The sequence below is a fragment of the Phyllobates terribilis genome, unplaced genomic scaffold (genome assembly GCF_046119375.1).
Source record: "Phyllobates terribilis strain yellow unplaced genomic scaffold, ASM4611937v1 Scaffold_238__1_contigs__length_3037890, whole genome shotgun sequence".
Taxonomy (NCBI): Eukaryota; Metazoa; Chordata; class Amphibia; order Anura; family Dendrobatidae; genus Phyllobates; species Phyllobates terribilis.
This window is the reverse complement of record NW_027362998.1, coordinates 93,212-214,470: the sequence shown is the minus strand read 5'-3', so window position 1 is coordinate 214,470 and position 121,259 is coordinate 93,212. Positions and strand designations below refer to the sequence as shown.

At 45.0% G+C, this 121,259-nt stretch overlaps 2 protein-coding genes across 2 annotated transcripts; both read left to right on the top strand.

Annotated features, from left to right (window-relative positions):
* Window positions 1-12,721: 12,721 nt before the first annotated feature.
* On the top strand, window positions 12,722-13,167 carry LOC141217347 (oocyte zinc finger protein XlCOF8.4-like). The gene is made up of 2 exons (XM_073665774.1): window positions 12,722-12,943; window positions 13,027-13,167. Exons 1-2 carry the CDS (start codon window positions 12,722-12,724, stop codon window positions 13,165-13,167), a joined length of 363 nt encoding a protein of 120 aa, XP_073521875.1.
* Window positions 13,168-13,458: 291 nt separating this feature from the next.
* LOC141217346 (uncharacterized) lies at window positions 13,459-84,888 on the top strand. Its single transcript, XM_073665773.1, has 15 exons — window positions 13,459-13,485; window positions 13,527-13,617; window positions 17,861-18,870; window positions 21,943-22,263; window positions 35,181-35,239; window positions 55,387-55,465; window positions 55,595-55,774; window positions 55,858-55,981; window positions 56,314-56,459; window positions 74,202-74,351; window positions 74,481-74,660; window positions 74,744-74,867; window positions 74,951-75,048; window positions 75,247-75,337; window positions 78,226-84,888. The coding sequence occupies exons 1-15, from the start codon at window positions 13,459-13,461 to the stop codon at window positions 81,765-81,767; spliced, it is 6,222 nt and encodes a 2,073-aa protein (XP_073521874.1). The 3' UTR covers window positions 81,768-84,888.
* Window positions 84,889-121,259: the final 36,371 nt, after the last annotated feature.

Below are 121,259 nucleotides of genomic sequence, written 5' to 3'. Positions count from 1 at the left end.
TCATGTTTCTCTATTGAAAAAAGCTTATGTATCAGATAGAGACGCCACTGCCACTGTTCCTCCGGTGGTGGAGGACGGGGAATATGAAATTTCCCGCATCCTTAATTCTAGACGGTATAGAGGGAGTTTGCAGTATCTCGTCGCTTGGAAGGGGTTCGGTCCCGAGGATAACTCATGGGTGAGGGCAGATGATGTTTCTGCTTCCAGACTTGTCAGAGCGTTTCACAAGAGGTTTCCTGATAAGCCTGGGCCTAGGGGATCCGGAGGATCCTCATAGAAGAGGGGGTACTGTTAGAACTCTCCTGTTAGGTTTTTTCTATTATGCTGGTCACATGACCGTTTTTGCCTATTTAATCCTGCTCCGCCCTTCTGGCCTTGCTGGACTTCATTGTAATTTCTACTCTTAAGCTAGCCAGGTGCTTTGTTACCTTTCTCAGTCAGTTTAGCTAGGTCTTTTGACCTCTATGTTCTATGTTGTTTGTTTGTCTTTTTTCTGTTACAGTTTCTGCTAGGAGGTGTCCATCTTTCTCCCAGTCCCTAGTTCTTGTAGGGATCCCTCCCTCACATCTATAGGTCTTCGTTCAGACTAGCTGAGGACTTTAGCGGGTCTGATCGCAGGATCAGGTTCCCCGTTACATCGTAGGGATCTAGCTTAGTTCTATTGTAGGGACAGATCTCCTGTCTTTCCTTAGTGCTTGTAGCAGATCATAACACCATGTAGTTCAGGATAGCTCCACACAAACAGATCTGGAGTTCCTCTCTCCAGACCTACTAAACACTGAATGCCTCAGCTGGCCGAGTATTTAAATCCCAGACCACACCCTGAGGCGGAGAGATATGGTGAATGGCCTCCCGCCCTTCACAATGGCCACTCACAAAAAAATACTCCCTTTTACTATGGAGTTAACCCCTCTCAACAAATAACATGCTGGAGGAAACTTAATGGTTTTAGTTCACTGAATCCAACAGCCTCAGGGAAACATATCTCCCCTCCAGCACTTTACCAGTGACTTTGTCACAGTATCTATCTATTATCTATCTATCTATTATCTGTATATCTATCCATGTATCCACTCCAAAAATAAAGGACAGCACTCCTTGTAGAAAAAATAATGTCGTTAATGTCGCTAGTGGCGATGTTTTGGCTCCGATTTGAGACTTTCTCAAGCAGTGAATAAGTGAAGTTACTGTACATCATATAAATAGAGTCATCCGTCAGATAATCAATGATATAAATAAAGTGTATAAGTGCTTTACAGAACCAAAATGCCTAGTACAAAAGACGTGCAAACCTCATTGTATATTTATGATTAAAGTGCTGGTGATACACGGATTGCAGATTTACACAAAACACATATTACATTTAATTGCAATCAAGTACCACATGCGCAGCTTTCAATAATCTAAGATAACATGACTCACCCCATTGGATCATACAATCGAGCGCCAAAACTCGGTGTCTACCAAATGCTACCGCGCATGTCAGTGTCAGCGCCAGGAAGTGTCCTGGCCAGGCATGTGCTCTAAGCGCCTGTGCGCATCCTGCGCCATGTTTAATGAAGTAAGAATCTTAAATCGTACTGCGCATGTCACAGGCTGCTTCAGCATCACAGGAAGTGCTGCGTTTGACACAGACTGTCAAAAAATTCCCACGCAGCAGCAGTGCCGTAAGTGAGGTCGCGCTCCTGTCAGTGTATCGCGGCTGCAGAATAGAGACGTCACATTTTCTGATGTGGCCGTTCTATTCATGAGATCGATGTGGGACACTCACAATATGGACTACGATGGACAGGTGAAGAGTATGATCATTTATTATCTTTATTTCAGGAGACAGTGGCTTCGGGGATTAGGTGTAAGGTGAGTATATGGTGTGTTTTTATTTTTTGCAGGGGATGGAGGCATCGGGGACAAGGTGTAGGTGAGTATAATATTTTTTTTTTATTTCAACATTTTTTTTACTTTCAGCACAGGCGCCGCTGACAAGAGTAGTAGTCCCATCAGCCGGCACCTATGACCCGCGGTAAGCTTTTTACCACGGGTCACTGTCACAGCACTCTGACCATGGTAACTACTGTATGTTACCACCGATTAGAGCCTGTGTTTCCTGAGCTGTCACGCAGATGACAGCCTGGAAAACACCCAAACCTGGACCCGAACAGTAAGGGCTCGCTCTCACCTGCAATTAAATCGGTCGAATGCAATCCGATAAAAAAAATCGTTATGCATTCAGACCAATTTAATAGTATGTGTTAGGTATCGGGCTGTTCTGTTGCTGGATTCAAAATGGGTCCAGAACCTTCTGTGGTCTCCTATTCCGGTCCAGCTGGGGCTGATGCTGCTCAGCATTGTCGTCAGCCCCAACGCCTAGCTGGTCCACGAGATGTACAGATTGTCTCTCGGGTATTTGTGCCTAGCAATGTTAAGCATAGGTTGCAGAGGGAGACACGGCTGTTGGAGCCTAAGTCCAGGATTCTCCGCACTGAGCATGTCCGTGACCTGGCGGACCGTGATTGGTGGTTTGGCAACCACCTGATCCGGTGACCTGGCACCGCCTGATTGGTCACGGGTGACGCCACCAATAGTGCGAAGGTGGGCAGGGCTTAGTCTTTAAAAGACCCGTCCACAACCATGGCGGCGCGCTCTGATCATTGAGCAGTGATGCTGATGTGTGGACGACTGTGTTCCACGTAGTTTCCATAGGCAGGTGTAGTAGAAATAGGCAGGTAGCTCCGTCTTGCAGTCTGGCTCTGCCAAAGGGGTCACCTAACACCCCGAGCAGCCTGCAGACGTCCTGTCCACGGCTATCGCCTGTCAGCCATGTGGAGTAATACCCTTCAGTCCGGTAGCACGCCGGCTGGAGGCACGTGTACCCGTCGGCGTAGTCACACACGCATCCTAGCGCCGCCAGTGTAGTCCCTGTGTAGTCAACAGGGCTACAGCTACTTCCCTGGTCGCGCATCTCCCGTGCAGTTAACGGAGATAGAGCGAACCACTATACCCGTTCCTGTGTGCAGTAACATGGAAGGGTTTATCATTTAAGTTGGTTGCTTTCCTTTTCACCCGGAAAGTGTTTGGCAGCAGTCCATCAGGCTGCATCGCGGACCCCGGGGTCGGTTGCGTTCCATTATAATAAAGTTGTCTGCAACCGCCCTCTTAATAGTATGACTGTGTGCTCAGTGGCGTTTTTTTTTCCAGAGCCGATCAGATTGCGATGGGGCTGAAAAAAAAAAGCAGCATGCTGCGATTGCATGCTGCGATTGCATGCTGGAATCGGATCGCACACACTCATATAAGCCTATGGGTGAGTGTGAAATATCGCTCTGCACTTGGATATTACCATAGTGCAGTGTGATTACTTTCTCCATCTCCTCGGTTGCTGGCCTCGGCGGGAATCGCACTGCTCTAGGGTAATATCCAAGTGCAGAGCGATGTTTCACACGCACCCATAGGACCCGAGGAAGTCCGTGTCCAGGATCCGTGCCCAAACAGTAGTTGTTCGGTACGAACCCCGAACTTTACTATTCGGGATCGCCCATCACTATTAACAATCTCTATCTACATACCACTACCACATTCCAGGAGAATCATACATACAATTCTCACTATTATTGCCGGCTTCTCGTAAATCCCCTATATTATAATAAGGTACTTAAAGCGCACCTGTCAGCAGGATTGTGCTCAGTAAACTACATACACTGTCAAGTGGGCGACATTACACTGATTAAAATGATTCCTTGGTTGATGAAATCCATTCTGTGGTTCAGTTTGGAGATAATGATATGCTTGTGCTTCAGGGCGGCCTGTGGGGGCGCTCTATCTGGTGCTCTGCTTACATATTCCCCAAGCCCCAGCACCTTCAAAACAAATAAGCATCTCTCCTTCCCTCTTACCTCCCCACCTCACCTCATCTGCCGACCTGCTCCTCAACCTCAGATCCTACTCAAACATAAAACAAGCCGGCCACTCTCCTCCCACTTGCTCTCCCTTTCTCTGTTTGTTCTCACTGTTGGCGACATATCTTTCAGTCCTTGACCCCCACAGCTTACACCCTCCACTAACTCCCGCTCCTACCGCTCCCAACCAAATACAAACTACCACAATCTCTCCTACGTTAAACTTGTGCCCTTGATGCCCACCCCCTAGCTCCCTCTCTCTGGAGCACTCTGGAATGCTCGCTCTGTCTGCAATAAGGTACATGTTATTCATGACCTCTTTACCTCTCGTAATCTCTCCCTCCTGGGCATCACCGAAATATGGCTGACACCGTCCGACACTGCTTCCCCTACTGTGCTGTGTTACGGTGGCTTGCACTTCACCCACACTCCTGCCCTGGTAACAGACATGGTGGAGGAGTGGGTCTTCTCCTTTCTGCCAACTGCACTTTAACACAATGCCACCTCTACCTTCCCTCATCCTCCCTTTTTTTGAAGTTCACTCTGTCTGCATCTACTCTCCCTCCAACCTCCAAGTGGCTGTCATATACAGACCTCCGGGCCCGGTCACTCCCTTTATTGACCAATTCTCCACCTGGCTTCTCCACTTTCTGTCTGCTGACATTCCCACCATCATCATGGGCGATTTCAACATCCCCACTGACACTCGCCAGTTAGCAGCATCCAAACTTCTGTCGCTCACTTCATCTTTTAGACTTACACAGTGGTCCTCCTCAGATACCCATACAGATGGACATACACTGGACCTTATCTTCACTCGACTCTGCTTCCTATCTAACCTCTCAATCTCCCTCCTCCCCCTATCTGACCATCATCTATTCACTTTCTCATCCCTGACCTCCTCATCTGTCACCCATGTTCAGCAACTACCACACCCCGCAGAAACCTTGCACATCCAGACACTCACACAATCTCTCACTCGATTCAACCACATCCATATCTTCACTCCACGACACAGACAGCTCCACTGCTTTCTACAATGCCACTTTTGCATCAGCTGTTGACTCGGTCGCCCCTCTTGTGCATGGCAGAGTGTGAAAAATCAATAGACAACCCTGGAACAACAACCTCACTAAACAGCTTCGGCTAGCGTCCAGGGTTGCAAAGCGGTGTTGGAAGATGACTTCACTGCATTCAAACAAGCAACACTCGCATTCAAATTAGCCCTCACATCCGTTAAACAGGCTTACTTCACAACCCTCATATCCACTTTATACTACAACTCTAAACAACTATTCAACACTTTTTAACTCCCTCCTCCGCCCCAACTCCCCCTCCGACCTCCCTCATCACTGCTGAAGACTTTACCATACATTTCAAAAACAAGATTGACCAAACAAGGCAAGCCTTCATTGTCCGACCACCACAACTCCTTTGTTTTCCAGACCACTACCCTTCCCCCATAACCTTCCTCTCCGATATCACTGAAGGAGAGCTTACTTGCCTCCTCTCCAAATCACACCTCATCACTTTTGCAATTGACCCCATCTCATCCCACCTCCTCCCCAACCTCACCCTCACACTTATCCCATCTCTTCAACCTGTCACTAACTTCTGGTACCTTCTCTGCTTTCAAACATGCCACAATCACGCCCATCCTCAAAAAGCCATCCCTCGACCCAACCGCTTTGTCCAGCTATCGCCCCAAATCGCTGCTCCTATTCGTCTTCAAACTCCTTGAGCAACATGTTCACGCTAAACTCTCCTCCCATTTCTCATCTAACTCTCTCTTTTACAACCAACAATTTGGCTTTCGTCCCCACCATTCCACCGAAACTGCCCTTACCAAAATTACTAATGATTTACTTACAGCCAAAGCTAACAATTCTCCATACTCTTCCTTCTAGACGTGTGCTCTGCCTTCGACACAGTTGACCACTGCCTCCTACTACAGATTCTCTCTTCCTTTGGTGTCAAAGACCTCGCCCCATCCTGGATCTCCTCATACCTTTCCAACCGCACATTCAGCGTCTCCCACACTACGTCCTCATCCCGCCCTCTCTCTGTTGGAGTCCCCCAAGGCTCTGTCCTAGGACCCCTACTCTTCTCAATCTATACCCTTGGCCTGGGACAGCTCATAAAGTCCCACAGTTTCCGGTACCACCTGTACGCTAATGACACCCAGATCTACCTCTCTGGCCCAGACGTCACCTCTCTGCTGTCCAGAGTCCCAGCGTGTCTATCAGCCATATCCTCCTCCTTCTCCCATTAAGCCCCCAAAAACTGATTATATAGTTTAGATATGAGTGGAAGTGGGTATGTCCGAGGTGTAAGGAGCCGCGTGTGTACGAGGTGTATGGATCGGAGCCGCGTGTGTACGGAGCGGAGCCGCGTGTGTACGAGGTTTACAGAGCGGAGCCACGTGTGTACGAGGTGTACGGAGCGGAGCCGTGTGTGTACGAGGTGTACGGAGCGGAGTTGCGCGTGTACCAGGTGTATGGAGCGGAGCCGAGCCTGTACGAGGCGTACGGAGCGGAGCCGCGTGTGTACGAGGCGTAAGAAGCGGAGCCGCGTGTGTACGAGGTTTACAAAGTGGAGCCGCGTGTGTACGAGATGTACGGAGCGGAGCCGCGTGTCTACGAGGTGTACGGAGCGGAGTTGCGCGTGTACCAGGTGTACGTAGCGGAGCCGAGCCTGTACGAGGTGTACGGAGCGGAGCCGGGCCTGTACGAGGTGTTCGGAGTGAAGCCGCGTGTGTACGAGGTGTACGGAGCCTCGTACACACACGGCTCCACTCCATACTCCTCGTACACACTCGGCTCCGCTCCGTAAGCCTCGTACACACGCGGCTCCGCTCCGTACACCTCGTACACGCATGGCTCCGCTCCGTACACGCGCGACTCCGCTCTATATACCTCGTACACGAGCGGTTCAGATCCGTAAACCTCGTACATACATAGCTCTGCTCCGTACAACTCGTACACACGCGGCGCCGCTCCATACACCTCGTACACACGCGGCTCTTCTCCGTACACCTTGTACACACGTGGCTCTGCTCCGTACACACAGCTCCGCTCTGTACACCTCGTACACACGGCTCCGCTCCGTACACCTCGTACACGCGCGGCTCCGCTCCGTACGCCTCGTACACGCGCTGCTCCGCTCCGTACGCCTCGTACACGCGCTGCTCCGCTCCGTACGCCTCGTACACGCGCGGCTCCGCTCTGTACGCCTCGTACACGCGCGGCTCCGCTCCGTACACCTCGTACACGCGCAGCTCCGCTCCGTACGCCTCGTACACACGCGACTCCGCTCCGTACGCCTCGTACACACGCGGCTCAGCTCCGTACGCCTCGTACACACGTGGCTGAGCTCCGTACGCCTCGTACACACGCGGCTCAGCTCCGTACGCCTCGTACACACGCGGCTCAGCTCCGTACGCCTCGTACACACGCGGCTCAGCTCCGTACGCCTCGTACACACGCGGCTCAGCTCCGTACGCCTCGTACACACGCGGCTCTGCTCCGTACGCCTCGTACACACGCGGCTCTGCTCCGTACGCCTCGTACACACGCGGCTCTGCTCCGTACGCCTCGTACACACGCGGCTCTGCTCCGTAGACCTCGTACACACGGCTCCGCTCTGTACACCTCGTACACATGCGGCTCTTCTCCGTACACACACGGCTCCGCTCCGTACACCTCGTACACAAGCGGCTCTGCTCCGTACACCTCGTACATACGCGGCTCCGCTCCGTACACCTCGTACACACGTGGCTCCGCTCCGTACACCTCGTACACACGCGGCTCCGCTCCGTACACCTCGTACACACGCGGCTCCGCTCCGTACACCTCGTACACACGCGGCTCCGCTCCGTACACCTCGTACACGCGCGGCTCCGCTCCGTACACCTCGTACACACGTGGCTCTGCTCCGTACACCTCGTACACACACGGCTCTGCTCCGTACACCTCGTACACGCCCGGCTCCGCTCCGCACGCTTCGTACACACGCGGCTCTGCTCCGTACACCTCGTACACACACGGCTCTGCTCCGTACACCTCGTACACACGCGGCTCTGCTACATCCACACTGTAAACCCCTCCTGACCCCACACATAAACTTCAGCTCATCCAGCACCATGACAACCAGCACAGCAGAGTCCTGCATCCACTGAGGCCCCTGATCATGTGACCCCTGACTCCTCCCCTCCTGTGACCTCATCACAGCTCCTGTGCGCACAGAGCAGCCATATATGTGGTGGCGGCTCTGCAGGTGGAGGTATGTGGAGACCCCCATTACTCTATATCAGGATTAGCCGTTATTCACACTCGTGCGTCTATTTTGTGTCTGCTTTTCTTGCATGGTGACATAAATCATCCCTCTGATTGACCGCTGGCTGCTCACAGGGAGGCTGCTGACAATCAGTGTGATGTCGTCAGTAACGTCCCAACATGAAAGCAGAGCCAAAGAGAAGCCGCTGCGCCGTGTACGTGACTCATCAGGAGCCGCAGAGTCACCGGCAAGAGCAGTCCGTCACCACTCTGTTCAGACACCGGCTCAGGTATGGTCCGTGGACAGTCCATTTTTCTCCCTGGACCTGTTCTCTTGAATGAGCGAGTTTAGTCCACAAATCACCGGAGGGAAGAACAAGAGAATATTCCTAAATAATCGACTACAGGTGCATCTCACTAAATTAGAATATCATTAAAAAGTTAATTTATTTCAGTTCTTCAATACAAAAAGTGAAACTCCTATATTATATAGAGTCATTACACAGAGGGATCTATTATATAGAGTCATTACACACAGAGAGATCTATTATATAGAGTCATTACACACAGAGGGATCTATTATATAGAGTCATTACACACAGAGGGATCTATTATATAGAGTCATTACACAGAGGGATCTATTATATAGAGTCATTACACGCAGAGGGATCTATTATATAGAGTCATTACACACAGAGGGATCTATTATATAGAGTCATTACACACAGAGGGATCTATTTCTAGTGTTTATTTCTGTTAATGATGATGATTATGGCTTACAGCCAATGAAAACACAAAAGTCATTATCTCAGTAAATTAGAATAATTAACAAAAAACACCTGCAAAGGCTTCCAATGCGTTTAAAAAGGTCCCTTAGTCTGTTTCGGTAGGCTCCACAATCATGGGGAAGACTGCTGACTTGACAGATGTCCAGAAGGCAGTCACTAACAAGGTCCCAGAGTCTGGAGGAAGAGTGAAGAGGCCACAATCCAAGCTGCTGGAGGTCTAGTGTGAAGGCTCCACAATCAGTGATGGTTTGGGGAGCCATGTCATCTGCTGGTGTAGGTCCACTGTGTTTTATCAAGACCAAAGTCAGCACAGCCGTCTACCAGGACATTTTACAGCACTTCATGCTTCCCTCTGCCGACAAGCTTTTTGGAGATGGAAATGTCATTTTCCAGCAAGACTTGGCCCCTGTCCACACGGCCAAAAGTACCAATACCTGGTTTACAAACAACAGTATCACTGTGCTTGATTGGCAGCAAACTCGCCTGACCTTAACCCCATAGAGAATCTGTTATAGAAAATCTATGGGGTATTGTCAAGAGGAAGATGAGACCCCAGACCCAACAATGCAGACGAGCTGAAGGCTGCTATCAAAGCCACCTGGGCTTCCATAACACCTCAGCAGAGCCACAGGCTGATCACCTCCATGCCACATTGCCACATTGATGCAGTAATTGATGCAAAAGGAGCCCTGACCAAGTATAGAGGGCATTTACTGAACAGACATTTCAGTAGGACATTTCAGATTTTAAAAACATTTTTCAAGCTGTTGTTATGAAGTATTCTAATTTACTGAGATAATGACGTTTGTGTTTTCATTGGCTGTAAGCCATAATCATCAACATTAACAGAAATAAACACGTGAAATAGATCCCTCTGTGTGTAATGACTCTATATAATAGATCGCTCTGTGTGTAATGACTCTATATAATAGATCCCTCTGCGTGTAATGACTCTATATAATAGATCACTGTGTTCGTAATGACTCTATATAATAGATCGCTCTGTGTGTAATGACTCTATATAATATATCCCTCTGTGTGTAATGACTCTATATAATAGATCCCTCTGTGTGTAATGACTCTATATAATAGATCGCTCTGTGTGTAATGACTCTATATAATAGATCCCTCTGTGTGTAATGACTCTATATAATAGATCTCTCTGTGTGTAATGACTCTATATAATAGATCCCTCTGTGTGTAATGACTCTATATAATAGATCCCTCTGTGTGTAATGACTCTATATAATAGATCCCTCTGTGTGTAATGACTCTGTATAATAGATCCCTCTGTGTGTAATGACTCTATATAATAGATCCCTCTGTGTGTAATGACTCTATATAATAGATCCATCTGTGTGTAATGACTCTATATAATAGATCCCTCTGTGTGTAATGATTCTGTATAATAGATCCCTCTGTGTGTAATGACTCTGTATAATAGATCCCTCTGTGTGTAATGGCTCTATAATAGATCCCTCTGTGTGTAATGACTCTATATAATAGATCCCTCTGTGTGTAATGACTCTATATAATAGATCCATCTGTGTGTAATGACTCTATATAATAGATCCCTCTGTGTGTAATGACTCTGTATAATAGATCCCTCTGTGTGTAATGACTATATAATAGATCCCTCTGTGTGTAATGACTCTATATAATAGATCCATCTGTGTGTAATGACTCTATATAATATATCCCTCTGTGTGTAATCATTCTGTATAATAGATCCCTCTGTGTGTAATGACTCTGTATAATAGATCCCTCTGTGTGTAATGGCTCTATATAATAGATCCCTCTGTATGTAATGACTCTATATAATAGATCCCTCTGTGTGTAATGACGCTATATAATAGATCCCTCTGTGTGTAATGACTCTATATAATAGATCCCTCTGTGTGTAATGACTCTATATAATAGATCCCTCTGTGTGTAATGACTCTATATAATAGATCACTCTGTGTGTAATGACTCTATATAATATAGGAGTTTCACTTTTTGTATTGATGAACCAAAATAAATTAACTTTTTGATGATATTCTAATTTAGTGAGATGCACCTGTATGTCCGTGTTCACACCACGAGTACAGCATTCAGCCGAACCTCCTCTGGTCCTCAGCGGAGACGTCAGTCTTGGCCTTGTTTGTCGGAGTTTCGTTTTTCCGCAGCTTCTTTTACGGTTTACAAGACCTAGTGGGGAAAAACCTTCAATGTGTAAACAGCAGGATGGATTCCTATTGAAATCAATAAGGCAGCAAATTGGAAGAATAAATAATATTTTAAGTTTTTATTTCTGTGAATGTTGGAGTGGCTTGTGAAGACTCGGGGTCTTCCGTGGGTGTAATAATACTCAGACAACACAGGGTGAGGGTAAAACAGCGTGGCAATACTTTATTGAACCACAAAACGGACAATAAACAGATAGAACAGTCCTAGCAAATACCCAAGATGGTACAACATTACACAGTCTCTCCCTTCCGCTCCGCCCACCTGGGATAGAACAGTTGTGACTTTGGGACTTTCAGGGCCAGCTACCTCAACCAGTAGCCTCCCACTTCTGGTGGGCCCCCACAGAGAGAAGGTAGCAGCAAGCTTAGGAAGCTAGTAGTCCATTGAGCTACAAGGCCAGGAGACCAAAGGTCCCACCCTGGCCTCTCCGAGAATTGCCATAGGGCCAGATGGTCCCAATCTGGCTTCTCCGAATGTCTCCATGGGTTCCAGGTGACCAGAGGGTCCCACCTAGCAACCCCAAACAATATATCCATGGGGCCAGGTGACTTCATCGTCCCAACCTTGTCTCCCTAAATGAATCCATGGGCTCTCTGATGGTCAGTGGAGCAGATCCGTATCTTTCCGTTCAGGGCCATACACTTAGGCCAGAATCATGTAGAATCCAAATCTGTGTCTCTTTTGGATAAAGCCATACTACCAAGCTGATGTTCTGATGAGTTTGACTGATCTTTTGCTTTTCCTTGATTCTCTTTTCAACAGGATAGAAAAACCCTTTATATGTTTACATTTGTGGCTAAGGTCATCAGTCACAGGTAGGGGGGAAAGGGCAGCACTCAGGTCTCATTGTTTGAGCATTTCATTTATTTGTGTAGTTTGTCCTCCTGTCTTGTGAGTCAACAAGTCACAGGGTCCACACAAACGTTAATCAACATATTTAGCAAACATTCATTGTTCCACGCTGAGTCACTGTCCTTCTTGACCAGACACAGAAATACACATACATTTACAAGTCAAAAGATAATAGTGTATTTCTCTTGGGTTAACAAATCTAATCATCTGGCTGATTAAGATTATAGACTATATCGTCACACGGCTCTTCTTTGAAATCTACATAGAAACATCCCCTGTGGTATAAAGCTTATTAACGGCCGCCATAAATATACACCTCTTCTTCATCCGGCATCGTACAGGATCAGATCCACAGATTACTGCTTTATACTTGAATCACCCCTCCAGTCAATATTTTTTACATAGAATTATTGATGACGTTACATCTTCTCATCTTCTTCTCATTCAGGTCTCTACAATATCGGATCCTCTCAGTGAAGATCTTCTATAGAAGAGAATTTTTCTGAATCACCTATCAAGGATGGATATGGACAGAGACAAGATGGTGGAGAGGATATTCCACCTCACCCTAGAGATCCTCTTCCGGCTTACTGGAGAGGTGAGAGATTCTGATGACGTCTCATTACATCATTATTATCTATGGGAATAACAGATGGACAGAACTGGAGAGGTGAGGACTCTGGAAATGTCTGGAGGGAGATTTATTAATGTGTCTCTCCATAACCAGGATTACACAGTAGTGAAGAAGACCTCTAGTGGGCGCTGTCAGGACCCTGTGTCTGAGGGATGGGAAAGACCTCTGAGCCCAATCACGGGACCTCCACCTCACCCCCTGATACATGAGGACATCAATGACCAGAAGATCCTAGAACTCGCCTACAAGATGATTGAGCTGCTGACTGGAGAGGTGACACTGCTGGGAATGCTGGGACATTATACAGTAACGCTATGGAGGGATCGGGGGGGTGACGGTATCATTGTATGTGTCAGGCTCATATAAGGTGTCAGGATGTCGCCGTCTATTTCTCCATGGAGGAGTGGGAGTATTTAGAAGGACACAAAGATCTGTACAAGGACGTCATGATGGAGGTTCCCCAGCCCCTCACATCACCAGGTAATAGACAGGACTAAATACACACGGCCTATAATTATCTGTATGTACAGAATGAATTCAGCCCCTGTATGTGTTTCCTCCAGATCTATCCATTAAGAGGACAACACCAGAGAGATGTCCCCATCCTCTTCTTCCACAGGACTGTAAACAAGAAGACCCCAATGTTCCTCAGGATCATCAGGTAGATGGAGAGAAGGTGTCATGAGATCTCCCCTATGATGTGTAGACGGCTGTGAAGGTCTTGTGTTCTGTCTTGTTTTATCCACCAGTATTATATGTTTTATACTTGTGTAATGAGAACGGTGGAGATGGCAGGATTAGAGCTGATCATAGATGTGAGTTCTTCTGTCTGTGACTTTTACAATATTTGTTTCAGGGTGAAGATCTGACCCATATTAATACTACAGAGACATATGTGAGGGGTGATGAGCGGTGTAAAGAGGAGATTCCTACATATGACTACCCAGGTGAGTAGTGACCACTAAACGCTGAGAAGTCACAGATTCTTCTAAGTCACCGACTGTGGCTGCCTTATCGGTGATGTAGTCCGGCCGTATCAGAATCGTGTGATCGCCATTTTGCCTCTAGACCAAAACATTCTCCTCCACCCAAAAATTTTCAAATGACTTTTGGTATTGAAAGCCTTTTTCTATAGAACTTACAACCTGAACAATCCACCTACAATGAAGACACTGACCGTTACCTGCCCAGATCTGTAAACTATAAAGCCAAATAACAGCGTATGTAGAATGTGCAGACAAAAGTTAGAAAATCACTTGAAGAAAATATTATGATGGGCCTGTAAGAGAAAGCGGAGGTAATGATGCTGTTGGCTTCCTAGATCCCTGATATCTTATAGGATGTATCTACCTTCTCTCCCTTCTGTGCTGCTGAATGTGCTCATATGGTCCCTACAAGACCAGGACCAGTCTTTCAGGCCAAACTTCACTTTTATGATCTACAACATTAAATGTGCAGTGAGGGCCGAGTGTGAATTTCTGTACAATAACAACAGAGTTTCCCTTTATCCTGAGTTTTCAATTTCTTTTAAATACAACTAACTTCAAACAGGATCGCGATAAACTACATAAAAAATATTACATCTGTAATCTCAGTACTCGAGATGCTTGGAGCTCGCCGAGTACTTGCGAGATGCTCAGGCGGATGCTCGGGTCCCCTCCCTGAATGTTTGGCGCTCTTTAGAGCGCCAGTCAATATGCAGGCATTGCCTGCCACTCACTGTAATGCTGCAGCCATGTTGGTTGTGGCATTACACTGATTAGCTGGCCGCACGGCGTCATCAGGTCTATATCAGACCTGGCGCCGCTGTGCTAGTCAGTCTACTCCGCAATCAGGCAGTGTAGGGAGAGCTGCTGCTGAGCTAGGGAGAGATTTGGTTGTGTATTAGGTAGTGTAGGGAGAAAACAAGTACATTATACATATCCATCTCAAGAAACAGTCCTTCTGAGGACTAATCCATCTGCGGAGATATCAGGCAGGCAGTGTATATAGCAAACTGCAGTGCATATAGCACAAGAGGCTCCATTCCAGTTCTGCTTTCTGCTGCTGTTAGATATTTCTAGAAATAGGCCCAAGTCTCAGGGGCCAGGAATAATTTTTTGGGGGATCTTAATCCTCATTATTTGCTTAAAAAGCAATCCATTTTTCTGCGCCGTTTGCTTGTTGGCACTGCAGAATACAGCCAGGTCCTTTCCATATTACTGCGCTAAAAATCCAGCTATTTAAAACTGTGGTTTGTCTGTCACACGGATCACATATAATTGCGCTGAAAATACTGCCATTTTTGGCCTCCATTCATATTTTTTCTCAGTGTGTCAGCAAAGTTTTTGACACCGGTTTGCTGTTCAAAATAGTTACCTACAGGCCAGGTATTTAAAACTGTGTTTTCTCTGTCACACGAATTACATGTAACTTCGCTCCAAATTCAGCCCTATGTAGTGAGTGTGGAAGATATTGGCCTCCATTTAAAATGGACAAGGCGCGTGGCAAGGGACGGGGAACTGGACGTGACAGTGATGGTGCATGCAGAGGCCAAGGCCGGGGGCAAGCTGAAATTGTGCCAGAACAAACACCCACATCTTGTTACCAGACCTTCCTGTCACAATTCCTAGAGGACCGCAGCACACCACTATTGAACCCAGAGCAGTGTCAAAAGGTTGTTGGTTGGATAGCGGATAATGCTTCCAGTCACTTTGCCACCACCACCACCCTGTCTTGCACATGGTCAAGTCTCAGTAGCCATGAGTCTGGACCGCATATTCCTCACCCTGATCCTCCTTCCTCCCACCATGCCAAGTGCCAGGAGACAACTGATCCCACACTTGGAAACTTCGAAGAGCGGTTCACTTTTCCATTTAAAGATTCGGGCCTCTCGCCCGGTCCACTTGAAGCGGGGCAAGTGGAGATCGCATGTAGCGATGCCCAAATATTTGAGCAGCCACGGTCACACGAAGGCGACAGTGGGAAAGTTTCAGAAGAGGTGGATGATGATGAGACACAATTGCCAGAAAGTCAGAAGGAGGATCAGGGTGCGGAAGTGGAAGTTTAGGTGGTGGATGATATAGTAACTGACCCAACCTGGCAGGAGGACATGCAGAGCGAGGACAGCAATACACAGAGGGAGGGGGGCAGAGCACCCCAACAGGCAGGAAGAAGAAGTGTGGTGGCCGCAGACAGAAGGCAGGCAACCGTTCCCCGTAACACCAACACAAAGGAAGTTGGCAGTACAACTGTTAGGTCTTCCCGAGTCTGGTTGTTTTTTAAAGACTCTGCCACATTTTCCGTGTTTCGTGTTTCAGCAGCGTTTGCAGCTTCCGGCTCACAGACTGGTGTGTGATGTATCCACACGTTGGAACTCTACACTGCAGATGTTGGGAAGGATTTGTGAGCAGAAGAGGGCAGTTTTTGAGTACCAGCATCAACAAGTCCGTCTGTATTCAGTCTGACATATGTACCATCCTCCAAAACTTTGAGGACTCTACCAAGATGGTGAGCGGCAATGATGCCATAATTAGCGTCACCATCCCACTTCTCTGTCTTCTGAAACGCTCTCTGCTCACAAAGAGGATGCATTTCAGGCGGAGCACGATGAGATGGAGCAAGGAACCATACAGGGTGATTCCAGCCTCATCTCATCCCAACGTGGATTGGGTGACAATGAGGAGGAGGAGGAGGAAGAACAGGAGCTAGTTTCACGCACTATAGACGGTACTACCTGCACAACTGTCATACCGTCTGTTCAGCGTGGATGGCCTGAGGACAGAGAGGAGGAGGAGGAGAGCATGGTCTGTCTTCCTCTTGGTAAACACAATGGGAGACCCCCTTCTAATAATGGGAACATTGTTTTCAGGAGGCCCTCTGACCTCCACGTCTCTTCCAAGGGGCATTGGAGTGCCTCCAAATTTTTGGCAACCCTTGCATTCACTGCATAGGCAAACACAATGGGAGACCCACTTCCTAATAATGGGAACAATTTTTTTCAGAGGCCCTCCTCTACGTCTCTTCAAAGGGGTATTGGGGTATGTCCAAATTTTGGGCAGCCCTGCCACTCACTGCATATGCAATAACAGTATAGGAGACCCACTCTTTAGTAATGGGAACAATAAAACATAGCCGGCTGATGGCTCTCTAAGAATAGTGAGGGCCAACTGCTGGACCTTTAAGAATAGTAAAGGTCGCCTGATGGCCCTATAAAAATAGGCTTTGTGACTTTCAGAGTCCCTCCTTCATAAATGAAACACGATGTGTCTGATGATATCTCACACACCACATTTCCAGTTAAGGTTGTAAAATGTTAAAATGACTTTTCCCAGTGAATGCATTTGTCATGGTTGAAAGCAATGCAAAAGTGCAAAAACGCATCAAAAACGCTAAGTGTGAACATAGCCCAAGGTGTGGAGGAGTATTTTTGTATTTGGTTATTTATCTTGCTTTATATACAAGTCATTACCCTGGAAAGGATGTTCCTTAACATATTTCCCAGGAAAATACATTTTGGTTTCTTTTTTTTGTATTTTTATTGTGAGTCCGTAAAAGTGGCTTAATACCTCTGACAACGTTGTTGAAAGAAGTAACCTGGGAGTCAGAAATGCTTCCAGGGGTCTTCCCTATGCTGTTCCCATGTCATTTGAGCACTTTTCCCATCGATTGGGGCAATTTTTAGGCCCTCTGCAGACAGCCGGGGGAGCCGCCTGAAAAATGCTCGAGTTTCCCATAGACTTACATTGGACTCGTCGAGCACCCGAGTATTCCAATGTGCTCAACCCGAGCATCGAGCACCCGAGCATTTTAGTGCTAGCCCATCACTAATCAAGACTGTTGAGTTTGATCATTTCAGTAAATGTATTATTGTCTATAGTCACAGTTTTTGACTGCCAGACTGGATAGTAGTAGTAGTAGTTGTTCTAGTAGTAGTAGTTGTTCTAGTAGTCCTATGTGTTTATTGTCCGTTTGGTGGTTCAATAAAGTATTGCCACACTGTTTACTCTCACCCTGTGTTGTCTGAGTAGTATTATGCCCGGGTCTTCGCAGTTTCTTATTAGACAGTGAACTGTCATTGTCTTGGTGAATAATTCCATATTTTTACATAAACTCTCTGTAAAAATAGCAAGTTAAGTAGAAATGTTCAAAAAATATAAAATTCAAGGATATATTTTGTTCAAAAATAATAATTCGTTTTATTCTTGGCAGATGACTGTACCAGGAGATCAGAGGGACAGCTGGTATCTTCAATTTTTCAATCAGATGTTTTTGAGATCCCACAGGATACAATTGAAGTGAATGCCATTACTCCAGATATACCATCAATCCTTCACAGCAAAGATCTGTCATCTGATACTTTGAAACAGGTCCTGTCTTCTGATTCATTACCGACTACTAAGGAAAATCAAAGTCACAAAAAGGGCATTAAAAAACAAATTGCTCGTAAAGCAAAGAAGCCATTTTCACATTCAGAACATGGGAATAATTTTCCCCTGGAAAAGTGTTTTCTTAAACATCAAAAAATTCATAAAGCAAAAAAAGGATTTTATTGCTGCAAATGTGGGAAATGTTTTAACCAGATATCAGATCTAATTAGGCATGAGAGTATTCACACAGGTGAGAAGCCTTATTCATGTTCAGAATGTGGGAAGTGTTTTAGCCACAAATCAAATCTTGTTAAGCACCAAAGAACTCACACAGGGCAGCAGCCTTTTTCCTGTTCAGAATGTGGGAAATGTTTTAGCCAGAAATCAAATCTTGTTAGGCATGAGAGTATTCACACAGGTGAGAAGCCTTATTCATGTTCAGAATGTGGTAAATGTTTTACAGAGAAATCAAATTTTGTTAAGCATCAAAAAACTCACACAGGGGAGAAGCCTTTTTCATGTTCAGAATGTGGGAAACGTTTTAACCGGAAAGCGCATCTTGATAGCCACCATAAAACCCACACAGGGGAGAAGCCTTTTTCATGTTCAGAATGTGGGAAATGTTTTAACCGGAAAGCGCATCTTGATAGCCACCATAAAACCCACACAGGGGAGAAGCCTTTTTCATGTTCAGAATGTGGGAAATGTTTTACAGAGAAATCATATTTTGTTAAGCACCAAAGAACTCACACAGGGGAGAAGCCTTTTTCGTGTTTAGAATGTGGGAAATGTTTTAACCAGAAATCATATTTTGTTAAGCACCAGAGAACTCACAGAGGGGAGAAGCCTTTTTCGTGTTAGATGTTCTGAATGTGGGAAATGTTTAACCAAACATTATATTTTGTTACGCAACAGGGAACTCACACAGGTGCGAAGCCTTTTTCATGTTCAGAATGTGGGAAACGTTTTAACCAGAAATCAGTTGTTGTTATACACCAAAGATCCTTGGGGTTATGTATCGCGAGAATTTGGCCAACAACCTCCTTCGATCAGTAAGATCATTGAAGATGGGTCGTGGCTGGGTCTTCCAGCATGACAATGACCCAAAACACACAGCCAGGGGAACTGAGGAGTGGCACCATAAGAAAAATTTCAAGGTCCTGGGGTGGCCTAGCCAGTCTCCAGACCTGAACCCAGTGTATGTGTTGGATTTCTATCTAGATGGTTGATGTTTGTTGCAATTGGCACCCTGCATCTTTATTACTATAACGGAGAGGCTTACTTTGGGCTTCGTGAATTGAACCAAAAACACATATTCATGTGATTTATTTACTGTTTTGCATGGTTTGTATTCTATCATATAATGTATCTCGTGTATATCATTTAAACATTTCTCTCGAATCATCATACATTTGGGGCCTATCATGGGCTTTGGTGCATCGTGCTGTTTACATATATATTCATTGAATGGGTTACCTTGACATTGTATTTGCGGATATTCTCATATGGGCTCCTTTGTATAATTTAGCGAAATCCGGCAATTCATTCATGTTATTTAATTGTTTTTTCAGTGCAACTTATTATTCAAACTAAGGTCTGCATTGCATTGCGCAGGTTTTTAGAGGTTAGACATTGACTCTACCATGAGCATGTCAAGTATCTATTGCCATTTTATGGATTTTAAATGGTTTTCAGCTTGTGTTCATTGTGTCTTTTCTGATAAACATTGCTAATAAAATCATGTTATTTAAACTGCGATCCCTTATTTTGGCATGCCTCTTTTTCTCCTTCCTTAATCTCACTATGTTTTAGCATTAATGAGGTTGATCCTTTCCATTAAGTTGGTGCCTTTTGTCTTTTACATTTTTTCTTCTTTAAAGTTGCCAAGCTCCTAGTAACTTTTCAAGTGGGACCAAAAGAACAGTTTTGATAAAACGGTCCACCACCACCACCACCTACACGCTAGTATTACCACCAATGTTAAGCAAATCGGTGACAAAGTCCTTGGATGGGTCCAGGGCTGTGACGGAACATCGTAAGGCAAGATATAACCCACTGAGCTTGACGAGAGGCTTTAACCCTGACACAGAGTTTGCATTTACAGTCATACTCTTCAATATCCTTATGAGCTTTCTGCCACCAAAAGGACCTAGAAAGTAATCTCCAAGTGGCAGACGAACCCGCATGCCCAGCTAAAATGGAATCATGTACTTCATTAAGAAGATCTATGCGTAACGAGGGCTGTACATAAAGTATGTTTATAGGTAAACTATCCGTCGTACTGTTCTGAGAATCCTGAATACGCTGCATGAGATCTACTACCCAGAGCACCAACCACCATTCCCTCACTAAGAATCTTGACTGGATTTTCGTCCCTCAATTCTGGGACAAAGCATCAACCTTGACATTCTTAGATCTGGCGAGATAAGTAACAGCAAAATCAAACCGGCCAAAGAAAAAGGGCCAACCAAGCCTGTCTGGTTTTTAAGCACTTAGTATCGATATACAACAGATTCTTATGATCGGTAGACAGTCACCTTATATCTTGCCCCCTTCGACAAATGTCTCCATTCTTCAAAGGCTCTTTTAACTGTCAAAAGCTGTCATCTATATCATAATTAAACTTTGCTTGAGAGAACTTCTGGGGAAAAAAAGCACAAGGATGTAGGTACTCTCTTTTTTCTGTTAAAAAACAGCTCCCATCCCAATAGCGGAAGCGTCTACCTCAACAAAGATTGACCTCAAGATGGCTTAGAACAAGAGAGATATAGTTAGTATCAAAAACAGGATATATAGACCTACTTTAATTGTAATTCAAGATAGGTCTTGGAAGTGCCTCTGCCTTCTGCCTCTCTCCCCCGGCAGAGACACCGACCCCCTTACCACCGCTCCTCCTTCTGGATTCCCACGCTTACTCTGCCGGGGTGTGTGTGCCGCGCGCAGATCCCCGGGTACTGTGCTTAGGGCATGTACACTCTGTCCCAAGATGCCCCCGGCCAATGGCCGGAGGGCATCTACTATATAAGGCATCTCCTCCAACATGGAGGTGCCTGAGCAACGTTGTATATTAGTGTCTAACACTCCTGTAAGCACTCAGATTCCTGTGCTGCCGCCAGCCTGTCTACCAGCCGTGCCCGCCTGCCTACCTATCAACCATGCCTGCCTGCCTGCTTACCAACCGTGCCTATCTACTGTGGCAGTCAGCGCCTGTCACCAGTCCCATGGGAGTTGCCTGCTCTCACACGAGGTCGGTCCCGGAGTAACACCTGGTCGACCTTCCCAGTCCTTCCTTGGTTCACGGAGTCGACTAAGCCGCCATATAGCCAAGGTCGGTCCGGGTGAGGTCTCTAGTTACGCCCCTCCAGTCCCTCCTTGTACCACGGCACAGTGGTTCCACCACCCGGCACCGTAACAGTTTGCTCAGGCCATGGAATCTGGTGGTTCCCAGGCTCCTTCGGTCTCGGACATTTACTAAGAGGTCTCACGCCAGAGATCGCAACAGGATACAATCTTGTCCTTCCTGTGGACGGTACACTCCCACCTAGATGCACTGTCTACCCCGGCTGTGCCCACCCCTACCCAAGCGGTAATCACTCCTGCGGCATCTCAATCAAGTGGCGGTGTAGTACCCGGCTTCGGACCCCGACTGCTCCTCCATGCTTTGGCGGTGATCCCGCTCTATGTCGGGGCTTTGTAAATCGGGGCACGATGTACTTCGAGCTCCTAGCTCATCAGTTTGCTTCTGATCGAGCTAAAGTGGCCTTCATTATGTCTCATCTCACAGGAGAGGCATTGGCATGGCTCAATGCCCTGTGGGAAAGGGGGGGACCCTCTGGTGTTTGATCTCCAGGCTTTCCTTGCGACCTTCTGGAGGGTTTTCGATGAACGTCCTCACCTGCCTCCTCTCTCCTCCATCTGCGCCAGGGTAACCTCACAGTGGGCCAGTACGCTGTATGTTTCCGCACCCTGTCGTCTGAACTTGCCTGGAATAACAAGGCTCTGGTGGCTACCTTTTTTGAAGGCCTTTCTGGGCTGATCAAAGATGAACTTGCCGGTCGTGACATACTCACCTCTTTGGATGACCTAGTGTCTCTCGCCACACGGATTGACCTCAGATTCCAGGAGCGTTCCAGGGAGGTGGCCTGTGAGAAAAGATCTCTACACCTTACACCCACCTTCCAAAGGCTGGTCTCGCAGCAAGCCTCTGCCTCGGCATCCACCTCTGAATCTATGCTGGTAGACCAGGTGACGATGGTCAAGACTCGCCAGGAGGTCTGCCGCACTGAGGGAAGATGCTTTTATTGTGGCAGTTTGGAGCATGTAATCCTCTCCTGTCCAGAGAGACCAGGAAACTCCAGTGCCTAGGATCGCTTGGAGAGGTCATCCTGGGCAAGAATTCTTCCCCTTCATCCCTGACTCTGTCTGTATCGGTTTCCTGTGGCAACATCCATTTTTTCAAAACTGCTTATCTGGATTCCGGTGCTGCTGGGAATCTCATCCAACAAGCCATTGTGGAGCAGTATCAGATCCCTATCCAACGTCTCCCGAATCCGTTGGCAGTTTCCTCGCTGGATGGGAAGCCCCTCTCCGAATCCATGTTGTTCGTCACCGAGCCCATAGTTCTCCAGATTGGAATGCTATACTCGGAGAAAATCTCCTTCTATGTGCTGTCCGGCCTCTCTCATCCCTTGCTTCTAGGACTGCCTTGGCTACAGAGACATGACCCAATCTTGAATTAGAGTTTGGGAGAGGTGCTCCGCTGGGGTCAGGAGTGTCACAAAACCTGTTTCTGTTTGTCCTGCTTGATCTCCGTCTACTCCAGCCAATTTACCCGGTTTGCCGGCACCCTACTGGTCATTCGCTGACATCTTTGAACAAAAAAGAGGCTGAGACACTAACTCCTCATAGGCCGTATGAGTGTCCCATCGACCTCATTCCAGGTGCATCATTCCCCAATGGTCGAATCTACGACTAGTCATTGGCTGATACTCGTGCCATGTCCGAATACATTGAGGAGAATCTTGCCAGGGGATTTATCCAGAAATCCACCTCTCTGGCTGGAACAGGATGCTTCTTTGTCAAGAAGGACGGTTCTCTTCGCCCTTATATCGACTATAGGGGACTAAATCAAATCACACAATAAAAAATAAGTATCCTCTGCCTCTCATCTCTGAGTTGTTTGATCGCCTAAAAGGCGCAAAAATCTTTACTAAGCTCAATTTCCGTGGCGCATACAATCTGATCCGGATTCGCCAGGGTGACGAGTGGAAGACGGCATTCAACACTCGGAATGGCCACTACGAGTACCGCATGATGCCCTTTGGACTCTGCAACGCACTAGCTTTCTAATGGGAACATGTCATTACTGTGGCCGAGCTCTATGTGTCTTTAAATTGTTACTAGAGTTTTTCTTAAATTTTGGCAGCCGTTGCACTCACTGCATACCCTATAACTGAATAGAAGACATTACCACTATAGAAGACCCGCTCCTTTTATAATGGGAACATTTTTTTACTGAGACCCTCCTCAGGTCTCTTCAAAGGGGATTTTGAGTTGCATCCAAATTTTCGGCAGCCCTTGCAGTCACTTCATATGCAATAACAGTATAGGAGACCCACTCGTTAATAATGGGAACAACAAAGCATAGCCGGCTGATGGCTCTCTAACAATAGCGAGGGCCAATTGCTCACCCTTTAAAAAATAGTAAAGGCCGCCTGATGGCCCTATAAAAATAGGCTTTGTGACTTTCAGAGTCCCTCCATCAAAAATGAAACAGGATGTGTCTGATGATGTGTCACACACCACATGGCCAGATAAGGTTGTAATATGTTAAAATGACATTTCCGGGTGAATGCATTTGTCTTAAAAAAAAGACACAGTAGGATCTTTCTTTAGTATAAAATCCAGACTCGCCAATGTAACTGCAATGTAATCACATTGATCAGCTCCTACACCTCCTCCTCCAGTTCGGCCTTGATATCCGAAATGACCACATCAGTCACAAGCTGAAAGCACTGCAGCACTGCCTTGGCCAAGCGGCAACAGGCTGTGCTGAAGATAACATGCTTAATGCTTAGGTGACAAACCGCCCAGCACTGCAGAGTTGTTGAAAGCTGTAACACAGCAGCCTGATCTGTGGCTCTCACCGCTGAACTTACAGCCAGGCATGGTCGTGTGTGACAATGAGCGGAGCCTGGTGATGGAGAAATGACAGCCAAGTAGATACGGTTTCCTTCTATGCCAGTTCTTTCACCAAGCTAAAGAATATGGCTGTGGTGAAATACAACTCCCACTGAGAAGCAGTTTCAGACTGAAAAACATTGGGCCCACCCACCAGAGGATTTGATCCTGAGGGCTCACCTTTCTCCCCCGCTCAAGAGCCCCATAGCAGCTGCAAAGTTTGCTCTATCATGAACTCTCCTGATGGAGAAGCCAGGGCACACCAGAGGATTCTCTGGTGGGACTGTCCAACCCTGCCAAGAAGCAGTCCTGGCTAAGAAAAGTGTGTAGGAAGGTTCCCGGATACACTATGGCTGCTTTTTTACTGAGGCGGAAACCCACGCAAACACGGGGAGAACATACAAAATCCTTGCAGATGTTGTCTTTGCTGGGACTTGAACCCAGGATCCCAGCGCTGCAAGGGTTCAGTGCTAACCACTGAGCAAATGTGCTGCTGTTCACCCTCTGATATCTAACAGGCTGGAGAAACTTGCAACTACTGCCACTCTATCTTCAGCTCCTTTGTGAGAAATTAATGTATGTGGGCAGCCGCTCAGTCTACCAAATAAAATTCCTGAGAAGGAAATTGGGGATGGCTTCGCTACTGGTATTGGAGGCAGAGCTAATACCATGGCATCATACCAAAGTTTATTGGAAATATTCCAGGGTGGTAGGAGGCAAGCAGATTCCCACAGAAAAGTACCAGCAGTAATGTTCATGGACCCACGCTTGTAGAAGGCGGAGACAATACCGGGAGAAATAGTGGCGGCTGGGGACCGAGTATGGACACCCGGCCGCCGCCTTGAGGTTGAGGACAGCTTCCGCCTCTATGAGCCTAAAAGGCCACATTTCAAGTGCATGCAGCTGTGCAGAAATCTGGCAGTTTACTATTGCAGCCTGTGGGTGGGTGGCTGGCTGCATACTTGAGCTTGCATTCCAAGGAATGGGGTAGGGTCAACTTAACACTGCGCTGGGACAAGGACGTGGACAGTGATTTTTGCAAGTCTGCAATGACAAGTGCATGGCGGGAGGCATCTTCGCATGCACCAAGGGTCACTTATGGGCACACTTTTAGGCAGTGACCTGGGAGTCAGAGATGCTTCCAGGGGTCTTCCCCATGCTGTTCCCATGTCTTTTCAGCACTGTATGCATGTGTCTGATGATGTCTCACACACCACATGGCCAGATAAGGTTGTAAAATTTCCCAGTGAATGCATTTGTCTTGGTTGAAAGCAATGCAAGTGCAAAAACGCATCAAAAACGCCACATGTGAGCATAGCCCAAGGTGTGGAGAAGCATTTTTGTTTATTTATTTAGCCTTAGATACAAGTCATTACCCTTGAAAAATGGTGTAATACCTCTGACAACATTGATGACAGCAGTGACCTGGGCGTCAGAAATGCTTCCAGGGGTCTTCCCCATGTTGATCCTATGTCATTTGAGCACTGTTCCCATCGATTTGGGCAATTTTTAGGCCCTCTGCAGACCGCCGGGGGGAGCCGCCAGAAAAATGCTCGACTTTCCCATAGACTTACATTGGGCTCGTTACTCCGTCCGAGCAATCGAGCATTCCTATTTGCTCGACTCGAACAACGAGTACCTGAGCATTTTAGTGCTCGCTCATCACTAGTGGCTGACCCTGCACAAGGACGTTGTGGATTTTGTCTCTGCCTGCTCTTCCTGTGCCCGAAACAGAACGCTTAGACAACTTCCGACTGGTCGACTACTTCCTCTACCTGGTCCGCTCTGTGGCAACATATTTCGATGGATTTCATCACGGATCTTCCTGTATCAGCCAGTTGTACTGTCATTTGAGTGGTCGCTGACCGCTTCTCCAAGAGGGCTCACTTTGTTCCCTTGCCTGGTCTTCCCTCCGCACCAGTGCTGGCTGAGAAGTTAATTTTCCACATCTTCCATCTCCACGGCCTACCTCTTCATATTGTCTCTCATAGAGGGGTCCAGTTTACTTCACGTTTCTGGAGGTCTACGTGCAAGCTTCTGTTTTGTTTATTAGGAGTAAAAAAAAAATAAAGACAGTTAAGTAACAACCATTGACATGCATAAATTGAGGGCATATAACCAGTCATGCCCTAATTTGCAATGCAAAAGGCAAAGGCATATTACAATTAAATCACAGAGATGAATGTGGTGGGATAACATGTAAAAACAGTGAAGATTGAGTAGGTGATTCCAAATTTTTTTCATATTTTTTATAAGTTATAACAATGTAAGAGAAATTCAACTAAATTGACTCAAGGATAGATGGAGTCATTGAATCTTAACAAAAGGGGAATGGGAAAGAAGAGGTAGAAGGGTGGGGAGGAGGAAAGAGGGGGTGAAAAAGGCGGGAGGGGAGACTGTCCACGAGTAATTTAAATAGTTGTCTAATGGCTTGTTCCGTCTTCAACCGGACAAACCGCTTCGTGCGAACACATCGCCAGAGCATGTCACTTAGGATAGCCACCCGCTTCACTGTGACTTCGGTTGTGGACAGGACCACCAGCTGTTTAGCTTCTGAGGTCGAGTACACCTTACAGGCTCTGCCGGCCTTCTTAAACTCTTCATGCACTGACTCTCTGGTGCATTCTTCTCTCAAATCTTCAGGTACATCTATGAGGCACTTGTACCGAGATGTTTCTGTCTCACCAGTGGTCTCCAAATGATCATCTGGCTCAGGTTTCAGGGACAACTGACTTTCAATTTCTTCACCCTGTATGCTTCCCCTGAGCTGTCTCGCAGCTATGAACTCAAGAATTCTCGTCTTGACCACTTCCATTTCATACTTATCTTCTTTTAACACTCTCTCAGCTCTCTTCAGGTTCACCTTCTACGGTTTAAAGGATTGTTTGCCTTTCTCCTTCTCCAAGGAGGCCTCGTTCACTGATTGGTACTTTGCCAGGCGACCTTTGAGCTCGACAACTTCTTCTTCTAGCTCAGCTACTCACCTCTCAGCAACCCATCTCTGAAGCTCTTCCTGCTTCAACTGCTCCTTTATCAGCAGAATTCTCTCAGACCTCTCTGTCTCCAATGCGCCCACTCGGCTCTCGACAGCCAGTCTCTCAAGCTTCTCTTGCTTCAAATGGGCTTGTAACATCTCCTTGAGCTCCTTGATCTCGGCTCTTACATCCACCGAATCATCCAAGCTCGCATTATTCGAGGAGGCCTTTGCTTCATACCTCCCTTCTCCGATAGACTCCTCCATCCTGCAGATTCTATCCTTAAGGCACGTCTCTGCCCTCTGGAGATCATCACAGAACGTCTGCTGCTCCTTCCCCTGAGCTTCCAGTCCTGGGATCTTTCTGCGGAGATCATCATTCTCATCCCGGGAGTCCTGTAGAGTGGTCTCAATCATTTGGCGCATGTGTTCTGCATCCGCCTTATCATTCTCTAGTTTTTCCTTAATCTTGAGGAGATCCTCATAGTCTCTCTTAATTTGTTGCAGATCCCTACTGAGTTCACCATACTCCTTCTTGGATTCACACAGCTCCCGGTTGGACTGTTCGCGCAGTCTTTCTAGGTTTTGATCACGTCCAGAAACTTCATCCTGCAGCGCCTCTTTTAAGGCAGACAGCTCCCTATCCCTCTGGTGTAGACCCTCATCCAGCTTTTGCTTCACCTGCATCAGCTCTAACTGTACCAGGGAGAAACGATCTTTCATCTCGCACAGCTCATCTTCAAACTCCGCTTTGTCAAGCTCCAACTGAAAAACCTCCTCTTTATTTTTCTAGAACTTTTCCTTCCAATTGTTGACTTCCTTGCTGCTTTCCTCCAGTTCTCGCTGTAAGTTCCTCACAACCTGGTTTATTTTCTGCCATTCAGACTCCAGGCTGAGCTGGTCTGAGGACACGTTTTCCAGGTTTTTCCTTAGTTGCTGCACGTCACTCTGATACTGCTGCTGACAGGCTCCAGCTCTTGGTCAGCATTGGCCACCTCCTCTTTCAGGGCTGTCTGTTCCTGATCCTTCTGTCTCAGTAGACCATTCTGCTTGTAATTAATCTGCAGACCTGCATCCAACTCTTCCTCCTGATCTTCATTGTTGTCTGATACTGTACCGGAGGTTGCTACTGGCAACGTCACCTTCTCTTCCCTCCTGGCCTCTTCTGTTTCTAAAGGAGGATCCACACTCGGAATAAAGGCACCCAACATTGCATTTTCTTTATTTGCCCTTTCAGCAAAGGCTACAGGAGCAACTTTTTTTGTGGCCCTTGCGCCGTTGACGACGAGAGGGGGAATTTCTCACCTCGTCTAGCTCCTCCTGAATGAACTCTCTTTCTACTTTCATAGTGTCACCGTCAGCTATGGGGTCTGTGTCACTCCCCATGGTGTTGTGGACCAACAAGTCACCTCCCACTTTGACATCAACCCCTTCTACTGGAGCTACCCCGTTATCAACGGTCACATTGTCATTTTTAGGCGGTACCAACCCACAACCAGTAACCAATTTTGGTTTTCTATACTCCACACTCTTTTGAAACTCCGCCCCCTTTTAGACTCCACCCACTTTTGGACGACCACATCGGTAGGGGGTACTTTACAAAAAAAACCCGCAATAGTCCAAGGACCCAGTTCACAACATCTCTTACCACCTCCCCGGGCACTCTGGGACAGTACCGGCGCCCAAGGAGAACTCAAGGAGTGGTCCGCTGCCGCCCTTCTGTCCAACAGCTCCTGCCGTTCCTGCAGCAATTCCTGTTGCGGTTTCTCAAATGCCTGCTGCTGCGCTTTTGACAGGCACTTTAATCGCTCAATAGCTTCAGTCTCATTTGCTGCTCCTTTCACAGCCATCTTTAACTGCTCCTGCATTTTTTTTAGGACACTCCATTATGCTGAAGAGCGATTGCACCCGGTCATCCAACCACTTCTCCATTCTGTCTGGGGATACTGCTCCATTCATAGCCAATCACGGTATGCTGTTCACACTAGACACTTCACACCGTTCTCCCCGGAAAATTTTAGTGGCCCCACCAAGCCACAGCAAACCAGATTTGAGTACGACGACAATTTTCGTAACCCCGCCGAGTTACAGCCAGATGCTTTAATCTTCATGACCCCGCTGAGCCACAGCAAACCAGATTTGAGTGCGACGACAATTTTCGTAATCCCGCCGAGTTAGAGCCAGATGCTTTAATCTTCGTGACCCCACCGAGCCACAGAAAACCTGGTTTGAGTGTGACGACAATTTTCGTAACCCCGCCGAGTTAAAGCCAGATGCTTTAATCTTCATGAACCCGCCGAGCCACAGCAAGATGCTTGCATCCACATTCGTCGTCCTGTGCCGTTACCCCTAGCAACCAGGCTGCAGTTGCCCACATTCTCCAACCACATGTAAGGTAGCGCTATTCATCACGCTGAGGGGCACTCGCTTCACTGGGTGAATTAAAGCACACATGCAACGTTTTCCGGTAATATGTAGTCCAGCAGTTTATTACACATCATAAACCGCTTATAACATAGTCCATCTCAGTGGCTCGCAGGAATGTTACACATGTATCCTAGAGCCTTTTCAGTGGCAGCTATGCCCGCTTGGCTTCAAATACAGACTTCAGCAAGGTACAGCATCAATATTCACTTAAAGCGCCGATTTACCTTTGCCGAGTCTCAGCTCAGTTCTGCCACAGCTGTGGCTTTAAGGCTTCCCAGACGTAGTCCCCAAGCCACGTGCCTTGCAAGGCTACTGGTATCTCAGACACAGGGATCCAGGCTAGTGGAGTCCCAGACACAGGGACTAGGCTTCTTGACTTCCAAGGCTACTGGTATCCCAGACACAGGAATCCAGCCTCTGCCTTCCATGCCTCTCTCACTGTTTCAAAACCACCAGGATTTATATATCCTTCTGTGCACACAGGACCTGTGATAATGTCACAGTCATGTGATCAGTCATCTGAGGGGGGGGGTACATGGTCATCCAGAACACATTTTAGCAATGCAGCAAGCTGCTGCATTACAGCTATTAGAGTCCTATTTAATATTTTGTGTGACTTCCATGAGCTTGAAGGACTGCATCCATGCGGTTCAACAATGATTCATACAATTTATTAATGAAGTCATCAGAAATAGCAGAGAATGAAGTCTTACATGCCTCCCAGAGTTCATCTAGATTCTTTGGTTTTGTCTTTCAAGCTTCCTCTTTCATCCTACCCCAAACATGCTCAACGATGTTCATGTCTGGTGACTGGGCTGGCCAGTCCTTGAGCACCTTGATCTTTTTTGCCTGGAGGAACTTTGTTGTAGAGATGAATGTATGAGATGGAGCACCATCCTGCTGCAGAATTTGACCCCTTTTATGATTTGGAATTTAAGAGGTAGCTAATACTTCTTGATATTTTAGGCTATTGATATTGCCTTCCACCTTGCAAATGTTTCGCACACCCCCATACTAAATGTAACCCCAGACCATGATCTTTCCACCACCAAATGTAACTGTTTTCTGGGTGTATTTTGGATCCATATGGGCTCCAGTAGGTCTCCTGCAGTATTTGCGGCGGCTGTGGTGTAATTCTACTGAAGATTCATCAGAGAAATCCACCTTCTGCCACTTTTCCAGCGTCCATCTGTTTAGCAGGCTATGGGACTTTGCAAATGCCACATGGTTTTTATTTGCCTTTTGTTTAGTGCTGGCTTCTGGGCACTAATTCGACCATGGAGACCATTTCGAGACAAAATCCTACAAACTGTTCTAGTTGACACAGGGACTTGAGGTGACCAGGCCTGTTGGAGCTCTGCTGCAGTGGAAGAGGGGCTTGCTTTGGATTTTCTAACCAACAAACGTTCCTCCTGAGCAGTTGTCTTGCGGGGTCTGCCGGACCTGGGCTTGTCAAACACATCTCCAGTCTCTTCAAATCTTTTTTAATTCTTTGTACTTGACGCTGAGACTCATTAAAGGTGCCAGCCACCTCTGCAGTGGATCTGGTCTTCAGCCTCTTGATAATCAAGGCTTTGGTCGCAGGGTGGATTTTTGGCATATTGTCAGAGCTCAAGTTGCAGTTCAAGTGAAGGTCTGGGGTGCTGGGTTTCTCTTTATACACACCCACTAATTAACCGATCATTTACTGAGCACTGGTGAGGATGTAAACTAGGATTTGCCCAGAGAACTATAACTCCCAGCATGTCCTTCAGCTCTTTTGCCCTGCTGGGACTTATAGTTCACCACACATTTATCATGTGGTTGCTCTGAGGTGAACTATATATCATGCTGGGAGTTAAGAGCTGAAGGATGTGCTGGGAGTTATAGTTCACCACAGTATTTAATGACATGTGCTTTTTCACTTTATACTTTACTTCTACCTTATAATGCTTGCCTGGATAGGCAGGGAGCGGGGTCACACTGGCTGGCTGGGGGCTGCAGAGGGGGCTGCGGAGGTGGCTGGGGCTGTGGAGGGGGCTGTGGGGGGGCTGTGGCTGCGGAGTAGGCTGCTGAGGGGGCTGTGGCTGCAGTAACATCACTGCAGTGCGACATCTGGACGGGACACCGCCCACCTCCTGATGTCTAACGCGGCCCCAGCTGCCACAGCCCCCTCCACTGCCACAACTCCAGCCGCCACCCACAGAACAAAAAACGGTACATTCGGACCATAAGACGCACCCCTCTTTTCCCCCAAAATGTTTGGGGAAAAAAGTGTGTCTTATGGTCCGAAACATACGGTACATTCTCCCCCATGCAAACACATGATAAATTAACATTTATTAAGGATACTTATTTGTTTTCCAGAAATGTAACATTTAAATATATGTATCAACAACCTTCGGTTTTGCATGATCTGCCGCCTGACGAACGACAAGTCTTCCGTGATCTTTTGGATCTATTGAGAGAAAGTGAAGAACCACTGGGTAGGAGAAAATTTAATTCACGTCTCCCTTCCAGAGTGACACCCTCATTAGGCACATTACCAGCTATCCAAACATTCTTCAGATCTGTGACCCTTGATGTTGATAGGCTTGACTCGGTTAAGAATATGGACAATAATTTATCGTTAACAAAAACAAGCTATTGCCACCCTTAAGTAGAATCCCTTGTTCGTCATCAATGAGGCGGACAAGTTTGGCAATATAGTTCTGTGGCCTGTTGAACAATACCTTATTGAGGCCAAGAGACAGCTGAGTAATAGGGATTTTAACACAGTCCTTCCTCCGGATCCCACAAAAATATTTAAAAAGAAATTGGATTCCCTTTTGGAAGGGGCCTTCAGGCGGAGAGTTATAGATAAGGGTGAACGTGATTTTTTAATCACCCCAAAACCAGTTACTCCAACTTTTTACCTTCTGCCAAAGGTCCATAAATCTTTGTCAGTGCCCCCTGGGAGACCTATTGTGTTGGGCATTGGAGGTTTGAGTGAGAGACCTTGTGAATATGTTGACTTTTATTTACAGCCACATGTACTGGAACTCCAGTCCTATATTCGAGACATCATGCACCTGTTGAGTGGTTTGGAGGGGCTCCCTGTCCCAATTGGCACCCTCTTGGTGTCCTTGGAGTCCCTCTACACCAATATACCACACAGGTTTACAGCGGCTGATTCATTCTTGCATGAGTTGGAGTCGGCTGACTTGGTCCATTGGTCCTTTCTCTTGGAGCTTCTGTCCTACATTTTGAGACAGAATTATTTCATATTTGATTTTACTTACTACAGGCAGGTCTCTGGCACTGCGATGGGTGCACATTGCGCCCCCTCCAATGCCAACCTTTTCCTTGGTTGGTGGGAGGGGGCTCACGTGTACCCGTTGGAGTTATACCAGAAGTATGTTGTCAAATGGCATAGGTACACTGACGACATTTTGTTTTTCTGAACGGGTCCAAAAGAATTGTGTCTTGAGTTTATTTCCGCCTTGCACGTATTGTGATTCAATGTACATCTTACCCATCAAATTTCATCCAGTTTGGTTACTTTTTTGGACGTACAACTTACATTGGAGAATCAGAGTATTCGTACGAATATATACCATAAGACTACTTCGACTAACAATTTACTACACTACAGTAGTTTTCATCCATTACATCAAAAAAAGGGTATTCCCTTCAGTCAATGCATTAGGACAAAACGGAACTGTAGTAACACTGTTGATTTTGCTTCACAAGCTGACGACTTGACCTTGCGCCTGAGAGCTAGAGGATACCTGAAAAAGGTCCTCACCGGCACATTGAAGAGGGTCAGAGAACTTGATAGGATTGATCTTTTACAACCTAAACCCAAGAGGGAGGACACTTCTGTAGCATCGGCGTCTCTGCCTACTGCCGGGCAGAGATGCCGTTCCCCTCACCACCGCGGTCCAGGTCCGGCGTCCTCCCGCTCCCCTTCTGCTGTGGCGCGCACTGTGTGCAGCTTCCCGGGTTCTCTGCTTAGGGCGTGCGTGCTCCCTCCCTCTATAGAGTCTTATAGAGTCGCCGGCCAATGGCCGGAGGACTGCCCCTATATAAGGCACCGCCTCCAAAATGAAGGTGCCTGTGCAAGGTTGTTGTTCTGTGTGCTAACACTTGCTTCAGCCCTCAGGTCCCGCTGCCTGTCAGTCCTGCTCCTCAGTCTGTCTACAGTCCAGGCGGCCAGTCTGTCTATAGTTCTGCCCACCAGCCTGGTTACCTGGAAGCACCTGTCTGTTACTTGTAGTGCCTGCCAGCCTGCTTACCTGGAAGCACCTGTCTGTTAACTGTAGTGCCCGCCAGCCTACCTACCTGGAGCACCTGCCAGTTACCTGTCTTGCTCGCCAGTCAGCCTACCTGGAGCACCTACCGGTTACCTGTCGTGCCCGCCAGCTTGCCTACCCGAAGCACCCGGCTGGCTATCTGACGAACTAGCCTGCTTATCTACCCAGACCACCCGTCAGCCTGCCTGCCGTGCCCATCCGCTGTACTGGTCAGTTCCTGACATCAGACCCGTGGGAGTCACCTGCTCTCACACTAGGTCGGTCCCAGAGTGGCACCTGGTCCCCCTGCTCGGTCCCTACCTGGTTCACGGAGTCGATTGAGCCGCCGTGCAAAATTGGTCAGGCTGAGTAGGCACTTAGTCACGCCCCTCTGGTCCCTCCTTGCACCGAAGCACAAAGGTTCCACCACCGGACAATTGAAGCAGAAACCATCCAAAACCTGACAAATTCAATGGACGAGAGAGTTCAGAAGCTCCTTTCGAACAAGGGGTCCTATGTGCAAATGTAACATCACCTAGAATAAAGTTTTGAGTTGAAAACTGTTTGATTTCAGTTTGTAATAACCTGCTAATGATTATAATTTCAAAAATTACAATTTTTTTGTTCTTTATTAAAAAGAAAAGGTTGAAAACTCTGCTGTGCATAATAATTTGGAACATGCATTTTGAGTGCAGTTTGAGTTTTTTATTTTTTTAAAATATTCTGTTATCATAGGCAGTTTGTACAGAAACCTTTCAATTGTACTCTAATAGTTATTTGACTGGAAAATTACAATGACTGCAATTCATATAGGTAATTTGGGAAAATCTGAGAAAATATTATTTGCATAATAATTTGGAACACAGTGTAGAATGGTAGTGACCATGTGTATCTATATATTTTTGGGGGTTACATATAATTTTCTTTATTTTTGAATTAACATCAGTACTGATGTTTTGGTTAGGATGTCCAATTGACATCCGACTCCAAAATTATTGGAATGTTATGTATACATGTTTGTTTGTTTATTTTATTTATTGCTATTCTTTATACTGTATATATATTCCTGGTTTGGCCACGTGTGACCCTCAGGGTGGGCTTATTATACTCTGTACCTAGATCTCTCCACAGCTCCTTTCTGCCCCCACTGTACAAAGCAACAACAAAGATTACTAGGAGGCAGAAATCCTCCATCTATTACCCCAAACTGCAGCCTCATCCCCCCCGTCCTGTCTGACTGTGATGTATAAGTGTAACGCTGCTGTCACTCCTGCATCCACTGAGGCCCCTGATCATGTGACCCCTGACTCCTCCCCTCCTGTGACCTCATCACAGCTCCTGTGTGCACAGAGCAGCCATATATGTGGTGGCGGCTCTGCAGGTGGAGGTATGTGGAGACCCCATTACTGGGCGCAGGGGGCATTAACCCCTTCAGCACGGAGACTCTTTTGGGGTCTTGTGTTGCCCCTTTATAAGAATCATAAGGTTTTTGTTCTGTTTCCTGTAATAGATACATACGACCCAACTATGGAGACAGGAAGGGAGGAAACGTATTGTTCTCATAGTACAGGACCCCTTTACTGCCCCACAGTGTAATGCCCCCATTATGCCCCTTATACAGGATGTATGATGCCCCCCACACAGTGTAATGCCCTCATTATGCCCCTTATGCAGGATGTATGATGCCCCCCACAGTGTAATGCCCCCATTATGCCCCTTATGTCGTATGTATGATGCCCCCCACACAGTGTAATGCCCCCATTATGCCCCTTATGCAGGATGTATGATGCCCCCACACAGTGTAATGCCCCCATTATGCCCCTTATGTCGTATGTATGATGCCCCCACACAGTGTAATGCCCCCATTATGCCCCTTATGCAGGATGTATGATGCCCCCATACAGTGTAATGCCCCCATTATGCCCCTTATACAGTATGTATGATGCCCCCCACACAGTGTAATGCCCTCATTATGCCCCTTATGCAGGATGTATGATGCCCCCATTATGCCCCTTATACAGTATGTATGATGCCCCCACACAGTGTAATGCCCCCATTATGCCCCTTATGCAGGATGTATGATGCCCCCACACAGTGTAATGCCCCCATTATGCCCCTTATGCAGGATGTATGATGCCCCCATTATGCCCCTTATACAGTATGTATGATGCCCCCACACAGTGTAATGCCCCCATTATGCCCCTTATGCAGGATGTATGATGCCCCCACACAGTGTAATGCCCCCATTATGCCCCTTATGCAGGATGTATGATGCCCCACACAGTGTAGTGCCCCCATTATGCCCCTTATGCAGGATGTATGATGCACCCACAGTGTAATGCCCCCATTATGCCCCGTATGCAGGATGTATGATGCCCCCACACAGTGTAATGCCCCCATTATGCCCCTTATGCAGTATGTATGATGGCCCCACACAGTGTAATGCCCCCATTATGCCCCTTATGCAGGATGTATGATGCCCCACACAGTGTAATGCCCCCATTATGCCCCTTATGCAGGATGTATGATGCCGCCACACAGTGTAATGCTCCCATTATGCCCCTTATGCAGGATGTATGATGCCCCACACAGTGTAATGCCCCCATTATGCCCCTTATGCAGTATGTATGATGCCCCCACACAGTGTAATGCCCCCATTATGCCCCTTATGCAGTATGTATGATGCCCCCCCACAGTGTAATGCCCCCATTATGCCCCTTATGCAGGATGTATGATGCCCCATACAGTGTAATGCCCCCATTATGCCCCTTATGCAGGATGTATGATGCCCCCCACACAGTGTAATGCCCCCATTATGCCCCTTATGCAGGATGTATGATGCCCCACACAGTGTAATGCCCCCATTATTCCCCTTATGTAGGATGAATGATGCCCCCCCACAGTGTAATGCCCCCATTATGCCCCTTATGCAGGATGTATGATGCACCCACACAGTGTAATGCCTCCATTATGCCCCTTATGCAGGATGAATGATGCCCTCACACAGTGTAATGCCCCCATTATGCCCCTTATGCAGGATGTATGATGCCCCCCACACAGTGTAATGCCCCCATTATTCCCCTTATGCAGAATGAATGATGCCCCCCCACAGTGTAATGCCCCCATTATGCCCCTTATGCAGGATGTATGATGCACCCACACAGTGTAATGCCTCCATTATGCCCCTTATGCAGGATGAATGATGCCCCCACACAGTGTAATGCCCCCATTATGCCCCTTATGCAGGATGTATGATGCACCCACACAGTGTAATGCCTCCATTATGCCCCTTATGCAGGATGAATGATGCCCCCCCACAGTGTAATGCCCCCATTATGCCCCTTATGCAGGATGTATGATGCCCCCACACAGTGTAATGCCCCCATTATGCCCCTTATGCAGTATGTATGATGCCCCCACACAGTGTAATGCCCCCATTATGCCCCTTATGCAGGATGTATGATGCACCCACACAGTGTAATGCCTCCATTATGCCCCTTATGCAGGATGAATGATGCCCTCACACAGTGTAATGCCCCCATTATGCCCCTTATGCAGGATGTATGATGCCCCCCACACAGTGTAATGCCCCCATTATTCCCCTTATGCAGAATGAATGATGCCCCCCCACAGTGTAATGCCCCCATTATGCCCCTTATGCAGGATGTATGATGCACCCACACAGTGTAATGCCTCCATTATGCCCCTTATGCAGGATGAATGATGCCCCCACACAGTGTAATGCCCCCATTATGCCCCTTATGCAGGATGTATGATGCACCCACACAGTGTAATGCCTCCATTATGCCCCTTATGCAGGATGAATGATGCCCCCCCACAGTGTAATGCCCCCATTATGCCCCTTATGCAGGATGTATGATGCCCCCACACAGTGTAATGTCCCCATTATGCCCCTTATGCAGTATGTATGATGCCCCCACACAGTGTAATGCCCCCATTATGCCCCTTATGCAGTATGTATGATGCCCCCACACAGTGTAATGCCCCATTATGCCCCTTATGCAGTATGTATGATGCCCCCACACAGTGTAATGCCCCCATTATGCCCCTTATGCAGTATGTATGATGCCCCCACACAGTGTAATGCCCCCATTATGCCCCTTATGCAGGATGTATGATGCCCCCACACAGTGTAATGCCTCCATTATGCCCCTTATGCAGGATGTATGATGCCCCCACACAGTGTAATGCCCCCATTATGCCCCTTATGCAGTATGTATGATGCCCCCACACAGTGTAATGCCCCCATTATGCCCCTTATGCAGTATGTATGATGCCCCCCACAGTGTAATGCCCCCATTATGCCCCTTATGCAGGATGTATGATGCCCCCACACAGTGTAATGCCCCCATTATGCCCCTTATGCAGTATGTATGATGCCCCCACACAGTGTAATGCCCCCATTATGCCCCTTATGCAGGATGTATGATGCCCCCACACAGTGTAATGCCTCCATTATGCCCCTTATGCAGGATGTATGATGCCCCCACACAGTGTAATGCCCCCATTATGCCCTTATGCAGGATGTATGATGCCCCCACACAGTGTAATGCCCCCATTATGCCCCTTATGCAGTATGTATGATGCCCCCCACAGTGTAATGCCCCCATTATGCCCCTTATGCAGGATGTATGATGCCCCCACACAGTGTAATGCCCCCATTATGCCCCTTATGCAGTATGTATGATGCCCACACACAGTGTAATGCCCCCATTATGCCCCTTATGCAGGATGTATGATGCCCCCACACAGTGTAATGCCTCCATTATGCCCCTTATGCAGGATGTATGATGCCCCCACACAGTGTAATGCCTCCATTATGCCCCTTATGCAGTATGTATGATGCACCCACACAGTGTAATGCCCCCATTATGCCCCTTATACAGGATGTATGATGCCGCCACACAGTGTAATGCCCCCATTATGCCCCTTATGCAGGATGTATGATGCCCCCACACAGTGTAATGCCCCCATTATGCCCTTTACGTAACACTTGCAGAGGCATATCTAGGTGTTTAGCTCCGGGGGGCACAGTATCTTAGTGGGCCCTTACTGGTAACCCTGATTCCAGCTATGCTGGCGCAGCCTTAGGCCACAGCCCCACTATCAGTATTCGGTCAGTATTTTTTCTCAGGAGTGGGAGCTCCCACTCCTGAGAAAAAATACTGACCGAATACTGATAGTGGGGCCGTGGCCTATTAGTGGGTATAGGAGAACCTCAGCTGATGACCGCGCTGTAACTAAAAGAAAAATCTCCACAAAACCCAACACTATTCCCGCCATATCTAGTGGTAGATCCCAGTACTGCAGGACACACAGAAGGCACAGTACAGTTACAGATAATCACAGCTGACTTTCTTTCTGATGGGAGTCGTTCACTTTTTCATCTTTCTCAGAGAGACATTGCGATTTCTCCCGCCAGGACTCGTCTGCGGAGATTACAGCAGAGACACATCTGACTCCTCACCCCCCGTCCCCATCTATTCCTAACCTGCACAATCTCCGCATCCTGACGATACCCCAATGCTGAGCCGCGGCTGCCGTATGTGTCCTTATTACTGCTGTGGTATAAAAGCAGAGATCCTCTCACTGCCCCACATACTAATGCCACCACTGTGCCCCTTATATAGTAAAATGTCTCTTTGTTCCTTCACAGTAGCCTCCACACTCTTTAATGATTCCTACAGTAGCTCCCACACTGCATAAAGCCCCCCACAGTAACTCCCACACTGTGTATAGGACCCCATACTGTATGATGGTCCCCCAGTAACCTTCAAACTGTATAATGGCCCTCGCATTTGCTCCAACACTGTATTATGGCCCCCTCAATGGATCTGATGCTGTATAATGGCCCCCACATTAGCTGTCATGCTGTATAATGGCCCCCGCATTGGCGCCCCTTCATTAGCTCCCACACTGTCTAATGGCACCCACATTGGCTCCCCCGCTGTATAATGGCCCCCACATTAGCGCTCATGCTGTATAATGGCCCCCACATTAGCTCTCATGCTGTATAATGGCCCCACATTAGCTCTCATGCTGTATAATGGCCCCCACATTAGCTCTCATGCTGTATAATGGCCCCCACATTAGCTCTCATGCTGTATAATGGCCCCCACATTAGCTCTCATGCTGTATAATGGCCCCCACATTAGCTCTCATGCTGTATAATGGCCCCCACATTAGCTCTCATGCTGTATAATGGCCCCCACATTAGCTCTCATGCTGTATAATGGCCCCCACATTAGCTCCCACGCTGTATAATGGCCCCCGCATTGGCTCCCACGCTGTATAATGGCCCCCGCATTGGCGCCCACGCTGTATAATGGCCCCCGCATTAGCTCCCACGCTGTATAATGGCCCTCACATTACCGCTCATGCTGTATAATGGCCCCCACATTAGCTCCCACGCTGTATAATGGCCCCCATATTAGCGCTCATGCTGTATAATGGCCCCCACATTAGCTCTCATGCTGTATAATGGCCCCCGCATTGGCTCCCACGCTGTATAATGGCCCCCGCATTGGCTCCCACGCTGTATAATGGCCCCCGCATTGGCTCCCACGCTGTATAATGGCCCCCGCATTAGCGCTCATGCTGTATAATGGCCCCACATTAGCTCTCATGTTGTATAATGGCCCCCACATTGGCTCCCACGCTGTATAATGGCCCCCACATTAGCTCTCATGCTGTATAATGGCCCCCACATTAGCTCTCATGCTGTATAATGGCCCCCACATTAGCTCTCATGCTGTATAATGGCCCCCACATTAGCTCCCACGCTGTATAATGGCCCCCACATTAGCTCCCACGCTGTATAATGGCCCCCGCATTGGCTCCCACGCTGTATAATGGCCCCCGCATTGGCGCCCACGCTGTATAATGGCCCCCGCATTAGCTCCCACGCTGTATAATGGCCCTCACATTAGCGCTCATGCTGTATAATGGCCCCCACATTAGCTCCCACACTGTATAATGGCCCCCATATTAGTGCTCATGCTGTATAATGGCCCCCACATTAGCTCTCATGCTGTATAATGGCCCCCGCATTGGCTCCTACTCTGTATAATGGCACCCGCATTGGCTCCCACGCTGTATAATGGCCCCCACATTAGCGCTCATGCTGTATAATGGCCCCCGCATTTGCTCCCACGCTGTATAATGGCCCCGGCATTGGCTCCCACGCTGTATAATGGCCCCGGCATTGGCTCCCACGCTGTATAATGGCCCCGGCATTGGCTCCCACGCTGTATAATGGCCCCCGCATTAGCTCCCACACTGTATAATGGCCCCCCACATTATGGTCTCTGTCTGTCCCGTTCTGTGGGCTGCTACTTACACAGCCCTGATATATGACAAAGAGCTAAATAGAAGATAATAGAAACAGCTAGTAGGTGCGCCCCTTGGAACGTCTTCTCTGCTTTTGCCTTCTCTCCTTTTGGGGTCTTGTCTATACTGAGTGTATGTTCAGGGGCCTGCACCTATATTTGATTATCTATATGCACATACTCTGGCTGTTTCTATTTAGCTCTTTATCATATACAGGTGCATCTCACTAAATTAGAATATCATCAAAAAGTTAATTTATTTCAGTTCTTCAATACAAAAAGTGAAACTCTTATATTATATAGAGTCATTACACACAGAGGGATCTATTATATAGAGTCATTACACGCAGAGGGATCTATTATATAGAGTCATTACACGCAGAGGGATCTATTATATAGAGTCATTACACGCAGAGGGATCTATTATATAGAGTCATTACACGCAGAGGGATCTATTATATAGAGTCATTACACGCAGAGGGATCTATTATATAGAGTCATTACACGCAGAGGGATCTATTATATAGAGTCATTACACGCAGAGGGATCTATTATATAGAGTCATTACACGCAGAGGGATCTATTATATAGAGTCATTACACGCAGAGGGATCTATTATATAGAGTCATTACACGCAGAGGGATCTATTATATAGAGTCATTACACGCAGAGGGATCTATTATATAGAGTCATTACACGCAGAGGGATCTATTATATAGAGTCATTACACACAGAGGGATCTATTTCAAGTGTTTATTTCTGTTAATGTTGATGATTATGGCTTACAGCCAATGAAAACACAAAAGTCATTATCTCAGTAAATGAAAATAATTAACAAAAAACACCTGCAAAGGCTTGCAAAGCATTTAAAAAGGTCCCTTAGTCTGTTTCAGTAGGATCCACAATCATGGGGAAGACTGCTGACTTGACAGATGTCCAGAAGGCAGTCATTGACACACTCCGGAAGGTCCCAAAGTTTCAATTTTCCTTTGGAAATCAAGGTCCCAGAGTCTGGAGGAAGAGTGAAGAGGCCACAATCTAAGCTGCTGGAGGTCTAGTGTGAAGTTTCCACAATCAGTGATGGCTTGGAGAGCCATGTCATCTGCTGGTGTAGGTCCACTGTGTTTTATCAAGACCAAAGTCAGCGCAGCCGTCTACCAGGACATTTTACAGCACTTCATGCTTCCCTCTGCCGACAAGCTTTATGGAGATGGAAATTTCACTCTCCAGCAGGACTTGGCTCCTGTCCACATGGCCAAAAGTACCAATACCTGGTTTACAAACAACAGTATCACTGTGCTTGATTGGCAGCAAACTCGCCTGACCATAACCCCATAGGGAATCTATGGAGTACTGTGTCAAGAGGAAGATGAGAGACACCAGACCCAACAATGCAGAGGAGCTGAAGGCTGCTATCAAAGCCACCTGGGCTTCCATAATACCTCAGCAGTGCCACAGGCTGATCGCCTCCATGCCACACCGCATTGATGCAGAAATTGATGCAAAAGGAGCCCGACCAAGTATTGAGTGCATTTACTGAGCAGACATTTCCGATTTTAAAATAATTTTTCAAGCTGTTGTTATAAAGTATTCTAATTTACTGAGATAATGACTTTTGTGTTTTCATTGGCTGTAAGCCATAATCACCAACATGAACAGAAAGAAATACTTGAAATAGATCACTCTGTGTAATGACTGTATATAATAGATCCCTCTGTGTGTAATGACTCTATATAATAGATCCCTCTGCGTGTAATGACTCTATATAATAGATCCCTCTGTGTGTAATGCAGGGCTCGACAAACCCAGGCGCCTGGTCGCCAGTGGCGCCTAGAAAATGTTGTCTGGCGCCTAGCCCACACACCCGCCCGCCCACTCACTGTCGGGGCCGGGCTCACACACCCACCCGCCCACTCACTGTCGGGGCCCTGGCCGCTTCCTCGGCACCTGTTCAGGGACGCAGGCGCTGCTTGATTGCCGGCACTCCCCCAGACATGGCCGCGCGCTGTCCGGCTGTGTCTGCTAGTAATGACACGGCAGGGTCGACGGCACTGCACCTTTAATTGTGCTTGTGTGTCGCTCCTGCCGCGTCATTACTAGCAGACACAGCCGCACAGCGCGCGGCCATGTCTGGGGGGAGTGCCGGCAATCAAACACCGTCGGAGCGGAGGTCCTGCACAGATGGGCGGGAGGGGCCCGGACCCGACCGCAAGTGGGCCCCTCTGATGTTCCAGGGCCATGAAGTCTGTGACACGCCGGGGGCCCTGCACTGCCCCATACCCGAGGAGCTGCTGGACAGGACACTGGACCGGGGACAGGTGAGTGAGGCTTCCCCAATCCCCATATTAAAAATATTAGTAATGGGTCTGTGTGAGTTCATGTATGTGAATGTCAGTGTATATGACTGTGTATATATATTTGTCTGTTTTATCTATGTGTATGTCTGCGTATGTGAAGGATGAGGGGGCAGGCTGGTCCATGTGTAATAAATAAATAAATAAATATATATATATATATATATATATATATATATATTTATATTTATTTCTCCGCCGTATCTGTGCATCATGAATCGTGTATGTGTTAAAAGGGCCCACTGAGACTCTTTCGCCCGGGGCCCAGAAAAACCTGGAGCCGGCCCTGGGGGGAAGGATCGCTGTGGCCGGGGGGCCGCTACCTGTGTAAGTACATACAAAGGCCGTGCTCCCCGGGGAGACGCCGTGTGTGAGGGGGTCTATATGTACAGTTTGTCAACAAAAAAAATTCTGGCTCCTAAATTTTTTGGCTGGCTCCTAGATTCTGAACAACTTTGTCGACCCCTGGTGTAATGACTCTATATAATAGATCCCTCTGCGTGTAATGACTCTATATAATAGATCGCTCTGCGTGTAATGACTCTATATAATAGATCCCTCTGTGTAATGACTCTATATAATAGATCCCTCTGTGTGTAATGACTCTATATAATAGATCCCTCTGTGTAATGACTCTATATAATAGATCCCTCTGTGTGTAATGACTCTATATAATAGATCCCTCTATGTGTAATGTGTAACGGGTCTGGGAGGCGGAACCTCTGGGCTACTATACAAGGGGGCGGTCCTTGTAAGGGAGCGGGTGGCGACCAGGCAGGCAGTCACAGCAGGTGACCGGGACAGTCTCTGGGTGTACGGGCAGGAGGTCACGGCAAGTGATCGGGGCAGTCTCTGGAAGAACGGGCTGGAGGTCACGGCAAGTGACCGGGGCAGTCTCTAGGTAAAGGGTAGGTACAACCTGTGATGGCTGAACCTCCAGGTAGGCTAGCAAGGCAGATGGAAGATGTGTGCTCCCAGGTGAGCAAGCGAGAGTCTCTGGAATAGCAGGTGGTCACAGCACGTGACGGCGGAGCCTCCAGGTAGGCAAGCAGGCAGGTAGCGGAGAAGCGCTCCCAGGTGAGCGGGCAAGAGTCTCTGGAATAGCTGGTGGTCACAGCACGTGACAGCGGAGCCTCCGGGCAGGCAAGCAGGCAGGTAGCGGAGAAGCGCTCCCAGGTGAGCGGGCAAGAGTCTGGAATAGCTGGTGGTCACAGCACGTGACAGCGGAGCCTCCGGGCAGGCAAGCAGGCAGGTAACGGAGAAGCGCTCCCAGGTGAGCGGGCAAGAGTCTGGAATAGCTGGTGGTCACAGCACGTGACAGCGGAGCCTCCGGGCAGGCAAGCAGGCAGGTAACGGAGAAGCGCTCCCAGGTGAGCGGGCAAGCTGGTCCATAGACAGACTGACCGGAGTTGTAAGGCAGACCGTCGGACCTCAGGCAGGCAGGTAACAGGAAAACAGGCAGGATTAGGACAGCAAGCTGGCAGGAATCTGGCAGGTAACTGGCAACGGGACCTGAGGGCTGAAGCAGAGTAGAACGGTGCAACAACATTGCTCGGGCACCTCCATTTTGGAGGAGGTGCCTTATATATGGTAAAGTCCTCCAGCCATTGGCCGGGGACTCCTTAGGACGGCGCGCGCGGCCCCTTTAAGAGGGAGGGAGAGCGCGCGCGCCCTAAGCACAGTGGCCGGGAAGGAGCGCGCGCTGCCAGCAGAGCGGGAGAGGGACGCCGGGCACGGAGCAGAGCGGTGAGGGGAACAGCGTCCCTGCCTAGCAGAGGGCAGGGACGCCGGCACTACAGTACCCCCCCCCTTTAGGCCCCCCCTTTTTTAGGCCAGATAGAAATTTAGCTAGGATGAGAGGGGCATGGATGTTCTCCCGGGGCTCCCACGTTCTCTCCTCAGGACCAAACCCCTTCCAATCTACCAGAAAAAAGGTCTTTCCTCTTACCCTTTTGGTGGCAAGAATGTTCTCTACCTCAAACTCGTCCTCAGCAGAAACCGGAGCAGGAGGCGTACCTGTAGACTTGGAAAAAGAGTTAAGCACCACGGGTTTGAGGAGAGATACATGGAAGGAGTTAGGGATCCGTAAGTTGGCCGGGAGTTTCAATTTATAGGCCACCGGGTTGATCTGACTGATGACCTCCAGAGGACCGATGAACCGAGGCCCTAACTTGTAAGAAGGTATCTTGAGTCGAACATATTTAGATGAGAGCCAGACTTTATCTCCTGGACGAAATTGTGGAGGATCCAGGCGTTTTTTGTCAGCGTGTCTTTTCATACGCTCGGATGACAGAAGGAGTGCGGACCGGGTACTCTCCCATATGGAGGAAAATTTGCTAACGAGAGATTCCGCAGCCGGGTTGTCCACAGAGGTGGAGACAGGAAAAGGAATCCGAGGATGCTGACCAAAGACTACAAAAAACGGGGATTTGGAGGAGGATTCGCTCTCGTGATTATTATAAGAGAACTCGGCCCATGGTAGGAGATCCACCCAGTCAGAATGGTGGGCATTAACGAAGTGCCGGAGGTAACTGGTCAGGTTCTGATTGATCCGCTCCACTTGACCATTGGACTGTGGGTGGTAAGCGGAAGAGAAGTCCAGGGTGACGTCTAGTAGTTTACAAGTGGCTCTCCAGAAACGTGAGGTGAACTGTACCCCACGATCCGACACGATGTGGAGGGGCAGGCCATGAAGACGGAAGATGTGGCGGATAAAGTCTTTAGCCAGCTCGGGTGCAGACGGAAGGCCTGGCAGGGGAATAAAGTGAGCCATCTTGGAAAAGCGGTCAGCGACCACCCAAATGACCGTACAACCGGCAGAGACGGGGAGATCAGTTATAAAGTCCATCGCTATATGCTGCCAGGGGGCAGCAGGTACAGGAAGCGGAAGGAGGCGTCCGGCTGGCAGATGTCTCGGGACTTTGTTGCGGGCGCAGGACACACAGGCAGAAACAAAGTCTATTATGTCCTTGTGCAGGGTAGGCCACCAATAGTGCCGGGCAATAAGCTGGAGGGTCTTTTTCTGACCGGCGTGGCCAGCTAGTTTAGACGAATGGCCCCAGTGTAGGATCTTCTCCCGATCAGGTACTGAAACAAACGTCTTACCGGGAGGGAGACGATTTAGACTCACGGGAGCCACCTGCATTACTCTGGCGGGATCGATGATATGTTTAGGTTCTTCCTCGAGATCGGACACCAGAAAGGATCGGGACAAGGCGTCTGCTTTGACGTTTTTGTCAGCCGGGCGAAAATGAAGAACAAAATCAAAGCGAGCAAAAAACAAGGACCACCGGGCTTGGCGCGGGTTCAGTCTCTGGGCATGCTGGAGGTAAGCCAAGTTCTTGTGGTCAGTGTAAATTATTACCGGATGAAGAGCCCCCTCGAGTAGGTAACGCCACTCCTCCAACGCCAGCTTGATGGCCAATAACTCTCGGTCTCCTATGTAATAGTTGCGCTCAGAAGAGGAGAAGAGTTTGGAGAAGAAGCCACAAGTTACCATTCTCCCGGAAGATGATTTTTGAGTAAGTACCGCTCCGGCTCCAGAGGAGGAGGCGTCAACTTCCAGGAAGAACTGCTTGTTGCCGTCCGGGCGATGCAGCACCGGGGCGGAAGAGAAGGCCTGTTTTAGGGAAAGAAAGGCCTCCTCTGCTTCGGGCGGCCACCCTTTGGGATTAGTACCCTTACGGGTGAGCGCGGAAATTGGGGCAGTCCGGGAAGAGAAGTGCGGTATGAAGAGGCGGTAATAGTTGGCGAAGCCCAGGAACCGTTGAATAGCCTTCAACCCCTCTGGTCGGGGCCATTTCTCGATGGCAGACAGTTTCTCAGGATCCATTTGTAGGCCGGTCTGAGAGATAATGTAGCCCAGAAACGGAAGCGAGGTCTGCTCAAAGAGGCACTTCTCAAATTTAGCGTAGAGATGGTTCTGCCTGAGCCTGAGCAGGACCTGACGAACGTCCCTCCGGTGAGTCTGGAGATCCGGAGAGAAGACCAAGATGTCGTCCAGGTACACCACTACGCAGGAGTAGAGAAGGTCCCGGAAGATGTCATTGACCAACTCTTGAAAGACGGCAGGAGCGTTACAGAGGCCAAAGGGCATTACCAGATATTCATAGTGGCCGTCCCGGGTGTTGAATGCCGTCTTCCATTCATCCCCCTGACGGATACGAACCAGGTTGTACGCCCCACGGAGGTCCAGTTTGGTGAAGATTCTAGCCCCCCTCAGACGATCAAATAACTCCGCAATGAGCGGAAGGGGGTACTTATTCTTCACCGTGATCTGGTTAAGGCCTCTATAGTCTATACAGGGACGGAGAGAGCCGTCCTTCTTTTTGACGAAAAAGAAGCCTGCTCCCGCCGGGGAGGTAGATTTCCGGATGAATCCCCTGGCCAGATTCTCCTCAATATATTCGGACATCGACCGGGTCTCAGCAGCGGATAATGGATAAATACGCCCACGGGGAGGAGAAGTACCAGGTAACAGGTCGATAGGGCAGTCGTATGGTCTATGAGGGGGTAGTGTCTCTGCCTCCTTTTTATTAAAGACATCAGCATAAGTCCAATAAGGAATCGGAAGTCCAGGTAGATTAGCTGGGGTAGGAGAAGGACGGACGGGATGGACGGGAACCAGACAGGTCTTATGGCAGCCCTGTCCCCAGCGAAGGACTAATCCGGTCTGCCAGTCAAGCACGGGTGCATGTCTCTGGAGCCAAGGTAGGCCTAGCAAGAGGGCGTGAGAGAGTCCAGGCAGAACATGGAAGGAGATACTTTCAGAATGCAGCATTCCCACCTGCAGAGTAATGGATTCGGTGATGAGTTGGATGGGGCGTGGTAAGAGCCCCCCATCCACGGCAGCAACAGACAAGGGTACAGCCAGAGGTTTGGTGGGGATGCGGTATTTCTCTACCAGGGACTGTGAAATAAGATTCCCGGCTGCTCCAGAGTCCAGTTGAGCTAGTTCGAAATAACGGTTCTCCCCGTAGACTATTGAAACTGACAACAGCAGGGATGGAGAGGATTTATTCTTGTCTAGGTGGACCTCTCTGAGCGAACCTAGACACAGGCGTTTCCCGACCTCTCCGGGCAGGCACGGATCCGGTGCTCCTTACTGCCACAGTAGAAGCAGGTCCCCTCGGCACGGCGTAAGTCCTGACGGGTCTTGACCATCTTGGTCTGGTCGACCTGCATAGGCTCAGGAGGGTGTACCTGGTTAGAGACAGAAGGAGTGACGGGTTTCTGAAAAGTAGGAGCTAGACGTGGTAACCTCCTCTCACGGGTGACCTCTCTGGCACGCTCCTGGAACCGTAGGTCAATCCGGGTGGCAAGAGTTATTAAGTCATCGAGAGTGGTAGGAATGTCCCGACCGGCAAGTTCATCTTTAATACGGCCGGACAGACCCACCCAGAAGACGGAAACCAGAGCGTCGTTATCCCAGGCCAGCTCCGAGGCAAGGGTACGGAACCGTATGGCATATTGGCCCACGGTGAGACTTTGCTGACGGAGGCGTAGCAATGATGATGCGGATGAGGTCTTCCGTCCGGGTTCGTCGAAGACTTTCCGGAAAGCCGTGAGAAAAGCAGGCAAGTTGGACACCAGGGGGTCTCCTCTCTCCCATAGAGGATTTAGCCAGGCCAGGGCCTCCCCGGTGAGATGGGACATGATGAATGCAATTTTGGCTCGGTCGGAGTTAAACTGGTGGGACAATAGTTCAAAGTGCAGGGTGCACTGATTTATGAAGCCCCGAGCCTGGGCGGAGTCGCCTCCGAAGCGAAGAGGTGCAGAAAGCCGAGGTCCGGGGTAGGAAATCATGGTGTTAGTGGACAGCGGAGCTGCCGGATTGCGAGACATGGCACTGGCGGAGGTTGTTGGTGGAGCAGTCAGAGTGTCCAGGCGAGTATTGACATTCCGCAGGTGACCCAGGATGGACTCCTGTTGGGACCTTTGACGGGACAGTTCATGACACAGGTCCGAGAGCGAGGGAGCTTGGGTGCCACCGGGTTCCATGGCCCGAGCAAACTGTAACGGGTCTGGGAGGCGGAACCTCTGGGCTACTATACAAGGGGGCGGTCCTTGTAAGGGAGCGGGTGGCGACCAGGCAGGCAGTCACAGCAGGTGACCGGGACAGTCTCTGGGTGTACGGGCAGGAGGTCACGGCAAGTGATCGGGGCAGTCTCTGGAAGAACGGGCTGGAGGTCACGGCAAGTGACCGGGGCAGTCTCTAGGTAAAGGGTAGGTACGACCTGTGATGGCTGAACCTCCAGGTAGGCTAGCAAGGCAGATGGAAGATGTGTGCTCCCAGGTGAGCAAGCGAGAGTCTCTGGAATAGCAGGTGGTCACAGCACGTGACGGCGGAGCCTCCAGGTAGGCAAGCAGGCAGGTAGCGGAGAAGCGCTCCCAGGTGAGCGGGCAAGAGTCTCTGGAATAGCTGGTGGTCACAGCACGTGACAGCGGAGCCTCCGGGCAGGCAAGCAGGCAGGTAGCGGAGAAGCGCTCCCAGGTGAGCGGGCAAGAGTCTGGAATAGCTGGTGGTCACAGCACGTGACAGCGGAGCCTCCGGGCAGGCAAGCAGGCAGGTAACGGAGAAGCGCTCCCAGGTGAGCGGGCAAGAGTCTGGAATAGCTGGTGGTCACAGCACGTGACAGCGGAGCCTCCGGGCAGGCAAGCAGGCAGGTAACGGAGAAGCGCTCCCAGGTGAGCGGGCAAGCTGGTCCATAGACAGACTGACCGGAGTTGTAAGGCAGACCGTCGGACCTCAGGCAGGTAACAGGAAAACAGGCAGGATTAGGACAGCAAGCTGGCAGGAATCTGGCAGGTAACTGGCAACGGGACCTGAGGGCTGAAGCAGAGTAGAACGGTGCAACAACATTGCTCGGGCATCTCCATTTTGGAGGAGGTGCCTTATATATGGTAAAGTCCTCCGGCCATTGGCCGGGGACTCCTTAGGACGGCGCGCGCGGCCCCTTTAAGAGGGAGGGAGAGTGCGCGCGCGCGCCCTAAGCACAGTGGCCGGGAAGGAGCGCGCGCTGCCAGCAGAGCGGGAGAGGGACGCCGGGCACGGAGCAGAGCGGTGAGGGGAACAGCGTCCCTGCCTAGCAGAGGGCAGGGACGCCGGCACTACATAATGACTCTATATAATAGATCCCTCTGTGTAATGACTCTATATAATAGATCCCTCTGTGTGTAATGACTCTATATAATAGATCCCTCTGTGTGTAATGACTCTATATAATAGATCCCTCTGTGTGTAATGACTCTATATAATAGATCCCTCTGTGTCTAATGACTCTATATAATAGATCCCTCTGTGTCTAATGACTCTATATAATAGATCCCTCTGTGTCTAATGACTCTATATAATAGATCCCTCTGTGTCTAATGACTCTATATAATAGATCCATTTGTGTCTAATGACTCTATATAATAGATCCCTCTGTGTCTAATGACTCTATAATAGATCCCTCTGTGTCTAATGACTCTATATAATAGATCCCTCTGTGTCTAATGACTCTATATAATAGATCCCTCTGTGTCTAATGACTCTATATAATAGATCCCTCTGTGTCTAATGACTCTATATAATAGATCCCTCTGTGTCTAATGACTCTATATAATAGATCCCTCTGTGTCTAATGACTCTATATAATAGATCCCTCTGTGTCTAATGACTCTATATAATAGATCCCTCTGTGTCTAATGACTCTATATAATAGATCCCTCTGTGTCTAATGACTCTATATAATAGATCCCTCTGTGTCTAATGACTCTATATAATAGATCCCTCTGTGTCTAATGACTCTATATAATAGATCCCTCTGCGTCTAATGACTCTATATAATAGATCCCTCTGCGTGTAATTACTCTATATAATAGATCCCTCTGTGTGTAATGACTCGAATAGATCCCTCTGTGTGTAATGACTCTATATAATAGATCCCTCTGCTTGTAATGACTCTATATAATAGATCCCTCTGCTTGTAATGACTCTATATAATAGATCCCTCTGCGTGTAATGACTATATAATAGATCCCTCTGCGTGTAATGACTCTATATAATAGATCCCTCTGCGTGTAATGACTCTATATAATAGATCCCTCTGCGTGTAATGACTCTATATAATAGATCCCTCTGCGTGTAATGACTCTATATAATAGATCCCTCTGCGTGTAATGACTCTATATAATAGATCCCTCTGCGTGTAATGACTCTATATAATAGATCCCTCTGCGTGTAATGACTCTATATAATAGATCCCTCTGTGTGTAATGACTCTATATAATAGATCCCTCTGTGTGTAATGACTCTATATAATAGATCCCTCTGTGTGTAATGACTCTATATAATAGATCCCTCTGTGTGTAATGACTATATAATAGATCCCTCTGTGTGTAATGACTCTATATAATGGATCCCTCTGTGTGTAATGACTCTATATAATAGATCCCTCTGTGTGTAACGACTCTATATAATAGATCCCTCTGCGTGTAACGACTCTATATAATAGATCCCTCTGCGTGTAATGACTCTATAATAGATCCCTCTGCGTGTAACGACTCTATATAATAGATCCCTCTGCGTGTAACGACTCTATATAATAGATCCCTCTGCGTGTAACGACTCTATATAATAGATCCCTCTGCTTGTAACGACTCTATATAATAGATCCCTCTGCTTGTAACGACTCTATATAATAGATCCCTCTGCTTGTAACGACTCTATATAATAGATCCCTCTGTGTCTAATGACTCTATATCATAGATCCCTCTGTGTCTAATGACTATATAATAGATCCCTCTGTGTCTAATGACTATATAATAGATCCCTCTGCGTCTAATGACTCTATATAATAGATCCCTCTGCGTCTAATGACTCTATATAATAGATCCCTCTGTGTCTAATGACTCTATATAATAGATCCCTCTGCGTCTATTGACTCTATATAATAGATCCCTCTGCGTCTAATGACTCTATATAATAGATCCCTCTGCGTCTAATGACTCTATATAATAGATCCCTCTGCGTCTAATGACTCTATATAATAGATCCCTCTGCGTCTAATGACTCTATATAATAGATCCCTCTGCGTCTAATGACTCTATATAATAGATCCCTCTGCGTCTAATGACTCTATATAATAGATCCCTCTGCGTCTAATGACTCTATATAATAGATCCCTCTGCGTCTAATGACTCTATATAATAGATCCCTCTGCGTCTAATGACTCTATATAATAGATCCCTCTGCGTCTAATGACTCTATATAATAGATCCCTCTGCGTCTAATGACTCTATATAATAGATCCCTCTGCGTCTAATGACTCTATATAATAGATCCCTCTGCGTCTAATGACTCTATATAATAGATCCCTCTGCGTCTAATGACTCTATATAATAGATCCCTCTGCGTCTAATGACTCTATATAATAGATCCCTCTGCGTCTAATGACTCTATATAATAGATCCCTCTGCGTCTAATGACTCTATATAATAGATCCCTCTGCGTCTAATGACTCTATATAATAGATCCCTCTGCGTCTAATGACTCTATATAATAGATCCCTCTGCGTCTAATGACTCTATATAATAGATCCCTCTGCGTCTAATGACTCTATATAATAGATCCCTCTGCGTCTAATGACTCTATATAATAGATCCCTCTGCGTGTAATGACTCTATATAATAGATCCCTCTGCGTGTAATGACTCTATATAATAGATCCCTCTGCGTGTAATGACTCTATATAATAGATCCCTCTGCGTGTAATGACTCTATATAATAGATCCCTCTGCGTGTAATGACTCTGTATAATAGATCCCTCTGCGTGTAATGACTCTGTATAATAGATCCCTCTGCGTGTAATGACTCTATATAATAGATCCCTCTGCGTGTAATGGCTCTATATAATAGATCCCTCTGCTTGTAATGGCTCTATATAATAGATCCCTCTGCGTGTAATGGCTCTATATAATAGATCCCTCTGCGTGTAATGACTGTATATAATAGATCCCTCTGCGTGTAATGACTCTATATAATAGATCCCTCTGCGTCTAATGACTCTATATAATAGATCCCTCTGCGTCTAATGACTCTATATAATAGATCCCTCTGCGTCTAATGACTCTATATAATAGATCCCTCTGCGTCTTATGACTCTATGTAATAGATCCCTCTGCGTCTAATGACTCTATGTAATAGATCCCTCTGCGTGTAATGACTCTATATAATAGATCCCTCTGCGTGTAATGACTCTATATAATAGATCCCTCTGCGTCTAATGACTCTATATAATAGATCCCTCTGCGTCTAATGACTCTATATAATAGACCCCTCTGCGTGTAATGACTCTATATAATAGACCCCTCTGCGTGTAATGACTCTATATAATAGATCCCTCTGCGTGTAATGACTCTATATAATAGAACCCTCTGTGTGTAATGACTCTATATAATAGATCCCTCTGTGTGTAATGACTCTATATAATAGATCCCTCTGTGTGTAATGACTCTATATAATAGATCCCTCTGTGTGTAATGACTCTATATAATAGATCCCTCTGTGTGTAATGACTCTATATAATATAGGAGTTTCACTTTTTGCACTGAAGAGCTGAAATAAATTAACTTTTTGATGATATTCTAATTTAGTGAGATGCACCTGTTTGTATACTGGGTGTGCCCCCTTTTTCCTACCTGTGTTGTCTTATTATTATCCTATGTTATTTTTTGTTCTACTTGTTATATATTCTAAATAAATCAGATGTTTTTAATATATTTTGGCTTGCATTTTTTAAATTTGGGTTGTTGTTGATATGATGAATATGAGCCTTACGATTGCGATTATAGGTATTTAATTTACAGTATTTATCTTTTTTACATCTACTTGTTACATCTTCTCATTCAGGTCCCTACAATATCGGATCCTCTCAGTGAAGATCTTCTATATAAGGCTGAGTTCACACGATGCGTATTTCATGCGTTTCCGCGGCGTTTTTGCCGTTGCGTAAACGCCGCGTAAACGCATGAAAAACGCATGGTAGAAGGGAAGCAATGTTCCCCAATGGAAATCCGCATGTGCTGTGCCCATGATGCGGATTTTTCCGCAGCGTTAAAGCTGCGGTCAAAAATCCGCAGCATGTCAATTAATTTTGCGGAAACGCGGCGATTTCGCCGCCATTGACTTGCATTAGAACGCGCCAATTCCGCAAGACAGCATTTGTACTTGCGTTATTGGCGCGTTCTAATATGCGGATGGTACCCGGGTGTGGAGGAGAGGAGAGTCTCATCCACACCCAGGTACCATTAAAAAAGCTGTAAAAAAAGAATAAAATAAAAAATAAATGTATTCTTACCATCTGTCGGCCCGCGCAGCGCTCCCGCTTGGTTCCCGGCACTTGCAGTGAGTTGTAGGACCTGCGGTGACGTCAGAGTCATGTGACGGGTCACGTGACGCTGACGTCGGCAGGTCTTTCAATTCAAAGTTGCCGGCAGCCGGGAACTTTGTAAAGCAGGACAGCGCGGGCCATCGGAGGTAAGTATATACACTCTCTCGGGTCACACTATATAAATCCATGCTGTTTGCATGGATTTATATAGTGTGACCTAGTTGTCAAGCACTTTCCAGGTGATGCTAAAATCGCCTGGAAAGCGCTTGTCAATCTGCATGCGGAAACGCATGTCAATCTGCATGTGGATCCGCATGTATTCTGCAGGAAAAACGCATGCACAATCTGCATGCGTTTTTTCTGCCAGGGAGATGCAGAAATGATGCAGAAATTTTCTGCTTCATTTCTGCATCGTGTGCACATACCCTAAGAGAATTTTTCTGATTTACCCATCAAGGATGGATATGGACAGAAAGAAGATGGCGGAGAGGATATTCCACCTCACCCTAGAGATCCTCTTCCGGCTTACTGGAGAGGTGAGAGATTCTGATGACGTCACATTACATCATTCTTATCTATGGGAATAACAGATGGACAGAACTGGAGAGGTGAGGACTCTGGAAATGTCTGGAGGGAGATTTATTAATGTGTCTCTCCATAACCAGGATTACACAGTCGTGAAGAAGACCTCTAGTGAGCGCTGTCAGGACCCTGTGTCTGAGGGATGGGGAAGACCCCTGAGCCCAATCACAGGACCTCCACCTCACCCCCTGATACACGAGGACATCAGTGACCAGAAGATCCTAGAACTCACCTACAAGATGATTGAGCTGCTGACTGGAGAGGTGACACTGCTGGGAATGCTGGGACATTATACAGTAACGCTATGAAGGGATCGGGGGGATGACGGTATCATTGTATGTGTCAGGTTCCTATAAGGTGTCGGGATGTCGCCGTCTATTTCTCCATGGAGGAGTGGGAGTATTTAGAAGGACACAAAGATCTGTACAAGGACGTCATGATGGAGGTTCCCCAGCCCCTCACATCTCCAGGTAATAGACAGGACTGAATACACACAACCTATAATTATCTGTATGTAAAGAATGAATTTTTTTTATTATTGATTTAGTTTGAATGGGGCGAAAGGGGGATGTTGGAGAGTGAAAATTGCAAATAGACCATTTTATTGCCCAACAGTTGAACACCACGCTCCACTGGTTCATGGTAGGAGATTTTCTATTAGACTGTGAACTGTCATTGTCTTGGAGAATAATTTAATGTTTTTACATAACTTGCCATTTCTACAATCACGTTAAGTAGAAATGTTCAAAAATATAAAATTCAAGGATATTTTATTCAAAATATAATATTTTCTTCTTGGCAGATGACTGTACCAGGAGATCAGAGGGACAGCTGACATCTGCAATTTTTAAATCAGATGATCTTGAGATCCCACAGGATACAACTGAAGTGAATGCCATTACTCCAGATATACCATCATCCCTTCACAGCAAAGATCCTTTGAAACAGGTCCTGTCTTTTCATTCATTACTGACTAATAAGGAAAACCAAAGTCCCAAAATAAGCATTAAAAAACGAACTGCTCCTAAAGCAAAAAAATTGTTTGGACGTGTTCCATCCCAAGGTCCGACTGTGTCCAAGATTCCACTATATTAACCCAGTGTGCCATCAGCGAGATGTACCGTCCCTGCTCAGAAGCACTTGTCCACGTGTCCGTGGTTAGGTGGACTTTCCTAGTAACTACATTGTTGTGGGACACATGCTTGCGTAATGCGGGGACGGCACACGGGGAGAAATAGTGGCGGCTGGAGACCGAGTACCGAGGAACGGCTGCCTTCATCAGGTTGCAGAAAGCTTCCGTCTCCACGAGCCTAAAGGGCAACATTTCGAGCGCAAGCCGTCGCAAAATGTGTGAATTTAGTAGTGTGGCCTGTGAGACGTTGGCTGCGTATTTGCGCTTGCTTTCCAAGGACTGGGGTAGGGACAACTGAACACTACGCTGGGACAAGGACGTGGACATGCTTGCTGATGGTGCTAGTTGAGAGTGTGCAACGACCGGTGTAAGGCAGGAGGCATCTTCGCATGCGCCATGGACAGGGGATTGGCTTGCACGCACAACAGCGGAAGAAGCAGTGATGCCACCCGCAGACACTGTTCCTGGACCCTTGGGTTCGGGCCACTTAGTCAGGTGCTTTGCTGCCATCTGCCTGATCATGCTGGTGGTGGTCAGGCTGCTAGTTTTGCTACCCCTGCTGATGCTGGCCTGGCAGGTGGTGCAAATGGCCTTTTTGGGGTTATCGGCAGAGTCTTTAAAAAACAACCAGACTCGGGAAGACCCAACAGTTATACTGGCAACATCCGTCTTGTTGATGTTACGGGGAACGGTTGCCCGCCTTCTGTCTGCGGCCACCACACTGTTTCTTCCTGCCTGTTGTGGTGCTACGCCTCCCTCCCCCGTGTGCTGCTGTCCTCTCTCTGTATGTTCCCTTGCCAGGTTGGGTCAGTTACTATATCATCCACCACCTCGTCTTCCAATTCCGCACCCTGGTCCTCCTGCTGACTTTCTGACAATTGTGTCTCATCATCGTCCACCTCTTGTGACAGTTTCCCACCGTCGCCTTCTTGTGACCATGGCTGCTCAAATATTTGGGCATTGTTACATGCGATCTCCTCTTGCCCCGTTTCAAGTGGACCGGGCGAGCGGCCCGAATCTATAAATGGAATAGTGAACATCTCTTCAGACTGTCCAAGTGTGGGATCAGTTGTCTCCAGGCACTCGGAATGGTGGGAGGAAGGAGGATCAGGGTGAGGAATATACGGTCCAGACTCACGGTCACTGAGACTTGACCGTGTGGAAGACAGGGTGGTGGTGGCTAAGTGACTGGAAGCATGGAATCTGCTATCCAACCAATAACCTTTTCACACTGTTCTTTGTTCGATAGTGCGGTTCTGCGGTCCTCTATTAATTGGGACAGGAAGGTCGAGCGAGAAGATGTGGGTGTTGTGGCACAATTTCAGCTAGCCCACGGCCTCGGCCTTGTCCTCGTCTTTGTCCTCGTCCTCTGCATGCACCATCGTCACCATCACGTCCACTTTCCCGTCCCTTGCCACGCGCCTTGCCCATTTTAAATGGAGGACAATATTTTCCACGTTCAGTACAAATGGCTGGATTTGAACCGCAGTGATATGTGATACGTGTGACGGAAAACCACAGTTTAAATAGCTGGCCTGTAGGTAACCATTTTTAATTAGTTACCTACTGGAGAGAGTAAGGAGAGCATTATAGAAGATGACCCCGGGGGATGATGTTGAGGCGTTCCTGACTGTTTTTGAGAGGGTGGCGGAATGGGAGAGATTGCCACTGGAGCAGTGGGCGGAAGTTTTGGCGCCATATTTGACCGAGGAGCCGCAGAAGGCCTATTATGATCTGACTTTACAAGACGCAAAGGAATACGCCAAATTGAAAACCGAGATATTGGTGCGCTCAGGAGTGACTTTCTGACAAAGCGCAAAGGGTCCACCACTGGGCGTATGCTGGCGACAAACCTCCACGCTCACAGATGTTTGACTTGCTACATCTAGTCCAGATGTGGTTGCAGTCACAGTCTTCCTCTCCTGCCCATATGGTTGAGCGTGTGGTGATGAACAGGTTCATCCATTCCCTACCCAGGCCGGTGCAGACCTGGGTTGCCCAGGGCAACCCTCGGAACACCGACGACCTTGTGGGTCTGGTAGAGAGGTACCAAATGGTCGAAAAATCCCTCCCTGTTCTGGAGTGCCCAAAAGGGGGTGGGTTTACTACGGAAGGGGTTCAGAGCCACAACTGGGGGGCGCCCCACTTCCACTGAAGGTGCCGCAAGGACTGTTAAGGATGTAATCTGTTGGCCGTGTCACAATCCAGGACACGTAGCCGCCCAGTGTCATACATCAGTTGAGTCAGTGGACTGCAGCCTAGGCAGACAAGGTTCATATTATGCTTACCCAGCCTGCAGTGTGGACTGTCAACCCAGCGAGGGGCTGCAGGCGTGTGCCATTTCTGTTAATGGGGTGATGGTCCTGGGGTTGTTGGACTATGGGAGTCTGGATCCCTACCAAATCTGTGGGCGTCTGCTGCATACATGGGGACGCCAAGAACTACCCGGTGGCCAGAGTGACAGTTGGAACAGACTGTGGCGCCCAATCCCACGAGGGGGTGGTCAAGGACCTGATACATCCCGTCATATTGGAGCGTGATTTTCTCTTGTTCTGGGACTTGTGGGGGAAGGGATCGAGACTGAGTTACGTGGACAAAAGCCAGGACCCGAGAGAAATACCCCGGTCGACATCGGAAGTGGATGAGTTCCCACTGTGTCTCCTTGCCGGCGACGAGGACCAGACTGTGACCAAGGTGGCCGACCTCTCTGAATTGGAGGTGCCCGGAGAGAACTTTGGGTCAGCTCAAGTTCGGGAAGTGACCTTGAAAGGGGCGTGAAACAATTTTACTGTTTATAATGGTGTTGCTCAAGTGCCGGGGGCGGACACCAGGTACCCACACTTTCCAGTTCAGGGGGAGCTTTTATACTGGGTGACTAACTAAATGGTGAAGAGGTAGTGGAACAGCTGTTAGTTCCAGGGTCATACCGTCGGAGGGTATTAGACATGGCCAACTCACATATCCTGGCGGGACAGCAACAGTTGAGAAAACCCAGGAGAGAATAATGAGGAGGTTCTATTGGCCAGAATGTTACTGGGAAATCTTAAACTATTTGTAGGTCCTGCCCCACCTGCCAGATAACCGTGCCAACCTCCCTCTTCCGCAGTCCCTTAGTTCTACTACCTATGATAGAGGTCCTATTTGAGAGGATTGCCATGGACCTCGTGGGTCCCTTAGTTAAATTGGCCTAGGGCCACCAATATATCCTGGTGGTCATGGACTATGCGACCCGGTACCCCTAAGGAACTCATCCAGTAAAAGTATAGACCAAGAGCTGGTCCATATTTTTGCTCGGACAGGTCTGCCAAAAGAGATTTTGACAGACCTGCTCCGATTTCTACTTTTCTCCATCATATAAGTTCCTCAAGCCTCCACTGGCTTCTCTCCAGTTGAGCTCCTGTATGGACGGCATCCAGGAGGTCTCCTTGACATTGCCAAGGAAACCTGGGAGGCCGAGGTCACACCCCACCGGAGAATCATTGAACATGTAGTCCAGTTACAGGGGAGAATGGCGAAGATGATGCCCATCGGGAAGGAACATCTCCTTCAGGAGCAGGAAGCCCACGCGAGGGTCTTTAACTGGTCGGCAAGACTGAGACAGTTCCAGCCTCTGGATCGCGTTTTGGTTCTCATTCCCACCGTTGAAAGTAAGCTCCTGGCCAAGTGGCAAGGACCTTATGAGGTGGTGGAGAAACTCAGTGAAGTGAACTACAGAGTCCATCAGCCTGGCTGAAGAAAACCACACCAGGTGTACCATGTAAACCTGCTCAAGTCGTGGCGGCATTGGGAACCCGTTAGAACTCCTTGCCTGGGAGCCACTCCCGAAGGTCCGGTCGAAGATGTCACGATAGCGAAGACCCTTTTGCCAGCCCAGAAGCAAAGTGTCGAGAACTTCTCCAGCAGAATCGGGACCTGTTCTCTGACTTGCTGGGGTATACCCAGGTGGTAGAACATAATGTGTTAAATGAGCCGCATGTAATGGTGAACCTGAAGCCGTAAAGGATTCCTGAAGCACGCCAGGAGGTGATTTCGGCCAAGGTGAAGAGGATGTTAGACCTCGGAGTGATAGAGGAGTCAAAGTGGATGGTTGAGCCCCATCGTCCTCGTGCCAAAACCCAACGGAGAGTGGAGGTTTTGTGACGACTACCACCGGCTGAATGAGGTGTCCAAGTGTGATGCCCCACGTCGACGAGCTCATCGAGAGGCTGGGACCAGCGAGGTATATTACCACCCTCAACCAAACAAAGTGCTATTGGAAGATCCTTATGTCCCAGACGGCCAAGGAGAAGACAGCTTTCTCGACACCTCATGGGTGCTTTCAATACACTCGTATGCCGTTCGGACTACAGGGGGCCCCAGACACCTTCCAGAGGGCTATGGATCAGATCATAGCCCCACATAAGGAGTATGCCGCAGTCTACCTTGATGACACTGTAGTCTTTAGCCCAGACTGGGCTAGTCATTTACCTAAACTACAGGCCATTCTGGATGCTCTGAGGAAGGCGGGATTTACTAAAATCCGAGCAAATGTGCCAATTGGAAAAGAGGAAGCCAAGTACTTGAGCTATGTCATCTAGAGAGGCCAAATAAACCCACAAGTCAATAAAGTGGAGGCAATCCAGACCTGTCAGCAACCGCTCTCCAAGAATCAAGTGAGATTGTTCCTGGGAATGGTGGGATATTACCGGCGGTTTATCCCAAGCTTTGCCATGATGGCCGCGCCACTTACATACCTCTTAAAAGGCACCAGATCAACCATGGTGAAGTGGACGGAGGAAACAGAGATCGCGTTTCAACAGTTGAAGCTAGCACTGTGTAAGCAGCCGGTCCTGGTCGCACCAGACTTTAAGAAAGAATTTGTGGCCCAGACAGACGCTTCAGAGGTTGGTCTAGGAGCCGTACTCTCTCAAGAGATAAATGGAGAAGAACATCCCATCCTCTATCTGAGCCAGAAGCTCTTGTCCTGCGAGAACAACTACGCAATAGTAGAAAAAGAGTGTTTAGCCATAAAATTGGCCTTAGATACACTGTGATATTACCTACTAGGCCAGAAGTTTAAATTAGTGTCAGACCATGCCCCTTTGAGATGGTTGAGGGAAAAGAGGGGTAAAAATGGTAGGGTAACTAGATGGTTCTTAGGTCTTCCAGACTTTAATTTTCATGTGGAGCATAGGCCTGGTAAGTTGCATGGGAACGATGATGCCCTGTCTAGAATTCCCTGACTGGTGTCTGAAGGTGCCCAAACCCCCAGCTTTGGGCAGAGGGGGCGAACATGTGACACAGTCACTGGTGTTATATGCGAGGGGAGGTTGTCACTTCGGCTGCTAACCTGTGTGAACTGAAACCTGCAAACTTTCCTCCAGCATGTTATATGTTGGGGGTTAACTCCCCTAAAGGGTGTGGTTTTATGTGAATGGCAAAGAGGGTGAGAAGTCATTCACCCTACCTCCCCTCAGGGTGTTGCTGATCAAGCTTAAATGCTCAGTCACTATTTTTTTTTCTGTTGTTGAGTTTGGAGAGGCAAGGTCTCCAGACTGAAATGCCATAGCTCAGGAAGGAGCTAAAGGCTGGGCTACAACCTGTGTGGGCGAACCTGTCCTATCATTTATCTTTTGTTTTGTAGCTTTGCCAGTAAGGCTGTGTTTCTTTTGCTGGAGCTGCAGGGCTTTATGCCATACAATAAAGCCTGCAGAGAGAAATCTGTTCCCCAGTCTACTTCCGAAAGTGGCCGAGTGAATCATCTTACCACAACTTATATCCATGTACTCTAGATTTGAGTTACTGCAAATTATGTCCTTTTCCTTGGCTAAAAATAATCCTCAAAATTTGTAAGAGGAGCATTTTTACTGCTCTGTATAATATGTAATATGACCTCTGCCAGGTTCTGTCCAATGGAACAGCGACACCAGCAGTTAGACCCTCAGCGAAAAGCAAATTATGCCTCTTTACAAAAAGAAAAGTTTTTGCGCCAACTATGACCTGGACGACTAATCAGGCTGTATGGGCAACATGGTAAGCGAGTATCATGTTGTTTTTTAAAGGTTGCTCTGAAGACCTGAAATAAATTGTCGACAAAAGAGCGCAAGTATATGCCCGGCCACTAGAGGGCATTCCATATTATGACCCAGAGATATACCTGGGTCAGAGAGTCGATGTCCACATGAGCCATCCAGATCTCCCTGAAGGGAGAGATATTCCCCCAATCTGAAAAGGTGAAATGACCACAGGAGGCTGCCTGCGGGGTTCCCAGCAAGATGTGAAACCATGCGGTGTCCCCAAATGGCAGTGGTGACAGAAGGCACCTGGGTCTTCTGTCTAAATAAATATTTTATACACTGCCGATTTTGCAAGTTTTCCCACCTACAAAGAATTGAGAGGTCTGCAATTTTTAGCGTAGGTACACTTCAACTGTGAGACAGAATCTAAAAAAAAAAAATCCAGAAAATCACATTATGATTTTTACATAGTTAATTTGCATTTTATTGCATGCAATACGGATTTAATACAATAGAAAAACAGAACTTAATATTTGGCACAGAAACCTTTGTTTGCAATTAGAGGTCAGACGTTTCCTGTAGTTCTTGACCAAGTTTGCACACACTGCAGCAGGGATTTTGGCCCCCTCCTCCATACAGATCTTCTCCAGATCTTTCAGGTTTCGGGGCTGTCGCTTGGTAACATGAAGTTTCAGCTCCCTCCAAAGATTTTCTATTGGATTCAGGTCTGGAGACTGGCTAGAACACTCCAGGACCTTGAAATGCGTACAGAGCCACTTCTTAGTTTCCTTAGCTGTGTGCTTCGACTCATTGTCATGCTGGAAGACCCAGCCACGACCCGTCATCAATTCTCTTACTGAGGGAAGGAAGTTGTTGGCCAAAATCTCTCGATATATGATCCTGTCCACCCTCCCTTCTATATGGTGCCGTCGTCCTGTACCCTTTGCAGAAAAAGCACCCTAAAAGTATGATGTTTCTCTCACCCTGCTTCACAGTTGGGTTGGTGTTCTTGGAGTTGTAGTCATCCTTCAACTTCCTCCAAACACTGCGAGTGTAGTTTATACCAAAAAGTTCTATTTTGGTCTCATCTGACCACCTGACCTCCCATGCCTCCTCTGATTCATGCAGATGGTCATTGACAAACTTCAAACTGGCCTGGACATGTGCTGGCGTGAGCAGGAGGACCTTGCGTGCCCTGCAGGGTTTTAATCTATGATGACATAGTGTGTTACTAACAGTAATGTTTGTGGTCCCAGCTCTATTCAGGTCAATGACCAGGTCCTCCCATGTAGTTATGAGATGATTCCTGACCTTTCTCAAAATCGTCCTTACCCCATGAGGCGAGATCTTGCATGGAGCCCCAGACCGAGGAAGATTGACAGCCATCTTGTGTTTATTCCATTTTCTAATAATTGTGCCAACAGTTGTTGCCTTCTCACTAGGCTGTTTGCCTATTGTCCAGTAGACCATCCCAGCCTTGGGCAGGTCTACAATTTTGTCCCTTAGCTCTTTGGTCTTGACCATGTTGGAGAGGTTGGAGTGTGATTGATTGCTTATGTAGACATTTGTCTTTTATACAGGTAACGAGTTCAAACAGGTGCAATTAATACAGGTAATGAGTGCAGAGCAGGAGGGCTTCTTAACCACTTTACAGCCTGGGACATATTAGTATGCACCAGGCTGTCACCCCCTGTTCAGCGCGGGCTCCGGCGCTGAGCCCGCACTGAACTGGGCACATGTCAGCTGATTCTTACACCCGTGGCTGTTAACTAGTTAAATGCCGCTGTCAATCTCTGACAGCGGCATTTAACATTGCCTCGCCGGAAGCGCTTCACTTACCCCGCCCATCGGTGACCCCGTCACGTGATCGCGGGTCACCGATGCGTGGGCATGACAACCCTGGGTCTGCAGCAGACAGTGGTTGTCATGTGCTGATCGCTATGAGCGCCACCTAGTGGTCGGCGCTCATAGCACAGGACCATTTCTGCTACATGGAGGTGATCTGTTCATCACCTCTATGTAGCAGAGGCGATCAGACAGTTGCTGCTTCTAGTCTCCTATGGAGACTATAGACGCAAGCAAAAAGTGAAAAAAAATGTTTTTAAAAAAAATATAAAAGTTTAAATCACCCCCCTTTCGCCCCATTCAAAATAAAATAATTAAAAAAAAACCCACATACACATATTTGGTATCTCCGCGTTCAGAATCGCCCGATCTATCAATATAAAATAAGAATTAATCCGAACGGTAAACGGCGTAGCGAGAAAAAAAAATCTAAACGCCAGTATTATGTTTTTTGGTCTCCTCAACATTGCAATAAAATGCAATAATGGGCGATCAAAACATCAGATTTACTCCAAAATGGTATCAATAAAAGCTTCAGCTCAGCGCGCAAAAAGTATGCCCTGACCCGGCCCCAGATCTCGAAAAATGGAGGCGTCTTGGAATATGGCGCCATTTTTTTAAAAACTTTTTTTACCAAACTTTGGAATTTTTTTGCACCACTTAAATAAAAAAGAACCTATACATGTTTGGTGTCTACGAACTTGTAATGACCTGAAGAATAAGAATGGCCGGTCAGTTTTTGCATTCAGTGAACGTGGTAAAAAAAATTAAAAAAAAAAACCAAACATCTGTGGTATTGCACTTTTTTTGCAATGTCACCCCACTTGGAAATTTTTTCCTGTTTTCCCGTACACGATATGGTAAAACCAGTGATGTCGTTCAAAAGTACAACTCATACCACAAAAAATAAGCTCTCACACGACCATATTGACCAAACAATAAAAATGCTATACCTCTGGGAACAAGGAGAGCAAAAAAACGAAAATGGAAAATCCCAGGGTCCTTAAGGGGTTAAAGAAAAACTAACAGGTCTGTGAGAGTCCGAATTCTTGGTGGTTGGTAGGTGATCAGATACTTATTTCATGCAATAAAATGCAATTTAAAAATTATACAATGGGATTTTCTGTTTTTTATTTTTAGATTCTGTCTCTTACAGTTGAAGTGTAGCTATGATAAAAATTACAGACCTCTCCATTCTTTGTAGGTGGGAAAACTTGTAAAATCGGCAGTGTATCGAATACTTATTTTCCCCACGGTACAAGTGCTTCTTACTAAATTAAAATACCATCAAAAAGTCATTATCTCAGTAAATTAGAATACTTTATAACACCAGCTTGAAAAATGATTTTAAAATCCGAAATATTGGCCTCCTGAAATGTATGTTCAGTAAATGCCCTCAATACTTGGTCGGGCTCCTTTTGCATCAATTACTGCATCAATGCGGCGTGGCATGGAGGCGATCAGCCTGTGGCACTGCTGAGGTGTTATGGAAGCCCAGGTTGCTTTGATAGCAGCCTTCAGCTCGACAGCATTGTTGGGTCTGGTGTCTCATCTTCCTCTTGACAATACTCCATAGATTCTCTATGGGGTTAAGGTCAGGCAAGTTTGATGGCCAATCAAGCACAGTGATACTGTTGTGTGTAAACCAGGTATTGGTACTTTTGGCAGTGTGGACAGGGGCCAAGTCCTGCTGGAGAGTGAAATTTCCATCTCCAAAAAGCTTGTCAGCAGAGGGAAGCGTGAAGTGCTCTAAAATTTCCTGGTAGACGGCTGCGCTGACTTTGGTCTTGATAAAACACAGTGGACCTCCACCAGCAGATGACATGGCTCCCCAAACCATCACTGATTGTGGAAACTTCGCACTAGTCCTCAAGCAGCTTGGATTGTGGCCTCTCCACTCTTCCTCCAGACTCGGGGACCTTGATTTCCAAATGAAATGCAAAATTTACTTTCATCTGAAAACAACACCTCGGACCACTGAGTAACAGTCCAGGTCTTTTTCTCCTTGGCCCAGGTAAGACGCTTCTGGCGTTGTCTATTGGAAATGAGTGTCTTGACACAAGGAATGCGACACTTGTAGCCCATGTCCTGGATACATCTGTATGTGGTGGCTCTTGAAGCAAAGACTCCAGCAGCAGTCCACTCCTTGTGAATCTCTCCCAAATTTTTGAATGGCCTTTTATCAACAATCCTTTCAAGGCTGCGGTTATCCCGGTCGCTTGTGCACCTTTTTAGACCACACTCTTTCCTTCAACTCAACTTTCCATTAATATGCTTGGATACAGCACTCTGTGAACAGCCAGCTTCTTTAGGAATGACCTTTTCTTTTGTGGCTTACCCTACTTGTGGAGTGTGTCAATGTCTGCCTTCTGGACATCTGTCACGTCAGCAGTCTTGCCCATGATTGTGGGGCCTAATGAAATAGACTAAGGGACCTTTTTAAACACTTAGGAAGCCTTTGCAGGTGTTTTTTGTTAATTATTTTAATTTACTGAGATAATGACTTTTGTGTTTTCGTTGGCTGTAATCCATAATCAGCAACATTAACAGAAATAAACACTTGAAATAGATCACTCCGTTTGTAATAACTCTATATAATATACAGTGGGTACGGAAAGTATTCAGACCCCTTTAAATTTTTCACTCTTTGTTTCATTGCAGCTATTTGGTAAATTCTAAAAAGTTCATTTTTTTTCTCATTAAAGTCCACTCTGCACCCCATCTTGACTGAAAAAAAAACAAATGTAGAAATTTTTGCAAATTTATTAAAAAAGAAAAACTGAAATATCACATGGTCATAAGTATTCAGACCCTTTGCTCAGTATTGAGTAGAAGCACTCTTTTAAGCTAGTACAGCCATGAGTCTTCTTGGGAATGATGCAACAAGTTTTTCACACCTGGATTTGGGGATCCTCTGCCATTCTTCCTTGCAGATCCTCTCCAGTTCCGTCAGGTTGGATGGTGAACATTGGTGGACAGCCATTTTCAGGTCTCTCCAGAGATGCTCAATTGGGTTTAGGTCAGGGCTCTGACTGGGCCAGTCAAAATGTTCTTAGGCCACTCCTTTGTTATTTTAGCTGTGTGCTTAGGGTCATTGTCTTGTTGGAAGGTGAACCTTCGGCCAAGTCTGAGGTCCAGAGCACTCTGGAAGAGGTTTTCATCCAAGATATCTCTGTACTTGGCCGCATTCATGTTTCCTTCAATTGCAACCAGTCGTCCTGTCCCTGCAGCTGAAAAATATCCCCATAGCATGATGCTGCCACCACCATGTTTCATTGTTGGGATTGTATTGGGCAGGTGATGAGCAGTGTCTGGTTTTCTCCACACATACCGCTTAGAATTATCACCAAAAAGTTCTATCTTTGTCTTATCAGACCAGAGAATCTTATTTCTCATAGTCTGGGAGTCCTTCATATGTTTTTGAGCAAACTCTATAAGGGCTTTCATGTGTCTTGCACTGAGGAGAGGCTTCCGTTGGGCCACTCTGCCATAAAGCCCTTACTGGTGGAGGGCTGCAGTGATAGTTAACTTTGTGGAACTTTCTCCCATCTCCCTACTGCATCTCTGGAGCTCAGCCACAGTGATCTTGGGGTTCTTCTTTACCTCTCTCACCAAGGCTCTTCTCCCACGATTGCTCAGTTTGGCTGGACGGCCAGGTCTAGGAAGACTTCTGGTGGTCCCAAACTTCTTCCATTTAAGGATTACAGAGGCCACTGTGCTCTTAGGAACCTTGAGTAATGCAGAAATTCTTTTGTAACCTTGGCCAGATCTGTGCCTTGTCACAATTCTGTCTCTGAGCTCCTTGGACAGTTCCTTTTGAGCTCATGATTCTCATTTGGTCTAACATGCACTGTTAGCTGTGGGGTCTTATATAGACAGGTGTGCGCCTTTCCAAATCAAGTCCTATCAGTTTAATTAAACACAGCTTGACTCCAGTGAAGGAGTAGAACCATCTGAAGGAGGATCACAAGGAAATGGACAGCATGTGGCTTAAATAGGAGTGTCTGAGCAAAGGGTCTGAATAGTTATGACCATGTAATATTTCAGTTTTTCTTTTTTAATAAATTTGTAAAAATTTCTACATTTCTGTTTTTTTTTCAGTCAAGATGGGGTGCAGAGTGTACTTTAATGAGAAAAAAAATGAACTTTTTAGAATTTACCAAATGGCTGCAATGAAACGAAGAGTGAAAAATTTAAAGGGGTCTAAATACTTTCCGTACCCACTGTATGAGTTTCACTTTTTGTATTGAAAAACTGAATTAAATTAACTTTTTGATGATATTCTAATTTAGTGAGAAGCACGTGTATATACCATGAGGCATATCTGGTCCTATTTAATGTATCAGTGTATTTTTATATCTATATATCAGGGTTAACTAGGGCTTTCGAGGGACAGCCACCAGTAAGTGGAAGTATATACTTAACAAAAAAGTCTGAAACAACTGAAAATATATCTTATATTCTATGTTCTTCAAAGTAGCCCCTTTTGCTTTGATGACTGCTTTTGGCATTCTCTTGATGAGCTTCAAGAGGTAGTCACCGGAAATGGTCTTCCAACAATCTTGAAGGAGTTCCCAGAGATGCTTAGCTCTTGTTCGCCCTTTTGCCTTCACTCTGCGGTCCAGCTCACCCCAAACCATCTCGATTGGGTTCAGGTCTGGTGACTGTGGAGGCCAGGTCATCTGGCATAGCACCCCATCACTCTCCTTCTTGGTCAAATAGCCCTTACACAGCCTGGAGGTGTGTTTGGGGTCATTGTCCTGTTGAAAAATAAATGATGGTCCAACTAAACGCAAACCGGATGGAATAGCATGCTGCTGCAAGATGCTGTGGTAGCCATGCTGGTTCAGTATGCCTTCAATTTTGAATAAATCCCCAACAGTGTCACCAGCAAAGCACCATCACACCTCCTCCATGCTTCACAGTGGGAACCAGGCATGTAGAGTCCATCCGTTCACCTTTTCTGCATCGCACAAAGACACAGTGGTTGGAACCAAAGATCTCAAATTTGGACTCATCAGACCAAAGCACAGATTTCCACTGGTCTACTGTCCATTCCTTGTGTTCTTTAGCCCAAACAAGTCTCTTCTGCTTGTTGCCTGTCCTTAGCAGTGGTTTCCCAGCAGCTATTTTACCATGAAGGCCTGCTGCACAAAGTCTCCTCTTAACAGTTGTTGAAGAGATGTGTCTGCTGCTAGAACTCTGTGTGGCATTGACCTGGTCTCTAATCTGAGCTGCTGTTAACCTGCGATTTCTGAGGCTGGTGACTCGGATAAACTTATCCTCAGAAGCAGAGGTGACTCTTGGTCTTCCTTTCCTGGGGCGGTCCTCATGTGAGCCAGTTTCTTTGTAGCGCTTGATGGTTTTTGCAACTGCACTTGGGGACACTTTCAAAGTTTGCCCAATTTTTTGCACTGACTGACCTTAATTTCTTAAAGTAATGATGGCCACTTGTTTTTCTTTACTTAGCTGCTTTTTTGTTGCTATAATACAAATTCTAACAGTCTATTCAGTAGGACTATCAGCTGTGTATCCACCAGACTTCTGCACAACACAACTGATGGTCCCAACCTCATTTATAAGGCAAGAAATCCCACTTATTAAACCTGACAGGGCACACCTGTGAAGTGAAAACCATTTCCGGTGACTACCTCTTGAAGCTCATCAAGAGAATGCCAAGAGTGAGCAAAGCAGTCATCAAAGCAAAAGGTGGCTACTTTGAAGAACCTAGAATATAAGACATATTTTCAGTTGTTTCACACTTTTTTGTTAAGTATATAATTCCACATGTGTTAATTCATAGTTTTGATGCCTTCAGTGTGAATGTCCAATTTTTATGGTCATGAAAATACAGAAAAATCTTTAAATGAGTGTGGTTGTGTGTATGTGTGTGTGTATATATATATAATATATATATATATATATATATATATATATATATATATATATATATATATATATATATATATACACATACATACATACATACATACTTTTTTTTTTCCTTTTCAGATTGATGGGCCCAATTACAGCTATTGCTGTGGAACCTGTGATTTCTACCTATGCCACTGTGTATAGGGTAATAAAGTGGTTAAGGACGTGACTTAACTGACATTGTGCAGTGAGTCTGTTTTCCTCATAGTGACGGATATTTCTTGTTGCAAAAACAATGATATTATTTTTCACGTTAAACCTTTCTTTAAACTTTTTGAAACAATTTTTATTAGTTCGATCATACAACATACAAGCCTCTGATTGCTCAGATGATGCACTGTACTACTGTAGTGCCGTGTATTATCACTGCCTGTCAGTGTAATACTAACAGCCCCATACACATGATAAGTGTTGGCTGAACGGTCATTTGGCAGACGGTTATCTCTTCCGACTCCCCCATACACACAATTATTCCAGCTTTCCTGCGGTCTATATGAGAGTGCCACCTCCAGACTCTTCTAGCAGAGGATTATCTACAGGAATAACAAACAGATTAGCCTCTGAAATTCAGGATGCCAGATTCTTCTCTGCCCTGACATCATCTGTCGGGAGGCCCCCAAATACATTATCAAGTCCACCAAACCCCCGAAATCAGTGCTTTCATGCAACTTTAATCTAATTATTATCTATTATTATAGCACCATTTATTCCATGGCGCTTTGCATGTGAAAAGGGGTATACATAGCAAATACACTTAAAATAATCTTGAACAAAGCGAATCAGCGACTGGTACAGGAGGAGAGCGAACCCTGCCTGCGAGGGCTCACAATCTACAAGGGAGGGGTGGGGGTAGAGCTGGTCGTGCAGCGGTATGGTGGAGCGTTGGTTACTGCAGATTGTATGCTTGTCGGAAGAGGTGGGTCGTCAGGTTCCTTTTGAAGGTTTCCACGGTAGGCGAGAGTCTGATATGTTGGGGTAGAGAGTTCCATAGTAGGTGGGATGCACGGGAGAAATCATGTATATGATTGTGGGAGGAGGAGATAAGAGGGGAGTAGAGAAGGAGATCTTGTGAGGATCAGAGGTTTCGCACAGGTAAGTACCGGGAGACTAGGTCACAGATGTATGGGCAGTCATTAACTTTGATGGATAGGTCAGATGGGGCGTTGAGTGAGGTGGGGGAAAGATGATGAATTCAGTTTTTCCATGTTAAGCTTTAGAAATCTGGCGGAGAAGAAGGATGAAATAGCGGACAGACATTGTCGGATTCTGGTTAGTAAGGAGGAGGTATCGGGTCCAGAGAGGTAGATCTGTGTGTCATCAGCATAGAGGTGATACTGAAAGCTGTGAGACTCTATGAGCTGTCCCAGGCCAAAGGTGTAGATGGAGAAGAGCAGGGGTCCTAGAATTGAACCTTGGGGGACACCGACAGATAGAGGGTGAGATGAGGAGGTGGTGTGTGAGTGGGAGACGTTGAATGTCCTGTCTGTTAGGTATGAAGAGATCCAGGATAGGACCAAGTCTGTGATGCCAAGAGAAGAGAGAGTCTATAGTAAGAGGTAATGGTCTTTTAACATCCCCATAATGTGTATGGGGATGTTAAAAGGTAATTTGTTGGATGTTTCCTCTGGCCTGGCCTAATAGACTTTCGTACATTGCAGGCCCAGACACCATTATTAGGCATTTAAGTATCAGAATAACTAGGCAGCCCCATAATATCAAGTATTTCGGGGAAATGGGGCATTCAGCCGAACTCTATCAAGCCTTCTGAGATGCCATGTTTGCTTTTGACGGCAACAAGTGGTTAAACTGGCAGGGTTTTTCTTGTTGCAGCCGCACCTGTGCCATCCCTGCCGTGTCATCTATGTTCTGTGCCCAATTTCTCTTAAAACAAATGTTTAAAATTGTTTTAAAAATAAGAAAATGTGTCTTATGCTTTTTTTTCTTTTTGCAATTATTTTAGTGCCAGTTTTCTTTTGAAACATCTTAATTTCTTCTTTTTTTCTGGTGTTTTTTTTCTAAGGCCATAAATAAACCCTATAAAACAATGTAAATGGATACTTTGGGGTCAAATAATTTCTGCCTGTGGTGTTTGTGCAAACAAAAAAGCTTTTATAAAAGCCTCAAACTTCTTTGTGTGAATCAGACATGAGATCTAACTTGATAGAAGATTACAGTCTGGGGAAGACGGGAAACATTCATATAGACGACCGGTGGTGATGTAGTCAGTGACGGACTCTGGCCAAATATGTTTCTAGAACCAAAGTTAACCCCTTCGCAACCCTGGGATTTTCCATTTTTGCATTTTCCTTTTTTGCTCCCCTTGTTCCCAGAGCCATAGCGTTTTTACTTTTTGGTCAATATGGCTGTGTGAGGGCTTATTTTTTGTGGGACGAGTTGTACTTTTGAACGACATTACTGGTTTTACCATATCGTGTACGGGAAAACGGGAAAAAAATTGTGCAGTGAAATTGCAAATTGTGAAAAGTGCAATACCACAGATTTTTTTTTTTTGTTGTTTTTTTTTACCACGTTCACTGAATGCTAAAACGGACCGGCCATTCTTATTCTCCAGGTCATTACGAGTTCGTTGACATCAAACATATATAGGTTCTTTTTTATTTAAGTCGTGAAAAAAATTCCAAAGTTTGCTAAAAAAAAAAAAAAAAAAATGGCGCCATATTCTAAGACCTGTAGCATATCCATTTTTTGGGATCTGGGGCCGGGTGAGGGCTTATTTTTGCGTGCCGAGCTGAAGTTTTTATTGATACCATTTTGGGGTAGATCCGATGTTTTGATCGTCCGTTATTGCATTTTATTGCAATGTTGCGGCAACCAAAAAACTTAATTCTGGCGTTTTGAAATTTTTTCTCGTTATGCCGTTTACCGATCGGATTAATTCTTTTTTTATATTGATAGATCGGGCGATTGTGAACGTGGTGATACCAAATATGTGTATGTGTTTTTTTTTATTATTATTATTTTATTTTGAATGGGGCGAAAGGGGGGTGATTTAAACTCTATTTTTTTTTCTTTTTCACTTTTTGCTTCCTTCTATAGTCTCCATAGGAGACTAGAAGCAGCACTTGTCTGATCGCCTCTGCTACACAGAGGTGATGAACAGATCACCTCTATGTAACAGAAATGGTCCTGTGCTATGAGCGCCGACCACTAAGTGGCGCTCATAGCGATCAGCATATGACAACCACTGGGGTCTGCTGCAGACCCAGGGTTGTCATGCCCACGCATCGGTGACCCGCGATCACGTGACGGGGTCACCGATGGGCGGGGTAAGTGATGCGCTTCCGGCGCGGTGATGTTAAATGCCGCTGTCAGAGATTGACAGCGGCATTTAACATGTTAACAGCCGCGGGTGGATCGCGATTCCACCCGCGGCTGTTGCAGGCACAGGTCAGCTGAACAGGGGGTGACAGCCTGGTGCATACTAATACGTCACAGGCTGTAAAGGGGTTAAAGATGTCGTCCTCATCATGAAGTAGTTATTTCTCAAGTCATGTGTAATGAATATATCCTGCAGTATTACTAATGCCGATTATAGTGGATACCAGTGTAATGGAAGACGAGTCTATGAGAAACGTGTTCAGCTACAGACTCCAAGGAAGAAACTGCTTGTTGTCTGTGGCCTAAAATATATAGGTTTTATTACTAGATGTAAAGAAGGAAACTAAATACTGTAAAATAATAAATCTCCTCATTGTCTCCAGTAATTGTATTATTACACAGGATTTTTATGATGTTACATCTTCTCATCTTCTTCTCATTCAGGTCTCTACAATATCGGATCCTCTCAGTGAAGATCTTCTGGATAAAAGAATTTTCCTGATTTACCCATCAACTATGGATATGGACAGAGACAAGATGGCGGAGAGGATATTCCACCTCACCCTAGAGATCCTCTTCCAGCTTACTGGAGAGGTGAGAGATTCTGATGACGTCACATTACATCATTCTTATCTATGGGAATAACAGATGGACAGAACTGGAGAGGTGAGGACTCTGGAAATGTCTGGAGGGAGATTTATTAATGTGTCTCTCCATAACCAGGATTACACAGTCGTGAAGAAGACCTCTAGTGAGCGCTGTCAGGACCCTGTGTCTGAGGGATGGGGAAGACCCCTGAGCCCAATCACGGGGCCGCCACCTCACCCCCTGATACATGAGGACATCAATGACCAGAAGATCCTAGAACTCGCCTACAAGATGATTGAGCTGCTGACTGGAGAGGTGACACTGCTGGGAATACTGGGACATTATACAGTAACGCTATGAAAGGATCAGGGGGATGACTGTATCATTGTATGTGTCAGGTTCCTATGAGGTGTCAGGATGTCGCTGTCTATTTCTCCATGGAGGAGTGGGAGTATTTAGAAGGACACAAAGATCTGTACAAGGACGTCATGATGGAGGTTCCCCAGCCCCTCACATCACCAGGTAATAGACAGGACTAAATACACATGGCCTATAATTATCTGTATGTAAAGAATGAATTCAGTCCCTGTATGTGTTTCCTCCAGATCTATCCAGTAAGAGGACAACACCAGAGAGATGTCCCCGTCCTCTTCTTCCACAGGACTGTAAACAAGAAGATCCCAATGTTCCTCAGGATCTTCAGGTAGATGAAGAGGTGGTGTCATGAGATCTCCACTATGATGTGTAGACGGCTGTGAAGGTCTTGTGCTCAGTCTTGTTTTATCCACCAGTATTATATGTTTTATACTTGTGTAATGAGAACGGTGGAGATGGCAGGATTAGAGCTGATCATAGATGGGACTTCTCCATCTGTCTGTGACTTTTACAATATTTGTTTCAGGGTGAAGATCTGACCCTTATTAATACTACAGAGACATATGTGAGGGGTGAGGAGCGGTGTAAAGACGAGATTCCTACATATGACCACCCAGGTGAGTAGTGACCACTAAATGTAGAGAAGTCACCGATTATTCTCAGTCACCGGCTGTGGCTGCTTTATCGGTGGTGTAGTCCGGCTGTATCACAATCGTCTGTTCACCATTTTACCTCTGGACCACAACATTCTCTTCCACCTAAAAATTTTCAAATGACTTTTGGTATTGAAAGCCCTTTTCTATAGAACTTACAACCTGGAAGATCCACCTGCACTCTGGGATCAGAAGACACTGACCGTTACCCGCCCAGATCTGTAATTTACAAAGCCAAATGACAGCGTATGTAGAATGTGCTGACAAAAGTTAGAAAATCACTTGAAGAAAAATTATGATGGGCTTTTCAGAGAAAGTGAAGGGTAATGATGCTGTTGGCTTTCTAGAATCCTGATATCTTATAGGATGAATCTACCTTCTCTCCCTTCTGTGCTGCTGAATGTCCTCATATGGCCCCTACAAGACCAGGTCCAGTCTTTCCGTGAGGGCCAAGTGTGAATTTCTGTATAATAACAGCAGAGTTTCCCTTTATCCTGAGTTTTCAATTTCTTTTAAATCCAACTAACTTCAAACAGGATCACGATTAACTATGCAAAAAACATTACACCTGTGCCATGATATATCTCTAAGCTAAATTTAAGACTCCTCAGCTCTGCACTATTATAAAAAGTTCTCTTTAAATGTCTAATATTTCTTCTTGAAACTCATCTGATAGAATATTGTCCCTTATGATAGTTTAGATTACCAAGTTCCACCGAGCCCTCTACTCTTTCCAGAGAGGTTTCACCACTAATTACTTATTTTTTACCGATGAAGACTAGTGATGAGCGAGCATATTCGCAAGTACTCAGTACTCGCCCGAGCATCTCAGTACTCGAGATGCTCAGAGCTCGCCGAGTACTTGCGAGATGCTCGGGCGGATGCTTGGGTCCCCTCCCTGCATGTTTGGTGCTCTTTAGAGCGCGAAACAACATGCAGGCATTGCCTGCCACTCACTGTAATGCCGCAGCCATGTTGGTTGTGGCATTACACTGATTAGCTGGCTGTACGGCGTCATCAGGTCTATATCAGTGTAGTGTAGTGTAGGGAGAAAAAAAGTACATTACACATATCCATCTTAACAAACAGTCCTTCTGAGGACTAATCCATCTGCAGAGATATCAGGCAGGCAGTGTATATAGCAGACTGCAGTGCTTATAGCACAAGAGGCTCCATTCCAGTTCTGACTTCTGCTGCTATTAGATATTTCTAGAAATAGACCCAGGTCTCAGGGGCCAGGAATAATTTTTTGGGGGGGATCTTAATCCATTTTTCTGCGCCGTTTGCTTGTTGGCACTGCAGAATACAGCCAAATCCTTTCCATATTACAGTGCTAAAAATCCAGCTATTTAAAACTGTGGTTTGTCTGTGACACGTATCACATATAATTGCGCTGAAAATACTGCCATTTTTGGCCTCCATTCAAATTTTTTTTTCAGTGTGTCAGCAAAGTTTTTGACACCGGTTTGCTGTTCAAAATAGTTACCTACAGGCCAGGTATTTAAAACTGTGTTTTCTCTGTCACACGGATTACATATAACTTCGCTCCAAATTCAGCCATATGTAGTGAGCGTGGAAGATATTGTCCTCCATTTAAAATGGACAAGGCGCGTGGCAAGGGACGGGGAACTGGACGTAAGGGTGATGGTGCATGCAGAGGCCAAGGCCGTGGGCAAGCTGAAATTGTGCCACAACAAACACCCACATCTTGTTACCAGACCTTCCTGTCCCAATTCCTAGGGGACCGCAGCACACCACTATTGAACCCAGAGCAGTGTCAAAAGGTTGTTGGTTGGATAGCGGATAATGCTTCCAGTCACTTAGCCACCACCACCACGCTGTCTTCCACATGGTCAAGACTCAGTAGCCGTGAGTCTGGACCGCATATTCCTCACACTGATCCTCCTTCCTCCCACCATGCCGAGTGCCCGGAGACAACTGATCCCACATTTGGACACTCCGAAGAGCGGTTCACTTTTCCATTTATAGATTCGGGCCTCTCGCCCGGTCCACTTGAAGCGGGGCAAGTGGAGATTGCAGGTAGCGATGCCCAAATATTTGAAGTATTTTTGTTTTTGGTTATTTATCTTGCTTTATATACAAGTCATTACCCTGGAAAGGATGTTCCTTAACATATTTCCCAGGAAAATCCATTTTGTTTTTGTATGTTTTATTGTGAGTCTGTAAAAGTGGCTTAATACCTCTGACAACGTTGTTGACAGAAGTAACCTGGGAGTCAGAAATGCTTCCAGGGGTCTTCCCCATGCTGTTCCCATGTCATTTGAGCACTTTTCCCATCGATTTGAGCAATTCTTAGGCCCTCTTTTGACAGTCGGGGGAGCCGCCTGAAAAATGCTCGAGTTTCCCATAGACTTACATTGGACTCATCGCTCGGGTCGAGCATCCGAGTATTCCAATGTGCTCAACCCGAGCAACCGAGCATTTTAGTGCTTGCCCATCACTAATGAAGACTGTTGAGTTTGATCATTTCAGTAAATGTGTTATTGTCTATAGTCACAGTTTTTGACTGCCAGACGTAGTAGTAGTTCTAGTAGTAGTAGTTGTAGTTCTAGTAGTTCTAGTAGTAGTAGTTCTATGTGTTTATTGTCCGTTTGGTGGTTCAATAAAGTATTGCCACACTGTTTACTCTCACCCTGCGTTCTCTGAGTAGTATTATGCCCGGGTCTTCACAGTTTCTTATTAGACAGTGAACTGTCATTGTCTTGGTGAATAATTCCATATTTTTACATAACTTGCTATTTTTACAGCGAGTTTAAGTAGAAATGTTCAAAAAATATAAAATTCAAGGATATATTTTGTTCAAAAATAATAATTCGTTTTATTCTTGGCAGATGACTGTACCAGGAGATCAGAGGGACAGCTGGTATCTTCAATTTTTCAATCAGATGTTTTTGAGATCCCACAGGATACAATTGAAGTGAATGCCATTACTCCAGATATACCATCATCCCCTCACAGCAAAGATCTGTCATCTGGTCCTTTGAAACGGGTCCTATCTTCTGATTCATTACCAACTACTAAGGAAAATCAAAGTCACAAAAAAGGCATTAAAAATCAAATTGCTCGTAAAGCAAAGAAGCCATTTTCACATTCAGAACATGGGAATAATTTTCCCCTGGAAAAGTGTTTTCTTAAACATCAAAAAATTCATAAAGCAAAAAAAGGATTTTCTTGCTGCAAATGTGGGAAATGTTTTAAACAGATATCAGATCTAATTAGGCATGAGAGTATTCACACAGGTGAGAAGCCTTATTCATGTTCAGAATGTGGGAAGTGTTTTAGCCACAAATCAAATTTTGTTAAGCACCAAATAACTCACACAGGGCAGCAGCCTTTTTCCTGTTCAGAATGTGGGAAATGTTTTAGCCAGAAATCAAATCTTTTTAGGCATGAGAGTATTCACACAGGTGAGAAGCCTTATTCATGTTCAGAATGTGGGAAACGTTTTAACGATAAAGCATATTTTGTTAAGCACCAGCGAACTCACACAGGGCAGAAGCCTTTTTCATGTTCAGAATGTGGGAAATGTTTTAACCACAAATCAGATTTTGCTAAGCACCTGAGAACTCACACAGGGGAGAAGCCTTTTTTCTGTTCAGAATGTGGGAAATGTTTTAACGATAAATCATATTTTGTTAAGCACCAGCGAACTCACACAGGGCAGAAGCCTTTTTCATGTTCAGAATGTGGGAAATGTTTTTACGATAAATCATATTTTGTTAAGCACCAGCGAACTCACACAGGGCAGAAGCCTTTTCCATGTTCAGAATGTGAGAAATGTTTTTACGATCAATCAGGTCTTGTTAAGCACCAGCGAACTCACACAGGGGAGAAGCCTTTTCCATGTTCAGAATGTGAGAAATGTTTTTACGATCAATCAGGTCTTGTTAAGCACCAGCGAACTCACACAGGGCAGAAGCCTTTTCCATGTTCAGAATGTGAGAAATGTTTTTACGATCAATCAGGTCTTGTTAAGCATCAGCGAACTCACACAGGGGAGAAGCCTTTTTCGTGTTCAGAATGTGGAAAATGTTTTAACCAGAAATCAGATTTGGTTAAGCACCAGAGAACTCACACAGGGGAGAAGCCTTTTTCCTGTTCAGAATGTGGAAAATGTTTTAACCGCAAATCAGATTTTGCTAAGCACCTGAGAACTCACACAGGGGAGAAGCCTTTTTTCTGTTCAGAATGTGGGAAATGTTTTAACGATAAATCATATTTTGTTAAGCACCAGCGAACTCACACAGGGCAGAAGCCTTTTTCATGTTCAGAATGTGGGAAATGTTTTTACGATAAATCATATTTTGTTAAGCACCAGCGAACTCACACAGGGCAGAAGCCTTTTCCATGTTCAGAATGTGAGAAATGTTTTTACGATCAATCAGGTCTTGTTAAGCACCAGCGAACTCACACAGGGCAGAAGCCTTTTCCATGTTCAGAATGTGAGAAATGTTTTTACGATCAATCAGGTCTTGTTAAGCACCAGCGAACTCACACAGGGCAGAAGCCTTTTCCATGTTCAGAATGTGAGAAATGTTTTTACGATCAATCAGGTCTTGTTAAGCACCAGCGAACTCACACAGGGGAGAAGCCTTTTTCGTGTTCAGAATGTGGAAAATGTTTTAACCAGAAATCAGATTTGGTTAAGCACCAGAGAACTCACACAGGGGAGAAGCCTTTTTCCTGTTCAGAATGTGGAAAATGTTTTAACCGCAAATCAGATTTTGCTAAGCACCTGAGAACTCACACAGGGGAGAAGCCTTTTTTCTGTTCAGAATGTGGGAAATGTTTTAACGATAAATCATATTTTGTTAAGCACCAGCGAACTCACACAGGGCAGAAGCCTTTTTCATGTTCAGAATGTGGGAAATGTTTTTACGATAAATCATATTTTGTTAAGCACCAGCGAACTCACACAGGGCAGAAGCCTTTTCCATGTTCAGAATGTGAGAAATGTTTTTACGATCAATCAGGTCTTGTTAAGCACCAGCGAACTCACACAGGGCAGAAGCCTTTTCCATGTTCAGAATGTGAGAAATGTTTTTACGATCAATCAGGTCTTGTTAAGCACCAGCGAACTCACACAGGGCAGAAGCCTTTTCCATGTTCAGAATGTGAGAAATGTTTTTACGATCAATCAGGTCTTGTTAAGCACCAGCGAACTCACACAGGGGAGAAGCCTTTTTCGTGTTCAGAATGTGGAAAATGTTTTAACCAGAAATCAGATTTGGTTAAGCACCAGAGAACTCACACAGGGCAGAAGCCTTTTTCATGTTCAGAATGTGGGAAATGTTTTAACCGCAAATCAGATTTTGCTAAGCACCTGAGAACTCACACAGGGGAGAAGCCTTTTTTCTGTTCAGAATGTGGGAAATGTTTTAACGATAAATCATATTTTGTTAAGCACCAGCGAACTCACACAGGGCAGAAGCCTTTTTCATGTTCAGAATGTGGGAAATGTTTTTACGATAAATCATATTTTGTTAAGCACCAGCGAACTCACACAGGGCAGAAGCCTTTTCCATGTTCAGAATGTGAGAAATGTTTTTACGATCAATCAGGTCTTGTTAAGCACCAGCGAACTCACACAGGGGAGAAGCCTTTTCCATGTTCAGAATGTGAGAAATGTTTTTACGATCAATCAGGTCTTGTTAAGCACCAGCGAACTCACACAGGGCAGAAGCCTTTTCCATGTTCAGAATGTGAGAAATGTTTTTACGATCAATCAGGTCTTGTTAAGCACCAGCGAACTCACACAGGGGAGAAGCCTTTTTCGTGTTCAGAATGTGGAAAATGTTTTAACCAGAAATCAGATTTGGTTAAGCACCAGCGAACTCACACAGGGGAGAAGCCTTTTTCCTGTTCAGAATGTGGAAAATGTTTTAACCGCAAATCAGATTTTGCTAAGCACCTGAGAACTCACACAGGGGAGAAGCCTTTTTCCTGTTCAGAATGTGGGAAACGTTTTAACGATAAATCATATTTTCTTAGGCACCAGCGAACTCACACAGGGCAGCAGCCTTTTTCCTGTTCAGAATGTGGGAAATGTTTTAACGGTAAATCAGATTTTGTTAAGCATCAGCGAACTCACACAGGGGAGAAGCCTTATTCATGTTTAGAATGTGGGAAATGTTTTAGCCAGAAATCAAATTTTGTAATTCACCAGAGAACCCACACAGGAGAGAAGCCTTTTTTCTGTTCAGAATGTGGGAAATGTTTTAGTCACAAATCAGATTTGGTTAAGCACCATAGAACTGACACAGGGGTGAGGCCTTTTTCCTGTTCAGAATGTGGAAAATGTTTTTTGAAGAAATCATCTCTTTTTAATCACCAAAGAATTCACACAGGGGAGAAGCCTTTTTCATGTTCTTAAGGTGTGAAATGTTTTACACAGAAATCAACTCATAATAAACATCAGAGAAGTCACACAGGGGTGAAGCCCCTTTCATGTTCAGAATGTTGGAATTGTTTTAACTGAAAATTGTATCTTAAAGGAGTTGTCCATTACTAGGACAGTCTCTCGTCATTCCTCATGTTTGACCTCGTTAAAATAAAAACACTCATAATAACTTTCCATGTCAGCACCATTCTAGTAGTGTTGAGATTCGCATTCCCGGGGCTCATGTGAGGTCGTTAAATCACACAAGCCCTGCCTTCAATCAGCTTCACTGTCGCCGCTTTCGGATTTGTTGAACACCAACAGGAAGCCAGGGCTGCAGCTGCTCTCCGACTTCCTCTTAATGTTCAATTTGTTCGAAGGTGGGGACAGTTACACCAGCACTGATTGGGTGCAAGGCTCTCAACAACCTCACTTGAGCCTCGGAAATGCAAATGCTGACAGCGCTGGATTGGGAAGTTTGTGTAATTTGTTTTTATTTTAGCAGGATCAAACATTAGGAATGAGAAGGGGTTGTGAAAGTAGTGGAGAACCCATTTAAACATCAAAAAATCCCACATAGAGATTAGTCATTATCATACCTAGAGTGTGAAAAGTGATTTTCTGGAAAATCCTATTTTGTTGACCATCCAAAACAACTCCGATGGGAGAGAAACTATATATGTTATTGACAAACTGTACAAAAACAGATAGCAGACAGTTGTATATTTAAAACTGACTGTATTTTTGGACTATAAGACACACACTTTTAGCAAGAAAATAATCTTGCTAATAAGTGAGTGCGTCTTGTAGACTGGAGTCAGATTCCTGTGACAGAGGAGAATAATATGACAGTGTCCTTTCTGATCACTGAAAGAACTGCTCTCTCTCCTGCAGCTCCACACTTTTCTAACTGATTGGTGCTGAGCAGGAAAGGAAGCCACCGGGACCTGCACAGAGGCTGCACGTTCTGTGTGAGCAGCTGAAGAACCTTCCACCCGAATAGCTCAAAGACCTTTCAGATCATGGAATCAATCACATGACCTTGAAGGAACTACAAAATGGGGTCATGTATATACAGTGTATGTGTATGCAAATGTGCATATTTAGTAAAGCTGTATATATATGTGTTCATACAGTGGCATGTAAAAGTTTGGGAACCCCTGGTCAAAATTACTGTCATTGAGAACAGTTAAGCGAGTTGAAGAGTAAATGATCTCTGAAATGCCTAAAGTTAAATATGACACATTTCCTTTGTATTTTAGACAAAAGAAAAAAATATATTGTCATTTTTTACATTTTAAAAATTACAAAAAGGAAAATGGGACGGTGCAAAAGTTTTTAGGCATCCTTTGAGATTTGTGTGCTTAGATAACTTTGACCAAGGTTTCAGACCTTAACCCCTTAACAACATATGACGTACTAATACGCGTCTGTGCCCTGGGACTTAAGAGCCAGACCCGTATTAGTACGTCATGGCGATCGCACGCGCACACAGGCTGTTCGGGCGCGATCGCCGCCGGGTGTCAGCTGATTGTCACAGCTGACACCCGATACTATGTGCAGGGAGCGATCCTGCACCGCTCCCAGCACATTAACCCCCGCGATGCTGCGATCGAAGTCGATCGCAGCATTGCGGGGGCAAGGGGAGGTGATCGCAGATACTCACCTCCTCTTCCGGCCTCCAGCGCTGTCTGACGCGGCTTCCCGGGTGTTGCCATGATGACCCGATGTCGTCATGACAACATCCGGGTCACCAGACAAGCAGGAAGATTGTTTGGACATGCGCAGTGCATCTCCAAACAATCTTCTCCCTGTCCAGCGCTGACAGCCTGCATGGCACAGGGATGGTGCTGCATTCCTGTGCCATGCAGGCGATCAGAGAAAAAAAGTGAAAGTCCCATAGTGGGACAAAGTAATAAAGTATATAAACTTTCAGAAAGTGAAAAAAAAAAAAAAAAAATAATAATAATCCACCAAAAATAAAAATATAATGTACCCATCAATAAATATTATTATAAAAAAAACAATAAAAGTACACATATTTGGTATCGCCGCGTATGGAACAACCTGACCTACTAGTCCCACTAGTTAACCCCTTCAGTGAACACGGTAAAAATTTTTTTAAAAAAACGAAGCAAAAAACAATGCTTTATCACCATACCGCCAAACAAAAAATGGAATAACACGCGATCAAAAAGACAACTATAAATAAAAATAGTACTGCTGAAAACGTCATCTCGTCCCGCAAAAAAACAAACCGACATACAGCTCCATCAGCCGAAAAATAAAAAAGTTATAGCTCTCAGAATAAAGCTATGCTAAAAAATAATTTTTTCTCTAAAAATGCTTTTATTATGTAAAAGTGCAAAACATAGAAAAACTATATAAATGTGGTACCGCTGTAAACGTACTGACCCGAAGAATAAAGCTGCCTTATCAATTTTACCACACGCAGAACAGAATTTAAAAAAAAAAAAAACAATTCCTGAATTGTTGGTTTTTGTTTATTCTGCCTCCCAAAAATCGGAATAGAAAGCGATCAAAAAATGTCATGTGCCTGAAAATGGCACCAATAACAATGTCAACTCATCCCGCAAAAAACGAGCCGTCACATGACTGTCTGCCAATATCAGGAATAATTATAGCTCTCAAAATATGGCGATGCAAAAACTAGATTTTACAAAAAATGCGTCTTTTAGTGTGTGACAGCTGTCAGTCATAAAAACCCCATAAGATTCTGGTATTGCTGTAATCACACCGACCCGAAGAATAAAGTCGTCTAATCACTTATACCGCACGAGGAACGGCGTCAAAAATAAACTCTCGGGTTAGGGTTGGGCTAGGGTTAGGGCTGGGTTTGGGGTTAGGGTTGTGATGGGGTTGGGATTTTTTTCAAAAGTAAGAAAAAAAGATGACGATATGGCGACTAGTGTTGAGCGCAAGTGCTCGCTACTTGAGTTTGCATCGGGTGCTCTAGTATGCATTGAGTATCGTGGGTATTTGAGTGACATGCTCGAGTCTCCGCCCCATATGCTCTGAGGCCAAAAAAACTTTACGGGGATTGCCTGCCATGCACGAGCGATCCCCGCATGTTTTTTTTTTGGGTGTCTAATAACCGTGAAACATGCGGAGCAGGGACTCTAGCATGACACTCGAGCACACGCTGTACATGGTGCATACCTGAGTACCCGATGCAAACTCAAGTAGCGAGCACTTGCGCTCAAGACTAATGACAACTTATTCAATATGATGACCTAATGTTATCAAATTCTGTGTCGTACCTCTGGGTTCAAAATGTTCACTATACACCTTAATAAAATCCTTGAGGGGTATAGTTTCCAAAATGGGGTCACTTGTGGGGGAGCTCCACTGTTTAGGCACATCACGGGCTCTCCAAACGCGACACAAATTGATTCATAAAAATGAAAGTGTTTTTTTTTTCACTTTTTCATTTTTACGAATCAATTTGTGAAGCACCTGGGGATTCCAAGTGCTCACTATGCATCTAGATAGGTGCCTTGGGGGGTCTAGTTTCCAAAATGGGGTCACTTGTGGGGGAGCTCCAATGTTTGGGCACACAGGGGCTCTCCAAACGCAACATGGCGTCTGCTAATTATTCAAGCAAATTTTACAATCAAAAAGTCAAATGGCGCTCCTTCCCTTCTGAGCCCTGCCGTGCGCCCAAACAGTGTTTTTTCCCCACATATTGGGTATCTGCGTGCCCAGGGGAAATTGCACAACAAATTTTGGGGTCCATTTTTTCTTGTTACCCCTGTGAAAATAAAAAAAATTGGGTCTAAAGTAACATTTTTGTGAAAAAAGTTGAATGTTCATTTTTTTCTTCCACATTCCAAAAATTCCTGTGAAGCACCTGAAGGGTTAATAAAGTTCTTGAATGTGGTTTTGAGCAGCTTGAGGGGTGCAGTTTTTAGAATGGTGTCACTTTTGGGTATTTTCTGTCATAAAGACCTCTCAAAGTGACTTCAAATGTGATGTGGTCCCTAAAAAAATGGTTTTGTAAATTTTGTTGGAAAAATGAGAAATCGCTGGTCAACTTTTAACCCTTATAGCTCCCTAACAAAAAAAAAAATTGGGGTTCCAAAATTGTGCTGATAAAAAGTAGACATGTGGGAAATGTTATTTATTAACTCTTTTGTGTGACATATCTCTCTGATTTAAGGGCATAAAAATTAAAATTTTGAAAATTGCAAAATTTTCAAAATTTTCGCCAAATTTCCGTTTTTTTCACAAATAAACGCAAGTGATATTGAAGAAATTTTACCACAATCATGAAGTACAATATGTCACGAAAAAACAATCTCAGAATCTGGGGGATCCGTTGAAGCGTCCCAGAGTAATTACCTCATAAAGTGACAGTGGTCAGAATTGTAAAAATTGGCCTGGTCATTAACGTGCAAACCACCCTCGGGGGTTAATGGGTTAATTAGCCTTTTAGCGTTATGGTTTGCTCACCATCATTGTTCAGAAAGGCCATCTGATGCAAATTTCTCAGCTTTATAAAAACTCTGCCTCCTCTAACCTTGTGCAAAAAAACAGCAGCCATGGATTCTTCTAAACCGCTGCCTAGCACTCTGAAAATGACACTGTGATACTTGGAAAAAGGGGTGCAACTAGGTGCTGACCATGCAGGGTGCCCAAAATGTAGCATCGGAGCATTTTTGTTTTTGTAATTTTTAAAGTGTAAAAAATGACAATATTTTTTTTTTGCCTAAAATACAAAGGAAATGCGTCATCCTTAATTTGATTCTTTTTAGCTATTTCATCTTCAAATTGATTAACTGTCCTCACTAACAGTAATTTTGACCAGTGTGCCCAAACTTTTACATGCTACTGTATGTAGCAGAGTTGTATATGTGTGTGTATATGTAAATATGCATATGTAGCAAAGCTATGTGTGTATGTATATGTGCGTATGTAGCAGAGCTGTGTGTGTATCTAAATGTGCATATGTCGCAGAGCTTAGTTTGAATGCACTGTCCATGCAGCAGTTTTGTGTGTGTATATACAGTACAGACCAAAAGTTTGGACACACCTTCTCATTTAAAGATTTTTCTATATTTTCATGACTATGAAAATTGTACATTCACACTGAAGGCATCAAAACTATGAATTAACACATGTGGAATTATATACTTAACAAAAAAGTGTGAAACAACTGAAAATATGTCTTATATTCTAGGTTCTTCAAAGTAGCCACCTTTTGCTTTGATGACTGCTTTCCACAATCTTGGTATTCTTTTGATGAGCTTCAAGAGGTAGTCACCGGAAATGGTTTTCACTTCACAGGTGTGCCCTATCAGGTTTAATAAGTGGGATTTCTTGCCTTATAAATGGGTTTGGGACCATCAGTTGTGTTGTGCAGAAGTCTGGTGGATACACAGCTGATAGTCCTACTGAATAGACTGTTAGAATTTGTATTATGGCAAGAAAAAAGCAGCTAAGTAAAGAAAAACGAATGGCCATTATTACTTTAAGAAATGAAGGTCAGTCAGTCTGAAAAATTGGGAAAACTTTGAAAGTGTCCCCAAGTGCAGTTGCAAAAACCATCAAGCGCTACAAAGAAACTGGCTCACATCAGGACCGCCCCAGGAAAGGAAGACCAAGAGTCACCTCTGCTTCTGAGGATAAGTTTATCTGAGTCACCAGCCTCAGAAATCGCAGGTTAACAGCAGCTCAGATCAGAGACCAGAGACCAGGTCAATGCCACACAGAGTTCTAGCAACAGACACATCTCTTCAACAACTCTTAAGAGGTAATTTTGTGCAGCAGTCCTTCATGGTAAAATAGCTGCTAGGAAACCACTGCTAAGGACAGGCAACAAGCAAAAGAGAATTGTTTGGGCTTAAGAACACAAGGAATGGACATTAGACCAGTGGAAATCTGTGCTTTGGTCTGATGAGTCCAAATTTGAGATCTTTGGTTCCAACCACCGTGTCTTTGTGCGATGCAGAAAAGATGAACGGATGGTCTCTACATGCCTGGTTCCCACCGTGAAGCATGGAGGAGGAGGTGTTATGGTGTGGGGGTGCTTTGCTGGTGACACTGTTGGGGATTTATTCAAAATTGAAGGCATACTGAACCAGCATGGCTACCACAGCATCTTGCAGCGGCATACTATTCCATCCGGTTTGCGTTCAGTTGGACCATAATTTATTTTTCAACAGGACAATGACCCCAAACACCTCCAGGCTGTGTAAGGGCTATTTGACCTAGAAGGAGAGTGATGGGGTGCTACGCCAGATGACCTGGCCTCCACAGTCACCAGACCTGAACCCAATCGAGATGGTTTGGAGTGAGCTGGACCGCAGAGTGAAGGCAAAAGGGCCAACAAGTGCTAAGCATCTCTGGGAACTCCTTCAAGATTGTTGGAAGACCATTTCTGGTGACTACCTCTTGAAGCTCATCAAGAGAATGCCAAGAGTGTGCCAAGCAGTCATCAAAGCAAAAGGTGGCTACTTTGAAGAACCTAGAATATAAGACATATTTTCAGTGGTTTCACACTTTTTTGTTAAGTATATAATTCCACATGTGTTGATTCATAGTTTTGATGCCTTCAGTGTGAATGTACAATTTTCATTGTCATGAAAATACAGAAAAATCTTTAAATGACAAGGTGTGTCCAAACTTTTGGTCTGTACTGTATGTGTGCTATAAATATTCTTGCTATGAAGCTATATGTGAATAAAACACATGGTGCAGAGAAACACTAACAAAAGATTTATTACTTTGCTATTCTACAATACTTTATTAGAGTCACGAGAGTCATTGGGTGCTTTCATCCGCTGGCCTGGATTTCTTTTTGAAAGACTACACAGGCCGGAACTCATCCCACTGAACGCCCGTACTCCTTCCCCATGGGCAGAACACTACTCAGACAACACAGGGTATGGGTATCACACTCCGATAAGACTTTATTCACCAACATTTAACAACATATATTACATAGTAATAGTGGAAGTGACAGTCTTTCCCTTTGACTGGCTTGCCGTGGATTTGAACCTCCATGACTTCGGGGCAACCAGGGCCAACTGCTACAACCAGCAGCACCCCTCTTTTGGCAGACACCCACAGAGAGGAGGTAGCGGCAAGCTTAGGAAACTGACCAAGCTAGGAGACCGAATTGTTCCAAACTGGGTCATCTAAACTAATTCATGAGGTCAGTATTGGGCAGTGGAGCAGTTTTGTAATCCACCAACTGGAAAGATGGTCCCCAGGCTGAAGTCCTGTAGAATCACACCGGTGACAGGAGTAAGCCCCTTTTTATAACCCTCAGACCCATTTCAGGGCATTGTCTTGTATGATTGTTGGGAGATAGTCATGGCTGTTCTCTCATTGTTCATTTGTTTAATTAGACTGCTTAATCATCCTCTCAAATGATGCAGACTAGTTCACCTCCGGGGACTGATACAATCCGTAATCAGCAGACCTTTCACAAATTAGCATACAAATAGGGGCATTGGACAGTCTCACATGAAACAATTGTGGTTCCAGGCAAAATGTGTTTGATCTGCACTGCTGATGAAGATTCCAGGACGCAAATGTGTTCTTAATGAAATGTATAGGTTAAAAGTCAACGCGTTTCAAAGTCATACACAACTTTTTCCTCAGGACATAACCTAATAGGTAACATGTATAACTTGAGCTGTTTTATATGCGGTCTTTTTGGAGAAAAAAAAACACCAAACAGGGACACATGATGTGTCAATTTCATATGTAAGTCCATGAAAAAGAGGTCGGTTGAAGTATTAAAGACAGAAAAATATTGAATATATTAATTGCATTAAAACATAATATCGGATATTAATAAAAACAACTGAAAAAGAAATGTTCATACCATTTGAGTAAAAAAAAAAAAAATTGTTGTATGTATGTATTCCTAAATGAGGTGCGAACTGGTGCTCAATTGATTTATTGGAGTATGAATGTGGTTTAACAGTGCTGTATGCCACCCAAGAGTTTGATGAGAATTGAGCTGCAAAATTAGTTTCTTATGAAAGGAAAAAAATGGGGGAATGATATCCCAATATATCCCAATGGTTTATAGTTAGTATCCAACAATATTTGCCACAATTCTATGTGATATTAGAAAATTAATTATTAAAAAAGAGAATATAATGTTAACCAGTAGGTGGGGAGAAATAATGAGTGTGTGCTTAGTGGTTTTCGAACGCGGTTTTTCTGGTGCTCCAAATAGAGCTTGTGATGATTACCAAAGGAGAGCTTCTAGTGTGGGAGCTGAATGGCATATCCGACAAAAGGAAACGTCAGATACGCCTGATGATTAGATGAGTTAGGGGAGAAGGTGCACTCTAAAGTAAGTCGATACACACTTTGGTTTAACCCCTTTAAAGCACATGACGTACTAATACGCGTCTGTGCCCTGGGCTTTAAGAGCCTGACCCGTATTAGTACGTCATCACGATCGCGCGCGCTCACAGGCTGTGCGGGCGCGATCGCCGCCGGGTGTCAGCTGATTGTCACAGCTGACACCCGGTGCTATGTGCAGGGAGCGGTCCCGCACCGCTCCCAGCACATTAACCCCCGCAATGCTGCGATCGAAGTCTATCGCAGCATTGCGGTGGCAAGGGGAGGTGATCGGTATACTCACCTCCTCTTCCGGCCTCCAGCGCTGTCTGCCGGGGCTTCCCGGGTGTTGCCATGACGACTCGATGTCGTCATGACAACATCCGGGTCACCAGACAGCAGGAAGATTGTTTGGACATGCGCAGTGCATCTCCAAACTATCTTCTCCCTGTCCACGCTGACTGCCTGCATGGCACAGGGATGGTGCTCCATTCCTGTGCCATGCATGCGATCAGAATAAAAAAAAGTGAAAGTCCCATAGTGGGACAAAGTAAAAAAACTCCCAGAAAGTGAAAAACAAAAATAAAAAAATAAATTGTAAAAATATTTAAAAAATAAAAATAATCCACTAAAAATAAAAATATAATGTACCCATCAATAAATATTATTATGAAAAAAAGCCAAACAAACAATAAAAGTACACATATTTGGTATCGCCGCGTCCATAACGACCTGGCCTATAAAACTGTTCCACTAGTTAACCCCTTTAGTGAACACGGTAAAAAAAAAAAAGCAAAAAACAATGCTTTATCATCATACCGCCAAACAAAAAATGGAATAACACGCGATTAAAAAGATGAATATAAATAAAAATGGTACCGCTGAAAACGTCATCTCGTCCCGCAAAAAACAAGCTGCCATACAGCTCCATCATCCGAAAAATCAAAGTTATAGCTCTCAGAATAAAGCGATGCAAAAAAATATTTTTTTCTATAAAATAGCTTTTATTGTGTAAAAGCGCCAAAACATAAAAAACGATATAAATGTGGTACCGCTGTAAACGTACAGACCCAAAGAATAAAGCTACCTCATCAATTTTACCACACGCGGAGTAGAATAAAAAAATGTAAAAAAAACACAATTCCTGAATTGTTGGTTTTTGTTTATACTGCCTCCCAAAAGCTGGAATAGAAAGCGATCAAAAAATGTCACATGCCTGAAAATGGCACCAATAAAAACGTCAACTTGTCCCGCAAAAACAAGCCGTCACATGACTCTGTCGGCCAAAATATGGCGATGCAAAAACTAGATTTTACAAAATATGTGTCTTTTAGTGTGTGACAGCTGTCAATCATAAAAACCCCATATGATTCTGGTATCGCTGTAATCGCACCGACCCGAAGAATAAAGTAATCTCATCACTTATACCGCACGAGGAACGGCATAAAAAATAAACGCTGGGGTTGTGCTAATGTTAGGGTTGGGGTTGTTTTTTTTTAAAAAAGTAAAAAAAAAAAAAAAAAAAGATGACGATATGGCAACTAGTGTTGAACGCAAGTGAGTTTGCATCGGGTGCTCGGGTATGCACTGAGTATCGCGGGTGCTCGAGTCTCCGCCTCATATGCTTCGCGGCCAAAAAAACCTTGCGGGGATTGCCTGCCGTGCACGAGCGATCCTCGCGTGTTTTTTTTGGGGTGAAACATGCGGGCGGGGACTCGAGCATTTCACTTGAGCACCCGTGATAAGGCACCAATCTAGATGCATAGTGAGCACTTGGAACCCCCAGGTGCTTCACAAATTGATTCGCAAAAATGAAAAAGTTTTTTTTTTTCCACTTTTTAATTTTTACGAATCAATTTGTGAAGCACCTGGGGGTTCCAAGTGCTCACTATGCATCTAGATAGGTGCTTTGGGGGGTCTAGTTTCCAAAATGGGGTCACTTGTGGGGGAGCTCCAGTGTTTAGGCACAGAGGGGCTCTCCAAATGCAACATGGTGTCCGCTAACAATTTGAGCCGATTTTCCATTCAATTTGTTAGCGGACACCATGTCGCATTTGGAGAGCCCCTGATGTGCCTAAACAGTGGAGCTCCCCCACAAGTGACCCCATTTTGGAACCTAGACCCCCCAAGGCACCTATCTAGATGCATAGTGAGCACTTGGAACCCTCAAGTGCTTCACAAATTGATTCGTAAAAATGAAAAAGTGGGAAAAAAATACTTTTTCATTTTTACGAATCAATTTGTGAAGCACCTAGGGGTTCCAAGTTCTCACTATGCATCTAGATAGGTGCCTTGGGGGGGTCTAGTTTCCAAAATGGGGTCACTTGTGGGGGGTTTCCACTGTTTAGGCACATCAGGGGCTCTCCAAACGCAATATGGCGTCCGCTAATTATTCAAGCAAATTTTACAATCAAAAAGTCAAATGGCGCTCCTTCCCTTCCGAGCCCTGCCGTGCACCCAAACAGTGTTTTTTCCCCACATATGGGGTATCTGCGTGCCCAGGGGAAATTGCACAACAAATTTTGGGGTCCTTTTTTTCCTGTTACCCCTGCGAAAATAGAAAAAATTGGGTCTAAAGTAACATTTTTGTGAAAAAAAGTTAAATATTCATTTTTTTCTTCCACATTCCAAAAATTCCTGTGAAGCACCTGAAGGGTTAATAAAGTTCTTGAATGTGGTTTTTAGCACCTTGAGGGGTGCAGTTTTTAGAATGGTGTCACTTTTGGGTATTTTCTGTCATAAAGACCTCTCAAAGTGACTTCAAATGTGATGTGGTCCCTAAAAAAATGGTTTTGTAAATTTTGTTGGAAAAATGAGAAATCGCTGGTCAACTTTTAACCCTTATAGCTCCCTAACAAAAAAAATTTTGGTTCCAAAATTGTGCTGATGTAAAGTAGACATGTGGGAAATGCTATTTATTAACTATTTTGTGTGACATATCTCTCTGATTTAAGGGCATAAAAATTCAAATTTTGAAAATTGCAAAATTTTCAAAATTTTCGCCAAATTTCCGTTTTTTTTCACAAATAAACGCAAGTGATATCGAAGAAATTTTTACCACAATCATGAAGTACAATATGTCACGAAAAAAACAATCTCAGAATCAGGGAGATCCGTTGAAGCGTTCCAGAGTAATTACCTCATAAAATGATAGTGGTCAGAATGGTAAAAATTGGCCTGGTCATTAACGTGCAAACCACCCTCGGGGGTAAAGGGGTTAAATAAGATGAATAGTATAGCACACAGGAACGTCGGCTGATCTTCCAAGCCACACCAGAGGATTCCGGTCGACAAGCGCTCCGAGTCAGAGGCAAGCAGCAGGACAAAGAAGGTTGACAGGTAAAACAGGATGGTGGATGTGAGAAAACAAGAAATGAAAGGAAAATGGGTGAGCGGCATCATATAATAAGATATATTAAATGAAGGAGAGTGGATCAAACACTTACAATGTGTATTGGAAAGCATTTCATGTGTACGGAGCTGTTAGGAATAAATAGATTATTGTCACATCTTTGCGACAAACTATACTAAGTGAAGGGCTACGTGCTAATCTTTAATCTATATTTAAAATATATCCAATGATACCAAAACATTGTGTTGAATATGTAGCCAATCGAATATGAGCTTTTTGTATATATGAGTTGTGAAAAACGCGCTGAATATCTAAAAAATTAATGAATAACTGCTCATTGCAAAAACTATTTTAAAATGAAATAATTGATTAAACGAGATCAGCTGTCATTCATTGATCCTGGAATATTATTAATCATGTTAAAATCTCGATGAATGAGTTCATAAATATAGATAAAAGAGGGGGAGGAGTTGATCAAAGGATTAATTAAAAACTGTTAAGTGGAAATAATTATTAAAAGAATATAATCTGTGATTTCAATGTAAAAAGTTAGATATGTGCTAAGAAGTGAATCCAAAACTGAAAAATATAGAAATAATTGCGGTAGTTCATATGAATGTAAACCAATTAGAATATATAGGTAAAGGTTCCAAAAACAGTGTTTCCTACCTTTTGTTATCTTCTGCCACTAATGATCTGTGCCATGTGAAAATTCCTATGGATATATCCGCATGATGATCCTTTTGTTTGTTCCAAATGAACTGTCCTACAGAGCGTTGCACTATGCTCAATCAAGATCCTGGCAGAATGCCAAAAAAAAGTCTGTCCCGTTGTGACGGGTACTGGATTGTTTGTCCCAATCTTGAGTGCACTCGTGGAGTGTATGTGTCTACAATCCATGTGGTGGAGAAGGAGCTGAGCAATATGGATGCGGTGCCGGGAAGTCACCATATATCGTGCAGTGATTCCAACAGGCTGCCGCCTTTACAGGTAAGTGATATCCAGAAAATTAATTGTCTCTTTACTAATAGTCTATGTAAAATTTAGATTAAAATAATTTTTATTTAAATTATTTAAAAATAATGTCTAAGAATCTTGATCCCCTGTCCAATTAAAATAAACATAATCTATAAATCATTTCCATAGGACCAGATTCGCACCCAGCTCCCCCTGGGGCTGGAGTTTGAGCTCCTCCCACCACTTCACATACAGATTAGCAAAGCTTGGTGCGAATCTGGTCCCCATCGCAGTTCCCCCCCGTCTGTAAGTAAAATTGTTCATCATACATACAGATGTGCTCAAAAGTTTACATACCCCGGCAGAATTTTTGCTTTTTTGGCCTTGTTTCAAAGTATATGAATGTTAACAAAAAAACTTTTCCAGGACGTCCCTCCTGACAGCACCATCAGGAGGTCGTCCTTCATATCCTTGATAGGGTCAGGAAACACACAAGAGGTTAAAAGGCCCCTCCCTCCACCCCTACTCCAGTGTTTTTTCCTGTACCTATCAGGGACGGGCACAGAAGAGGATTACGTATCGGGGGCAGGAGGATCGGGCCAGGGTCCTCACACTCCTCCCCATCCTCCTGCCAGGGTCCGGAGGCTGACACCCCACTAAAACCAGGGGTCCCTCAGCCTTTTTTCCGGTGGGAGTGGAACAGTCTCCCCCGCAAAGGGGGCTCTTGGTTCCGGCAGCTGCAGCCCTGCATACTCCAGCGTGCGCAAGATGGCGGAGACAGCACTTCCGGTTACAGAGGGAGCTATACGCGAACCTCTAGTAACCGGCGTGCGTTCCACAGTGGAACGCACTTCCTGAAAATTTGAAAAAAATTGCACCAAACTGAAAATTAAAGGAGAAACGCCTTTTTTTCTGAGGATTCAGATGGAAGACAGAGGAGAAAGGTCTATTTAAGGGGGGATGGGACTAAGGTTACCAGTCAACCAGCACACCAGTAATGGCAGATCTAACCACTGGTCGTTCTGACACTCCGACTGAACCTCCAGTCCAAGTAAGTTTACTGGGTACTTCCCCTCTTCTCACCTCATTCCCATTTGTATACGGTAGTAAAAGTCTTGTGCTCCTTGTCATTTTAGGACAAGGAGACACCTAAAAAAGACTCGATGACATCAGCTCCTAAGAAAAGGAGATGCGCCATCTGTAACAAGAAACTACCGGACACATACGGGAAACAGTTATGCTCTACCTGTATTGCAAAAATTGTCAAAGAAGAACATTCCTCCTTCATGTCAGACTTAAGTGCCATAGTAAGAGAGGAGGTACAAAGTACTGTTACAGATTTAGTCACTCCACAGGCTCCTCAGGGTGCGCCCCGTCTCAAGAGGCCACGTCAGGAGCTGGAGTCCAGTTCTGGGGAAGAAGAGTTGTCAGATTTTTCTGCCCCCGATCAGGACAGGGAAGACTCTATCATTAACCCCCAGAAGAGAAGAAAAAATATCTCTTCTCCTGGGAAGATACCGATACACTGTTAACTGCAGTAAGAAACACTATGCAGATAGAAGACACTTACCAACCATCATCAGTGCAGGATGAGATGTTTGGGGGGTTGAGAATCCGCAGGAATAAGGTTTTTCCCGTGAATAATCACATTAAGGCAATGATCCTGAAAGAGTGGGAGGACGCAGCGAAGAAGCTAGTAATTCCCAGAAGCTTCAGAACTCGACTACCATTTGAAACCAGAAGATATAAAATTATGGGACGAAACCCCAAAAATTGATATCCCGATTGCCAGGTTAGCGAAAAACATCCATCCCATTTGAGGATTCATCATCCCTAAAGGACGCAATGGATAGGAAGGCAGACAGCCTCCTTAAAAAGTGATGTAATTCCTCACTGGAGCAGATTTATGTGATGCTTGTATTTCTCGGATGAACTCAAAGATTTTTTATCTTGGACTCAATAAATTACTATGTTTTAACTTTATCCTACGCTGGAGATTTTCCTCTTTTGTCTTCATTGCACCGACCCGAGCCAGGGCGACTCCCTGCGAGGATCTCTGGGCAGAGGATTTGCAGACTCCATTCCGGTGAGGTGACTCTCCCTTTCTTTCCCTCCCTGTTTCCATGCATTTACATTTGGAGAGAGGTCAACAAGGCCTATGATGAAAGGAACACCATTCCTACTGTAAAGCATAGAGGTGGATAGGTGATGTTTTGCAGATGTGTGAACTACAAAGGCACAGGAAACTTGGTAAAAGTTGAAGGAAAGTTGAATGCAGCACATAATCAGCAAATACTGGAGGAAAATTTGCACTCATCAGCCAGGAAGCTGCGCATGGGACGTTCTTGGACTTTCCAACAGGACAATGATCCAAAACACAAGGCCAAGTCGACCTGTCATTGGCTACAGCAGAACAAAGTGAAGGTTCTGGAGTGGCCATCTCAGTCTCCTGACCTCAATATCATTGAGCCACTCTAGGGAGATCTCAAGTGTGTTGTTCATGCTAGACAGCTCAGGAATTTACAGGAACTGGAGGCTTTTTGCCAAGAAGAATGGGCAGCTTTACCATCTGAGAAAATAAAGAACCTCATTCACAACTACGACAAAAGACTTCAAGCTGTCATTGATGTTAGAGGGGGCAATACACAGTATTAAGAACTGGGGTTTGTGAACTTTTGATCAGGGTCATTTGGATGTTTTTGGTTGTCATTAAAATTTAAAAAGAGAAAACACAGTAATTTGACAATAAATGGCTTCACCCAACCAATAACCATGAGTGGAGAAAAGTTTCATTCATATACTCTGAAACAAGGCCAAGAAAGCAAAAATTCTGTCGGGGTATGTAAACTTTTGAGCACAACTGTAAAATAATTATGAGACAAAACAAATCTGACAGCTTCTCTAATGAAATTAATTTGATTTTCAGGCACTATTAAATCTCCTATGCTCCTCTTTAAATATAACTCAACCGCTTTACATCCTTTTTCATTATCTATTACAGTATATTATGAAGATATATCCAGTGTGCCCATGATATAGTGGGGTTCCCACTGGATAGTTTTTGTCATTTGCAAAATATGTTTAGTATCTTTAATATGAGTGGGTAATGTAGGAACATATGATCAAGGTATTCTGACAAATTAGCGGTAAGGCAGTAGATGCCCGATATTATGGGTCTTCCCGGGGGATTATTTATATCCTGTTGGATCTTGGGCACATGATAAAACATTGCCAGAGCTGGATTTTGAATATTAATATATTTATATTCTTGAGTAGATAAAATATTCATATTTTTTCCTTTGTTGATTAAAATTTTGAGTTCTCTATAAAATCTCATAGTAGGATCCAACTCAAGTTTTTTGTAGGATAAAAAACTATCTAAGTTTTCCAGAGATGAAATTCCTTATAAAGACAAACCAAACATTTACAATAGGAAACAAAATAAAAAAGGAAGAAGATCATGGGAAAATTTATACAATACAATAGATGAAATCCATACTGATGCAGGGGAAGAATCCCTATTAGATATCACTATACACAGTACGGGTTCACAAAATTCCATTAACCATACAGGACAAGAAAAAGTAGTCATGGATCCCATAGATACTAATACAAAGAACAAGGAAAGGGAGCCTCGTCAAAAACAACAAAAAATGGAGCTATATCGGACCTCCCACGGACACCTATTCAAGCAGATTCAATAAACATACAAAATAGATTTGAAGCATTAACAAATCTCAATGTGGAAGATACACCATGGGAAACAATAGAAAAAAATAATTCCCCAATAGAAACACTGTCTAAAGGAACTACAAATAGAGAAAAAATACATTCTAAAAGGATTGCAGTAAACAAGAATTTATTTTCCAAACCCGCCCCCCCCAAAAAACAAAAGGGAATGTTGGCGGGGGGGGGGGGGGGGATCTATCAAGAAAAAGATCGCTGAAAAAAAGAAAGAGGAACAAGTGAAAGGGAAAGTAATCGCTATGGGGCAAAAAAATTACAATCTGAGCAACCATGAAATAACCAGCACAGAATACAATTTATTACAGAGGGGTTTAAAATTTGCCCCTACCAATTACTTCAACAAATTTGATGCATTCATAGGCATAAAGAAATTTATGCGGAATCTAGTACTAAACAACTACTATTGGAAAAAAAGATAGTTAATTTATTACAAACAAAATAAATAATTATACTGAGAAGATCCATCTATACATACAGAACTAAAGTGCAAATCAACGTACAATCCGATACAGGAATACACCGAGGCCTTTCACACCTTTCAAACCTTGGTCATTAGATATATACACAAAACCAAGAGAAAAGAACAACATAATAATCTAACCAGGGAAGAAGAAAGGAATATAAAAGAATTACAGGAAAATAAAAATAAAGTAACACACCCACCCGATAAGGGCGGAGCAATTATTATTTTATATAAAGAAGAATATCACATGGATTCGATGTGCGGTCTGTTAGCTAAGCATATTGGCTTCAGCACAGCCTGTTACCGCTTGGCCGAGGCAGTGCTGCAGTGCTTCCAGCGTGCAACTGGTGTTTTAATTTCGGAGACGGAGGCTAAAGAGGAGGAGGAGGTACAGGAGCTGTAAAATGTGGGGGCAACCCTGATTGACCCAGGACCCGCAAACCTCGGCGACAGGAGGACGTGTTCTATCCCGGGGTCCGACTGAGTCCCGGTTTCCACAATATTAACCCAGTGTGCCGTCAGTGAGACGTACCGTCCCTGGCCACAAGCATTTGTCCACGTGTCCATGGTTTAATGGACCTTCCCAGTAACTGCATTGGTGAGAGCATAGCTAATGTTCTGGTACATGTGCTTGTGAGGGACGGCCGCCGCCATAAGGCTGTGGAAAACTTTCTCTTCCACAAACCTTAAAGGCAATATTTCCAGTGCAAGCAGTCGAGAAATGTGGCAGATTAGTACTGTGGACTGTGGGTGGTTGGCTGTGTATTTGCGCTTGCGTTCAAAGGACTGGGGTAGGGAAAACTGAATGCTGTGCTGGGACAAGGACGTGGTTGCTGATAATGATGGTTTCAAGTGTGCAACAACAGGTGCAGGGTGGGAGGCATCTTCACCTGCACCATGGAGAGGGGATTGGCGTGCACACACAACAGCAGGACAGGCAGTGGTGTCACCCACAGACACTGTTTCTGGACCCTTGTGTTGGGCCCAACTAGTCAGGTGCTTTACTGTCATGAGCCTGAGCATGCTGGTGGTGGTCAGGCTGGTAGTTTTGCTGGCATGGCAGATGTTGCAAATGGCCTTTTTGGGATTAACTGGACAGTCTTTAAAAAAAGAGCCAGATTCTGGAAGACCTAACAGTTGGACTGGCAACTTCCCTCATATTGGTGTTCTCGGGAACAGTTGCCCACCTTGTGTCTATGGCCACCTCACTGCTTGTTCCTGCCTGTTTAGTGCTATGGTTCCACCCCCCTCTGCACTGCTGTCCTTGCTATTCATATCACCTTGCCAGGTTGGGTCAGTGACTTCATCGTCCACCACCTCGTCATCCATGTACACACCCTGGGCCTCCTCCTGACTTGCTGGCAATTGTGTTTCATCATCATCCACCTCTTGGAACAATAAATGCACTTTCCCACCATTGCCTTCATGTGACCGTGGCTTCTCAAATATTTGGGCATCGCTACACGAGATCTCCTCATGTCCTGCTTCAAGCGGGCAGGGAGAGAGGCCCGAATCTTTAAATGGAAAAGTTAAATGCTCTTCGGAGAGTCCAAGTGTGTGATCACTTGTCTCCGGGCACTCAGCATGGTGGGAGGAAGGAGGATCAGGGTGAGGAATATGTGGTCCAGACTCACAGTAACTGGGACTGGACCGTGTGGAAGACAGGATGGTGGTGGTGGTGGCAAACTGACTGGAAGCATTATCTGTTATCCAACCAACAACCTTTTAACACTGGTTTGGCTTCAAGAGTAGTGTTCCCTGGAACCATACAAAGTGGGACAGGAAGTTAGGGCGACATGATGTGGGTGCATGTTGTGCTCCCTCAGCAGGCACAATTTCATTTTGCCCATGACCTCGGCCTCAACATGCACCATCACGTCCACTTCCCCGTCCCTTTTCCCGCACCTTGCCCATTTTAAACGGAGTATAATATTTTTCACGTTTACAAAAATGTGAGGGTTATTACCGCAGTATTATAGGATCACGTCTGATGACCATGGTTTTAGGCAGTGGCCTAATAGATATGGTATTGGTCAGCGACCAAGTGTGAGTAGGATTGAACACACAACTGGCAGACTTTAAATGGAGTGTAATATTTGTCACGCTCCCAAAAATGTCAGGATTACTACTACAGTAATATAGGATCACGTCTGATGATGGACAGGTTTCTCTGCTTCCCCAATACAGCAATGCTATTAAAATCAGCCAAATCTGTCAGTATGCTGCTAACAAGCAAATGGAGCAGTAAAAATTGTGTATTATATTGCTTTTCGACAAAATAATGAGGATTGAGAGCAAAAAGATTATTAGCCCTGATATATAGGGCTATGGATATGAGTAGTAGCAGCAGAAAGAACGTGCAATGGACCCTCTTCTGTTGTATATGCTCTCCACAAACTCCGCCTGCCTAACTCCTGCTATCACCAGGATTAATGTGCATCACAATTATTCCTTAGAAGGACTGTTAGTGTAGATTTGTAATGCAGTTGAATACCTCCCTGTCAGGAAAATATTAATATCAGGAAAATGTTCTTCCATATCTGCCTGATACAGATGTTCACACCCCTCCCTTATTCCCCTTCTGCTCAGCTCAAAAACCCCAATTAGCACACGCCTGAGAAATAGCTAATGCAAAGAGGGCCCGCCAAGGAGTGTTATAACTTTGTTAGGAAGCAAGCATCTTGTCTCTGAAAGACGCAGGAGGTAATTAAAATGCTAGCTTGCACTAATTTGCGTGTACCCGTGAGGCTACTTCCCGAGCCTCAAAGGTAAATTTGTAGACTCACTGACTCCAATATGAAATATGAAATCTTGTGAGTTCCATAGGTCCGACAGTAACGGGACCCATAGGTGTAGTGACCAAATGAGCCCAGGAATGTATAGGTAGTTTTCCAGGCTGTAACCAAAATCAGGGAGCTGTAGCGCAAAAACACCAGAATGGCAGAATGCAGCTATGTGATGTGTGATATCTAAATAGAGATAAAATCATAAGAGAAAAAATGGCGTAGTTTGCAAGCTTCTGCGATCAACGAGCGGTGAGTTATCGCAGAAGTTAGCGTTTTTAATAAAAATGTACAGGCTGGAGACCGGCCCACATGATGTCACCACAAGGGGAGTGTGGCCAGATCTCCCCTTAGGCATAAGAGAATCTATGGAGAAGACAGGAGCACTCATTGCCAGGGGGGATAAGAATTATAAGCAACGAGTCCTGTTCAATAACAGCATATTCCATTTGGGGAGCCCCTCCTCCACCTATATTGAATCGTCTCCACGATCGTATAGAGTAAGTTGTCTTCTTTATACCCTGTTTATTTTATGTATCTGCATATGTATTTTAATGTCTCCTTTGTAACATCCTTGTATATATTTTTCCTAAACACTGCCTCCCTTTTGGATTAAATATAAAATTTAATAGTTCTGTTTCTTTTGTTCTGTAATTGTTCCCTTCCCCGAAGCCATATACGCTACCAAAACGCAGGCGTCCGGCCAGGCTTGTATGATATTTCAAACTCGGCCGGTGGTGGCAGAGAGTATTAATAATTGGGCTATCATAAAGCTGACAGTGACCGTACGGAGGGCGTTAAACACGGATTCAAGGCTGTGGAACACAGGGTGTTGCGCCATACTCTCACTGGTAGCTTACCGATACCTACGTAGAGAGTAGTTTGGATCGCGTGCTCACAACTCCGGACAAAATACAGACAGCGTGACGGCACGGTGAGATGTGGTGTCATCCCTCTGTGTGTGTGGGAATCCCTGACACCCTCTAAAACAACCACCAATTCTCTACCTCACTTAGCTGCAGCTCTCCCTACTCTGCCTGCTTGATCGGTAGATTGTGACGAGCATAGGGTCCCAGGTCTTATAATGATGCTATGCAGCCAGCCAATCACTGTAACTTGGCTTTGGCATTACAGTGACTGGCAGGCAATCCCCGCATGTTAATTTGTTGTCTAAACAGTGCCAAACATGCGGGGCGGGGACTCGAGCTCCCGCCCGAGCATTTTAAAAATCCTCACCGAGCATCTCAAGCACAGAGTTTCTCTGGCGAGTACCGAATAGTGGTGAGCATGCTCGTTCATCACTAACAGAGGCAAGATGGCGGAGAAGATATTAAACCTCTCTAGATGGAGGTTCCCCAGCCCCTCACATCACCACGTAATAGACAGGACTAAATACACACGGCCTATAATTACGTGTATGTAAAGAATGAATTCAGTCCCTGTATGTGTTTCCTCCAGATCTATCCAGTAAGAGGACAACAAAGAGATGTCCCCGTACTCTTCTTCCAGAGGAATGTAAACAAGAAGATCCCAATATTCCTCAGGATCATCAGATAGATGGATAGAAGGTGTCATGAGATCTCCCCTATCATGTATGGACAGCTATGAAGGTCTTGTGCTCAGTCTTGTTTTATCCACCAGTATTATGTGTGACGACACAGCTTATAATCTTAATCAGCCAAATGATTAGATTTGTTAAGCCAAAAGAAATACCCTATTTTTTGTTTTGTCTTGTAAATGTATGAGTATTTCTGTAGCTGGTCAAGAAGGACAGACCAATATTTGTATAACCTTGAATGTTGTCTACTATTGGTCTGTGAACAATGATGTTTGTTACTAAGCTAATTGCATATTATACTAAGCCAGCTAAATGTTGATTTAAAGAGCCCCCTGCTATACCAACTATGTAAATTGATTAAATGCACAAACAATGAGACCTGAGCCCTGTGGAATAATATCATCCCTAACCCTTGACTTTTGGATATGTACTTAAAATGACATACGCTTCTGTAGCAGTCAGACTTGAAACAGAGAATTGAAAGAGACTTTACAAGGAGAATCCAAGTTCAGACTCTCTCAGACCATTAGCTTAGAGGCATGGCTTTAACCAAAGAGACACAGATTTGGATTCTACATGATTCCAGTCTAATGGTATATGGCCCTGACTCGAAAGATACAGATCTGCTCCACTGACAATCAGAGAGACTATGGATACATTTGGGAAGACCAGGTTAGCACGATGAAGTCACCTGGCCCCATGGAAATGTTGTTTGGGGTTTCCAGGTGGGACCCTCCAGTCGCCTGGAACCCATGAAGGCATTCGGAAAAGCCATATTGGGACCAGTCGGTCATCTGGCCCCATGGAAACTCTCTGAAAGGCCAGGGTGGGACCCTCGATGGACTGCTAGCTTAGTCATGCCAACCCATTGGTGACCCGCGATCATGTGATGGGGTGCCAATGGGCGAGGCCAATGACGTGCTTTCTGGAAGCATGAGTTAAATGCCGCTGTCAGGTATTGACAGCGGCATTTATCTAGTTAACAGATGCGGGTGTATCGCAATTCCACACGTGGCTGTTGCGGGCACATGTCAGCTGTATAGATAAGCTGTCATGTGCCCGGAAAGGTGCAGTCTCAGCTCTGGAGCCCGCACCAAAAGGTGTTATGACGTGTGTCGTACTATTACGGCATATGTTATAAAGTTAATGTGATCTTTAACATGTGGTGGGAATTCCACCTCCCACTTAGTATAAATGGGTATATATATATGGGTCGTATTTATAGATACTTTTCCTGGTGACTCCAGGACATCCTCTCACTCCTCCTGACTGACTAATCCCACATCCCTCTCCTATTTAGGTTTAATTGTAGCCATAGGATCTCCCAAAATATGTAATAGCAGAGAATTCTACATCAGAATGATAAGACCCTCTCGTGTTCTTATCCTCTCGTGTTGGTCCACAAAGGAGTGTATTTCGAGTACACACCCATTCACAACCATCAATTTTTATGACTAAGAGTTAGAGTTGGAAAACCTCTCGAGTTGCCCTTGAACTTATTAGTCTCTAGGATATCTACCAAGTTTTCACCACCACCCAGAAATTTTAGTACTGAAAGCCCTGCACCTTCTGCTCCATTTAGCGCCCATCCTCTAAAATGTTGAAACTGAGATGCTAAGAAGTAACCCCAGGCGTGTGGTAGAGCTAATCCCCATCCCCATATTTTTAGGCAGCTGTAACTTTTCCAGCTTTATCCTAGGTACCCCTCTCTTCCAAACCAGGTCCCTAAAAATATTTTTTAATGCTCCTAAAAATGTATTTAGGAATCAAAACAGGTGAATTATGTAGTATGTATAAAAAGCTAGGCATAAGGCACTTTTTAACATCATTTGTCCTCCCCAGCGCAGATAATGGCAAGTTTACCCAGGTGTACACTTTGTCTGGATCTAGTTATTAGTGGACAGAGATTCAAAGTAATATAGTCCTTCATCTCTTTTGTAACATATTCCAAGATATTTGAACGCTGAAACTACTGGAATATTTAGGATCTATCTTGGGGATATCATTATTCTCCACTGGCAACAAAGCAAATTTTGACCAATTTATGGTCAAACCTGAGAAAGTCCCAAAGGTCTTAATAATTTCCATTATGATTGGAAGTGAATCTTTCATCTCGTTGACAAGTAATAACACGTCAGAGAGTGACTCTTTCTTCTTTATTCCCATATCTAAACCCTTCCAGTCCAGGATGTTGTCTGATTTTATAAGCTAAGGGCTCAATTGCCAGAGCAAAGAGTAGAGGGGACAGAGGGCACCCTTGCCTTGTCCCCCTGAATAGCTCTAGATTGTCAGAAGTATCTCCATTCACTCTAATTTTGGCCGTTGGAGCTTTGTATAGTATCTTAACCCATTTAATGAAATTAGGGCCAAACCCCATTTTCTTCAGCACAGCGCAGATGTAACTCCACTCTACACTATCAAAACCTTTAGTAGTGTCTAGAGATACTATTGTTTTTTGTTTAGGGTCCACCCGTGGCATCAGCAAATTCATAAAAAGCCTGCTCAGATTTATAGCTATTGACTTGGATGGCATCAATCTTACCTGGTCCGGATGAATTACTGACTCAGCCACAGTGCTCAGCCTAAAGGCAAGAATTTCGGCCATGATTTTACCATCCAATGTCAAAAGTGATATCGGCCTATACGAATCAGGTAGCTCCTTATCTTTCCTTTTCTTAAGCAGCACCAAAATTACCGCCTCATACCGTGACCTTGGGAGTGACCCCGCTGAAAAGGCATTACTAATTATTTCTAAATACTGTGGTAATAATTCTCCCTCAAAGCATTTAATTACTTCTATTGGAAGGCCATCTACCCCCAGCGCTCTATCATTGGCCATATTCCCTACAGCCTGCTGGCTGAACTAGGAATACTCTGTCCTTGTCCCCTAAGGAGCGAAGAGCTATTCCAGACAAATGCCCTAAAAAATCTTCCTGAGAATATTCAACCCTAGTTGAGTATATAATTTAGAATAAAAACTGCCCATAACTTCCAATATGTCAGGTGTCTCAGAAACAACATTACCCTCTGCATCTCTCAGATGATATATGAAGGCATTTTATTTTGGGGGCCTGCGTCATCCTTCCAAGAAGCCGAACAGTGGTCTCCCCTTCTTCTTAGAATTGTTGTTTTAAAAACCTTCATTTATTATCGGCTCGTTCTATTTCAGTAGATTTTCGTTTCCTCTGAGATTCCTTCCACTGTTACATTTTCAGGACAGTTGTTCACAATGACAATCTTTATCTCTCTCCTCAATGCTCCCCTCAGAAAGGCTTTCATAGTATCCCATACCACATTGATTAACGCCGACCCTATATTAATATCAACAATTCCTCCAGCCTTTCTAACATTTTTACAGTCAATCATTTTTAACCAGAATGGATTCAGTTTCCAACTTGTAAGACTCCGGCCCTTGTCGGTGCCGCTTGCATCTTGAACCAAAATTGAGAGTGGTCTGATAAAGATCTAGGGGAATATTCGATCTCAGTGAATACCGGGATCATAAGAGAATTACAGTGAAGGAAATAATTATTTGATCCCTTGCTGTTTTTGTAAGTTTTCCCACTGATAAAGACATGAACAGTCTATAATTTTAAGGGTAGGTTAATTTTAATTTTGAGAGATAGAATATCCAAAAAAATCCAAGAAAATCACATTGTATAAATTAGATAAATTTATTTGCATTTTGCAGTGAGAAATAAGTATTTGATCCCTCTGGCAAACAACACTTAATACTTGGTGGCAAAACCCTTGTTGGCAAGCACAGCAGTCAGACGTTGTTTGCAGTTGATGATGAGGTTTGCACACATTTCAGGAGGAATTTTGGTCCACTCCTCTTTGCTGATCATCTCTAAATCATTCAGATTTTGAGGCTGTCTCTTGGCAACTCAGAGCCTCAACTCCCTCCTTAAGTTTTCTATGGGATTAAGGTCTGGAGACTGGCTAGACCATTCCATGACCTTAATGTGCTTTTTTTTGAGCCACTTCTTTGTTGCCTTGGCTGTATGTTTTGGGTCATTGTCTTGCTGGGAGACCCAGCCATGACCCATTTTTAATGTCCTGGCGGATGGAAGGAGGTTGTCACTCAGAATTTTACGGTACATGGCTCCATCCAATCTTCCATTGAAGCGGTGAAGTAGTCCTGTGTCCTTAGCAGAGAAACACCCCCAAAACATAATGTTTCCACCTCCATGCTGTATGATCAGCTGACATGTGCCTGGTTCAGTGTGGGCTCAGCGCCGGAGCCCGCGCTGAACCGGTGGAGATGGCCTGGGGAGTACTAATACGCCCCAGGCTTTAAAGGTGTTAAAAATGAGGGCCTTTATCAGACGGGGATATGCAGTAGAGATACTGGCCCTAGTTTCGGCTTAATGGTTACCCTACCTTGCCGCGGAGGTTGGCACCCTAAGGAAGGATGTGTGACCTTGATTGCCCCTGCAAAGAAGTAGCACCACTGTAAATTATTGAATAACAAAAGACAAGTAAACGTGACAAAAAAGTGAACCAAGAAAAGTTTTAGAACAGTAAAATAGAGATAGCTGTGTCCAAGACCCTAATCCTGTCCCATCGATAATTCAGGATGTAGTTCACATGTACCTCATTACAAAAACAGTGAAAGATCTGGATGCTATTTAACAAAATTAGGGAAAAATAGTCTGACTTTTTTTCACATACGGTAGCTCAAAAATATGGAGAATTGGGATACTGACCCTAACTTTGGCCTGATGGTTTCCCTGCCTTGCTGCGGAGGTTGGAACCCTACAAAATAATAAGGTGCCCCGCTCCGTGTCGGCTCACCCTCAAGGGCCCTGTTAAACCCTGCAATCCACAAAGAGAGACCGTCGAGTTATTTCTTTGCATCTCTGCTCATTAGACACTGACCTTTGGACCTGAGGGCTGTGAGGTGCCGCTCTATGAGCGTAATGTTCCAGCCTGGCTGCAGCTTCTCCTCCTATATCCCTCTGTCTCCAACTAAAGGACTCATGGGCGACATGTTGGATTTCTGATGAACCCACAGCATCCTCTCTGCCTTTCCTCCTGCTCCCCGTCATGTCTCCTCTGCAGCCCAGAAACAATCCCACAGCCTCCTGATCTCTTCAGACACTGGGTATGTGCATTTTCTCAGTCCAAATGCGCCTGATGATGGGTTAATTACGATGTGTACAGCGGGAGCTTTCTGGAATCACGTCCTCACCACATGCACGCTAGGCCAAGCCTCACTTGATTTTTCTCTTAGTTTGGAAAGCTTTCATCTGGTGGATTCCTCCCCAGCCACGAGGCAGCAGCAGCTGGTCATTTGAACCTTTACAGTGCTTGTGTCTGTACATGACCTCCCCGAATGAGCCAAACCTATCGTATAATCTATCTCCTATATTAGGGATTTACACTATTGTGCGCTTCTCCCGTCACAGTTGTTGTCTCTCCAAGTTCCCAGGATTGGCATTGCCTTACAAGCATATTAGATATTTTATTGTTAGGGAAATTATTGAATTTTGACAAGAGGAAGAAAACATTTCATGAGTCTCAAGTCCAGAACAATCCCCAGGAATAACTGACGCTGAAGTGGAATCAGAAAGAATTTTCGGAAATTATCCAACCTGGGTGAGTCATGATCTCCACTACTTGCTCTACTTTGACCCAACTTTTCTCTTGTCCCTGAGCCTTCTCTTCTGTTGGAGCTACAATCAACAAATGGTCAAAGTAGGCAATGAAGAGAATATCCTTTTCTCAGATGTGAGCTGCCACCTCTGCCATGATCTTGATGATGATCCAAGGGGTAGAGAAATTCTAAATGGTGGGTCCTGATACTGATGGTGAGATATTTTCCCTTGAATAATGTTATTGCCTCAAGGAATCTTTGATAGTCTTGTAAGTTAGTTCTTGTTAATATGCATCGTTTATGTCTGATACCAACATGAAACAGTCCTGAAAAAGAAGGTGTACTGTGGATTTTAAAATTTTTTCCATTATTAATTTCTTACAAATCAGGAGGTGACTGTTTAGACTTTTGAGGTTTATGATACATTCTGAACTTCCCATTTTGCTTTTCGAAGAGAGACTCAATTTGTCTTTCCAAGGTAGCCGCATTATGACCTGGTAATTTAGACTCCAGAAATCTTTGCGAGGGCAGGGATTTGAGCTCCATCTTTAACCTGCCCCTTTGGCATTATTATGTTGTGCAGCAGCAACCTCTCCCCAAGAGTATTTACCTGCACTGGAGCTCTCGGAGAAGCGGACAGCTTTTGGAGAAGCATCTGACCACCCTTAAACAATCTTCCTCAATGTGATGAACACATCTAGAAATGAAGCATTTAGAGAACCACTCCCATTAAGGTTTATGTTCAGTAAATGTATGTGCATGTACTGTAGTGTGAGTGTATCAATATACTCTCCTATCACTGCTCTCTGGTGTCCAATGCTGTTCTTCTCCTCTTCTGAATGATGTCACCGTTCTTCAGACTCTCTGGATTATGCTGCACTCTGCATAACCCAAAAGTTACTTCTACAGTATAAGTCTATGGGGAGTCAGAACAAGGATAAATAAACTTACATTGTAAAAGAGACTTCCGGCTCACACATTGAGTATAGCAAGAGCCGGAAAGTGTCAACAGTGGTGACGTCACTTAGGAGAGGAACAGAACGGCCCTGGACACCAAAGCAGTGGTAGGTCAGTATAGTAATATTTTCACACCAGGTGTGGAAAGATTTAGTGAAGCACAGAGGGAAAGGGAGCCCAGACTCTATGGAAAAGGGGAAGTGGAGACCCTGGTCTAGTGTCACCCTGTCTCAATTAACGTCCCTATATTGGCTCCTCACCAATCGCTGACGCGTGCCTCGTCCTGACTTTCCCTGGCATATGGTTAAGTCTACAGATGGAAGGAGATGAGCACTAGTCGATCTCCACTAAACTCTATAGACAACAAGGGTAGACAAACGGGGGAATTGCTTAGCTTTAGACGACTCCAAATGAGCACACGGCCTCAAGCTCTTGAGAGGACAACGCACTGCTCTTGCTAAAGACACAAGCAGTAATGAGTATAGCCAACACCTCCCTCTCAGACACACCAGGTATTTATATACCCAGGCCAGAGAGCTAATTAGCCAGAGGGAGGTAGCCGCTAGGTCCTAGACACAGCCTCTTATTTAAGATGATGTCTGTCATGCCAAACGTAGAGATCTCCTTCAACCACCTGCAGGTCGACTGTCACCTCTGATACACCCATGACAGTACGACACACCTCTGACGCTGAAACCCACATCCTCTCCTCTGGACTATAGCCTTTCCAGTGCACCAAGTATTGTAGAGACGAGAATCTACAATCCTCAAAATCTGGAACTCCAGATTACCATCAACCATTACTGGGGGAGGTGGTAGAGGTGAGGACTCAAGAGGTTCTAAATACTTTTTGAGTAGGGACCTGTGGAACACATAGTGGACCTTAAGGGCCTAGGGAAGTTCAAGACAAAACGCTGCTGGGTTAATGACTGTGGTTATTTTATAGGGACCAATAAACCTAGGTCCCAGCTTCCAAGAAGGAACATTCAATCTTATATTCCTGGTAGACAACCACACAAGGTCATTCACATTCAGGTCCGGACCTGGCAAGCGTTTTCTGTCAGCCCTACGTTTATACCTGTCTCACATGATCTTTAAATTACTCAGAACACCCTGCCAAACCGAGGAGAGCGATGAAGCAAACCATTCCTCCTCAGGAACTCCTGAAGCTTCACACCCACTAAAAGGTACCAAACTGTGGATGATAACCTATGCACCGAAAAACGGTGACCTGCCAGTGGATTCTTGCCGATGATTATTAATGACAAATTCTGCCAGCGGTAAGGAGGTTGCCCAATCCTCCTGATTTTCAGAGATGAAACACCCAAGGTAGGCCTCATGTTCTGATTAACACGCTCGGTCTGACCATACGACTGAGGGTGGAAGGCAGATGAAATGGACAGCTGCACTCCCAGTTGAGAATAGAATGCCTTCCAGAACTTGGAAACAAACTGGGTCCCCTGATCAGACACCACATTGGAGAGAACCCCGTGAAGCTTCACAATCTCATTTATGAACACCTGAGCCAGTGTCTTGGCATTTGGAAGTGCAGGTAATGCGACGAAGTGAACCATTTTACTGAATCTATCTACTACCACCAAATCCACCTTTTGCCTGCAGAAACCGGTAGATCAGTAATAAAATCCATGGACAAGTGTGTCCATGGCCTACTAGGGGTAGCAGAAGAAGAGTACCAGACGGACGGGTATGCGAAACCTTGGAACGAATGCAAATACTACGAGCAGTTACGTGTTCAATCACATCCCGATGCAACCCCGGCCACCAAAAATGACAAGAGAGGAGGGCCGCGGTTGCCTTACCACCTGGATGCGCAGCAAGCAGAGAGTTATCATGTTCCTTAATTACTTTGCGGCGCAGATCAGGTGGTACAAATAACTTTCCTGAAGGGCAGGAGGCATGGGCGTCCCTCTGTGCCTCCAACACCTCACCCTCCAGTTCAGGATAAAGTGCCGAAATGACTACCCATTTCTGTAATATCGGGACAGGGTTCTCATGGTCACCACCAGGGAAGCTCCCGGACAAAGTATCAGCCTTGACATTTTTGACTCCTGGACAAAAAGTGACAACAAAATTAAACCTAGTAAAAAACAGAGACCATCTGGCTTGCCTAGGGTTGAGACGTTTAGCTGACTGGAGATATGACAGGTTCTTATGGTCAGTAATAATAGTAATAAGATGGACAGCCCCCTCCAACCAATGTTGCCAATTTGATCACCAAAAGTTCCCTATTCCCCACGTCATAGTTTCTCTCAGCCGAAGGCAATTTTGTAGAAAAGAAGGCGCATGGATGTCATTTAACAGGGACGAATCCTGAGACAACACAGCCCCAACCCCGACATCCGATGCATCAAGCTCCATAATAAAGGGTTGAGAAACATTGGGTTGGCTGAGTATAGGTGCAGTGGCAAAATGATTCTTTAAAGAAGAAAAAGCCTGGAGGGAAGCATCCGACCATTTGGAAAAATCAGACCCCTTCTTAGTCATGTCAGTAAGGGGTTTCACAATAATAGAGTAATTTTAGATGAATTTCTGGTAAAAATTAGTAAAGCCCAGAAAACGTTGTAGAGCCTTCAGGTTCTCGGGACACTCTCAGTCAAGGACTGCACAGATCTTCTCTGGATCCATCCGAAAACCCGAAGATGACAAGTACTCCAAAAACTGCACCTGCTGAACAGCAAAAAAGCATTTTTCTAGTTTGGCATAAAGTTTGTTATCCCTTAATTTCTGGAGTACCTGCTTAACATGCCTTCTATGAGTCTCAAAATCAGGTGAGTAAACCAAAATGATTGACCACTACAAACCTTCCCACCAAATGATGGAAAATATAATTTATGAAATGCTGGAATCAAATCAAAAGGCATAACCAGACTTGAAATGTCCTTCCAGGGTATTGAACGCTGTTTTCCATTCATCCCCTTCTCTGATTCTAACCAGGTTGCAGACTCCCCTTAAATCCAACTTGGAGAATATCTTAGCTCCCACAACCTGGCTGAACAAATCAGGAATCAGAGGAAGAGGGTAAGGATCACGGATGGTAATTTGATTTAATTCCTAGAAATCTAAACAGGGACGTAGACCGCCATCTTTTTTCTTTACAAAGAAGAACCCTGCCGCAATGGGCGAAGATGAGGGTCTGATATGTCCCTTCTCCAGGTTTTCCACATTGAAATCCTTCATGGCTTGTTTCTCAGGGCCAGAAAGATTATACAGTTTGTATTTCAGTAGTTTAGCTACGGGGGTCAGGTTAATAGGACAGTCATAAGCACAATGAAGAGGCAAATCTTGACACCCCCTCTCAGAAAAAAACGTCCTCAAAACCAGACAGAAAAGCAGGTAATATTTCCGTAGAGACAACAGCAAGGGAAATATCTAAACAGTTCTCATGGCAATAATCTCCCCATTTAATAATCTCCCTGGCTTGCCAATCCACCAGCGAATTATGTTTAACAAGCCAAAGTATACCCAAGATAATCGATGTGGGAAGATTGTCCAGGACATAGCACGGGATTATTTCACCATGAACTGACCCCACCCTCAGTTTTACATTATGTACAATCTGATTAAATGCTTTCTGTGCAAGTGGCGCAGAGTCGATGGCGAAAATGGAAATAGGTTTATCTAAAGTACAGCAAGCAAGAACATGAGTTTTCACAAACTCAGCATCCACCATGCTGACTCTGGCTCCACTGTCAACAAACACAGAATTTTTTTTGGTTTTGCTCTCTGGCACCACCTCTGCTGTCAGGACAAAGCGGGAACTGCAGTTTGGCCACATATGCACCCGATGTTTAACCAACTCCAGACTACCAAGAGTTAATCGAGTCTCATTTTGTTTAGGAATTGAAGGACAGGTCCCGACAAAATGTCCCTTTTTCCCACAAAAAAAAACATACGCCTTTTTTTTTTTTTTTTGCGAATCTCCAGGGAGATGTATGATGTAGAGAAACCCCTTAACTGCATGGGTTCCTTCACCTCCCCCTGTACTGGTTCACCCCCAGACCGCTCCCCTGGCAGAGGTACACAGCCCCGACAAGAAGGCCCCGGAGAAGGTGGTCTCACCCGTCTATCCCGAAGTCGTTTATCAAGACGTATGGCCAAAGACATGGCAGCCTCCAAGGACTGAGGGGTTTCATATACTGCCAAGGCATCTTTCAACCTTTCAGTAAGCCCCTCACAAAATTGACTTCTAAGGGCTGAGTCATTCCATTTGGAATCCGTCGCCCATTTATGGAATTCCGAACTGTACGTTTCCACTGACCGTTTCCACTGACCGATTCCCCTGCTGAAGGCGACATAGCCTAGACTCAGCCAAGGCGACTCGGTCAGGGTCATCATAGATGAGGGCCAGAGCTCTGAAAAACCCATCCACTGACTGGAGACAAACCAAATCCTGCGGTAACTAAAACGCCCATGACTGAGGATCTCCCTGCAATAGAGAGATCACAATAGCTCCTCATTACCGGAGATGTAAGGATGAAGTTTGAAATACAATTTGCATGCCTCCTTAAATACAAAAAACCTGTCCCTACCTCCTGAAAACCTGTCTGGGAGGGCAACCTTGGGTTCAGGCTGGACAGGCCTACCTGCAGAGACCCCGTCCCACATTTTGGCGACCTGTAACCGCTGATGACGCTGCTGAACCTCACAGCGGAGCTCATTCACTTCCATGGACACAGCGGAACTGCTCTGCGAGCTCTGCAATTGAACCCATACCAAGGGAGAAAGGGGAAAAAAAGTTCACGCCCAAAAACGCACAGAGAAATAAACAAATTGTCAGTTGTTTTTTTTCCTTTTCAAAACGTGCTCGGCCGGCTATAGTGTCATGCCAGGTGTGGGAAGACTTAGTGCAACAAAGCGGGAAGAGGGAAAGGGAGCCCAGACTCTAGGGAAATGGGGAAGTGGAGACCTCCTAGTCTGGTCTAGTGTCACCCTGTCTCAACTACCATCCCTATATAGGCTCCTCGCCAATCGCCGACGAATGCCACGTCCTGACTTTTCCTGGTGTACGGCTAAGGTTAGGGATGGAAGGAGATGAGCACTAGTCGATCTCCACTAAACTCTATAGACAACAAGGGTAGACAAACAGGGGAGAATTGCTTAGCGTTAGACGACTCCAAATGTGCACACGGCCTCAAGTTCCGGAGAGGACAACGCACTGCTCTTGCTAAAGCCACAAGCAGTAATGAATATAGCCGGCGACTCCCTCTCAGACACACCAGGTATTTATACACCCAGGCCAGAAAGCTAATTAGCCAGAAGGAGGTAGCCGCTAGGTCCTAGAGACAGCCTTTTATCTGAGAAGATGTCTGTAATGCCAAACATAGAGATCTCCTGCAACCAACTGCAGGGCGACTGTCTGTCACCTCTGACACACCAGTGAGAAATACACTCGCACTACATTACAAGCACATACACACATTTAATGAATATAAAACTTAATGGCCGTGCTACTCTAATACAGGCAAAATGTGGACCCTCAAATCCACTTATAAAATGACTTGTTCTCCAAAGAAGAAAGATCGATGATGGATATTTGCTACTAAACCAAGAAACCTTCTAATGTCCTAAAAAATAAAAGGATATTCAAAAATATAATGCCGCTATATATTAGAAACAGCACACACTGAGTATAGCAACATATATAGATGATTTTAGAGAGATCCAATGGTCGATACAAACCTATGGAATAATGTATGTTAGCTATATGGACATGTAAATGGCAGATCATTCGGATGAGAACACAACTGACAGAGAGAATCATCGAATGTTGGGTCCAACAGTCAAAAAGACAATTAATGGGAAGCATAAAAAACCTTTACAGGACAAATGGTGATAGTGGCACTACATGCACAAGAGTGTCCGCGCTAAAATATTGTAAATTATCGAACAAAGTGTCAGCAACAACATGTACGGTACTTGGAATATATCATACAGTGTTAGATGCATATCACCACGTACAAACAGTATATCTCAAAGATAAGTAATACATATAGTGTATTTTAGTATGAATCAAAGTCTTATACAATGTTGTATGCAATCCCAAGAGACCAGAGATGTACTGTCACCGGATTGAGTCAATTATAAGTATATTACCTATGATAGTATCCAGGTGCCACCCTAATGTGCTGATGACAGTATCTAGTACCCTCACAGTGAAAGGGAAGGGGGAGCAGGAAAAGCTGTAAACCATGTGAAATATGCAGAAATTCACCATTGAATATAGGAGAAATGAGATCTGCATGGGATAAAGGAGTGGTTACATGGTATGATATATCAGAGGGCATATGAACAAAGGGGAGGCAAGAAGTATAAACAAATTACGTGAGCAGAGCGGTCCTACAAATAGATAGTGCAGCACAGCCCCGACGCGCGATTTGGACAAGAGTCCTTCATCAGGAGTTAGCGTCCATTAAGAACCAGAAGGTTAAAAAGGATGGTGTGGCCAATCAGGAGGGACCGGGGAGGATGACACCGCCCGTGCTGCCAAAGCGAAACTGGAAGTTCCAGCCATGGACCGGAAGTGCCGGGTGCACAGCGTCATGTGACTGATGACACTAAAGAAATATTGATGGCCGATGTGGAGAGACCACACGTGGTGACGCATGCGCCGCCAGGGGGACCGGAAGTCGAGGGTGCCCGCGTCATGTGACCGGGGACAGATCATGTGACCCGGCTCACCAGACACATACAGGGGCCAGCAATCAACCAGAGCACAGGCAACGCATGCATACGTGACTGGTCACAACCCATGGGCAGTGTAGGGCATGCAGGCAAAAGGGGTGTGACCATGTATGGCATAAATAGAGATGTATGTTGACGAATGACGGCATGGATGGTAAATGTATAAGCAGAAAATTAGGAAGTGGGGAATGAAGTCTAAGCGACAGATGTACATAAAAAAGAGAGGAGGAAAAACGTGAATACTATAGATGTGAGAAATAAAATGAATAAATAAGATGGAATAAATGCAAATTATACGGACATGATATGGATTTATCAATATACTACGCATGTAGTCCCACAATGAAATACCCGTGTGTATATTTTAATAATTACATTAAAGGGAAGTGGATGCTAAGATAATAAAGTAGGATACGGTGAAAAGAAAAGTGTAATCAAGAAAGGGGAGAAGGACGCAGATAAGGAACCACGTCAGTGGATGTATCATGATCGAGAATACAGATAAGTAACTCATAAATGAGTGTATCATGATCAGTAAGGCAGAAATTAGTGAGTGCAAAATATTTGCTAAAAGATGTTTAGCAATGTACAGTACAGACCAAAAGTTGGACACACCTTCTCATTTAAAGATTTTTCTGTATCTTCATGACTATGAAAATTGTACATTCACACTAAAGGCATCAAAACTATGAATTAACACATGTGGAATTATATACTTAATAAAAAAGTGTGAAACAACTGAAAATATGTCTGATATTCTAGGGTCTTCAAAGTAGCCACCTTTTGCTTTGATGACTGCTTTGCACACTCTTGGCATTCTCTTGATGAGCCAACTACCAATTAAGTAAATCTGGTGATGTGCATCTCTGTAATGAGGAGGGGTGTTGACTAATGATATCAACACCCTATATAAGGTGTGCTTAATTATTAGGCAACTTCCTTTGCTTTGGCAAAATGGATCAGAAGAGAGATTTGACGGGCTCTGAAAAGTCCAAAACTGAGATGTCTTGCAGAGGGATGCACCAGTTTTGAAATTTCCAAACTTTTGAAACGTGATCACCGAACAATCAAGCGTTTCATGGCAAATAGACAACAGGGTCGCAAGAAGCGTGTTGGCCAAAAAAGGCGCAAAATAACTGCCCATGAATTGAGGAAAATCAAGCTTGAAGCTGCCAAGATGCCATTCGCCACCAGTTTTTGCCATATTTCAGAGCTGCAACGTTACTGGAGTATCAAAAAGCACAAGGTGTGCGATATTCAGGGACATGGCCAAGGTAAGGAAGGCTGAAAAACGACCACCTTTGAACAAGAAACATAAGATAAAACGTCAAGAATGGGCCAAGAAATATCTTAAGACTGATTTTTCAAAGGTTTTATGGACTGATGAAATGAGAGTGACTCTTGATGGGCCAGATGGATGGGCCAGAGGCTGGATCTGTAAAGGGCAGAGTGCTCCACTCCGACGCCAGCAAGGTGGAGGTGGGGTACTGGTATGGGCTGGTATCATCAAAGATGAACTTGTGGGACCTTTTCGGCTTGAGGATGGAGTGAAGCTCAACTCCCAGACCTACTGCCAGTTTCTGGAAGACAACTCCTTCAAGCACTGGTACAGGAAGAAGTCGGTATCGTTCAAGAAAAACATGATTTTCATGCAGGACAATGGTCCATTACATGCATCGAACTACTCCACAGCGTGGCTGGCCAGTAAAGGTCTAAAATAAGAAAAAATAATGACATGGCCCCCTTATTCACCGGATCTGAATCCCACAGAGAACCTGTGGTCCATCATAAAATGTGAGATCTACAGGGAGGGAAAACAGTACACCTCTCGGAACAGTGTCTGGGAGGCTGTGGTGGCTGCTGCACGCAATGTTAATTGAAAACAGATCAAGCAACTGACAGAATCTATGGATGGAAGGCTGTTGAGTGTCATCATAAAGAAAGGTGGCCATATTGATGACTAATTTTTTTGTTTTTGCATGTCAGAAATGTTTATTTCTAATATTTGTGCACTGATATTGGTTTACCTGGTGAAAATTAACAAGTGAGATGGGATTATATTTGGTTTTTATTAAGTTGCCTAATAATTCTGCACAGTAATAGTTACCTGCACAAACAGATATCCTCCTAACATAGCCATAGGTTGATTGAGAAAATAGTTGTTGATCAATAATAAAAATAATCCTCTAAAATACAACTTGCCTAATAATTCTGCACACAGTGTATATACATTGATGGAGACTCAAATTTATGCTTTTCTCATATTGAACAAACTTTTTTTCCCCAATGGCCACTCTTGTTTGGCGCCAGTTTTTTTCCACATTTTTTACTTTTTGACTTGTATATATGTATGTCCACACCTTGTTATACCTGGTATAAACTATGCACTTGATAAAGTGAACAGGATATCCACGAAACGCGTCTGATTTTAGCTTCAATAAATGGACTCATAACTAAGCACTGGATATTGCATCCTTTTTTGGACCCGGAGGAGCGCGGATTTTCTGGCACTTTCTGGCATACACCACATTTGGGAAGAAGTTGACATTTACTGTTAAAAGATAGATGGGTCTATAGGATGCCGGCAAGCTGGGGTCCTTGTCTTGTTTAGGTAACACCGTAAATATGGCTTCCTGCATGGATGTGGGCAATGATCCCCCTCCAAAACATGTATTATATACCTCCAATAACACTGGTAGTAATACTTCCTCATTAGTGATGAGCGAGCACTAAAATGCTCGGGTACTTGTTGCTCAAGTAGAGTAAATTGGAATGCTCGAGTGCTCGGTGTGAGTAACGAGCCCAATGTAAGTCTATGGGAAACTCAAGCATTTTTCAGGCAATTATGGGCCTAAAAATTGCCGAAATAGATGGGAACAGTGCTCAAATTACATGGGAACAGCATGGGGAAGACCACTGGAAGCATCTCGGACTCCTAGGTAACTGCTGTGAACAATGTTGTCAGAGTATTACGCCACTTTTACGGGCTCACAATAAAAGATACAAAAACGAAACCAAAATGGAATTTCCTGGGAAATATGTTAAGGAACATCCTTTCCAGGGTAATGACTTGTATATAAGACAAAATAAATAACCAAAAACAACAATACTCCTCAACACCTTGGGCTATGTTCACAAATAGCGTTTTTGCACTTTAGCATTGCTTTCAAAGGTGAAAAATACATTCACCAGTAAATGTCATTTTCACATTTTAATACGTTATCTGGCCATGTGGTATGTGAGACTTGATCAGACACATCCATACAGTGCTGAAAAGACATGGGAACAGCATGGGGAAGACCCCTGGAAGCATTTCTGACTCCCAGGTCACTGCTGTGAACAATGTTGTCAGAGTATTACGCCACTTTTACGGGCTCACAATAAAAGATACAAAAACAAAACCAAAATGGATTTTCCTGGGAAATATGTTAAGGAACATCCTTTCCAGGGTAATGACTTGTATATAAGGCAAAAAAAATAACCAAAAACAAAAATACTCCTCCACACCTTGGGCTATGTTCACACGTAGCGTTTTTGCGTCCCATGCGCAGCTTCCGGGCTGCTGAGTGCAAATTTGCCTCCAGTATTTGCTGATAACGTTCTGCATTAATCTTTCCTTCAACTTTTACCAAATTTCCTGTGCCTTTGTAGCTCACACATCCCCAAAACATCAGCAATCCACCTCCGTGCTTTACAGTAGAAATGGTGTTCCTTTCATCATAGGCCTTGTTGATCTCTCTCCAAATGTAACATTTATGGTTGTGGCCAAAAAGTTCAATTTTGGTCTCATCACTCCAAATTACCTTGTTCCAGACGTTTTGAGGCTTGTCTTTGTGCTGTTTGGCGTATTGTAGGCGAGATACTTTGTGGCATTTGCGCAGTAATGGCTTTCTTCTGGCAACTCGACCATGCAGCCCATTTTTCTTCAACTGCCTCCTTATTGTGCATTTTGAAACAACCACATCACTAGTTTTCTGAGAGTCCTGAATTTCAGCTGATGTTATTTGTGGGTTTTTCTTTGAATCCCGAACAATTTTCCTGGAAGTTGTGGACGAAATTTTTGTTGGTCTACCTGACCGTGGTTTGGTTTTTACAGAGCCCCTGATTTTCCATTTGTTAATCACAGTTTGAACGCTGCTGACTGGCATTATCAATTCCTTGGATATCTTTTTGTATCTCTTTCCTATGTTATATAGTTCAACTACCTTTTCCCGTAGGTCCGTTGACAATGCTTTTGCTTTCCCCATGACTCACAATCCAGAAATGTCAGTGCCTGGATGAAACATGCAAGAGTCTGTCTGGATCCCAGAAACTCACTCAGCTTTAATGCACACACACTGATTACAAGCAAACAGGTCACAGGTGAGGATGTTACCTTTAGTAGCCATTCAAACCCATTTGTGTCAAATTCTGTGCATGCTATCAGGCCAAAATCACCAGGGTATGTAAACTTTTGATCAGGGTCATTTTGGATGTTTTTGGTTGTTATTAAGATTTAATAAGAGAAAACACAGTAGTTTGACAATAAATGGCTTCACCCACCAATAACCATGAGTGGAGAAAAAGTTTTTCTTGTTATCATTCATATTCTCTGAAACAGAGCCAAGAAAGCAAAAATTCTATTTATTTAGCGACAACTTAGCAACAATTAAAATAACTAAAACCTGTCTAAAAACTATTGCAAATTTATAAATAGTTACAGAAACTGCACTATAAAAGTTGGTCCTCATTCAGTGATAACTGTTTTTTGCTTGTTTCTTGTACTTCTTCACCGGATCATCTCTTAAAATTATGCAGCAGTCTGCAAGCATTGATGGATTCCATTTAGGTTGATACTTTTCTCCATATCTGCAATAGCTTGGTCACGTCTCTCACCATCCTCGTTTCTCACGACTCCGCAGTTTGGTGGAAGAAAAGTCAAGAATGTAAGAAATTAATCATTAAGGACATGTTACAGCCAAGATCCTTATATGTTTTGAGGAGAAATAACACCAACTCTTCATAGTTACTGTATCTGCTCTTGAGTTTCCCAGAAAGTTAGTT

What these genes read in the sequence shown, in the direction of transcription:
- LOC141217347 (XM_073665774.1), top strand. Translation starts at nt 12,722, where the DNA reads ATGTCTGGAGGGAGATTTATTAATGTGTCTCTCCATAACCAGGATTAC. An exon ending in TTGAGCTGCTGACTGGAGAG is followed by an intron (nt 12,944 to 13,026) that starts GTGACACTGCTG and finishes TGTATGTGTCAG; the next exon opens with GCTCATATAAGGTGTCAGGA.
- LOC141217346 (XM_073665773.1), top strand. Translation starts at nt 13,459, where the DNA reads ATGGCAGGATTAGAGCTGATCATAGAT. An exon ending in TCCTACATATGACTACCCAG is followed by an intron (nt 13,618 to 17,860) that starts GTGAGTAGTGAC and finishes TATTCTTGGCAG; the next exon opens with ATGACTGTACCAGGAGATCA. An exon ending in TCCTACATATGACCACCCAG is followed by an intron (nt 75,338 to 78,225) that starts GTGAGTAGTGAC and finishes TATTCTTGGCAG; the next exon opens with ATGACTGTACCAGGAGATCA.